Here is a 144,179-nt window from a genome sequence, read left to right on the forward strand (position 1 = left end):
TATGTATAAGTGTGTTGAAGTGGCAACCCTTATTTCGTTATTTAAACTAATCTGTCTCGTTATCTTAGGTAACGAAACCAGTTGCACCTTCTCCGCACTCTGTACCAGACTCTAAAGGTAGACATATATCTATTCTCAGCGCTCTGAATGTATTCGTCTCGTGTTATAACCCAATGAAACAACCGATACAACACGACGTCTCTCCCGTCAAGCCATACACACGGAAGAAAAAGAAACGATATCTGTTCAACATTGTGGCATTGAAAGGCTTCTTTGCTTCTCTGTCCTGTCAAATTAAAATGTATCGTGTTTCTGAAATGTCAGCAATTCTCTAAGTTAGGCGGATATTGCCTCGCACCTCTGACATTTGTTGCAAGATTGCAAAAAAGTTTTCCTCGCTTAACCGCATTTAAAAAACATAAAGAAGATAAAAACGTCACTAAAGGTTTGAATTTGCAGTTTACCAGATTCAGTAGAAAACCGCAAGATAAATAGAATTATCGCCTTTCTATGACTGTAGAGGCAATTGTTGACCAAGACATCCAATAACAATATGTTGGTCATGACTTGGATATGTATAATTTACGGTAACACCACAGACCATGTAGAATTAGAGCGTAATATGGTACCAGGGTGCTATCATATGAACAGTGCTAATACAAGGTAGCGCGTTGCCATGTTCCTCAGAAAGATAAGGTATCTGACCTCCATTGTACTTCAGGATACAACCTCATCCCCGATTATTTCTAACTTAAGACGATCGATGTTGGTTCAGTAGGTTGTCTTCTCTTAATAATCCGTGATATAATTACAAAACCTCTGCAATAGAACAAATCTACCATTACGTATTCAACTTCCATCATGGCGTTCACATGAAAGCAACGTTGACTTGGCCTTTCCAGAATAGATTCAACTTCAAACGATATTTCAATGTGAAATACCGTCTTTTTATATCGTTTCCAGTAATTTACTTGACGTGTTAGGTATAAACGTAACTCAGATACGAAAATCTCTTAATACAATCGCTCACAAATATTAATTTTGAAAAATAACCTTATAATCATCGTGACAGGTTCATGGCATGACCTCTTACGGACGCTAGTCCATTTTCTCGCAGTGCCCCGGAAGCTCATTCATATTCATCGCAAAGCCCGCTGGGAAGGAAATTAGTCCCCGCAAGTGTTCCGTTTGTTCTCGCCACTGTAAACACGGGCTTTAAAAATCAATTCATGGCAAAAGCCGTCCTCTGAAAAAGGAACTGTGGAGGAAAAAAGAGGAATTAAGACGGATACGCCTATCTGCTGGAAAGCTTTTTGACCACTCCACTGTTTACATATATACGGTATTAGTGATTAGCTGTTTCGTGTTGGCAGCATTGGAGTGGAAGCGGTGCAGTATTGACCCAAAAAGTTTAATTTTCTTCCAAACCAATATTTTGCCTCCAAATCCCATCATTTTGCTGGTTTGAAGATGCTGAATGGATTGAGTACTGCGATCAATAAACGAAAAGGCAGTGCCATATGTGATGCTCCTTTCATATACTGTCATCAAGCCCAGAACGTGTGTCTGGCAAATGTGGTCTTTCTGCAGTTAAAAGGTTAAGTGAGTAATGATCGTTTTTGTGTATTGAGGTTTACATATAGTTAAAACAGGTTATATTCGGATACGATGTGTACACTCGTTCGTGGTGTCAATATGTCACGATGTGCACCGTGTTAGGCTCGTACATGATGTCGCTAACACTGAGATATCATGCTGTCTGTCAAGTCACTACAAAGGAACAATGCCACAACGCATTATCGTGTTAACATGCAGACAATACTTCATCGTATCCATTACCATGCTGACCCGGGTTCCTTTGAAATGAAAAGCCCGAGTTAACTATGGCTGGCACTGAAAGGATGGCGGTGCCTTTGGTCTTCTTAATGGAAGCCGAACATACAACACGTTTAAATGACAGGCTTCATATTTTCATACCGTGTATCTGTACACATAAATCCTTCACGTTTCGTATCCTCTTGACGCCATACAATATGACCCAAACAATATTTTCTATTATAGACGCAGGGTAACATAGTATTGCGTCGGGAGGAGATCTCACGTCAATATGTTCCTAGTTTAGCTGTTTAAATAAAGGACCCCGCGCCAGGATTGAATACATTTTCCTATTTGACAGTGATAGATTAACAGTTTAATTTTAGAAATTATTTCATTCACTGATCTAAATACATTCAAACGGGAAGTGTTGTTATCGACCCATATGACAAACTGATGTTTGAACTTCTATTTCAGGTAGATGTTGTTTTCAACTAGTAAAAACGATGGAGTAAATTTATGCGCGCTGTCTAAAAGACAAATGAACTTTCTTCATAGTTTAAGCGGGAATGTAAGAGGTGAGGTTGATGTTTACTGGGAGACGACATTGGCGGGTGGTTGAGATGTGGAATGGATGTCACCAGGGAATGTGAGAGATGAGGTTGATGTTTACTGGGTGAAGACAATGGCAGATAGTAGGGATGTGGAATGGCTGCATTCAGGAGATGTGAGAATTGAGGTTGATGTTTACTGGGTGAAGACAATGGCTGATGGTTGAGATGTGGAATGGCTGCCATCAGGGATGTGAGAGGTGATGTTGATGTTTACTGGGTGAAGACAATGGCTGATAGTTGAGATATTGAAAGGATGCCATCAAGGTGTGTGAGAGATGAGGGTTATGTTTACTGGGTGAAGACAATGGCTGATAGTTGAGATGTTGAATGGCTGCCATCAAGGTGTGTGAGAGATGAGGGTTATGTTTACTGGGTGAAGACAATGGCTGATAGTTGAGATGTTGAATGGCTGCCATCAAGGTTTGTGAGAGATAAGGGTTATGTTTACAGGGTGAAGACAATGGCCGATAGTTGAGATGTGAAATGGCTGTCATCAATGTGTGTGAGAGATGAGGTTGATGTTTACTGGGTGAAGACAATGGCTGGTGGTTAAGATGTGTAATGGCTGCTATCAGGGGGTACTATCGGCATGCCTGTGCAGTGTGTCATTGCAACCGACTGTTGTAGATTCATAGTGACCAGATCTCAAGGACTCAACCACGTAGTATTCTACCGTCAGCAACGCGACTACCTACCATTGAGATAAGGACAAAACTTTATGGATGTACAACTTCTTTAGTTGGATAATGCGACGTTTCGATACAGATTCTTGTATCGTTGTCAAGCAAGTACAAGATTCGAAACGTCGCATCATCCGAATAAAGAAGTTGTACATCCATAAAGTTTTGTCCTTATCTGATTCTCCAACATCTAAACATGCCACTCAAAGAACTTACTTACCATTCAACCCTCAAACACGACCACCCACCAAACGAACATTGAATACTAAATCCTTCAACTTCAACAAGCCACTTTCTAGTTCAGTCCCAGCTGGACCAGATGCCACTGACAACACGATTACTCACTCAATTATTTAATCACCAAACCACTAAGTCAGTCAAATACCAAAATACTCAATCACAGCAAACCTCCAAACCATCCAACCACCGCAAAACTTCCAGCTCAGAACCACTCGATCACTCATCAAAACACGTAATCCCTCAATTATTCAATCACTCATTCATCTATTCAATACGTGGTCTCCTGTTCAGTTCTCCCCAACCCGGAAATCACCAGATCGCTAGTGAACCACTCAACCATTCACATGTTTTAACACTGAACGCTCAACTGCTCACCACACAACTCGTCACACAAACATTCAACAACTCACCCCACAATCATTCAACCATCTACTATTAGAGGGTGCCGGGTTGCAGTGCGCACAAAACGTAATTAACGACTGATTACATAACACAAGTAATTACCATCTTCATTAGTATTTACCACAGAACAACCTATTGCCGTTGAAGATACGGAGCTACAACAATCTGCTCCATGAATGCGTATTGTTTATTGTTAAAGTTAAAAACTATGTCTGTTCCGTCATTATTTCACAAATAGTCATAGTCTTCATTATCTGAACCAAAAACCTTCAAGAGGAAAATGTTCAAAAATAGATAATGAAGCAAATTAGTAAATAAAACTAATCGAAAAACCTAATTTACGTGTAAAGTCATGAGACTCAAGCAATACCAATACAAATATTGATTCCGTTACCAGGGGATTAGAATTAGTGTTTCAAAATCGATTTCTGTGAAGGGATCGAACTCGCAACGTCCAGGTCCTTGTGTAAAGAGTTTCTTTAGCATATATATATATATATATATATATATATATATTAACCCTGAGCACGTCATGTTAACTGAACATGTGACATTACTAGACACACTTAACCACTTTAGTTAATCCCAACCAACAGTGTCCTGATGTAATTCAAGCGACGAACACTTAATCAATTCCCGTTTCAATAAAACATATTACACGTAACTGAAAACGGGTGTCGGTGATAGATTTAGACTATACAGACATCGTGGGGATTATACGAAATATAAAACACCCAAAATAGACGTATACCCTAGCACTAATGATGCAAAACACGAGGTAGTGGTCATTAGAAATGGCGATCGGAGTCTTAAAACGAACATAAAGGGGAAGAGATGATCTATTTTCATCTGACGCGGAAGCTGGGTTACTTGTGACGACGTTAGTTAATTGGTTTGCTTACCTCGTAGCGTTTCATAGTTTATGATAACTCTCGGATGAAAGTTCTCAGACAGAGGGGCGTGTGTATGTGTTTGTGTAAATCTCTTATTTCAGTCTCTCACGCCACCTTGGGGTCACCTGGTGTGTGAGATGGTAGAGTGGAATGGCGCTGACTCAATTATCGGGATTGACCACAACTTGGGAACTGTGTCAGTTGGCTAGTCGGCTTAGAAGCGTAGAGTTACACGTTTGTTTCAGCAGTGTAATGTTTTAACAGTTAATGTCAGTTACATTATGTATACATATACATGTGCCAGATACCTTAACGTATAAATGTCAGTTACATATACGCATGAGTGTCAGTTACATATACGTATGTCTAGCTGTTACACATACGCATATCAGTTAGAAATACGTATGTTAGATGACGTGTGAATGTCAGTTACATATACGTATGTCAGTTACGTACTCGTATGAGTGTCAGTTACATATACGTATGTCTGTCACTCACGTATTCGTATGAGTGTCAGTTACATATACATATGTCAGTTACGTATTCGTATGAATGTCAGTTACATATACGTATGTCAGTTGCGTATTTGTATGAGTGTCAGTTACATATACGTATGTCTGTTACGTATTCGTATGAGTGTCAGTTACATAATACGTATGTCAGTTGCGTATTTGTATGAGTGTCAGTTACATATACGCATGTCTGTCACGTATTCGTATGAGTGTCAGTTACATATACGTATGTCTGTCACGTATTCGTATGAGTGTCAGTTACATATACGTATGTCTGTCACGTATTCATATGAATGTCAGTTACATATACGTATGTCGGCTACGTATTCGTATGAGTGTCAGTTACATATACGTATGTCAGTTGAGTATTTGTATGTCAGTTACGCATACGTATGAGTATCAGTTCCGTATACGCATGAGTGTCAGTTACATATACGCATGTCTGTTACACATGTACGTACAGCGGGTGGCCACAATATTACGTACATTGTCCATATTTTTTAGTAAGTTTAGAAATTAATCTTACTTTGAAACGATCGCGTTTGAAAACTAACTCTCTGAACGTAACCAATCTTAGCGAAATAGTAGAACCGAACACGCCCTATCGTCACGTGACATTCACGCGACTGAAAAAAGTCTGCTCGCTTCCGTCTGCTATTTTCGTCGACATGGGAAAATCTCAAGACTTGCCTTCGGCCGTTAAAACTATTATTGTAGAACGATATCAGGATGGCCAAAATTGTTCAGCTATTGCAAGACATTTCGGCTTGCCCAGAAGTACTGTTTATTCTTGTGTAAACCGTTTTCAACGAAGAGGCTCGAGGTAGGAGACAGTTGTTTAGGATCGTGAAAGACAATCGCATCGCACCTTTACATGAAATTACCAACATTTTTAATAGTGGTAGAAATTCCCCTGTCTCACGGAGGACAATTAGACGGGTTTTACATGAGAATAAATTTCACAGGCGTATCGTTAGAAAGAAAATAAGAATTCGAGAGAACAACATCAGAAAACGTCTCGCATGGGCAAGAGGGCAAAGGTACAAAACTGTGGATAATTACTGGAATAGAGTAATATTCAGTGATGAATGCAAGGTTATTCTTGGAGAAAATAATCGTGTCTATATTTGGAGACAGCCCGGCGAAGAGTACCTACCCGAATGCCTGTGTCCAGGTCGGCAGCCTCGAGTGGGTTTGATGATATGGGCTTGCATTACTTGGCATGGTGTCGGAACTTTGACTGTTGTTAACGGCAATATAAATGCCCAGAAATATATAGACATAATTGATTCTCACCTCTGGCCTGTTGTAGCACGTCATTTTCCTGGAAATAATTATATCTTCCAAGACGACAATGCCCCTGTGCATCGGGCCCGAATTGTACAGAACTATAGACAAAACAATGACATAACTGGCATGGTATGGCCTGCACAATCACCGGATGCAAATATAATTGAAAATTGTTGGTTAATGTTGAAAAACAAGTTGGCCGGTCGCCGACAACATATTCAGTCGGCACCTGATCTCGAGAGAGAAATCAGGGATATCTGTAAAACACGCCGGTTAACTACATACAGAACTTGTACAGATCAATTCCACTGAGAATAGTGAAAATTCTGAGGAACAAGGGTCATATGACCAAGTATTGAGGTAAGTCACCCTTTATTTCATGCTCCATCACCATTTGAATAAACCGCGCTGACAGGAGGCGTCGCACTCGGCCGCCATCAATGTACGTAATATTGTGGCCACGTGTCAGTTACGTATTCGTCTGAGATTACAGTTTATTTTGGTTTGAAGTGTAAAATGCGCTTGCGTGACAATTGTATGAACTAAGTTATACATTCGTGTGAGTGACAGCTCTATATACGTATAGGTGTCGGTTACGGGATTCAGTAATATATACAGTCATATCCACGTATTCATGTCACTTATATTTACGTTTGAGTGTCAACTGCATACACAATTTCAGCTTTGTGTTTGTGTGTGTGTGTGATGCAGAGGAGACGCATTACATATATACAAACACACACAAACACACACATACATATATATACGAGTGAACATGTCGCCATAATGAACGCCACACTCAGCACTAGGTGATGGCGGTTCGTACAATAATCGCGTCTGAGCCAGACAATCCAGTGATTGACAACGCAACCATCGATCCAACTGCAATACGATGACGTGCATCGACAAAGTCAGCGACGCTGACCACCCGATTCTGCTAGTCGCTTCTAACTCGGATCTTAAAGGGTACCTGTTAACTGCTAACACACTGATCTGGTAACAAATTTGGATGAGGGTCATTAATGGTCTGGGAGTGCATAACGGCAAGAGTTCGGACGCAGCTATTGTTATGGTGTCGGCATCTTGACTGGACAACGCTACAGCTATGGGGTACTGGATCGAATTGATTGTTGGTCCATTCATAACAGGGATGAGCTGCCACTGTGCGCCAATCTCGAAGAGCGAACACGCAAGCCCTCGTGGTGGTGTTGCCAGCGCTCACCTCCAGCAGCATGACCTTCAGAGATTTGATTGGCTTTTTCCGCATTGTAGTCCAACTGAACATCTCTGGGATGGGATCGGATCGAACGAAGTGTCAGTGAGACACACCCCGTATCGCTCGAGCTGCACGGTAGTTTTTGACGGGAGTTAAATGAGAGTATGGCACAGAGATATTCCAGACTAAGGTGGCATATAGGCAATACTGATGTTCTGTAGTATGTCCTTCATCTGTCCATTGTGTGTGCGTGTGTGCGTGTGTCTGTGTGTGTGTCACGTGTGTGTGTGTCCAGTGTTGTTTGCACGAGAGAATAGTTTAGCTATATGACGGCGGTCTGTAAATAATCGAGTCTGGACACGATGTAGCGTATGGTGTATACATTATGTGCTGGGTCTCTTGGCACCGGAGATTCCATCGTTACAAGTATCGTTAACATGTTTGAATGGCATTTTAGAAGATGCTATTTGATGAACATAGAGAACAGTTACTGTTCTTTGGGTCTACCTGATGATGGGGCCAGAACAAGCCCTGAAACGTTGTACCAAACAATAAAAAGAAGATGAAACCCAGAAAAGTCTCTATGTTTATCGTTAGCATGTATCTCATACTTCCGTCATTAACTTCAATGTGTGACTTAAACGAAGCGTAAAGCCAGACTCACTTGCTACTTGTCGTCGTGGGAACATGTTTAGGCGTCATACAGACAATCCTGAAAGCATGTCATATACGGGGCGCGCTAATAATGTAACCGAATTTAAAACTATCATAAATGGATTGGAATAGAATGTTAAAGGCAATTATTATAACAAATATCGTCTCCACAAATGGAAATAATTGTTTAAAAAAATAGTCATCTGCCTGTTGAGCTGGGCTCGACACGTCCGTGATCATAGGAACCATGCTGCAACACAATCTATCACTACATCCCCATTAAAACATTCGGGAAGTGTACATCCCAGGAGTTCTCCGTGTAATCGATCACAGTGAGGTCAGCGCGACACGGGTAACACAATGATGCCATCAAAACAGATGATGATTCACAGAACACCAGAAGGCAGTTTGCATGTAAGTTATGAATACAGGACAAGAGGCACAACAGTATCGAGTATAATCACGACCCAGCATACCAGACGTAGCTCCCCATCACCTGGCACTACAAGGTGGCATTGACGAAGAGGATATTCACCAGCTCTCTGTACTGGGCGATACAACACTCTGGGAACTAACACATTCATTATTAGAAATATGAAATGTTTGTTTTGTTTCGGTGTTTGCTGTCCTCCTTATCGAAGGCTGGACTTTTAGCGTTTCGTTTAATTGGGAAATGGGCCCATATTTTCGGAATTCCTTCCCGAAGGTCAGAGTTGCGAAAAAAGGTTAAAAAAAACAGGTAGTATGCGGGGCTTGTGAATTTTAAACAAGTTATGGGTTGCCTTTAATGTCGCTTTATACAAGATATTAGTTCGTCCGCTAATGACCTGTTGGAGTGCATTAAACATACTTCACTATATTGATTGATTAATTGATTGATTGTTGTTGTTTAATGCCGCTCTCGACAATATTCCAGCTATATGTCGGCGGTCTGTAAATAATCGAGTCTAGACCAGACAATCCAGTGATCAACAGCAGGAGCATCGATCTACGCAATTGGGATACGAAGACATGTGCCAACCAAGTCAGCGAGCCTGACCACCCGATCCCGTTAGTCGTCTCTTACTACAAGTATGTGTTACTGAAGACCAATTTTAACCCGTACCTTCACGGGTTACTTCAGTATAACGCCGGTTTGAAAAAAAATATGTCACGACTATCTGCGTGCCGGTTTGTTGAGGGAAGGAGGTGCGACGCAATGCAGGTCTCTTTACCATCAAGATCAAACCCACTAGCAAGTCATGGTGTAGACCAGCAAACACAATCGATTGCCCGATTTGATTTTTACTAGCCACGGAATAGCGGGCCAGTCGCTATTTCGCACACTGACACGAAGACAATGGTCATCCTTTCCATGGAAATAATTTTTGATGGCTTAATTTGACCCGTCAGCCAGTTTACTATTTTTAATATCCTGCCAACTCCTAAACTCACAGGACTGGTCGTCATGTGGTTGATAGTCCAAACCCGACATTGAGCCGACATTTCATTTCTGATTGGTGAGTTAGGACAAGTAACTTAGCCAATCAACGAGACACTACTGTACAGGGTCGTAAATCATGATCTAATAAAACTGCTGGAAATATAAAGAAGTACGTATATATGTTGTTGCACTGTTGCTTATTCTCTTGCTGTTAATAGGTGTAGTTCATATTCAGATTTTCCACTGTAATTTAGAGTAAATAATCATTTCAGTTGTTCCTCAACTTTTGGAAATGAGTATGTTAAGATTTTCGAGCAGAAGGCCATTCTTGTAACATGCATACCCGCTGGGGCTCGTAATCAAATCATATGTAGTCTGAATGTCGAAGTCGCAGTTAACGCATCTTATCGGGGACATTAGCTTCGTGAAACACAAACAAAAAAAGGACATTTCTACCTAGCCCGCGGCCACTACAAATAATTCAGGCTTGACAAATTAGACTCTCCCAACAACTACTTACAGATTAGGATACATAATATGACAGGCCAGATGGTAGTTGTTTTCTAGACTGTAGACATTGATCAATCGCGGTTCATTACGTTTTAATTCAGCATGCAGCCCAGTAATACAGGTTATGAATGCCAGCTCGGACGAATTATTACCAAGAGATTAGATTGAGGGCCTGGCAATTGGAGCTAGTTGTCAGTCATGTACGATGAATGTCCCCGGGATGCATTTGCAAACGGTGAGTCAAGGAGTCGATGGTGCTGTTGCCAGACAAAGGAAGGCAACCAGAGGCAGAAGCTAATTGATAAGCGGTTCCGCGGAAGCGTTCGAGGAGCAAAGAAATAATTCCTGACATATTCATTAAATGTAATGTGCTCGAAAACGTTTCGGTGTTGTTGTTTTTATTCTTTTGTGTCAGTTTTCATTTCTTAGGATTATTTACTCTAATGAAGCAACACTGACCGGTTTTTGTGGCAGTTAAATGATTGTTCATTCAGGAATGAAAAAGGTCCTGGTGGATTTTTATTCAGGCATAAATGAGGTCAGTGTGTGCATGCGTGCGTGTGTGCGTGTGTGTATGAGATACGATGTGATGGTCCTGAGTTTGAATTTCATAGACGGAGCCTTTTTTTTCGTCATAATCTTGTGTGTGTTCCCAGCTAACACACAACGCTCTCACAACGATATGGGAAGATTGTAGATTGGTAACGTCACGACGTTACAGCATATACCTATATACGTTGTCAACACGCTGTGCATCGAGTATTACACAACGTTATGTTTCATTGTTTCTGAGACCGTGATGCGACGTAAAATCTCTTTCACGAAAATCGTAAGAGTGTCATCGAATTATTCGTAATTTCTGCAGAAAACAATACCATAGTGCATTAACTACTTATTACATTACACTTTGTGATTACCATCCCATAAATATACTGAAGTCACAGTAACATAATTTCCATTCTTACTGACAACGTTAATATCACGTCACTGTGCAACGTCACGTCACATCGTTGTGACAACGTAAATGGGAGTCCACAGAATAACTATGTACGGACGAGAGCATAACGTTGTAACAATGTGAAATTGTTGACTGGGTTGTGCTTAAAGCCACTAAGTCCGAAGTGGTGCAGATCGCAGGACTTACCACTTTGATGAAACTCACGAGCACGTTTGTGGAGCTGTCAAACTTTGAGGCCTAATACAAGGAACAAGCATTCGAACGTGAGATCATATGGCATACGAGAATCAATTTTTGCGGAACCTTAGATGGGGTTTGCCTCCTACACAGCTGCCTAGACCATGCGCCAAGCAAGAGGCAAACCTAATCTACTAGCATAATGTTTCCTGTTATTATCATGCAACGTTTTTTGCGGTACGCTTGTTATCCACGAGACAGGTTCTTGTAAACAATACATCAAGCGTTTTATGTTGTTGGTAAAATATGATCAGTCTTCTTTTTGATTGTTACAATGATTTTGATTGTAGGCTGTATTTGATCAAGAGGCTTATGATATAGATGTTGAGGCAAGATATGGGTGTTTTGACAAGTAAATTCATGTAAGAATAAGAACCAAATATTTGTTAAATTCAATGAATTAACTCGAAGATGAAGACAAAAGTTATTTATGTTGCTGACATGTTCTGTACACTGACACAGAACATTTACTTGTATATTTTGATAGAAGTAACCAATTTTAATTTAATTGAAAAGGAGTCAGAGAGGAGCTTCTCAACAAATGGCAGTCTGGAATTGCTTCATCTATGGCTGGCCAGAAGGGAAACTAACGGACTGTGACACAGGCACCCATTTACCGACTCGTAGACGCCAAGCAATTGTTTGTTGGAACTTGTGTTTCTTCTGATGTTAAACAAAAACTAGGAGGATAGTAATTACATTTTGCTGAATGTGTTTCTGTATCCAGGACGATTGTAAATGTTAAAGAAGTGGAACTTTTAAGTGGGACTGGTTGTGAGAAACCATGACACATAACTAGGACGAATCTGTGATTCAATTCAACAACGGCGTAATTTATCAAATAACGATATATTTTTTCAAACGGGATCAGGAACGACACTAGCCAGTTTTATCATGACGTAAGGCTCTAAAAGAGGTGAATAACGGGATCGGATGGTCAGGATCGCTGATCGTTGATGTATGTTGAAGTATGTCAGTGAATAAATGGTCACCATGCATTGCCACGGGATTGTATGGTGCAATCACGATTAATTATTGACTGTACCGCCATACAGCTGTAACAGTGGTGTTTTAAACAACAGATAAACAATTACAACAATATTAAGTTACATTATTGAAATTTTCATTTCATTAAGGAGATCAACCTGTTATCGGGTTACAACTCTTTTCTCCCGGGACAAACCAAAGGGCGGTGATTCCGTCTGTAAATTTCCAGGACACATTCGAATGGGGGAGGGATTCTGCTTCTCTAAGGGTATCCATGTCATGTTTGCTTCCAACGAACACAAATCCTCGTTGCGGTCACTTGTTGGGGATGTCTATGGCGCAATTTCGCAATTTTACAGAATTGTATCCTTTAGTTTCGCCAGAAATGTATGATCGTGTGTTTTAATCCCTGTCTATTCTCCATATGTTTCTCAGTTTGTCAGGAACATATCAGTGCTCCTGGCTTTCACCAAAGTTTTATACGTCTCTCACGTGTTTCATTTTTGGCTTTCCTCTCACGTCAAGCTGACATGCGAAGTTAAGTCATCCCCACTCACTCATTCACCCACTCTAACTTTCATTGCTGTTGTTATCACTGTTGTTGTTGCTGTTGCTGCCGCTGCCGATGACGCACCAAGTTACACACTTCTGAAGTGGGGAATATTTCGTAGAAATCGATGGTTTGACACGGATCCAATATGTTTTTACAAATACAATGTATTAAACAATTATGAAGTTAGGCTAGGCTATTGACGAGTGTTCCGAAAAACAGTATTCACTCTTACATTTTCAATTTCTAACATGTGATATGGCATCAACCAAGGTATACAGCGCTTCATTTTGTGTTCTGTATGTGCATTGAAACCTTGCTAATCCTGACCCCATTAACCCGTACACCCCGAAATACCGAAGAGTGAGTGAGTGAGACAATCCAGTGATCAACAGCATTAGCATCGATCTGCGCAAATGGGAACCGATGACATGTGTCAACCAAGTCAGCAAGCCTGACCACCCGATCCCGTTAGTCGCCTGTTACGAAAAGCATGGGTTACTGAAGATCATTATTCTAACCTGACCTTCACGGGTCGAAATACCGAAGACAGCCGATGGGAAGGTTTTACACCGAAACCACGGTTTATTAATCTGGATATAAGTTAAACCAAACAATTTCGCTGGGAAAACTACAGTCCGGATTAACGGGTTTTCACAATAACCACCCTGCTCACCTACTTGCACATCTCTCATTCTCCGTGCAGTACAGTAACGTCAGACAATACGCTCAGCGTTGCTTAAACAATGACATGCAGATGTGTATGGTTGTCACGTCAGACTAGTAATATTTTAGCGGACATTCTTTGCGAGCAATTACAAATGTTTTGTAGAAAGGGTTAGGTAACATGAAAATGCACGATTCACTTCTTGACGACCTTTGGGATTGTCGCCAGATAAGAAACACTTTGTTTTATTATAATGAATAAATGGCGTGCTGTTGCAACCGAGTTCGTCTGCACTACCATGGACAAAACTTCATATGTACATAGCAATGCCTAACAACATCAGAACCTCGCCTTCATCAGATTATCTAGGGGCGGTGGAGTAGCCTAGTGGTTAAAGCCTTCACTCGTCACGGCAAAGACCTTGGTCCCGTTTCACAAAGATATCGTAGCGCTCCGACTGTCGTAAGTCTATGTTACAGAATAGGAGGTACGACAAGCGTAGCGCTACTACAGCTTTGTGAAACGGGGCCCTGGGTACTATGTGCATTCAACAGATTATCTAACAAAATCGAATATATGTACCTGCTCACTTTGTACTACTTTGACTCAGACAAGACACACACTTCGAAATGTGACGGTAAATAACAAAATATGTGTTAAAAAAAGTACAAAAACAGTCAAACATTTAATGACATTGCAAAATACAGAAAAGACCATACTTTTAACACAGAATAAACCATGCTGACGTTTGACAGGAGGCTCAGCGATAAGGAAATTAACCAATAAATCGTGAAACCTATGAAACCTTCCTGCTTTGAATGCATCCATAGTTTATCATTGTTACGTTTTCATCACACTGACAGTCCTGCAAGAATGATTTTTATTACATTTGAAAAGTGTTAATGTGTGACATAAACGTAAATAGTCAGTGATTTCCTCACTGAAACGAATCAACTGAGACTAGATTTCAGGCCGTGGAGTTGAGTTGAGTTGAAATTGGGTTTTACGTCGTGCTTTAGAATATTTCGCTCATATGACGACGTACATGCGTGTGTATGTGTATGTGCGGCTGCTTGTACTAGCCCAGACTGAAGCTGGTTTTATAGTGCTAGCCCACTGAGATACCATGCTGCAGTGAAGCATGAATACCCCACTCAGACACATTATACTGACTCCGAGCCGACCAGTCCTTCTTGTACCCATTAATGCCGAGCGCCAGACAGGGACCAACAAGTACCATATTTTAACGTCTTTTGGTAAGACGCGGTCGGGGATCGAACCCACGACCTTCCGCTCTCCGGGCGGACGCTCTAACCACTACACCACGGAGGCGGTCCTCTGGCCGTGGAAGCTTACCGTCATTGAGTTTACCGTTATGTAGTCTACAGAAATATTTATACTTCTTGTTTCCACTCTTCCACTAGTCTGACACCTGAATATTGATTAAGCCATATTTTCTGTTCTGTCTTGAAAGACAATCAACTTTTCAGACACCAAAATTGTCATGCTTAATCATGTTATTTCTCAACTGCTATAGTGGCCATAATGTCTCTAAGAAACAAGCATGGTCGTGTTGGTGGTGCTGCTCATGCGCATGTATTTAAATGGTTGCGAGACAACCGCCTCTGATTGGATTTCTATGTAGGTGGTTATCTTTAAAGATCGACATGTCTGATGGGCTATTGCTCGTGTTTGAGTTGCGGAGCGATTCGTTGAAATGTCAATTTTGAAGCAATAAAGGACTTAGAATATATATAATCTGATTATTGTGCTGTTATGATATGATCCCATCTTGACAAAGATGTATCTAAATAGTACGTGGATTAAAATAGAAACGGTGTATGTTCTTGACGTCTTTATTCTGGAGGTTTAAGTTGATATGCAGATCTGAATATGTGCACTTGTTACGATATACACTGCTCCAATGTCTGAAGACACCGTAATGTCAAAACTAGGCGACACAAGGATAATATGTTATTTTATCGCTATTTTTGGACTTGGGCTGGTACAAGTCATTGAGTATTGTTTTACGACGTTTTCGCAATATTCCAGCAATATTGCTCAGGGGGGCAGCAGAACTGGGCTACACACGTTGTACCCACGTAGGGAGTCGAACTCGGGTGTTAACGTTCGAACGCCTATATCCACTAGGCCACCCCACCGGCAAGAAACCTGTGATAGTTGGTTTGAATCATATGGTTAGAAATACACACCCCTTTCGCTAGTCAACAGTGTTAGCATGGTTTAGCCCTCTTCAAAACATAACCCTTTGGGTTTTTGCAATGTCATAAAAGAGTTTGCTGTATACATAATTCGAGACAGAATCTATTGTAATTAACCATTAGATTTTAAAATGTGTCAAACTGAGAAAGGCCTCCAATTCAAATTATGCAGATACTTATAATCGACATTTTAATACTAAATCCATTTTGTTAATGAATAGTTAAGCCAGCAGATTTAAGTGCTAAAGTGATCTAAAATATCAGAAGTTCGCGCTTTATGATATGTCTCTCCAGTTTTGGTAGTACAAACTTCCTGTGTTCATTATTATGTAAATATTATGAATGTAAACAATGTATCAAACAGTCTAACGCTCAATGTGGGCTGTTTCGTCCAACCAAAGATAATCGGTGTCGGCCAAGTCCAACGTAGAGAGGTGTGATGAAACCGGGTCATTGAAAAACAAGAAATAGCTCCTCGGGTCACCAGATCACGTGACTTGGTGGTCGACCAGATGGAGCGAGATATTTTCCGTAATTCCTCAGATCACCACCTAAGTCATGTTTTAACGATCGTGGTTTAATGTAATGAAAAGTGGCCATTCAATTCTGATGGGGAATTTGTGCGGTATACACGTGATTTCCGGTTCGGTTTTAAAGTGGCATAATCATGGCTCGATTGCTCGAAATTATTGACAGGAACGATTGCCAAATGAAGACTATGTTTTGATGAAGTTGTCAGGAGCGCAAGTCACAATTCCCTCAACTCTTACTTTCTCTTTGTCTCAGTTTGATCATTTCAAAACTGTACATAAGATTGTCAACGCCTGTGATGAAACAACCTGAAACTGTTCAAACGCGCCACTTTCTCACTTCTTTCCAGTCCGACGGAGTTTTATCAATTCCAACTTAAGTCTCTGCTGATTACGTTGGTTAAAAATCTATTCCAGGTTTCCCAGACTGCAAACCATCCTCTTTAGTCAGATAGTAAATGAACTACACCTTATCTCAAGGCTAAGGCGCGATTAAATGATTGAAAGTGTACAAATTTACGCCACAATGCAGATTTTATGTGGCTTTTGGGCGGAATGGTTGCATTAACATTTTTATACATTTATTCAGATCCCATGCTTTTTAGTCTGACTTTTAACTTTTCTTTTCAGTATGAACATGAATTAGCAGGCTTTAAAATCATGGTTACATCTCACTTACCATCCTGCTCATCAATGTTGATGATCTAAAATGCAGTGGCCCACGAAACGAAAATCGCAAAGTCCATCTCTATTATAGTCAACTACGACTATGAGTTTTACCATTACAATTTTAACGCTCCAAAGTGGCAAACATTTGACCATGTACATGTGTACATTGTCATCGCCCCTGATGAACTAAATTGAAACTGTTCAATCACAACATTTTATCATTTCTTTCCAGTCCGACCAAGTCCAACTTTAGTCACTACTGAGTACGCTGGTTTAAAAACTATTCCAGGTTTCACAGGCTGGGAACCATCCTCTTCAGCCAGATAGAAAATTTACTACGCCTAATCTCAAGATGTATATCGTACTTAAGCGATTGAAAATGTACAAATTACACTACCATGCAGATTAATGTGGATTTGGTTCCGAATGACTACAACAACATCAAATGAATGAATTCATACCAAAGCCCAAGTACTTTAACATTTCATTATGTAAGGTATTAGCAAGCTTTAACATTATGCTTACAATTCTGCTCTCACTAACCGATGACGCTCATCACTGTTGAAGATGTGTATGCATTTGTTCACGAAATGAAAAATCGCCAAGTACATCTCCGTTATTGTGAACTATGGAGTTTTACCTTTTACAATTTTACCTCCAAAATGACAAATACCTTATTTTACAGAAACTGTAGCTACTATTAGAGCAGTTGATCGCGTGTAGTTATTTCATTCAATTCAATCCTTGACCGAGTTTATGTAATCAAATAAGTTACTTCCATATCAATCTCACCTAGACAAATCATTCTATCGGAAATACAACAACATCGCATCTTCAACTTGACCAGTATTGGTCCCTCGGTTGCCCCAGATGAAATGTATTTCTCACTCCCCAGTCGTTAAGGTGAAGTCGGACCACAGATCCAATCGAACCGCCTGCAGAACTCTCGAACAGTTCTGAGGAAGGATCGCAGTGAGAGCTGGGACAGATCTCTGGTGATGAAGTCACGACTATACTTCTGATATACGCCTGTGTTGGTCTCTGATCAGAAGACGTTTCAGACGTTGTCTTATGAAAGACATCAAACGTATGCATTTGAGCCGTCGGATGCTTTGAAAATCAAAATGGTGAGAGTTGAGAATTCGCGTCGGAGGGTCAATTGCGCGGGCGACAAATCCGTGCGAATCGTTCATTCAGCGTAACTCAAAGATATGTTTCGGGAAAGGGGAGAATTAAACACGTACATATGTTCGATTTTTTCGAGGAGAGCGTGAGAATGGTTAAATTGCATTTGGAAATAGAATGGCAACGTCCCTACGGTCGCCGTGTATGAAATACCACGTACTCACGGTGCGGTTCGTTATTTTTTAATACCAGTTAATGAAAAAAACCGGTAATTCCAGTTACGTTCAATTAGGAAAAAACGGGTCTTTAACACCGATGTGACTCGTGTTTTGCTTCTATTATTTAGATGTGCAACACATACACGACCTCTATTTCCATCTGATATGGCACTTTGAACAGAAGTAGGTGTGCGTTTGTGCCAATTTCGCGCAAACGTATCTCATGATGCCAGCATTTTTGGGGTGAAACTGGAACCATACTAAACCATGGTCAGAATGCCTCTCAAATTGGAAATCAGCTTATAGAGCTAGAGGTGCCTGCCTACTATCTGTCTACCTGACTGTCTCCCTGCTCAGCCGTCAATCCAGGAAAACAAACATGTCCATCTTTCAGATAACAAATATCGTTTGAAGTAATTGCTGATGTCACCGGGCCGTAAAACAAGGCCCTTAACTGCCCAGTGACCGTATGACCTTCTGCGTCCCAACGGTCGGAGCAGCTCGGCTCACTAGCCGGTGTAGCGATACTCACTTGAGTTTCATAATGGATTTTGTTTCTGTACATTTTACTCCCTGACTGTTCAATCGCTTACAGTCATCGTGTATTGTTTTGATAATGTTATGCCGTATTGGTAGGCAAGCTTATTCGTGTTTTCTAGATGTTATTGTAACATTGATTTTCACGCAGTAGCTGGTTTGTCTCGCACTATATAGGTATTGCATATGCATGTATAGTTATTTTGCCACCTTGCGAATAGTAGATATTTAGTTGTAAATGTTTAATACCTCTGTGTAATTGATGTTCAGCCCTTATTTTCGTACCTACATCTCCCCTATTGGCTTCGTAATTTGATTCCATCTCATGTTATTTATCATATTTAGGAAAACACAATTCTAGGGTTGTTTCCTTCAACGTCCGTGCGAACGTAACCACCGCCAGGTATCGTTGGACCGTTACCGGTCGTACTGCTGCTGTATGATGGGTTTGGTTAGTAAATATTCAAGGGGCAATTTTGGCCTAATACTGGCGTAATTCTGGCATTACTGGTCGTACTGCTGCTGTATGATGGGTTTGGTTAGTAAGTATTCAAGGGGCAAGTTTGGCCTAGCACTGGCGTAATTCTGGCATTACTGAACTTAACCTATTGGCTATTGTGTTATATTCTATAACCTTGTTTTCTAATCGTCCGTCAGTACACCATGTTCCTGTGATTGCCTCGTTTAGGTCAACTGCCTTGTAAATGTCCTGTGTCACATCCAATACCCGTATATTTTAGACTTCTGGAAGTTCTTTGATCGGCCCAAGAAACTTTATTGTATTTACGCCTAACCACTACTGTCTTCGAGATATAGTTTAAAGGTAGGTCCCTTGTGCTCATTCCTCCTTCATGTCGCAAGTAGCTCCCAGGTGACATAAATATAGTTTTCATATGCCACCAAACATATATGTATACTTTCTTTCACCTGATAGATCAAATATTTCCAAAGTTACATAATTTAATCACCTGCGGGTCAGCGATACGCCATAAGTGAGTATACAAGCAGTATACAGATGTTTTGTAACATGGTAGATATTTTCCTATACTATTATGCTGCATTAACATTCAATACGTCAGAGTACACTCACTATTTTGTGAAAAACATGAAAACTTCACTCATAATATATGCACGAAGACGACAAACATCAAATTGATATCATTTTTAAATTGATCACGAATACCTTTTTTAGTAATTTTGCTTTTAGTAATTTAGTTTCTGTCATGCACCCAACAACCTTTACTCTAATCAACACGTCATATGATCCCTGATTACTTTGAATGCCATTGTGAAATCATGCAAAAATCTCTCAGAAGTTCCACAAGACTCCTCGTAATCTTTGAACCACGGGTCCGTGTTTAATGTAGTTTTTGATTAATTATTCTCGTTGATTGAAGCTTATTTGGGGATTGACAAATACGGAGTGAACAGTGGAGAATGTGCTTGACGCTGTTATCATGTAATTCCTTATTGTATTACTTGTTCAATCACTCCCGTCAACAGCATGTCATGTGGTTTAACGCTGGTCCTGCTATTGGCTGATTCATGTTCCTACGTCTTCATCCTGTATGTTATACAACGTGTGGTGACACAGGCATGACAAGATCTTATGCAAATACATTTAGATGTTATCAGCATCGATGTGATTTAAAGCAAAGACGCTCCTTAAGATCTGATATTTGACATTTGGGTTGTTGAATCTGAAGTAAAGAGTTGCAGGTGAGAGGTTGGTTTGTTGATTTTTTGTTTAACGCCGCACTGAGCAATATTCCAGCTATATGGCGACGGTCTGTAAATAATCGAGTCTGGACCAGACAATCCACAGATCAACACAATAAACATCACTCTACGCAACTGGGATACGAGAGCATATGTAAACTAAATCAGAGAACCTGATCACCAGATCCTGTCAGACAAGCGTGGGTTATTGAAGACCAATTCTAACCTGGATCTTCACGGGTGGTAGGTGAGAGGAAAGGCAAGCTGTAGCAGAAGTTCAATGGCGCTAAGATGATAAGACTTTTAAACCTCTTAATAGTTGTGATGTATTGTGCACTTGTACTTGAAAATGTACATGACAGAGGGCGCTTATAAACAAAATGTATCAAGAAGTCTGCAGCGCAAGAATCGCTTAAAATGGGGGCACGATCGCTTAAAATTTGGGCACAATGTTACCCGAGTAAATAGTAGCCATATCTTTCACATTTATGATTCCTGGTATATTACAGAAGAGAGTCACAATAGTTATTGTTAAACCATAGCGGTTATTCGCAGAGTGTGGTTTCGTATCTTACGCATCAAATTATCAAATATACGATAAGTACAAAGCATACTTAACACAATTTGTATGCAATTCGTTTCGGATGTATTTGGGAGACCACCTCCATTGTGAGAACCTTACAAGCAGAAAACCTTGAATAAGCGATGCCTTTCATTAAGTGGTTAAAAGAGGAAAATGTTATAGTTGGGCAACACTTCCTTTTAAAGAAGAAATTGTGTTGGGATTACCAGGAGTGGTACACATCACACAAAATATTCCTAAAAATATATAATGCAATGTAATGTTATGGCGCTTAGAAAACCACCCTCTTGTGTTCACTTGGTTGAGAAGTTCAGATGACATGGGTACGTCTAGTTGTATTTACATTATCAAGTTAGAGGCATGTTCTGTGGACATAGTATTGCTATAGTGGCGAGTGATAGAGTGGGTAACAAGTGATGCACGTCTCAGACTAAGTATCCTTCACAAGAAAGCTTTTTAAGCTACAAGAAGTCATTTGTCGTTTCTCATATCAGTGGATATCGCGTGAGTGAGTTTAGTTTTTCGCCGCACTGAGCAATATTCCAGCTACATGGCGGGTGGATATCATGGATCATATCAGCCAAGCCAAATCTTTTACACACCGCGGATATGTAGGTAGATAATTTCTGGTCTTTGTCATATGATTGGTGTTATTTTGTATTATTTGTCAGCATATTTAGTATCTATATACACTCTGCACAAAGGACGTGTAGTTATGTTTCTGTAATAAACAAACAGTGTTTCCCATTCCGCCAGTGAATATTTGAATCAGCAGAGTGTAATGGCAAAGTGAGCACTTAAAAGACCTAAAGTTATACCATAAAAGGTATAATGAAGAGGTTTTTTTAGTTGGCCCCAGATAATCTCGTGGGTTATATCATGTAAAAGGCTTCAGTTTCTATGGATTGTTCCTTCAAAACAGATAAAATCTGTGGTCAAACCCCAAAATTCAGAGTTGTGATGAAACAGGGCAATTTGAAACAAGAAACAGCTTCTCTAATCACCAGGTCACGTGACATGGTGGTTATAAACTGGTGGTGAAATCGACCAGATGGAGCGAGATATTTCCCTAATTCCTAAGAGCGCCCCCTAAGTCATGTTTGAACGATCGTGGTTTAATGTAATGAAAAGTGGCCCTTCTCTATTGATGAGGACTTTGTGCATTCTACTGCTGATTTTTCCGGTTTGGTTTTTAAGTGCCATGATCCTAGCTCGATTGCTCGGAATTATTGACAGAACAAAACTGTCAAATCCAGAGAGTGCTTTCATGAACTGTTGTGGAGAACGCAAGTCACAATTCCCTCAAGTCTATACTCTCCCTTTGTTATATTTTTACAAAGGCTTGTTTCAATAAGTTGTCCTCACCTGAGGCCATTTCAAAACTGTACATAAGATTGTCATCGCCTCTGATGAAACAACCTCAAACTGTTCAATCGCACCATTTTCTCATTTCTTTCCAGTCCGACAGAGTTTAATCAATTCCAACTTTAGTCTCCACTGATTACTCCGCTTTAAAATCCATACCAGGTTTCCGTGGGCTGCAAACCGGTCTCTTTAGTCAAATAGAAAATGAACTACATCTAATCGCAAGACTGAGGCGTGATTAAACGATTGAAAGCGTACAAATTACAACACAAAGCGGATTTTATGTGGCTTTGGTCCGGAATGACTGCAATAACATCAAATGGATGGATTCATTCAAAAGCCCATGTTTTTTCTAACTTTTAACTTTTCATTATGAAAGTGAATTAGCACGCTCGAATCTCGTAGTTACAGTTCCGATCTCACTTTCCGATCCTGCTCATCAGCTGAAGTGTTGAAGATGCAAAAAGGCAGTTGCTCACGACATGAAAAGTTTTTTAACACTTATAATTTTGGCACCAAAATGATAATATTTTTTTCTCAGAATCTGCAGCTATTTTCGTAACATTCCATCGCAAGTTGTTATATCCGTCAATTCAATCTCTCCACATCGGGCTGCCCTGAGATGAATTCTGTCTCTCCTTCCACAAACATAAAGGGGACGGTGAAGACAGAGTTCCGAGCGAAGTGCCGCCAGAACTCTCGAAGAGTTCAGAGTAAGGTTCTTAGTGAGAGCTGGAACAGATCTCTGGTGATGAAGTCACGACTATGCTTCAGATATACGCCCGTGTTGGTCTCTGATAAGAAGAGGTTGCAGACGTTGTCTTACGAAAGACATCAAACAGATGTGTTTGAGCCGTCAGTTGCTTTGAATCAACGATGGTGAGAGTTGAGAATTCGCGTCGGAGGGTCAATTGTGCGGGCGACAGATCCGTGCGTTTCGTTCACTCACGATACGTCAAAGACATGTACTTGCTTCTTAAAAAGTGAGAATTAAACACGTAGAACACGGCCCATGTGTATAAAATATTGGTTACTGATAAAATATCAGCTGATGGAATAACCCAGGGAATACCAGCTCGGTTTATGTCTCCATCAATCCATCCATCCATGGGTTATTAACTCTATCGAAGTTAACTTAAAGGTCACATGCAACGTAAAACACAACTTTGCAGATTCTGATACCTTCCGGTATGGACTTACCGAAACAAATCGTCAAAAATGCAAATTCAACTTATAAAGTTGAAAAATAACGCGATGAAAAAAACCGCGCGAAATCGGAGTTCAAACGTTTCACTAATTTTCCCCAGACTTTTCTGGGGAAAACGGGTTTCAACAGCTGGGCTGCGCTCATAGCACGTGCGCAGTGAAATAGGTTCGCGCAGCTAGGAAGCGGGTTGTCCGGTGAATACTCGGTGAAGGCTTTGGTGTGAGCTATTTTTCTAATGTTTTGTTGATATCTCACAGGCGCGAGCTTTTTATATGTTATGACAGTAAATTAACTGTTTATATAATTTCATTTGTCTATTTCACCACACGTTCTTCTTACCGAGTCACTTTCTCAGTTCGATACTTAAAAGCAATGTCATTATTTAGCGTTGACAGAATTTCTAACTGTGATATAGATATGTCGTTGTCACAGACAAAACTCAATGTCTTGTTTTATTGACACCTGCGTGTCTGCCTGCCTGTCTGCTAATGACAATATTCAATACACAACTGCGATCACTGACCACATACAATTTGAACTTAACACCAATCAGGCTATACACCATAAACAAAACGCATTGATTTATGGCCCGAGTTCGGTCTCTGTCACATTATGTAATTACACAGACAGGCAGGTGTGATACATGAACACATGACATGTTATGATGTCTGTTGATTGCAATATGTTATACACAAAAAAATGAGCATGTATTTACAAAACCCAACATCTCTATATATACACACACAATAAGCCGTGAGGGCATCTGCAATGAACCAGCCGTTACACTTGAGTGCACACCGACCCGCTCTGACTGGGTTCGGTATCCCGGCTGCTTCGTTTTTGGAGAAGTAAACCCAAGTACACAATATTGCACTTTTGATTTGCGATTGTACGCTTATAATTTTGTTTATATGTTTTTTCATAACCAGCAATGTATATCATATGTCATGAATAAGTGATAATTGTGTTTTAATTATGTTTGATTTTTTGGTTGGATGTGACCTTTAACTGCTACATGTATTTTGCAAAAATGTCATCAAAAAATCAAATTAAAATGCCAACCAGCCTCAATGTTGCGTCGGCAATATCAACAATATGGCGGTCAGTTCCATCGATTATGATCTAGTTTTGCGAGAAATTCAACATTGAAAAACTGACTGACTGACAAAAGAAAGGCCTCGAGAACGTGCATGCCCATTGAACATGGTGGCTTGTTTCTAGGTTATACGAATTACCTCCATACCCGTATGTCGACGTTTCCTTTGTCGGTAAAAAAGTTAATGAAAACCAAAGGCGGGTAATTTGCAATAGCAAGAACGTCGGGAATTGATCCAGATTATCGTGTAATTTTTACCGATAAGTTCATGAGGTTAATTTATTGGCTCATTCATGAAAAATGAATATTATGATGAACAAAATATGCCTGAGGTAAAGTTATTTATACTTTCGATTGTTGATATGGATACTTTAGAATCATTAATGCAACTTTTGGAATGTAAAGAATTCAATCTTTAAACCAACACAAGACATATTTAGATCTACAGATATTTAGGAATGCGTTTACAACCTGGATGGAATTCATATTTGCTGTGTTCTATCGTAACACGTTTATGTTTGAAGGATATCAACCTCCATGACATCCTTGATGACTATCAGTCTGCTTTTCGTCCGCAACATTCAACAGAGACCTTGCTCCTGAGAGTTGTTAATGATCTCAGGTGTCTAGTGGATTCTGGTGACATGGCAACGCTGACTCTTTTAGATCTCAGTGCAGCGTTTGATACGGTTGATCATTCCAAGCTTCTGGATATTTTACAGCATCAAGTTGGTATCAGTGGAACAGTGCTCTCTTGGTTTGCATCTTATCTCCATGTCAGGCGGCAGTCTGTACATGTCTTGGGACAGTTTTCGGATAAGACAGTGCTCTTGTGTGGAGGCCCCACAAGGTTCAGTGTTGGGACCTGTGTTGTTTCTCTTATACGTAAACTGTCTCAAAACCATAACTGACAAGTTTGGGACTCCTCATTTTTCATATGCAGATGATGTTCAACCGATGAATAGATTTAACACTGAATCAATTTCTTACACCCTACAACAAATTGAAAACTGAACTTCTGAAATTAAGTCATGGGTGACCGAAAGAAAACTAAAGTTAAATGACGACAAACAGAGGTATTATTGGTCGGAAGACAACAGCACATCGACAAGGTAGATGTTGAGCGAGTGATGATTGCTTCTGCCTGTATCTCCCCATCACGACAAGTTAAAGATCTTGGAGTACAGCTACAGTCGGACCTTGCCATGTCTGCACAAGTGGATCATCTGTGTAAGACATGCTACTTTTAAATTCGTTCCATTGGTACCATCCGAAAATACATCACTAAAGAGAGTGCACATATCCTGGTCAGATGCCTTGTGTCTTCCCGCCTAGACTACTGCAATAGCCTTCTCACTGGAATATCCAAAGAACACATGAAAAAACTCCAGAAAGTGCAGAATACAGTCGCTAGAATTATATCTTTGAGTTCTAAATATGATCATATAACCCCTGTGATTAAGTCTTTGCACTGGCTTCCTGTTCAATACCGAGTTGACTTCAAAGTTCTGTGTACAGTCTTTAAGTGTCTCAACAACCTTGCCCCTACATATCTCTCATCTCTCCTAACCCAGTATGTGCCTTCCAGAACTCTACGTTCCCAGGATAAACAGCTCCTCAAAGTACCTCAAGCTCGGCTCACCTCTTTTGGAAAGAGGAGTTTTCAGCATGTCGCGCCTCTCTTATGGAACTCTCTACCGCTCCAAGTCAAACTCGCCCCGACCCTGGACTCTTTTAAGAAGGCCCTAAAGACATTCCTTTTTACTAAAGCCTATAATTGACATTTTCCCTTCTTATGTAAATAGTTTTAATGCGCCATGAGCATGCATGAGTGGGTGGACACTGGCGCTTTACAAATATCCACTATTATTAGTATTAGTATTATTATGTTTATAGTCTATAAACCACCTGGATTCAATAACCCTCAATCTCAACATTTAAAAATATCATAAAAAACAACAAGACAAGACGTATTTGCGTTCCCACATCGGACCTTTGAACTGCACCACTTTTTCTAATAGTTTTAACAGGAGCATATTGGATTTGGCAATTGTTTAGCTGTATTTCTCGTGTGTTCAATGCTATACTTGTATAACAACCACATATAACCAAACTCATCCAACATGATTTAATCAAACATGAAACCGTAATTTGATCTGACTGCTCTATTCATGTCTGCATCAAAATAGTCCACAAGTAAAATGTTGCTCTGTTCAGCAGAGAAATAAAAGCACACATATTAAACATGCCCAAGATTAATTAAAAATGGTTTAGTTATGTTCATGTACAACCCATTAAGGCTGAGCCATTTCTAACCAAACCCGATCACAATATACGTTACAAGGAAATCAATAAAATTCTCATCATAGGCATGTAAATCTGGCCACCACATAGTCACCAGAATCAAATTCTACTGAACTAGTATATCATAGATTTAACTTTAACCGATGTGATCAATATTTAAAAAAAACGCACTGAAAATTCTTGTTTGATATAATTCCATTAAAATCTCCAATCTGTTCCGTAGATGAACATATGTTCCTTGAAATAGAACATCGTAAGGTAAATTCAGATATGGCAGTCACGTTTCTGGTAGGATCTTCAGAAGAACAGTGCTGAAAGGTGGGACACCGCTACTTCAATAAATCCTGGTGTTATTTACGTTTTCAGTTTATGATATTATGATGATTCTGGTGATTGAATTCTCTTGTACAGCTGAAGGAATATACACACAGAAGTGTTGCATGATGTTGACGGAGAAACTTCACCCTCCTTCCTCCATCGTCTACTTCGACAATGTAGAGACGGGTGTCTGTATGTACAAGCACCGACTGCCTTTACTTGTAGAATGAGACAGAAATCTGAAAACTCTCGTATGTAAACGCCGTGGAGGTGACTTGAGTTTCCATATCACTACACTGATTGATATATTATTTAATGGCATGTGTCTACAGTTAGCTGATCAGGGTTCGTATTTAGATATCAGTAAAAGACTTGTTCATAGTTTATACATCTATAGGGCCCGTAAGTAGGTCACGGCACTTTGCGAGACCTTAGTACTGCCGGTGACAAATAACGTTTTATACCTTTTCAAATGGTCTCGTGGTTGTCAGTGGTCCGGTCTAGTAAAGTCATATATGGCGGTCGCGCAATTTGGAACCAGAACTGGTTCTTGAATATACGCTACTCACCGGAAATCTGATACCGAAAGTAAGCTGGGCCCCGTCCAGCATATCGCAAGTTGGCGCGCGCAAAGGGAGCCAGGAACCAGCTTAATACCGGAAGTAGCGCCTCGCGAGACTGACAGGCCCTGTACAGCAGACTACTGTTGAAAGCAAACACAGCAAAATATAAACAGTCAAGCGGTCTCTAATGGCCAGATCAAACAAACCGACAGAGATATACCGTTCAAAGCCAACTCCCACACTCACTCACGAATGGCCAGATCAAGCAAAGCGACAGAGATATACCGTTCAAAGCCAACTCCCACACTCACTCACGAATGGCCAGATCAAGCAAAGCGACAGGGATATACCGTTCAAAGCCAACTCCCACACTCACTCACAAATGGCCAGATCAAGCAAACCGACAGAGATATACCGTTCAAAGCCAACTCCCACACTCACTCACGAATGGCCAGATCAATCAAAGCGACAGAGATATACCGTTCAAAGCCAACTCCCACACTCACTCACGAATGGCCAGATCAAGCAAAGCGACAGAGATATACCGTTCAAAGCCAACTCCCACACTCACTCACGAAATGTGTCAAAGAAATCACAGATCACAAATCATCTTCGCTCCTATCTTTGCCAATACACCCGATCAATCACTGGCTTGAGGGTGTATCAGACATTAATCATGCAGTAGCTTGTGTTATCGTTGCGATGTAACATTGCGATGATATCTGGTTTCACCATGCGAAAGACATTGGAATTACTGCCTCAAAACCAATGCCTATGTAACCTGTCAAGAAACACTAAAACATAAATTGTTCTAAATTCCAAAACGATTTCTGATGTTACTGTGGGGATTTGCAGTGCGTAATGATGACCATGCTGGTGTTTAAAAATGTTCTAACTTGAATGAAGTTCTGAACAATACCTTTAACAATATTATGATGGACCTTATTTCAGCTGTAATGTTCTCACTCCTGCGGGTCGTTTCTTCAGATTCAATAATCCAAATGTCAGACCATAACGTACGCCATTGCTTTAAGTCAAATTAACGCTAATAACATATTGATGTTTTTCGATAAGAACTACAAGAACTTAAGTATCTGTTTTTGCTACACCATGTATTAAATGTATTAAGATGAGGAAGATGAAACAGACAATTAGTACGTAGGCGCCAGTGTTAAAAACTCTATGACAGACTGTTGACAGGTGTTGATCTTTGACAGATAAAAAGTGTGATTGAACACGTAATTCAATAAGGAATCACATATGCTTATTCTCCACTGTCCTGTTCGTATCTGTCGATATCTCTATAAGCTTTTATTAACGTGAAGAATTTGTCAAATACTACATTATAGAAAGGAGCTGTGACGGTGATGCTGTAAAGATTACGGGAAGTTTTAAGGAGCTTCTGAGGGGATTAACATGATTTCACAATGACATTCACAGTAATCTGAAATTATATGACTTGTTGATAAGATTAAAGGTTACTAGGTGCATGGCACTGAAACTAAAAACTGATGATCTTCATTTGTGATCGATATCAAAATGTTATCAATATGTGTTGTTTTTCTGCATAGATTAATGGTTGTTACATTCATTCGTTTTAGCAGGTAATTTGTCAATGTGCCTTAACGTGCGTACTGTAACGCAGTGACGTTTGCAAAGTACTTCAAAGAGAAAATTCAAGTTATAAGGACATGTTTGGAAAATCTCCAATCTGATACCTTGCCTGCATACAGCGAAGATATAGACTGTTGTGATTTTTCCCCACTGGCCTTTTTCGGTGATACAACTGAAAAAGAAGTGGGTGAGATAATTAAGATGAGTCCGGGTAAATCATGTTCCCTAGACCCCGTGCCAACATGGTTCCTAAGGGAGTGCCTTGAGCACATGGAATCAAACTGCTTGTTTGAAGTTATGCAATCTGCATATCGGCAAGGGCACAGCACCGAGACGGCGCTAGTTCGTGTGCAGAATGACTTATTGTGTGCTGTTGATTCTACAGGAGGAGCCATCCTAGTCTTACTGGACCTATCCGCTGCGTTTGACACGGTAGACCACGGCATCTTAATCTCCATCCTTGAACGTAGAATCAGGGTCACTGGTCTAGCGTTAAAGTGGATCAGATCGTACTTATCAAACCGACTTCAGTCAGTGTGTATTAATGGAACAATTTCGGAGAAGGAAGAACTTCAATTTGGAGTGCCTCAAGGGTCAGTCCTCGGTCCGATTCTGTTTGTCATTTATACATCACCACTTGGAGACATAGCCCGATCACACAACCTTGCTTTTCACTTGTACGCAGACGATACCCAACTCTACCTAGGTTTCAAGCCTCTGCAGTCGTCATCCTGCGATGCAGCATGTTCGGCAATTCAAAATTGTATTGCTGATATCCAAAAATGGATGACCAGACATTTCCTGAAGCTGAATCAAGACAAAACAGAAATGCTCATTCTCTGTTCAAGTTCAGCACGACAAAGGTTGTCTTCAATAAGATTCGAAATTAATGAGTGTATCATTGAACCCACTGATCATGCTCGCAATCTTGGGGTGATATTTGACAGCACTATTAGCCTTGAAAAGCACGTCAATAAAATGTGCAAGAATGCCTACTATTTCATCCGCAACATAGGCTTAATCAGGAAGTACATCAACCAGCAAACTGCTGCAACATTGATGCAAGCATATGTAGTATCTCGGTTGGACTATTGCAATGCTCTGCTGCAGGGGATTCCAGAATATCTTCTGAGCAAGTTACAGAGAGTCCAGAACTCAGCTGCCCGAGTTGTGACACGCACAAAGAAGACAGAGCATATAACACCTGTTCTGATCACATTGCACTGGTTACCCATCCGACAACGTATCCATCACAAAATATTGATACTGATGTTCAAAGCCTTGCACAACATGGCACCAGTTTATCTCTCAGACCTTGTGCAAGAATATCAACCAACACGCCATCTGAGGTCATCACAACAACACATGTGCCAGACTGTAGTCAGCCGGACCAAGACATTTGGTGAAAGGTCTTTTCAGGTTGCCGGCCCAGCTTTGTGGAACAAATTACCCCTCTCTCTTCGATCAGTACAGACATTCAATATTTTCAAATCCAGATTAAAAACTCATTTGTTCAGCATTGCATACGGAGTTCAGCAGCGCTCTTGAGCAGTCTTCTGAAGACTGGATATTAGCGCTATATAAATGTATATAAATGTAAATGTAAATGTAGCTGTCACTCTGTATCCCTAAAATTTACACAATTGCAAATAGCATATGTCGAAATAACCCACATCGGCTTTACTGGGCGTTCAGTGGGATGCGTAATAGGATATCCAGAAAAGCATGTTTACTCGTAAAATCGGGCAAAACTTAGGAAAAATACGAACGGCTGCTGAAAACAATAGAACGGACTATAGATGGCAATTAGGTCGCTCAGCCAGGTATGACGACGGACCGTCGGCTCACCTGGCATTAAATGCATGTGCTGCCTACAGGCACAAGGGGTCATCTCAAAGATATGTTATGCTTTTTATGTGTGTTGAACATGTTTCATCTATTGATTAACATCTTGCGTGTGTCCTTCTTTCATAAAGTTTATGTTGTGATAAGATACCCATAGAAAAGTTTATATCAGCCATCGTATGAAATGTCTCAAAATATATAGGTGGCATGACAACCCGATGATCGGCAGGATTTGATATTATTTGTAAATTGTTATGACATGCCGTTTTCTCCCAGTTTAATTCGCCGAAAGGATTATTTTATCTTAGCTGATATCTCTATTCCCCAGTACGACCTCAACCACCGTCTGCGACACCCGCCTTGGTTTTGCTTTTGAGACGATCCCTCCTACCTGTTTCAGTATTGAAGTTATTATTTTTTATGTCAGCTATCTTTTATAATGAAGCTAAGTTTAATTACCAAATGGGCATTTAAAAAGTGTCCTTTGTGATACAATATCATCGCACAATAATTTGCATAAAGCCATGGTCTGTTCCAAATAAGTCGACATGGATTTAGAGAAAAACACATTGCTCATTTCTGCACTAATCTCTCGTCAGTAAATTCCCTTTTCTATGTTTCCTATCTCCCTACCATTGAGACTGTAGTTAGGCCGAACTTAGTGTCACAGATATTTGACACTTTTATATACATGTATTAACTATATAAATTGTAGATATAAATGCGAAAAAAAGAAGTTTATTTTCTATTTCCGACAGTACTTCTATCTCCAAAATATCGTGAACGTGGATGAGTGACTTGTGAAAGCGACTGTTCCTGAGCCCGTAGGTGTCTGCGGTAATGATTATAATGATTCTCAAAGAGAATTCTCCTTAAACATTAAACCTTTCTAAAAAACACAGACTGGAACAAATGAGAAGTTGTATTTATTCGTTCAAAACGCCATGTTCTCTAATAGCCCAAAGAGAGAAGTCACAGTCTTACTTCTCAGACACAGGGCCACTTCGCCTGTACAGTGCGTGATTTAATGACTCAGAGTATTCTCGCTATTATTTTATTCACCGAGCGATAGAAAGAATACGCCTATGTTTAAAGGCGTATGAATATGAAATAAACCGGAATGGTTAGTTTACGCTGATGTTTATGATACGTTTATGATAATTATTGTGTTTTGCATCTTAAATTTAGCATCTGTAAACAGCATAGTTAACGTTTCGACAACGTCCTTATTTTTCATAAATCGGGTTTAGACGTCAAAACATTTCCCTAGCAATTTACCTGCATTCGTATAAACACAAGTCGGTTTACAGATTCAAGACCTAGGACACACACATACGGCTGCGTTGCGTTGAGATCGAATGAACACAGAACTAAGTCACTTACATTCAGGTATTAATAGCGAGTTGCCTTCAATACACAAGCTACGACTATGTAAATATATTCACCTTTCGCATACATCCAGTCAAATCTGTAATCAAAGTCGGGTTATTTCAGATTGCCATATAGAGGATTGGTCAACTGAATATGACGTAAATCAATTTAACATGAGTTAACACTGGTCAGTCAAGATTAAACTGAGTTAACATAAGTCAACGCGGATTCACTTTGGTCCTTCAGAGTTCCGAAGCGGAATGGAAGCAGTATAAGCCCAGTATGAGCCTACATATCGGCTCAGCCTGTTTCCTGGGTATGTAACCCGTGAAGATCCGGGTTAGAATTGGTCTTCAGTAACCTATGCCTGTCGTAAGAGGCGACTAACGCGATCGGGTGGTCAGGCTCGCTGACTTGGTTGAAGCATGTCATCGTATCCCAATATGCGTAGATCAACGCTTATAATGCTGTTGATGACTGGTTTGTGTGGTCGAGACTCGATTATTTACACACTGCCGACAGATACTAGTAGCTGGAATATTGCTGAGTGTGGCGTTAAACAACCAACCATCCAAAAACCCTGGGTATGCTACACTAAGTGAAGCGCCAGCGCCGCATACCGAGGGAACCAGGCTGATATCGGCTTTAATTAGTATTCTTTTGTTTTCAAAGTTGTCCTTACAGTAAAGTTTATATAGTCGAGTCCAGGCTGGACAAACAACAATGTAAGGTTACGGTGGCGCTCAGATGAGAGCAGCCATGATGGTATATTTTGTCTGTGGGATCGGACCTTATAGTTCTCGATATAACGCTGAACTAAAATGCGAAGACGTCGATTACAGGTCACGTCAAAACGACCTGTTTTCCGGCCATTCAGAGCGTCGCCCACCGGATCGGAAAAGTGACTGTTGGAATGAGTTTACCAGTCATGCAGCCTCAAAAAGTTTAACGAGGTATTCCGAATGACAGTTACGGGAAGTAAGACTGATTCCTCTAAAATCACTGTCTGTCTCTCGCTTCAATTGGATAAACATTTAAAACGGGAGAGATTTTCAATAACTCGTGGGAAGTACTGCTAATCAATCACGACAATCTATTAGATTCCTGAAAATTGTTTCGTTCAATTCCAGAATTTGAATATTTTCAAAGCATAGTCGCCAGTTTGATTTAGGTTTCTTTGTTTTGAATTTAATGCAGCACTCAGCAATTTTCCAGCTATATGACGGCGGTCTGTAAATAATCGAGTCTGGAGACAAACCAGACTGACATCATGAGCATGGATTTACGCAATTTGGATTCGATGACATGTGTCAACCAAGTCACTGAGCCTGACCACCCGATTCCGTTAGTTGGCTCTTACGACGACAAGCATGGTTTGCAGAGGACCGGATCTTCAGGGATTTCGCCAGTTTGAAACTAGTGCCGTAGGTAGAGTCATTGTATCTTAGTTTTCTTGCGGTTGTTATTCGGTCACGGTTCGCGAAAAGTTGTCCTGACAAGACTTGTGTTGGGATCTCCTCAATCTTTGTTTTGAGGTAGCGAGAACTGAGACGCTACTTTAATGATATTGTACTTGATCTTATAACCCGATCAATTTAAGGAAACTCCTGCATGTGTGGTAATCTTCAGCTCAGGTGTGTAATCACTGGGTGGCAGGTACATCTGAACGGGAGTTAGGAAGACACCACAACACGCTCAACCCTGACTTCCAAATACCATCTATCTCCGGTATCTGACGGGAGGAGGGGCATACAGGAACTGAGTTTGTCCCTCCTCACGTTCGTTCGTCCGTTCAAATGCTCCTCAAAAGGAACAAATGTTGTCAAAAGGTACAGGAGGAGTTTGAGTGAGAGAAATTAAAGTCGGGGATACGCTTCCGCATGTTTATAAGAGACATTGGTCAAGGTCGAGCTTAACAGCTGGTGCTTTAAAACAATCATTCGAAAATTACGGTCGTACTTAAAAATGTAATTATTTTTGCCGGAGTAACTATGCCTTTCTTAATAACAAGTTTTCGTAGCCCATGCTTTATGAAAGTCAGTTTTGATGTGAAGACCATACAATATAACGAGTCTCGAGGCTGGACACAATGCCAACCCCGAGATCCCGGATACTGCTTAACACAAATCTTAAAACATTTAGGAAAGGGCTGCGATTTTGAAGTTAACATACAGAAATAATAATACATATAAAACATAAACATTATGGTTTTAAATCTTGAATCTGCGTATCAAATTCAGTTTCATTGGCATCCCACATGCCACATTGCGGGGTACATCATACAAGTGTACAAAATTGACACAAGAATCAGGCGCCCCAACACCAGGTTGTCAGTCTCTGAGAGTGAGTGATTGAGTATGGTTTTACGCCGCTTTTACCAATATTCCAGCAACATCAAGGCGGGGGACAGCAGAAATGGGCTTCCCCCATTGTACCTATGTGGGGAATCGAACCCAGGTCTTCGGCGTGACGAGCCAACGCTTTAACCACTAGGCTACGACACCGCCCCCAGCCTCTGAGAGATCAGCAACATGCTACCCTATCTCTTATAGTGAGTTAGGTTCGGTTCTGGCACTATTCTAACCATCCCGCGGCGTCGGACACCATAAATGGACTTCACACATTGTGTGTGTGGAATGGAACCTGGGTCATCGCCTTTACCACTAGGCTAATCCACCGACCCACTTCGATAAATAACCAAGGAAGAATTAATCAAAACCTATTGATCCATGACTACTAAGTTTAATTAGAGAATAACGAACCAGGCGGCTGTGAATTAGGGGCTTATATCTCCAGAGTGAATGGATGGTGTGAGGCACTTCCATTTAGAGGGGTAAATAACCCATTTGACCATGACACAGAAGAATTCTTGATGCGGATAGGTTGAAAAGTGATATTCATATCCCTACTTAAACTTCTTTTAAGTAGAATACTACTTTTCATTAAAAAAATGAGCGTATGAATACATAAGTATCGATAAAATAGTTTCGCTAACCAATCGTTCGCTTTGGTATGCTTACTGATCATTTTGGTGAAGTTTTTTCCGGCTTAACCGGGGCTAGTGTATTGATTAGAAAACAATGAGTGACATGCAACACCTTAACGGGAAATATCAGATGCATACAAGTGGTAACATTTTGGGCACATATTACGCCTAATTCTCTCATTGAAACCTAAACCAAAATGTTAGAAGAGAGTGGGAAAAATTTCATACAGCACATTATATTGTTACCAGTTTACAGGAAATAAAACATCAAAGCCTATAAAGTATTTTTCGCACATTAGCGTCCAACCCAGACGAGGGTAAAATGGCTGGATGGACCAAGAAAAAGACATCTGTTGGTGCGACTCACCACTCGCATTGCTTTTCAACCAAACTGATCGGTTCCAAATGTAAATAAATGGTTTCTACACTACAGTGAGTCTACATCAAATCTCAAACACAGTTGTATTTCTTAATTACACCAATACTGGAAGATGTTAGCACTAAATACATGTTCTAAAACAAAAGTTAAGAATCGTATGGAAATATCAAAAGTGAGTTTAGTTTTACGCCACACTCAGCAATATTCCAGCTATATGGCGGCGGTCTGGAAATAATCGAGTCTGGACCAGACAATCCAGTGATCAACAGCATGAACATCGATCTGCGTAATTGGGTACCAATGACATGTGTCAACCACGTCTGTGAGCCTGACCACCCGATCCCGTTAGTCGCCTCTTACGACAAGCACGGGTTACTGAAGATCAATATTCTAACCTTCACGGTAGAAATATCAAAAGGAGTCAAGTCAGTGACTAAAGACACATCTATTGGTATCAAACTATGACATACAGAATCTATACACTAGTGTCATAATGTGTTGTTTGGACATATTACTTCAACTATTCACAAATCACTCCATGACAGCCCGAATATAAATTGTTTGATTGGTATTCTAGAAGTTGGCGGGTTAAAAATGAAACATACAACTTTATTGCTTGGAGCAATAAACAAGAACTTGTCATCCATAAAGTTGTATGTTTCATTTTTAGCCCGAATATTGAATAACAAACATATTCTATCATAAGCACGTGTGGACAATACTGATGTCCTCAGGGAACAATGTAATGCAGGTTCTGTTTTACAAAATCAGCATTATTCAAGTGATATTAGAGTGGGAAACAGAAAGAATGGACAGGACACATTGCGTCCATGCCTAAAATGAACCCAGGACTTATGGTCAAGAGGTAAGGTTTCAGATTGGAAGCTCCCCCACCTGCACTGACATAAATAACATTTGTCTACTTCAGAGTTACCTATTATGACAAACCCAAGAACATTATTGTACTGATGTGTCTGTCTTCAGAAAGAAATGAAATCAACTTACAATTACCACATATTTTATTTTCAAAAAATGTTGTGATGACAGGGTGAAATATGTAAAATGCTGGCAAAGATTTGAGATCCTGCCAGATCCAATGGCAACATGGACTGATGATAATGAACGAATCCTGGACAAAATGTAGCACAGTGTACTCAGATAGTTTCGACTAATGTACCCTTAACATGAACACACAAATAGTTGAGAACAATGTATGACATGTAAGTTAATCCTTGATTATCAAATGTATTCTGCCTCCATTCTATCATGAATAGCAGTCAAGACACAATCGCCATCAAAGTTTTGTTTTGGGTGAGAAGCCACAAGCTAAATCTCTCGTTTCATGAACTTCGCACAGCATTTGTCCCACTCATGGACTTGAAACCAAAATCTAATAAAAATTCTGCACAGATCTACATTCAAAATCGTTAATTACATGCCAGTTTTGTTTCTGCTGGAAAAAATTTTCAGAGCAAAACACCAGGGGGTTGTGCTTAAAGACATTCAGGTTGTGCTTACAAGGACATACTTAAGTCAAATCAATTATTAATAATGTGGCTGCTTTTTTTAAACCATTGAAGAAAAGAGTAATTTGATTGGATGTATATTTTTAGCATCATATCTTTAATCCAGCCTCAAAATGAATGCAAGATGGCTAATGGGTCGAGGATATATATCATAATAGAATGGAGACATGGTCCAACAGAATACTGAGGATGAGATGAAGATGAAAATGAGATGGCTCCATCCCATTAGATCATCTGTTTGTTCTTCACATGAAGGATACCCATACCTGTCACTGTGATCCATAAAACACACAGAACCATGCATTGTACATACTATGTATTCAGTAATTGTTAATTGTTAAACTGACACAAGGTTTACAGCAACATGAATGAAGAAATTAGTTATGACACCCCCACCCCATCTTCTGACAGTCCTGCTATGTACACCAGAAACAGATCTTGAAATGACTTCTCAGCTCACCAGACCTGCAAAACAAAGAACAATAAAGACAATAGCCCAAAAATACTGAGAACTTTGGATGAAGATATCTGTAGCAAGGGAGGTAACAATTTGACTTTGCAAAAATTAGAGTTGATGTTCAAGGGCTACAGTTCCCTCCTCATTAATAGTATATTACTGCAGAAAAAAAATATCCTTTTTATTGAAAGATAATGTTGCCCAGATGACCTCCACCCTAAATTCATTAAAACAAATTTAAAAATCCATATTTGACATCCATATTTATGGGTTTGCAGTTTAGCTTCTGAGATCAACAAAGAGGAGATCATTTCTTGTTTATCATATATCAGACAACTAAAACTCACCTAAGTAATCATCCATCAGAGTTCCAATTGCAAACTGAAAAGACAAATATTATAAGCCATAAATATTTACTATTCACCTTTATTACCTACGAGGTCAACGTATGGGTAGTTGCATACTAATCTCGTATGTCATACGAGTGTCGTATCGCGTTGACCTGTGTTGTAACGACTTGACCTGAGATTCTAACGATTTGATTGGATAACCGATGACCTCTCAGTTAGGTCACATTCTGACGTAACTATTTTTTCATTCATAACAAACACGTGAATTCATTCATTCTACAACTTATATGCATTGCGTTGCCGTGTCGCTGTTTATTTGTGAGTCAAACTGAGACATTATAAAAAAATCATAAACGCAATGTTTCCACCAGTGATGTTAGCCGAATGAAGCAACTGGAAACCAAGAAACGAGGTGCTACACAGTAGTTTACTGTAGGAGGCTGTACGAGGCGATGACAACTGACATGCATCGTGATGTCGTTACCAAGGCAGTGACGTCATTACAGTGTGACGTCTTGCAAATATTGTACTACAGTACAAAACTCTTCCGCAACCTCTTTATGAAACCGGTTTCGGTTTGAAACCAAAAACATAACAAAAATACGCTATTTTGTCAATTTAATGCATGTAAGACGTCGGTAATACATAAAATACCACACTCGGTCTCATTACATACGTATTATATTCAACCATGGCCAATGCTGAACAGATCCTTTGATATGTGTATAAGATGTAGATAATACTTGGGAAAAGACCTCTGTAACACACATACACATCCATGCATGCACTCACTCACAGTCAGTATAGTTAAACAGGTACTGTTGTCTTGTAATCATATTAATCTTTTGTTTGAAAGCCATCCATGATTTGTTATTCACAAGCAGCAAAATTCAAGCTCCCCTAACTGGCCATATTGACAGAGTATATATAACATATATAGACATATATATTATAACTGAGTATAGGCCAGACAAATCAGTGGTCATCTGACAACATCAGGTAACATGATGACATGGCATCAACCAAGTTACCAAACCAGTGACTGAGTGAGTGAGTCAGTTTGGTTTTACACCGCTGTTAGCACCATTCCAGCAATATCACGACGGGGGACACCAGAAACGGGCTTCACACATTGTACCCATGTGGAGAATCGAACTCAGCATGACCAGTGAACGCTTCAACCACTGGACTACCCCACCACCCCAGTTAACAAAGCAGACCATTTGCTCGTCATCATACTCATGGATAGGTGACAAAAGTAATATCACTTCTTACTTATCTGTCCAGCCTACATTGAATTAAGACGTAAATATCTTTTGCTGCAATTCTATGTTTTCCCCAATATACTAAAATTTAATTTGTTGTTATCATCCAAAAATGTAGACATTTCCTTGAATACTGCTAAATATTTGTTTTATGCATTCAAAAAAGGAAATCAATTTTGTCATATTAAGATTGTATATGCTGTACACACTTTCATTGTTATCATTATATTTCATGACTGCACCGACGAGGTGTTTCTGTACTCGTAGGCCTGTGGCCTCACAGTACTAGAAATAAAGATTTGATTTGACAAAAGTTTAACATTGCAACAGCATGTTTCAGCTACACTTCTTTTGAGTGCATAGGATCTATCTAACCTATTAAAAATTATGGAAGTCTAGGTAATACAGCATCATGTTTTATTGTACTCACAATGTCCTTTGCATCAACTCTTGTGCCCACAATCTTGATTCTGATTTCATCATCTTGCTGGATCACAATATCCTAAAAAGAACACAACATGTAAGTGACTGGGTCGTTCACCACAGAGGCTGCATCACGTATCATAATGGCATCCTGTCTTTCAAACAAAACAAAACCTGGCATCAAGGGTCTTTGGGGTAACCTGGGATGGATGAACCAAAGCAGCAGGTGAATCAATGTCTACAGATACTTGTGAATAATGGTATAAGTGGAATAAGGATTCTAAGTAAGAAAATAAATCTTTGGAAGACTAAACTGGTGACTAAATGGATCAGGCAGTCAGCCATCATGGCTTTTATAGATTGCATGTCATAATTGCCAGAATTGATGCTCTTGATATCAACCACTGGGTTGTTTGGTTCAGACTTGATTATTTACTGACTGCCATCCTATTGCTAAAGTACTCCACTGTTCAGTTGTAGATAATTGTGTTAAAAGGGAGATAACTACTAACCCTCTTCCCATGTATATTTGTTACATGTCAAGGATCAGCCACATTGACCAAGTTATTTCATACCTCATCTTTTGTCTTGTAGCATGGAGGATTTGAATTGGGGTCAAACTCCATGTCTGCGGGAATAGACTGAAATGAGACAAAGTTTCATGAAACTAGCATCCATCACAAGATCGTCATCAAATGTTACATTCATACAGGGAATATAGACGACATGGAACTGATACTGCTTGTAACTCACATGTCTGGAGATGAAGCAGGAGAGGGGGCCAATTTCTGTGAAGAGCCCAACCTGAAAAACAGGGATTCCATGTTGTTAAGAAGTGGTGACCATGGCGACTTAGCAGATCATTATACATAAACATATACATCATGCTCAGAAACAGCTACAATCCTCTTATCACCATATGTCAGTTGTACATATCTGAGAGTGAAGAATGACTAGATGCTCTTGGGTGAAACAATATATTTAATTACTCTGCAGATACAAGCAACACTCACATGTTATGTATTGATACAAAATGTATACAAGTTTGACCTTTCATCAATCAAATGCCATAAACATACATTAATAATTACAACTTTCTGCTTTTATACGAAATGTCTCAACATGCTCAACCAACTGCCTGATTATCTGACTCAGCTAAACTATATAAAATACATGTAAGTATTATTATTGAAATAGAGTGTACCAGAACCATAGTTACAACTGAAACACTGGAAAGTAGTTTCACAATTGACATACATTCCCATGAGTGTTCAGGTACCCAGAATCCTTTTGCCTAAGTGTGTTTCAGAGAGTGAGTGAGTATGGTTTTACACCACTTTTAGAAATATTTCCGCAATATCATTGCAAAGGCCCCTAGAAATGAGCTTCACACAATGCACCCATGAGTCGAATTGAACTTGAGTCTTCAGAGTGATAACTGAATGCGTTAACCATCAGATTTTCCCACCACCTCCTCACAGGAAGTGAGTTACATCACAAAAGTAGTCTATTGCACTCAAATAAATCCTCAGGATGAGTCCTATCTCAACATGTACCCTGTTTACTTCAGTTTGACTCACCTTGTTGACCTGTGTTACAACAGCATCCAACACTTCCCCCTTGAAGGGACGGAACACAATAGCTTTGTACTTAATGGGGTACAGGACAAATCCTGCACTGGGCTGGATCATCCCAGCTCCTATATTGTCGATTGTGGTCACTGCGATGACGAAGCCATATCTGAAATATAGAGAGTTCATGAGCATAGTAGAAAGGTCGACATTTTACACTGTATTTCAACAAAAAAAAGAATTCCTTACCTTTGTCCTGTTTTTGACAAAACTGAAACAGTTTCTGATTTTCCAGAATGTCCCTCAGTCTTTTCATTCAATGATACACAAGATATACATATACTGTTTACAAACAATGATTGGTCTTGTCCTAACACTGTTTCATAATGGCACATCTAAGGACTAAAACAGCTTTTATAAAATATGGTAGAGGTACATACTTTCCTGTACATGTTCCTTCTACTTCTGTGAAGAGTTTCTGTTTTACAATGTTGAGAAGATTTGGACCAAAATATCTTGGATGTAACAAGATTTCATGTTCTAGAGAAACCTGAAATGGAAAACAAATCATTTCAAAGTAAATAAATGTCATAAAAATATCTCCATTAACCCAAAGGGGCGGACAGGTAACGTAGGTATCGTTTTACGTGTTTGAGGAGTTGCTGTCAAATACGAAATGAATTCTGAGTGAATCCTGAAATGTCAGAAGTTGCCTTCGCTGTACCCTGCTAAAATATGGTAGCATATCGATTCAACTTTCATAAGTATTTGATATGATCAGGGCGGACAGCAATTGCACCTCATTAGTGAGAACAAGTGTCTAGTCATTCATTGTGATTCTTTGAAACGATCAAGATCTACACTAGCCGAGAGCTGCGATGAGGTACGATGAGGTACAAGACATGTATAGGACCGCATCATGGCTCTCTGCTAGATCTACACGTGTTGGAATGCCCATGTTGCAATAAAGAAATGTGAACAATAAGTATTGATTATTGTTACAGTTATATCGATTGGTGAGTGATCCATGTTAAAAAACAACATGTTGTATTTTGTTTCTGGCAATAAACCATTAATCTGTCGATATGTCTTAAATTTTAATCAGAGACAACACTCTTCTTTTGTGTGAATTGATTGAAATGTCAGGGAAAAGCATATTAAGTCGCTTTAGTGATCTACCAAGATTGATTGATAGGATTTTTTTGAAGACAATATAACCGAATTCTTCCGTGAATACATATAAACAGCTTCAACGCCAGTCGGGTTTAAGCACATAGGAAACATAATATATTTGATGAAGATGTTATTGAAAACCTGTAACGTAGGTATCTGAGAGAATGTTTCACCCAGATGGGTCCTTTTATTCATAACATCACAGCATCTTCAACATTGAATTGGTGTGGTGAAAACCAAACCAATTCAAGTCAACAGAAAAGTAAATTTTTCACTTTTTTTAGAATGCGTTTGCACCTTATTAGTGAGAACGGGTGTAGAGCCCCAGCTGTAACAATACACACTGTCATGATATGATATACACCTCAACAGAACAAGCAAGTCTGTACATTGCTTTTGGCAATATTCCAATCGTATCAGTATGATCACCAAGGGACACAACAAATGCTCTTCACACATTGCAATTGTGGGGGAATCTAACCCAAGTGTTTGGTGTGACAAGCAAATATTTTAACCACTACTGCACTAGGCTACTTCGCCGCCAGTCTAAATAGTAGGGCATCAATACGATACATATTACACTCCATTTACATGATGAAAACTTTTAACAAGTGAAAAAAAACCCTAAGCCTCTAACCTAACCCTGGTGGCGAACAGATTCCGTTCCTTCCGTTCCCCCAACTCTAAACCAAACTCTAAACCTAGCCCTAACTTAAATTTTGGACTTTTAATCATTTAGTGAGTTCTCTAGTAATTGTTGTGTTAAGTTTTGTTAATAATTCTAGAATATTTATACATATTATTTGGGATGGTGGAACGGGAGGAACTCTTACCGAAGCATTTGCAATATACCGGTAACCATACCATGGGGCAATGGTTGTCCATTGTACGATAGAAGACTGCATTTCTGTATTTTTATGTTTAGGCTGCTATCGTGAAACTACAGCGGTGACCTTCTATCGTCGGCACACACAGGTTCTTACTTATACCAACAATAATCGAAGTAATACGAAAATAAATACGTACGTGATAAAACATTATGTTCTTTCAAGAGTCAGCAAAATCATAAACACCAGCATGAGCGGACCCGGAAAGTTCGATCTCCCATGAAGAGTTCCAGTAGTAAAGTCCGGACAACTGGAATGTCATTTTTGATATATTACCAATTTTCCCTTTTAATATAAGCTGAATACCATCATGTCGTTACATTCTATTATATGTATACATTTAGTGATCACTTAGTTAGAATTTCAATTATATCAAATACAGCATTTATAGGCATATGTTCTAATTTGGACTGTGTCGGTTAATGAACAGTCCGTAAAACAAAGTTCGATAACTCAAATTTACTCTAAATTATCGCAAACATGCCGTCAAGTATTTTTGGGGTAAGCCTTCCTTGATACCGCTGTCATGTTATTTTTTAAAGTACTAAGTGCAGAGCTTAAACCACTTTTACTATGCTCCATATCAAATTAATAAGTGGATCTGTGTAAAGTAGAGTTATTAGCGACAGCAACTTGTAACCTGACTGTCCTTCAGCCGGTCCCTGGCTCTCGGCCACCAGTCCCTCTAGTTTAGCCAGCTAAACGTCATATTGTTCCTACCAAGGTCGGTGTATACCTTGGTAGGTACACAAGACGTTTAGCTGGCTGAACTACAGTCCCTGGTAAATTTAAGTAAATTCTGCATCCCATTTTCAAAATTCTGCAAAAGATTCTGCACTTAAATATACTTGAAAAAAAACAAAAAAAATGATGCAGAATATCAAACTTTAATTCTGAAACACAACCTGTAAATCTTTTAGTGCTTCATGACATTCGAGGTACAGCAGGCAGGTCGTTTTTTCATGCAGGAAGTTTTTATTTTATTCAGAAAGATGATCTTACGAGTGTGATAATAATAATAATAATAAGGTTGCTTGTATAGCGCTTAATTCCATACACATGTATGCCCGGAGTGCTTGTCAGAGTATCACAGGTGGAACACAAAGTGCTAGTTTAATAAGAACCTCTTGAGCTGACGTTTGAATTGGATCACTGATGGTGAAGTTTTTAATTCCATTGGAAGAGTTGTGCCGATACGTTGGAGAATGACCGACATCCAAGGTTGATCAGGAATGACATTAGAAACTGTACAAAATATTGTTTCGTTTGATAGGCAATCTTGATTCAACTTTCAAAGTAAGTAAATTCCGCAGTAGAAAAATGGCAATTTTTGCATGTATTCTGCATGAAAATGCATTTTCCATGGACCAGACGTTTTTCTGCATGAAAAGGTATTTTCCACGATTTATTCTGCAACCGCGGAATCACAGAATCCAGGAGGGACTGGGTCACGTCAGTGTTTCTATTTTGTATTTTTCAGTCTGAGATCAGATAAAACTTGAGGTCAGTCATTCATAATTCAACATATGCATATAAAGCTTACAAGTATGTTCTGTATTTCAGGGTGTGCTGCGAACTTTGGTGGCCAAAGCTAAGTTTTGTCACACCCAGAATGTTTGCCAGCATTGCAGAAAGACTCTTGGCAGGTAGGTGGAACCAGAGTTTTTATGCAGAAAATGGAATAACACAATCCATTATGAGTTTACACATAAAAGAACACATATTTAAGACATTAAAGATTATAGTAAATACTGGATACTTGCCTTAGGGACTGTTCATAATTTATGGCGGGGGGTGTGTGGGTGTGGTTTGTTGATGATGATGATTTTAGTGGGGGAGGGGGGTTTTCACCCATATTGCTCTGGGGAGGTAGGGGGTCATCAATTTTGTACATAAAAATATTAGAAGATAATACTTAAAATTTATGGGGGGCTCATATATTCAAACTAGTCTAATAAATGAGATCTGCATAAATGGCAGTCATGATACTATAGTTGGTTGTGCATCAATCAAGCTGTTTAAGAATGCCATAATTACTGTAGACTCTTGACAATTCCTCACTTTCTTACATGGGGCTTATACTAAAGCTTAGTCTCTGAACATAGATAGTTTTGATAAACATAACTCTATTCACATTGGAAAGTAGTCTCAGTTTGCTGAGAGATTCAGAACCTGTGGAAAATTTAGACTTTATTTACCACTTTTGCATTTTGCAAAGGGTTGGGCGGAAGGAACAATTATGTGGTTGAGGGACTGTGAGACAGACTAATAATCCCTGTTTGAAAGGTTGACTGTGTACTGACACTTATATTGTCATGGATAGAGAAACACATTTATCAACTTATAACTTTCATGCTTCATATTTTTTTGTTGCATTGCAGTAGAAACCTGAGTTCCACTCCACAGTTACTTGGCATGTTTGAACCAGATAACTTGGTAAGGACCCTGATAAGAACTTCATTAGTAACAGTTTTGATTATGTGATACATCAATAAAAAAGTCTTTGTTTTAGTTAGCAAGTTAATTTGTTTCATAGAGGTTTAGCCAACATTTGCTTACTATAATTTGCTTGTCATATCTTGCCTTACCTTAAGTTGACATTAAAAAGTTGGTGCATAAGACTGTTAACCAAACACAGCACTCTAGGTGTTAAAATTCAAGAAGAAAAATGATTGCACTTTATGTCATAAGCAACAATGTAGCAGATTGATTAGGATTAATGCATTGTGAACTAGAATCATACTCCATAGATATGACTGACTGACTGAGTTTAGTTTTACGCCGCTTTTTGCAATATTCCAGCAATATCACAGCAGGGGACACCAGAAATGGGCTTAACACATTGTGCCCATGTGGGGAATCCATCCTGTCTTCGTTTAACCACTAGACTATATAATGGGATAATTACACAGACAGACAATAGAGCTGTGACGATATATTGTAGTATTGATAATCGTGATACTTTATCTGACGATAAATATATCAATTCTTTGTTTCGTATCATGATATGTATCCTTGACCTTATAATTATTAATTTTCACCAGAAATTGACGGTTATGTCAAAATTTACACTTTTATTGCTATAAAAATATACTTTTTGAAAGAAAATAACCAAAGATAGTATATCGTGATATGCATCGAATCGTATCGGTCGAAGATATCGCGATATGTATCGTATCGTGAAATTTCTGTATCATCACACCTCTAATAGCCAAGTATTACTTACTTTATAGTCCTTTGATAGATATTTAATAACTCACTCACTCACCTTTGAGCAGGAGGAAAAACAGGTCCTTTTGGAAATAAGGCCACATACCAAATAGAGATTTCATGAATGTTGAATGGGAGCATGTGTGTCCCAGTTGTTTAAGGCACCACCAGTCATGTGGGTGTTAGAAAGCTGAAGATGTGGGTTCAAATCCTGGTTGTTTCTGGGTTAGCCAGCACCAGCCCATGCTCATGGGTTTCACTGAAGTTGTAAATGTCTAAGATTTCGGGCTTTCTTCCAATGTCATGCTGACAAGCTGTGACATCACAAAAAACATGATTAATCTTACTTAGTCACATAGAAGGTTATAATATTCAAAACAATACAGGATTTAATGGACAGAGGGGTAGCCTAATGGTTAAAGTGTTTGTTCGTCCCACCGAAGACCCATGTTCGATTCCCTCCATGGGTTCAATGTGTGAAGCCCATTTCTGGTGTCCCCCGCAGTGATATTGCTGGAATATTGCTAAATGCGGCATAAAACCATACTCACTCACTCTCAAGTTTTAATGTTAAATTTATATTTGATAAAAACTTATGTATGGTTTCACAAGACAGATATTGAGTTGAAAAATGCCTGGCCTGTACTTGAAATGGATTGATGTTTTCATGTTTCCTCCAATGTGATGTATATTTCCACCTTCAGACACCAGGCCCTGCCATCCCGGAGTATGAAGCCCTGAATGTGAGGATGAGGGGCTACGACTTTGTGCTGTTGGAATCCTTTGCTAAATATGTACACAACCAGGCAGCTCGGCTAGGTATCGACACTGACATGTGAGTTGGACTTAGCCACAGTACAAGTGCTGGGGAACAGTTAGTGTTTTTCAAAATAACTTCTGAAACATGTGTCAAGGACAGTAAGAAAATAGGTTCACTCTCTAGTCACTCTACTACCCAGAGTTCCATGCGGCAAGCCAGCATAGTATCTCTGCCACAGGCCAGAAAAATGTGACGATGCGTCACATCTTGCAATGTCCATTCAATATGATGTGCAGATTTCTTTCACTCTTTTATTTTTGACGAGTCTACACATCTAACTAAACATCTTTAATAGAATGGTTTAGTTCCACTGAGAAAATATCCCAAAACATGTAACACTATTTCGATTTGCGTAGCGATCCTTTGTTTACATAGGTTGTACGGCTCCACGTGCTGTCATCGAAGCTGATGGAGAGCAAACGATGCAGCAAGTTTGATATCTAAATATGTACTGTCATAGACCTAACTGTTGCAGTTGTGGAAGAATATATATGTAACAATGTAAAACATTATGAAGAGAGCGCCGAAAAGCTTTCGTGAGTTCAGTCTCTTCTTATTATGAATATGCGCGTTTGATTACAAACAAGAGAAAAGTCCGGTCACGTGATATGCAAATTAGCCTGTGGCAGTGATGTTATGTTAAGTCATCGCTGTGCCGGAGTGTGCTAGTCTAATATGTATCAGACATAGTCATTTATTTGTAATGACAGTTACCATGAATTGTTTCACAAATCACATGCAATTATTCCTGATGTGATACAAGAAGGGAATGTTCAGTGTGACATCCAATCTTTGAAATGACGTTTATGTAGATAATTGAAGAGAGGAAGGTGAAAATGGCATGATGCACTTCACAACTCTGTCAGCCTTAACAATACAGTCAAATCCCGATGAGTCGAATGCCAGTGTCTCGAATATTATGCATAACTCGAACTAGCTGTCGGTCCCGACCATTCCCTGTTATAGTTGTCATCATTTGAATACCGGTTACACGAATTCGTCTCATAAATACACACGATGACTCGAAAAGGAAAGTTGGTCCCATGAGATTCAAACAACAGCAATCTTGTATACATAAGCCGAAGTCAGTCAATGAGAAGTTGATTGGTGTAGCAAACTGATCCAATTAACAAACTAGCGTGGCTCACACCTTTCCGCCATTGACGGGTGAGTTCAAAAGGCAGATTAGTGATTTTACGGAAATCACTGTCTGTGCTAATCAGACTGGAACTGATAAGGTGCCCCTATAAGTGATATGGAAATCATTAGATAAACAAATGCTTAGGCAGAGGAATTAGGACTGGATCATCCTTTTTCTACCCTCATAGACATACCTATGTCTCGAATACATGGATAAGTCGAATTTATTACTTGGTCCCCAGCGATTCGACTCATCGAGATTTGACTGTACTTGATACGCTTCATCCAATTTTTGGGAGCGGTGGGGTAGCCTAGTGGTTAAAGTGTTTGCTCATCATGCTGAAGACCAGGGATTGATTCCACACACGAGTACAATGTGTGAAGCCTCTTTCTGGTGTCCCCGCCATGATATTGCTGGAGTATTGCTAAAAGCGGTGTAAAACCGGACTCTCACTCACCCAATATTGTGTTATCATTTCACAATATGGGGAAGGCTACCGGTAAAGGGACCACATGGTCGGTATTGAGATAAGGACAGATTCATAATCTACAAGCTTTCCCCCAATAAATGCAAAATGAATTAACCCGATATCTTTTAAACTGACAATGTAGTGCCCAGTTAAATGATGGTGGGGTTAGAAGTTGGTAGAAATGCTTCAGTGAGAAAATACGGGTTAAAAGAGATGCGTGTATTCTTTCAGCCATAAAACAATTATAAGTATGAAGTTACCGTGTGCTCATTTGAATGTGTGTTGTTAACAGATAAGGTGTGATAAAGCAAAAACGAATTTTATTTTCATCTGTTCAAATAGCGCGCGCATGCGTAATGGTCGAAGTGGTCCCTTTTTAGCTTAAGTTTTTATGATTATGCATGAATATTTTATTTACCCAATACACCTGGTAGATAACAAGTCATAAACGTGTGGTTATTTTAGACGAACAACTGGATACCTAGACATACAAAACAAAGTTATATTAATTTGATTTCTTTGATTGCATGCATTCTGAGGTTACAAAGACTTTGGGAGAGACAGTGGTCGTGATTTTGATCAAACGGTTTTGGTCCGAATCCTACTGGGATCTAGATATCTTCTCATGTAGTGACACTATTGTGCAATGCATGATATGAAGACTAAAGTTGCAACAGCAGGTTCCACTGTTCACAACTGTGTAGTTGCAAGCCTTCCCACTGAATTTACCCATGACGATCCGGGTTAGAATATTGAGCTTCAGTAATACATGCTTGTCGTGAAGCAGTTTACTTAACAGGATCGGGTGGTCAGGCTTGCTGACTTGGTTGACGAGGTCATCGGGTTCCCCACGCAGATCGATGCTCATTCGGTTGATCACTGTATTGTCTGGTCCAGACTCGACTATTTACAGACCGACGCCATATAGCTGGAACATTGCTTGATGAGGCGTAAAACTAAACTCACTCACTCACCCATTGAATTAATACTAGTTTGCAATGAGATACCGTTAAAACGCCGTGAAACCAACTCTCTACATTGGTTAATAACAACTGAAATGGTGCTTGAATTTCAGATACTTTTATGTATAGAACCTTAATGACAAACGGAGACCCTGGAATGCCACCCATGCCTCCTTGAACAGTTCAACATAATGTTACGATCAATCAGTATCCATATGGTCTGCAGTGGCTGGTTTCATAATGTCTTCCCGTCTTTTAGGACAGACCAACCTACCCCCCTGATTGTTTGATTTCTGTGACCTGCCTGGAGACAGTAAGAACAAGTTGGGGTTTTACGCCTTTTTTCTGGTGTTCAAACACAAATGGTTCAATTTGCACTGTGTCTGTTTGTTTATTATCTTTGTTGGTTGGTCCATCATCATTCTGGCGATCCTGAACCATTGATGTCCCGGTTCCGCGAGTGGGCTCAGGTGGTACATATGCAGTGACTGCACACGGAAGAGGACAAAGTGTATCTTTTGAGTCATCAGGAACATACTGTCTGATAGAATTGTACAGGTACAGCTTCCTGGCATAACTCAATCCTACTGGATGGATGATGTTTGGGAGCGATTTGTCCAGTGTAGCAACTTCACCAACTGTGAAACGGACACTATCGCTGTTCAAACTTGTTTTGCAGCTGACAATCCCTGGTGACTGGTTTGTGAAGAAGAAATGGTGAAACTTCTTTATCTCAGGTATTTTGTGGAATCCATGTGCCTTGAACTTAGACTGCCAGTCATATATCGGCACGAAGTGTGGCCAGCTTCATCCCCGACAGCAACAGGGAAGACGCTCCTGGGCAACACTCTCTTGCTATTCTCTGTACATCTGCCACTGATGAAGCCTCGTTCACGCCGCCATCGCTTCTTAAACAATCCAAACAACAGATCTGGCCAAAACTTGGTGTGTCCAACAGGCATAAAGCTGATCTGAAATGACTGGTTCTGACCTGTAGCTGTACGCCAAAGACAGTATTGCATCATGAAATTGTTCTTGTTCTGACCACAGCAGTTGTCAGCATGACACAGCGAAGTCGGTTTCTCCTACACTAAAGTTTGTGTAGAAGTGGTGAAGAAGTGAGATAACCACATTTGATCCTTTCCCACAATGAGCTGCCTCAGGTATAATGTAAAGGACAAATTTCCTGAGTGGTTCTAATGCAATTCCAAAGAGTCCAACCTTGTAGCCACATAGAAAGTATAAAGGTCCAACCTGTTGAGAATCCTGTGGCAAAACACTTGCTGAGCAAAATCAAACTCTGATGCATTTTACCTTTGTATGTCAGTAGCTGATGGGGCTTAAAGGGTCAGTTCGGGTGTCAACAGTTCAACGCCTTGACGACATTCGCCAATTATCGAAATGTAGAATCCACGCTCAGACGCCACTTGGTCAATATGTTCTACAACTCTTTTGGCAAGTTCGCTTTTTATTGTCGCAGAAAGTCTTGAGTTTCGACATGGTCATACTGTTCTGCTGACAAACAGCACACAGATCTGTTCTTGGTCTTTGGATAACAATGTGGGGAACAAAACAACATCCATGTTGCATACCATGTGTAAACTGACACGGGTTCCTCGGCCAGTGTCATGACACGATCTTCGTGATTTTCCGTGATACAAGCTTTTTGGTCATGTGAGAGGCAAAAGTTTTAAGTCAGTGTTTTCCTTCCTAAATGCCATTGCAGGCATCACTAAGGCATTCTGCTCACCATAGTTTTCAATGAACTGTACAGCCTTTTTTCGCTGTTCTAATGTGAGACATGTTGATTGATTGGTTTTATCTGCCCTGCCATGTTTCTGGCATTTATTCCAGAAACTAACATATGCTCTTTGGACGCTTTTAAGACGCTTTAATACCCACCCAAAACAAACATGAAAAAATTCTCGACAAACTGTGACACCTCTGAACATGTACGTTGTTCTGGTCTCCTTTTTCTGGCTGAGGGCATGACCTTTCTTCACGGTATGAGGCTGGTTCTGTACAAGGGTATTCAATGCTCCGAAAGCATTAAGATATGATGATGATTAACGGATTATCACAATAAAAATCAAATTCAAGACAATCCAGTCTTGACTCCTGAATCATATCAAGTGGAAACTTTTTGTGCAATTCCATGCACAACACCCACTTTCAATAAAGGATTGCACCTCCAGTTCACAATCAGAATGGGATAAGGGTATAGACAGAGTTGGAAGAGTCACTTCAACAACATCGCTGTCAACATCTAATTCAGACACATTAACAGTATCCTCTCCGTGATTCTGGTGGTGTACAGAGGCTAGAATCTAAGCATGTTTCAGCAAAGTCTTCCAATACATCATTATTGCTTGCATTATTATCATCAGTACAAAAATATTCAGAAATAACATCCAGTGCTCCTGGTACATCGGCAATGCCTTTGCCAAAATCTAACAACTGTTCCTCAGCCATATTTGCTCAGTTACTTATACCAACCACAGTGCTTAACACCAGTAAAACCATCAGAATTGATGTCATGGACGGTTGTACTATCTGACAGATTGTCAACACAGAATAAATGGAACTGTCTGTGGCATGATGCACAGTATAGCCAGAGTGTTCCATCTAAGGCCAGTCAAAACAGTGTTATCACTACAAACTAGTTCTGTTTCAAGTTTTGAGGGGTCAATAGCTGATAGCTGACACTCGTAGCAGACCCATATTTCTGCCTCGACAGAACTGTCACTTGCTGGACTGTTTGGGGAGCAGACATTCTGAAAAAGCAAGATATACCTTCCAGTCAGAACAGTTACAAGTGTTCAGTATTTAACAGTTCATTTTCGAATATTGTATAATCGAAAAGTAAAAAAATCAACTGCAAAAAGACCATTATAAAAATCCACAAAACCCTGATTCTATAACATTCTGGTTAACCGCTTATGGCCCTTCTATTAATACATATAACATACCTCTTATTGATGATTTCAATCTCAGCCTGATCAGTACTACTGCTTGTAGATTCTTCAACAAATCTAGTCTTATTTGAATAGGTTGACAAACTTTCAATTGATGACGGATAGGGATATTGATTGCTCTACCCTCTACACTTTGATAATCGAGGTGTCATTTCCCATAATTCCATATGCTGATAAGGATGATTATCAAATGATTCGCCACATATTTGGCAAATTGTGGGATGATAATTCTTTTCTGGAATAACATGTCGTGGGTATGGTGAATGAACTTAAACTGTGGATCGAATAAAGTTATGATGGGAAAAGACCGAGATATATGCTCAAACGGGAATTGGTGGGTAACCAGGCCCTGTGTAACAACGCTCAAGTCTGGTTCTGACTGCATACTTCAATGTATAAGGGTAGTGAGAGTTGTGCAAAGGCTCAGTGCACAAATCAAAATGATCATGGTCATATTGGCACGCTTCCCATCCATATGTACCTTCATTTCTTGGTACAAAGTTATGTAAGTCTAAGTAATTCATTGAATTCGAGCTGTTTTGTGCTTTCGCCACTAAAATATTGGGTTTAACGGGTTTGTATAGTCTGTCCATAGTGAATGTATCGCATTCACCGCCAGGATTTTGAAACCTGAAAGGAAAAATTAATCTACTAAATTCCACTTACATTTTGTTTTCAATATTTAATTCAGTTCATAATAGTTGTTTACTGAAGAGGATCTTTCTAGGAGATTAAATTCTATTTTCATTGCAATAATGACACCAAAAAATAACCAAAACATCTTTATAAATAAAGGACCAGGTGGTCGAATAAGCACGCTTGATTTTAGCTAAACAATATGTCTACTTAAAAAATATAATTAAGACAATTTTGGACAATAATTGAGTAGTCACACCTTCTTTGTATAATTACCAATGTAAAATACAACTTTGCAACCATGTAGCTATAAATCATATTGTATTATCAATGTTCAAACGCTGGCTCGTGGTAAACTTACCCTCCAATCGAAGCAGGGTCAGGTCAAATGCCAGTCAAATTAGTTATGTATCAAGAACTGGGTTACGCTTCGTGAGGTTGAATGAAAGGTGTCCAAAGAAGCGCACGTAAAATATTGCCTAGTGAAGCCTTTTCTCTGCCTCGCTTGGATAGCCTTCCCAATATAATCCAGCAATCTGTCCATCCAAAGTTTACATTGACTTTAAAGTAATGTATCAAGGTACAAATGATATGCATCTTGAATAACATACTGTGATACAGTGACAGAAAGTATGGTGCCTGTGATAGTACTCATGATAAGAAGGTATGTTTTATTTTATTTTATTGAATGTCAAACTTCTGAACTGCTCCCTTTGTGTAAACATGTTACATTACGTTCTGCAGGTGGGCATCACCATCAAAGGCAACCCACATCGAAACCTATGTACCAAATTCTAAAGTAATCCAGCACACGTACGACTTGAGGACATACGAGAGGACTGTACAGGTGGGAATTACAAGCTATCATAGGTTCAATAGCCAGATTTAAAGAACCATATATGCTTACTATCACATCATGATCAATAAGATGTTTCAAGCAAAACTGAATTTCAATTAAAGTTGATTTTTTTTTATTATTTATGAAGCTGATTTCAAATTTTCTGATTAGTCATATCTAGTTTACGATCTGCAAGTGTTCATAGTAAAATGCTGGCTCTCTGTTGCAGTTACAAGATGTCCCTTCAACCATGCTTCCAATATTTCTTGACATAGTCCGTTGCCATTTGCCAATGGGAGTAAATATCACTGTGAAAGAGGTATGTAACTCTGTAATGTACTTGACATGGGCAATAATTATATAATTACAACATACTGTGTATTTAATAAAGGTTGTTAAGATTGTGAAATGAATGGAAGTATTTACTGCAATCTTTTTCCTCTTTTTTTTTAAAGTGATTGAGTGAAGCCTGGAAATCTTCAAAGCTTTCAACTGTGTTTACTAGTAGTCATCATTGCATGTCACTGAGCCTCAAATGAATGTGATGGTTTGCCTGGTTCAGGCTTAACGATTTACATGCTAATGTAATATGGCTGGAATATTGCTTTCTCTAGAGATCACTCATTCGCTGGTAGGATGAAAAATTCCCAGTCCCAAACTTCTGGATTTCAAACCTTTAGGATCGGTCCCAATACAAGCGGTTTACATGAACATGAATGGGATGAAAGTGCAATGAAAAGGTTTTAACTAGAGTTTTTCAGGTTGTTTGGCCATATATTTCACTGTAGTCAATTGTCGATCTCTCAAAAACCTTACTTATCTTTTAGCCCGATGTAGAAGAGGAAAATGACCGATATGTTCCTGATAAACGTCTGAAGGATTTGTATGCAGAAGTAGATGCCATTCAGAAGGCCAGAGATGAGAGAAGGAAGAAATAAGGTGGCATGTGTTTAGGATTGTCGCTTCAAAAGGACTGATCTTTGATCTGGATCTAGTGTTTTATCAAAGGATCAGCAGATTGCCTTTGGAACATGTGAATCAATAGAGGCATCAGTATTTGGATGTTAGCTTTCTAAAACTCGATTAGCTGCAATTTGGAAATTGTACTCCCTTTGGTATGCAGATGTCTTGGCAGTCAGAAACAGTGTGCAGATGTCCACAATATGATGGCAGGGACTCTGCTTACTATATATACATTTTGGAACTATCCACGTAAGTTTGTTTTGAGATACACATTGTACTGAGAATTTAGACATGTAGACACTGATAAAATGATTATGCAAATTATGGAGGTGTCTTGAAATCTTTAAACATGGGTATTATGTTGGGTGTTAACAATCTGATTATAGTGATGATGTTTTCAATTTACTGCATCTGAATTGTGATCAGTTACAACAGAAGAAGCTAGAAGAAGGCTTCAAGTACAAATCTACAGGACATCTGTTAGGACCATCTGCTGAAGCTTCTGAAAAACCATTTAGATGCATAGCCTGAAACGTGTCATCGTGATCATTAGGAATATATTACTTTCAGTTTTGTATGGATGGGATGTGTGCGAAAATAAATATAAACAAATATCCAATTGTTTGTGCAATTCTTGCTGTAAGGTACCATATATTTCATACTTATGTCTTTGTGAAATGACTCAAGTGCTAGTTCTCACAAGTCAAGTGCATAAAAGACACAGTTATCTCATACTGCCAAAAAAAACTTCACAAGATCACTTTCAGGGAGTTCTATTCTCTCAGGAAGCAGCTATTAGTAGAGTTATGGTGGCTGATACTGGATCAGCAAGCATGACTTCCACACAATGTTCTGTGGAGTAAAATCATACAAACTCCTCTTGTTTTCAATTTTGGGTTGAAATGTAAAGTGCAAAGTAATGTGTGCAGTACAAAATCATGATGTTGATGCATAAAAACACTGGAAATTATTATCAAAACATTTTATTATTGAGAATATACATACAACCTTGTTGGCAGGTATTTACACAGGGCAGAATGTGACTACTTGTTCGATGCAAAGATACATGGCATATTTTCCTGTTGAAAATGTTGCTTTATTGACCAGTCTCATTAGAATCAGATCTTTCACACTGACGAGATACCAGGAAGATCTGAAGACGCCTCCACTGGCGGACACATCAAGTAACCCCTGACCAATATATTCTGAAGGATATGTGGATTCTTGGGCTTATCATATGGCATCTTTCCATAACGATTGTGGTACACTTCATTTCATATAATAGCACAGCCTTAATGCAGATTTCTCTTACTATAATCAAGGCACGGAAATCAGAACTTGTCTTTCTGGTGAGGTATTGTATCCAAGTAAAAGATCTGATTTTGATGAGACTCACATTGAATGTCTACACTGAATAATGAAGAAATATGGCATAAATATCCCCATCGTGTAGAGAGAACTGACCCATCTCTTGTAAATGTCATTGTATGTCAATTGTATATTTAGGATTTTTCACAGATTTTTGACCATCAGTAGACATTATTTCAACATGTCACAAGCAAATATTGGGACAGTAAAGAAGGTTAACAATTTCTGTACCCATAAAACACCTATAAAGTTTTAAAGTGTGTGAATATCTCTTAATGTTACAAAAATATAACTTTATAATGGACGGTTCAATGTACAAAAGTTAATGTATATCATGTGTATGTTACAAATAAGGACTCAAATTCCTGAGTACAAGAGGAGCATCATTTTGATTTAAGTGAATTATTGCTAACAGAATTTCAAATCCTCTTCTGTTTGTTGATGAAATACATGTCACTTCTGCAGAAGCTGTTATATATGTCATCATTATAACATAAGTTAGTAATTTTTTCACTCAATTTAGGAAATTTCACTGAAAATTGTGTAAGAACTAGAGGACAAATATTAGCCAGCAGATGAATCCTTGTACTCTCTTGCCCTTGTGTCCCAAAGTCTGTTCCACTTTTACACAACTCCAAAATGTATGACCTTGACATTCCCCTCCTCTTCCTCTTCCTAAAACAGAATTATCAGTTTAGTTTGTGACAATATTTGCGATACTGCGAGGAAGGATTTTATTCACGTTCAATAATACATAAAGGAGATAACAGTTTTTTCGTCCAGGAATCATTTTCAGGTTCAAATCTCACAGATGGAGCTGATTATATTCCCTGGTTTGTACATCCACATTCTTGTCTGTTTCATTGAAGTGATAAATGTGTACAACCTGAAATACTGTTCAAATTGGCATTAAATCCCAAATTAACTTACTATAAGCATAGGATGTACAAAAGTTTATTCAGATCACTACTTACTTCATGATCATTCCTTGCTCTGTGTCCTGAAAAGATAACAGTGTAATATTGGCAATTACTTTACCTATTTCAGAATCCATATAAGCTACAGAGCTGGTTGTGCAAAGTGATAGATTACTATCCTACCACATAAAGGAACTATATCACACCACACTTCTCTAAAAATATATAATGCATTTCACTCAATAATAGTAACTATCAGCCCTGAGGAAATCTACCATATAATATATTAAAACATTTTTTTACATCTTTAGATTACAATATTAAATTAATAAGTTTGAATTAATTAATTCAACGTTGACGTTGCATTAAATTGAAGCTCGCACCCTCTACCGGCCGAACAATATATTTTAAGCGAACCCCATAGAGTTATGTCCCTTGGAGTGCCCTTTACAAATATCCTACAAACACCTAGTGATTGAAACCACTTCAGCAAACACCAACAACACTGTGTGCGACCGTTTTCGATGTACGGAGCAATTGTTTACATTCCATATATGGCAAGTGTTCTGTGTTTGGAAGCTGTCACCTTGAACTTGAAGTTTCAATTATCGATTTCATGCAAGTTGTAAGGGATAATAAGTCTTTTATTGCATTAATAGGAAGCCAAAGTGAGTGCATATGCCCAATATATATAATATAGGCCAAAATATTGTCGAAAATGTGTGACATTGTGCCTGTTATCATGATTATGAACTTGCACTTTCATTGGGTGAGTATATGGTTTTATGCCAATTTTAGCAATATACCTGCAGAGGTCCCCAGAAATGGGCTTCACTCATTATACCCATGTGGGTAATCTAACCTGGGTCTTCGGCGTAACGAACAAAGGCTTCAACCACTAAGCTACACCTGACTTATAGGGGCAGGCTAGTTGAAATGAACAACCTTTCACAACAGGCAAACTAGCTAACCTTGGTCTTGTCTCCTTGGAGGCTGGTCCATCAGAGCAGCTGTGTAGTCATGGATGAGATCGCCATCAATCTCATATTCTTCATCAGGGGGCTGGTACCTGCACACACAGATCTACTGTAGTAAGACGTTTTAAGTACCAACATATACTACCCATCAAAAATTTAGACTCACTTAAAACACTCACCATATGTTATGTATATACATAAGGTTACATCGAATATGAATTTCTCCCCTAACTTGGGGGAACCAACTGCAAACCTTATGCAGATGAATTGCATGAGGATCATGCATCAGATTGCTGAAAAGCATGTGCAAATATCATGCATGTGAACAGCTGCATTTTGGTGTAAAGTTTTGTTAAGAATTCACCAATTTTCACAGAGTCTCATCATTGATTGAACTCATGACAATAATATTTTCAATGTTACAAATTTGTTTTACAATGCATCAGTTCATGTGTAAACAGTATGGAATATTTTGCAAAATCTAGTTTAGAACAGTTGACTGAAGTAAGTGGCTACATTTACACTAGTGAGTCTAAACCTTTGATGGGTAGTATTTTTAACCTCTCAGTGGCATCCGACATCAGTGCAGTTATTTGCATTCTCACACAGCTTCATAATATTTGCCACACTGATTTGATAGTTTAAATGTTCTACTGATTGCGAAGGAGCCCACAGCAGCATATTAACATTTCAACATATTCTTTGTTCAACCTATCTATCACTGAAGAATGTTCATGGCGTTGGGGATAGTTTCTTGTGACATTGGTAAAAGACAGTGTCATTGAGCTGTCTTCATTATGGTCAGTTGCTTTTGTACATGGTTGAAAAGATGGGTATTATAAAGACCTCTCACCATGCCCTGGATCATATTAAGTCACTTGCATAAATAATCTATGAATTATAATTCTTGTATCTCAACATAGAGATTGTAAATATGATTACCAGAAACAAACATGAAAACAAATCATGACAGATTGGCTGAAAGATATGAAGACTACATCCTCACCCTCTGACAGACCCGTTCCTGTGTCGCTGTGTGTCGATGAAGCGGTGGGAGCGGGAGGAGGAGGATGCTTGTTGTCGGTAGTATTCACTCTGCCACGGGTGCTGCCGTGACCGTGGTAGCTGAGAAGCAAACGCAATGCATTTACTGTAAATCTCACCATGATAATGTCAGTGCTGACTGCTTAACTAAAATGTGTCATGAAATATAAGTGTGAAGCCCAGATTGAAATTTAAAATGCTCATCAGCAAACAACATCACCAAGACTGCTGAAATCAAATGCTATGATCTTGTATGGAGTGAAAGCTGTTTGAATGGCATCCAAGTGAAAGATTTCCATAATGTGTCTATCTACATTCCTGAGAAGTTTTCAAACCTATCAGGGCTCCATTACGTAATCTGGTACATGCCATGGAATGAAAAAGAACTTTTTTAACATTTGACAAATGGAAGAGGATTATTAATATAAGTTAAACTGAATTCACACCTGGTCAAGGAGATTCTCGTGGTCCTGTTGAGGATTGTGGTCACCATTGTGATAACCATCATCTAAAGACAGCTCCTCATCCAAACCATCAAAGGAATCTGAAAGTACAATCACTCTGTAGCCTTCTTTTCTCCACAGTCCTACACACCTCCTTCACTTCAAGTAGGCAAAGTTCAACATCTTTAAGTAGAGTACTGACACAGTAATAGCAAGCTTGATGTTTAGGACTGACATCATCTCCAAGAAAAGTGTTTTATCTGTTGCTGTTGTTACACATTTCAAAAATTTACTTTACTTGGTGAGCGTGTTTGGCTTAATGCTGCCTTAAACACCACTTCCTTCACATCAGAGTGTGATGTCTTAAAGTGTAAATATCATCCACAGTGATGACGGTAGTAGACCATTTTGACAAAATACCCAACAGACCAAGGATGTGAAGCAGCCCCATTCTGTGATTCAAACCATTCGCCATCATATCCTGTCAGCACATGATTCTACACTGCATGTTCAGTACCATAGAAAACCACATGGTTTCTGGTTCCCTTTCTCCAGTTGTATCATCTGATCCCCTTTCTCTGGTCACACCACCTGATCCCCTTTCTCAGATCACACCACCTGATCCCCTTTCTCTGGTCACACCACCTGATCCCCTTTCTCTGGTCACACCACCTGATCCCCATTCTCTGGTCACACCACGTGATCCCCTTTCTCAGATCACACCACCTGATCCCCTTTCTCAGATCACACCACCTGATCCCCATTCTCAGGTCACACCACCTGATCCCCTTTCTCTGGTCACACCACCTGATCCCCTTTCTCAGGTCACACCACCTGATCCCCTTTCTCTGGTCACACCACCTGATCCCCTTTCTCAGGTCACACCACCTGATCCCCTTTCTCAGGTCACACCACCTGATCCCCTTTCTCTGGTCATTTCTCACACACCACCTGATCCCCTTTCTCAGGTCACACCACCTGATCCCCTTTCTCAGGTCACACCACCTGATCCCCTTTCTCAGGTCCCCACCCCTTTCTTCCCATCTCAGGTCACACCATCTGATCCCCTTTCTCAGGTCAGTTGATCCCCTTTCTCATCACACCACCTGATCCCCTTTCTCCAGTTGTATCATCTGATCCCATTTCTCAGGTCACACCACCTGATCCCCTTTCTCAGGTCATACCACCTGATCCCCTTTCTCCAGTTGTATCATCTGATCCCCTTTCTCAGGTCACACCACCTGATCCCCATCTGATCTCCTTTCTCCAGTTGATCCCCTTTCTCAAGTCACACCACCTGATCCCCTTTCTCAGTTGTCATCTGATCCCCTCTCAGGTCACACCACCTGATCCCCTTTCTCAAGTCATACCATCTGATCCACCTGTCTTTATCCACCTGGTTTTACAAGCCTTGTGACATCCCTTCTTACCAAGTGACTCAGAGTCCACCTGTTCTGCCTTCCTCTTGGCCACCTCTGCAAGAGCTGTCTCCCCCTTGTCTAGGGCCATATGGTGGATGTCCTGTAACATACATCACCATGGAGAGAAAACAGTCTTCAAATGGCCAGGTCTCAAATCCTAATTCAGAATAGATTTAACAATTCCAATCCATATAAAGGTTTCAAACTCACCATAAACAGATCCCTGGCACCGATATCAACAGCTAAAAGGAACGCCTTGTCAAATCGAGCATACCTGCAATGATGTGAAATACTTCAGAGTTCTTTACATTTATCCTAGTTGCTTCATCATGTTCATAAGAAAAATATTTCAAGAAAAATGCAATGGACTTGTGATAATATGTTACGAGAAGACTGGTTCACAATTACTATCAAATGACTTATAATCGATGTGATTTATAGCTTTCGAAAAGAGACAATTCCCATATCTATGGCAAAGCGCAGTGATTGTATGCTTGGGGCACAAAATACCTCGAAGGTAATAAAAGCTATGATGCAGCTCTAGAAAATGAGGAAACTGGTTTCAGGTGTTTGCAGATTAGGGTCATGTTGGGGAAACTAAAACATGTATATATCTTTATAGGTTGAAGACAATAGTTTCATCATTTTCAGACCATTAGCATCAAATTTTGAGAAGCTAATACCTAATAAAAAAATGAAAGGCCTAAATTTGATACCAAATGTGCCGCATTAGACTTTTGCCACTTTCTGTAATGGCAAATTACAGTATAAGTCTCCTATTACACTAACTGATGTACACGTTACCTCAGTAAGTAATGAAAGAATCGTCTTGCTAGTCTGCTGATGGGGTCTCTGTACTCCAGTATTGTTACTTCAGATATAGCAGGTTTAGGAGCATAGAATGTACCAAGAGTGGCTTCAAGCTGAGCTGCAAGATCAACATGACGATTAAATCTCAAGTTTGCCATGTAGCCATTCAGGGTGATTCATTCTTACACTTATACATGTATACACAGTGAAAGCCTGATAACCCACATGGTAAAATTCCAAAAGCAATTTGTAGAACTTTTCAGACTAACAAATCCCAGAAGCTTGGATTCCCACACTTCCCATATGTTTACCATTCTTCCCTTATGTTTACCATTCTTTCCATATGTTTATCATTCTTGTACTCCCACCACTCTTGCACAGTATTTACCTCTCTTCCCTTATTTTACCACTGAATTCTCAGGCAATTCTAGAATGCCCGATCAGGTTGAATCTGGTCACCCACTATACTATTCTTGCAGGTCTAAACAACACAAACCTCCACCGCGAATTGCTGCAACATTGATGCCTGGAGTAGAAGGCATGCCAAACTTTCCCCCAAGAAAATCCCATTTATTTGTTGCATTAGGTATGTTTTCAACTCTCTGATTTAACATCTCTACCTTCTCTGTCAGCATTGAGGGGCATCCGCAGTAGGTTGTTGACTATTGTAGACAGACAGGAGTAGCACGTGTGACCGTCTGTGTCCCAGTTGAGGCTGGACAACACACCCACTGCCTGCACACATCACGAACATACTCCATCATAACACTGACATTCAACTGGGCAGAGCAAGCACATAAGGCAGCGTTCAATCTAGTCTAATCAATTCAATCACCACAGAACATCACTGATAATCACTATTACTCATGTACCATTTGACTGGAACTACTATAACTACCGACAGACTAGAGTAATAAATTTTTAATATAATCATGATAACAGATTGATAATTCTTTGTTCAATTAACTATCTTGGTTCACAAAAATCTTATAATCATTAGTTTGGCTGTAGAAAAGGGACAGGGATCATAAGTGTTCAGTGGATCAACTTCTTGTTTCAAACATGGCCATGGTGGCAACTTTATCACCGAGTCTGAAGCCTAAGCCTAGTCAACTCCTAGAAGGGTCTCAAACACTGATCGTTACGCTCTAACTCAAACACTGTGACACTGTGAAGTGATGCTTTTTCCATTCTTGAAGAAACATTCGGCCAACGTGCTTTATCTTGAACTGAGCAAACAATATCCATGTTTAGCACTGTACCAGTACCTCATCAATCTGTTTATGCTTGAGGTACTCTCTAACCAGCTCAAGGGGAGATAATCTCTCCCGACTCACAACGCCAAGGTGGAAGAGCAAAACAGCTGGCGGACCCCTGGAACACATATAAAGACAGATACCTATCAAAGAGGTCATATGAATTACAAATAATTCCATTCTCAAATGTTGTTTTATGATTTACCAGCATTATTACAGTTACATCAAAGTGTCCTGTAAATATACAAATATGGACAAGGCAAACATCATGAGAAACTATATGCCAGGTCACAGTTACACATTAACAACCACACAACACGAATATAATCCCCACTTCAACTGGCCCTGCATCAGGCATGGAACACTGGGGACCTACTTTCCCTCAGAATTCCTACAAAGCTACTCATTCACACACACACTAACTACAATAAACTAATGTTGGATGAGCAAAACAGTGCAATTTAGAAGAAGACATCAAAACCCTTAAAATTGGTTAAAAAGTATGAATTTGTTTAGATATGGACCTGTTTAAAAAATAGATCTTACTTGTCAAATGTGAGGAACAAGGCATCCATATAATCTGTGACACAGTCTGTTGTCTGGGGGCTGAAGGGGCACCAGTCCATGTGGGTTAAGGTCACTGGGCCCCTGGTCAAGAGATAAACAGAAGTTAGGGCAGCATGTTCAGAAAACATCTTTATATATTTTACTTAAGGTCAGAAGGGTTAAATTGTTTGTTCTGAAAAATGAACTAATATAAATCACAAAGTGTTTAAAGGTAAAGTAAAACATTTGTTTTCTTATCTGAAATGGAATCGAATTAAAGATTTCAATATAGTGATAATTGGATCGATTACAGACATCATTACGTTTTTACCATCCAAACTAACCCACCCCTGCACACTTTCAACAAAAGGGAAGATCTGGGGTAGAATAGGTCTTCAGCAACCCAAGCTTGCCACAAAATGCTTTCGTCGTAGAGGCGCTAACAGATAGGGGGATCGGGACTGGTCAGGCTCATAGCTGACTTGGATTGACACATGTCATCGGTTCCCAATTGCGCAGATCGATGCTCATGCTGTTGATCACTGGATTGTCTGGTAAAACTAAACTCACTCACTCACTCATTCACCAAAAGGAAAAGTGAGTTTGAAAACCCCACCTGAAGAACCTGTTAATTCTTAGATATTTTTCTGATCCTGGTTCTTCTGATACAAGGCTTATTCTTAAAGGGTTGAGTGCCATGTCATAGAGCTGAAAAAGGCAAATCAGAATGCTCCATTTTCTTAATAGGCTTTACACAAGGTAATTATATAGTTATACATTTTTGTTATTATTATATTGAGACATGTGTCCAACCAAAACATTGTACGCTCTGAGTGCCTGGACAACACTCACCAGTACATCTCCTCTTGCACTCCCCACAAACACAACTGTACACCCAGGGTGCCAGGACATCACTCACCTGTACATCTCCTCTTGCACTTCCCACAAACACAACTGTACCCCCAGGGTGCCATGAAAACACTCACCTGTACATCTCCTCTTGCACTCCCTTGCACTCTACACAAACACAACTGTACACCCAGGGTGCCAGGACATCACTCACCTGTACATCTCCTCTTGCACTCCCCACAAACACAACTGTACACCCAGGGTGCCAGGACATCACTCACCTGTACATCTCCTCTTGCACTCTGCACTCCCCAGGGTGCAACACACAACATCTCCTCTTGCACTCCCCATAAACACAACTGTACCCCCAGGGTGCCAGGACAACACTGTACATCCCAGGGTGCCAGGACATCACTCACCTGTACATCTCCTCTGCATCACACTCTCACTCCACAAAACACTCACATGTACATCTGTACAAACCCCCAGGGTGCCAGGACAACACTCACCTGTACATCTCCTCTTGCACCTGTACATCTCCTCTTGCACTCCCCACAAACACAACTGTACACCCAGGGTGCCAGGACATCACTCACCTGTACATCTCCTCTTGCACTCCCCACAAACACAACTGTACATGTACATCTCCTCTTGCACAACACTCACCATCTCCCTCTTGAACTCCCCAAACACACAACTGTACTCCCCAGGGTGCCAGGACAACACTCACCTGTACATCTCCTCTCTTGCACTCCCCACAAACACAACTGTACCCCCAGGGTGCCAGGACAACACTCACCTGTACAGGACATCACTCACCTGTACATCTCCTCTTGCACTCCCCACAAACACAACTGTACCCATCTCCTCTTGCACTCCCAACAAACACACAACTGTACCCCCAGGGTGCCAGGACATCACTCACCTGTACATCTCCTCTTGCACTCCCCACAAACACAACTGTACCCCCAGGAGGACATCACTCACCTGTACATCTCACTCCCCACAAACACAACTGTACTCCCCAGGGTACCAGGACAACACTCACATGTACATCTCCCCCCCACAAACACAACTGTACCCCCAGGGTGCCAGGACATCACTCACCAGTACATCTCCTCTTGCTCTCCCCCAAACCACAACTGTACCCCCAGGGAGCCAGGACATCACTCACCTGTACATCTCCTCTTGCACTCCCCACAAACACAACTGTACCCCCAGGGTGCCAGGACATCACTCACCTGTACATCTCCTCTCCCCACAAACACAACTGTACCCCCCAGGGTGCCAGGACAACACTCACACATGTACATCTCCTCTTGCACTCCCCATAAACACACTATACCCCCAGGTGCCAGGACATCACTCACCTGTACATCTCCTCTTGCACTCCCCACAAACACAACTGTACCCCCAGGGTGCCAGGACATCACTCACCTGTACATCTCCTCTTGCACTCCCAACAAACACAACTGTACCCCCAGGGTGCCAGGACAACACTCACATGTACATCTCCTCTTGCACTCCCCACAAACACAACTCTACCCCCAGGGTGCCAGGGCAACACTCATGTACATCTCCTCTTGCACTCCCCACAAACACAACTGTACCCCCAGGGTGCCAGGACATCACTAACCTGTACTTAACCTTTTGCCCTCCACACAAACACAACTGTACCCCCAGGGTGCCAGGACAACACTCACATGTACATCTCCTCTTGCACTCCCCACAAACACAACTGTACCCCCAGGGTGCCAGGACAACACTCACATGTACATCTCCTCTTGCACTCCCCACAAACACACAACTGTACCCCCAGGGTGCCAGGACAACACTCACATGTACATCTCCCTCTTTGCACTCCCCACAAACACCACTGTACTGTACAACACTCACCTGTACATCTCCTCTTGCACTCCCCACAAACACAACTGTACCCCAGGGTGCCAGGACAACACTCACCTGTACATCTCCTCTTGCACTCCCCACAAACACAACTGTACCCCCAGGGTGCAAGGGGCAACACTCACATGTACATCTCCTCTTGAACTCACCACAACTGTACATCTCCTCTTGCACTCCCTTGCACAAACACAAACACACTAACTGTACCCCAGGGTGGACATCACTAACCTGTACTTTTTAACCTTTTGCCCCTCCCACACAAACACAACTGTACCCCCCAGGGTGCCAGGACAACACTCACATGTACATCTCCTCTTGCACTTCCCCAAAACACAACTGTACTCCCCTCAGGGTGCCAGGACAAACACTCACATGTACATCTCCTCTTGCACTCCCCACAAACACAACTGTACCCCCAGGGTGCCAGGACAACACTCACATGTACATCTCCTTGAACTCCCCATAAACACAACTGTACTTCCCCAGGGTGCCAGGGACAACACTCACTCTGTACATCTCTTGCACTCCCCACAACACAACTGTCCCCCTTAGGGTGCCAGGACAACACTCACATGTACATCTCTCTCTTGCACTCCTTAACAAATACAACTGTGGGCCTCAGGGGTCCAGGACATCACTCACCTGTACATCTCCTCTTGCACTCCCCACAAACACAACTGTACTTCTCTAGGGTGCCAGGACAACACTCACCTGTACATCTCTCCTCTTCTGCACTCCCCATAAACACAACTGTACCCCAAGGGTGCCAGGACATCACTCACCTGTACATCTCTCTGCCTGCACTCCCAACAAACACAACTGTACCCCCTAGGGTGCCAGGACAACACTCACATGTACATCTCCCTCTTGCACTCCCCACAAACACAACTGTACCCCCAGGGTGCCGGGACAACACTCACATGTACATCTCCTCTTGCACTTCCCCACAAACACAACTGTACCCCCCAGGGTGCCAGGACAACACTCCCCACTTAACCTCTTGCACAACTGTACCCCCAGGGTGCACAAATCACTCCCCAGGTGCCAACACTACATGTACATCTCCTCTTGCACTCCCCACAAACACAACTGTACCTCTTTCAGGGTGCCTGGACACACTCACATGTACTTACCTTCTTGCCCTCCACACAAACACAACTGTACCCCCAGGGTGCCAGGTTATCACTCACATGTACATCTCTCTTGCACTCCCCACAAACACAACTTGTACCCCCAGGGTGCCAGGACAACACTGTACATCTCTCTTGCACTCCCCACAAACACAACTGTACACCCCAGGGTGCCAGGACACTCACATGTACATCTCCTCTTGCACTCCCCACAAACACAACTGTACCCCTCAGGTGCCAGGGACAACACTCACATGTACATCTCCTCTTGCACTCCCCCACAAACACAACTGTACCCCCAGGGTGCCAGGACAACACTCACCTGTGGACATCTCCTCTTGCACTCCCCACACAAACACAACTGTACCCCTGGGGTGCAACTGTACACACCCCAGGGTGCAGGGACAACACTCACATGCATCTCCTCTGCACTCCCCACAAAACACAACTGACATCACTCACCTGTACATCTCTCTTGCACTCCCCACACAACACTCACCTGTACATCTCCCTCTTGCACTCCCCACAAACACAACTGTACTCCCCCTCTAGGGTGCAGGGTGCATCTCCTCTGCACTCCCCCACAAACACAACTGGAGGACAACACTCACATGTACACCCTCTTAACTCCCTGACATTGAACTCCTCTGCCAGGCACTCCTTCACAAACATCTCTCCTGTCCCATTGGAACACAACTTACCCCCCAGGGTGCCAGGACAACACTCACCTGTACATCTCCTCTTGCACTCCTTATTAAACACAACTGTACCCCCAGGGTGCCAGGGGCAACACTCACATGTACATCTCCTCTTTGAACTCCCCACAAACACAACTGTACCCCCCCAGGTGCCAGGACATCACTCACCTGTACATCTCCTCTCCTCTTTGCACCCCCAAACTCAACTGTACCTTCCAGCACTCCAGGACAACACTCACATGTACATCTCACTCTTGCACTCCCCACAAACACAACTGTACACCCAGGGTGCCAGGACATCACTCACCTGTACATCTCCTCTTGCACTCCCCACAAACACAACTGTACACCCAGGGTGCCAGGACATCACTCACCTGTACATCTCCTCTTGCACTCCCCACAAACACAACTGTACACCCAGGGTGCCAGGACATCACTCACCTGTACATCTCCTCTTGCACTCCCCACAAACACAACTGTACCCCCAGGGTGCCAGGACATCACTCACATGTACATCTCCTCTTGCACTCCCCACAAACACAACTGTACCCCCAGGGTGCCAGGACAACACTCACCTGTACATCTCCTCTTGCACTCCCCCAAAACACAACTGTACCCCTGGGTGCCAGGACATCACTCACCTGTACATCTCCTCTTGCACTCCCCACAAACACAACTGTACCCCCAGGGTGCCAGGACATCACTCACCTGTACATCTCCTCTTGCACTCCCCCAAACCACAACTGTACCCCCAGGGTGCCAGGACATCACTCACCAGTACATCTCCTCTTGCACTCCCCACAAACACAACTGTACCCCCAGGGTGCCAGGACAACACTCACCTGTACATCTCCTCTTGCACTCCCCCACAAACACAACTGTACCCCCAGGGTGCCAGGACATCACTCACCTGTACATCTCCTCTTGCACTCCCCACAAACACAACTGTACCCCCAGGGTGCCAGGACATCACTCACCTGTACATCTCCTCTTGCACTCCCCAACAAACACAACTGTACCCCCAGGGTGCCAGGACATCACTCACCTGTACATCTCCTCTTGCACTCCCCACAAACACAACTGTACCCCCAGGGTGCCAGGACAACACTCACATGTACATCTCCTCTTGCACTCCCCACAAACACAACTGTACCCCCAGGGTGCCAGGACATCACTCACCTGTACATCTCCTCTTGCACTCCCCACAAACACAACTGTACCCCCAGGGTGCCAGGACATCACTCACCTGTACATCTCCTCTTGCACTCCCCACAAACACAACTGTACCCCCAGGGTGCCAGGACATCACTCACCTGTACATCTCCTCTTGCACTCCCCACAAACACAACTGTACCCCCAGGGTGCCAGGACATCACTCACCTGTACATCTCCTCTTGCTTGCTCCCAACAAACACAACTGTACCCCCAGGGTGCCAGGACATCACTCACCTGTACATCTCCTCTTGCACTCCCCACAAACACAACTGTACCCCCAGGGTGCCAGGACAACACTCACCTGTACATCTCCTCTTGCACTCCCCACAAACACAACTGTACCCCCAGGGTGCCAGGACAACACTCACCTGTACATCTCCTCTTGCACTCCCCACAAACACAACTGTACCCCCAGGGTGCCAGGGTGCCACATCACTCACCTGTACATCTCCTCTTGCACTCCCCACAAACACAACTGTACCCCCAGGGTGCCAGGACATCACTCACCTGTACATCTCCTCTTGCACTCCCAACAAACACAACTGTACCCCCAGGGTGCCAGGACATCACTCACCTGTACATCTCCTCTTGCACTCCCCACAAACACAACTGTACCCCCAGGGTGCCAGGACATCACTCACCTGTACATCTCCTCTTGCACTCCCCACAAACACAACTGTACCCCCAGGGTGCCAGGACAACACTCACCTGTACATCTCCTCTTGCACTCCCCACAAACACAACTGTACCCCCAGGGTGCCAGGACAACACTCACCTGTACATCTCCTCTTGCACTCCCCACACAAACACAACTGTACCCCCAGGGTGCCAGGACATCACTCACCTGTACATCTCCTCTTGCACTCCCACACAAACACAACTGTACCCCCAGGGTGCCAGGACATCACTCACCTGTACATCTCCTCTTGCACTCCCCACAAACACAACTGTACCCCCAGGGTGCCAGGACATCACTCACCTGTACATCTCCTCTTGCACTCCCCACAAACACAACAGTACCCCCAAGGATGCCAGGACATCACTCACCTGTACATCACCTTTGCACTCCCAACAAACACAACTGTACCCCCAGGGTGCCAGGACATCACTCACCTGTACATCTCCTCTTGCACTCCCCACAAACACAACTGTACCCCCAGGGTGCCAGGACATCACCGACGGCAACTGACAATTAAAAAAGCATTTGAAAATATAGACTCATACCAGCACTGAAACTGATATTCATATTAACTGTCTCACCGTGTAAGAAAAGAGAACAAATTAACCCAGTGAAAGACTAACAAAGTAATTCTTCATTTTATTCTATTGGTAGTATGTGTTTTATCATGTATTATGAAATATCTCACCACTGCTGCCCGTGTAAACTGGGTGAGTTTCCTGTGCTCATCATACATCACCTGCAATAAACCAAGAAATGCACAGGTAAATATTTGTTTGTTTGTTTGTATACCACTGCTCTGCTTTATTCAAGTTTCACGAGTGAAGCTTGTAAATAACTGAGTCTGGACCAGACATGGTAAAATAAAGTCACAATGTTTTACAAGCCTGCTCCATGCTGTCATCCAGTACAGCAAGAGTTTCAGGGAACCAATTGTAACCCGGAATTCCCATAGGTCACATTTTAATGAAGAATATTCAAATTGGCAGATATCGTATAACACTCACATCTTCTGAGTGTTCACAACAAACTTATACCTTTGATTTAACTTTAAACAGATCATGAAATTAAAGCATAAAAACTCAAATTGAAACTGAAACCTTACCAAAGAGGCGTCACTACATCCCAAAAGAAGTTTATCCTCCGATGGATTCCGGCACTGACAGAGGACACTAGCTGAAATACAACTTGGTTCGTCACTTCACTTCATCCAAGAGCACAAACACAACATGTCACCTATGTTACATGTACAATGATGAAAAAGTTCCATTTCAAAACCATTTCCAGTTACATTAAAGAATTTAGACTGATATCACTATCCAGTACCATATTGTAAAAGTGCAATTGTTTTTATGGAATGAATTAGTTTGATACAATACCTTTAAGAGGAATGTTGGTGACTGACACTCTCTGTATCTGAAAAAAAGAAGAAGAAAGATTGGAACGGAGTGGAGTGGAGTGGAGAGGAGTGAGTGGTGTGAGTGAGTGAGTGAGTGGGCATTGTTTAACGTCTCTTTTAGCAATATTCCATCAATTTCAGGGAAGGTGACACCAGAAATGGGCTTCACACATTGTACCCATGTGGGGAATCGAACCTGGGCCTTCAGCATGATGAGCAAACACTTTAACCACTAAGCTACCCCACCAACCCTTAGTCAGAAAGAGTGTTTGAGTTAGGTTAACACCACATTGAACAGTATTTGAGTGGTGTCACTGTTGACGTGGGACGAAAGCCTAAAGTGAAGCAGATATGATGCAAACACACCTAGAAACATGTTCCTGGCATGTTCAAGGGACTTAACTCTTAACTGAACCACCACTGTGGTTGTTGCTGGAGACCAAAGTAATGCTTTGAGCCACATGCTTGGGGTGTTTTGTCAACAGCCAATCAGTTGCAAGTGGACAATGAAGTACCGGCTACAATCACTGGCTGCCATCGCTTCATTCTCAAAAATGGTGACTGACAGAAGTTTGAGTGATGCAGCAGAACGATCCTAGACTGGATCTACTGGGATCTGGACAAAGGCACTTAACATCCGAGCATCCTCAGTCTGCATAACTTCTTCAAAATACTGTACTGGTAATCTTCAACAGTCAATAACTTAATTGGCTCATTATCTAGCCTCTTCTATTACATTCTTCATCTGGGCGAGGCAACCAAGTGGTTGTTGCACAACGATTTTGGAACATGGTGTAACCACTTCGAGGTGTTGCGGGCCCCGGATGAGAGAATTACTTGCTTATAGTAAGGGATTTGTGGCTTGCCATGTAGTTTGCCAGGATTTCAATGTACATTTCTGTTGACACATGCATACGTGTTTAGAGTAAAGACTACAGAACCTACCTTCCCTCGAACTACTTCATAAATGCATGCCTGTGCCACTGTGTCACCCTTGGAAGACAGAGCTTGTTCCACAGTGTAGATCTTGTGAGGCTGGATAGCACTGATACAGAAGCAGAACTTCATCTCACATCTCAACATATACTTGTCTCACATGCATAATCTCATAAATAACCACTGCCAACCTACAGTACTTCAAGGTAACAGTATTCACATAACTACAACAATGTCCATGTATTTATAATACACAGTGAATGTACAGATTGTGCCGCAAAATGGTTCAAAGTTCTCAGTTTTGACCTAGCTATGAATATGTTTGAATTTCCATAATCTGGTGACCATATAAGGTCCAGATGAAGGTGATCTGATTCATTCCCTCTGTGCAATATTTACACAAAAGAGATATCTGAATTGAATTTAAATACTTTGCAAGAAATTTGGCTGGGTTGCAATCTGATACCCTTCTGGGATCAAAACTACATTATAGTGTGATAGCTGAACCTACTATAACCTTTGTTTAAATTATTAGTTGTTACTTTCCACAGCAGCACAGTATAAGTTTGCCTTATGACACTGTCTATACATCATCAACTCAGTCTACATCCTGACTCACCTAAATGCAGCATGTACAGGGTCACATTCTGTCTTGGTGTATGTCAACACATCTGGATTGGGGCTGCAACACGATGAACAAAACAATGATCGTATGAACTGTGTTTGCTTGCTTTCACAAAGATTATGCTTTAGATTACTCAACACATCTTATTGTTTCACATAGCATGAAAATGCACAGAGAATCCATCTTTTCATTAACTTGTTGAGAAAAGGACATAGTTTCTAAGGAAGTCTTCAATGTACTGTGCTTGACGTAACCACACTTCATGATGCTACTCAAACATGACTTCTAGTGCAAAGAATCTGGATATTTGTAAAGTGTGCTTACCCATTGACGGACATTACCATAAGGTTTGCCCGCTCTCTATCCCCAGACATAGGAGTCCAAGGCCATGCCTCATCACTCGACTTGTACCACCACACCAACAGCTGAAATACAAGACATCTTGGAATAGAAGCCCCATGTCAGCATTAAAACTACCTGACAGCAAAAGGATGACAATATAAGAATTAGAGGCAAGCTGTTATTTTGAGACAACCGTTAGTTTCATACGTTGAACTCACTCACTCTCACTCTATGACTCACACATGCACTCACTCACTGACTCACTCACTGATTCACTCACTCACTCTATGGCTCACTCGCTGACACATGCACGCACTCACTCACTGTCTCACTCATTGCTTCACTCACTCACTCTATGGCTCACTCCCACTGACTCACTGGCTCTATGGCTCACTGCACTGACTCACTCACTGACTCACTCACTCCACTGACTCACTCTATGGCTCACTGACTCACTGCCTCACTCATTCCTTCACTCACTGACTCTATGGCTCACTCGCTGACTCATGCATGCACTCACTCACTCACTGTCTCACTCATTGCTTCACTCACTCACTGACTCACTCTATGGCTCACTCGCTGACTCACGCACACACTCACTCACTGCCTCACTCATTGCTTCACTCAATCACTGACTCACTCACTCTATGGCTCACTCACTCACTCTACGGCTCACTCACTCACTCCATGGCTCAGTCACTGACTCACTGACTCACTCTATGGCTCGCTCACTCACTCACTCACTCACTGACACACTCTATGACTCGCTCACTGACTCACGCATGCACGCATTCACTGACTCAGATGATCACTCACTTGTGAAATAATGTTAAAAGATTTAGGTCGTACAGAACTAATTCATGTGTGTAATTTCATGTAACTTTATATATGATGAAAACACAATTAAAGGAAAAGGTTAATAAATTCAGTCTCTACCAAATCATTGTGGATATTGCTAGAGAAGCGTCTCTCCAGTCTTCTTCCCTTGGGGCCAGGCAGGTCCAGCTGGATGGACTGAAATGTCAAATTGTTAAACAATCAAATTTGTACTACCTTATCAAAGTTTCTTTTTAATAGCAGGGAAAATATACAAAAAAAGTGGAGAAAGTTTGAGAAAAGAATTCATGATTTTTCAGTCTAAACTGGATTTGTAGACAATCTGTATCAATCATATGTTGAATTATTTCAGGCATGGAACATGATGATGTATACAGATAAAATCAAACGTATTAAGACAAATATGTAGGATTGGTGATTATAAAGGATTTATTTCAAAATTGCAGTAGTACTTCAACATACCATTATTGTATTACTATTTGGCAATACATTATTGAAGAGTTTCACCATACTAACTGTTCCATCCCTAAGATGTGACCCTGAGAACAATATACTTGACCCCATGTTACAGAAACTGTAGCACACCTTAGGTTCCCAGGTAGACAACTTGTCAATTCGTTTGGCAGCCTCAGTGAGGGGGAGGCCTCTTGGTGAAGTGGGCATAGTCCAGCTTACAGCAGTCATAGTGACACGCAACCAGGAACTGGTCAGTTAGATACACTGGAGATAAGTGAGAATACACTGTAGCACATGAACGACAAGTGGATACAAAAGGTTCAAGACATACAATTACACACAATATTTAACACTCTTCAATGTCAAGAAGTATAATATGTGAGTGAGTGAGTGAGTGAGTGAGTGAGTGATGTAACCTATTATCATTTGAGCGTGACATGATCAAGGGACACAACTCTGGACGGAAAGTTTGTAACTTGTTTTACCATTCTCATCAGTAATGTTTACTTTCCAGCCTCCAGTTGTAATTCAGTGGAAAGGGAAATCACAACTGTCACATGTTACTATCATATGCAAGTCTTTTTTCCCCAAATGTTCAGAAAAGGAAGTAATTAGATAGACATAAATGTTTCCATAATAAGACAAATATGAGTTAGAAGTCAGAAGAACAAATTCGGTATTATTCTCAACACAAGTTAGAATCACCAACAAACATCACCCACCATCAGATATAGTATCTGAGTTAAACTTGGCAACCATGGATTTATCGATGATGATTTTCTCCACATCCCCCGAGTGACCGGTCAGGACAAATGTCAGGACACAGCAGTTGCTCAACACCAACTGTGGACAAACAAACAATACTAACATGGCGGTGTTGCTGGGTTAAACAAACACTGAGTAATCTTGGACTCTATTACAGTGTTGCATTGGATAGTCCAAGAATGGGTGAGGTGAGGTGAGGTGAAATTGGGTTTAACGTCGTGCTTGAGAATATTTCGCTCATATGACGACGTGCATGCGTGTGTATGTGTATGTGAGGCTGCTTGTACTAGCCCAGACTGAAGCTGGTTTTATAGTGCTAGCCCACTGAGATACCATGCCGCAGCGAAGCATGAATACCCCACTCAGACACATTATACTGACTCTGAGCCGACCAGTCCTTGTTGTACCCATTAATGTCGAGCACCAGGCAGGGGCCAACAAGTACCATATTTTAACGTCTTTTGGTATGACGGTGGGGATTGAACCAGCGACCTTCCGCTCTCTGGGCGGAGGCTCTAACCACTACACCACGGAGGCAGTCTTCCAAGAATGGGAGGGGGTGGAGTTGAAAATGTTTTAAAGTGTTTGATTGAAATGCTTGTGTTTATTGACAGTATGGTTGCTGGGAACACATCACTACTACTTTTAAAGAATTGTGGATTCAATTATGATGCTACTTTGTTTACCGGTAAATGCTTACCTAACTGACACTCCTAATGATCACGTTATTACCATGACTGAACAGTGTTTTAAAAAATATTTCAAGTTTATGGTCAGCAAGTGTGTAAGTACTACAGCCAAATCCCATGGAGATAGGAAAACCAGCAATGTATCTCCTACTTCTTTCCACCAATATCGGTTCCACATCCTTGATGAGCAGAGATGTAGGGAGTGTATATTTACTTCCTCATTACCTGTGTCAAGGTGTCTATGGCACAAATGTATAATTGAACAAACTCACAGGTACATCTTAGATCATATTGCTTGGCTGCCATCCAGGCTATAATGAGTTAATTGATAATGGTATTGAGAAGAATTACATAACTATGGTACCTAACTGTAAGATCAGTATTTGTGTCAAATCACATGGCACCAAAGTATCACCCACAAGGTTTGATTCTATTTTGTTCCAAGCGTGATCATGATGATTCATATATCATCCACAACCATTCTACAAGCACAGTGAAGCTTTCAGATGTACTCACACTGAAGAAATCTGTATATGCATTTATCATAGGATGTAGCTGCATATCAATTCATAAATTTTACTACTTTATCATTGATGTGCTCATTTACATAGACTAAATATCATGAATGTAGATACAGGTGTGACCATGCATAATTTAATTAAGGATCATAATTTTAGGGGCAATTCTTGATGATCACCAAGTCCCATGCAAATAATGCCTGACATCAATGTAACCTGAGTGCACTAACCCAGATACAAAAAGCATTTTCTCAAGAGAATACCTAAGCAATTTGAGACCACAATATGATAACCATAATATATTAACATAAAACATACACAGATAATGTCTTACCTGTAACACCCTTCTGTTCTTCCATCTGACTTGAACACATTTAAACTGACTCAGAATGTCCTACAAAACAATAAGCAAGTGCAAGGTAAAACTTGAAGAGAAACAAAGCTTTGTTGTTTTTGTGAAAAAAGTAATTGTTGGCTCAGATGCAATCATCTTCAGAAAATGTAATTCCTATAAACTTCTGATGTTGCCTAACAGTGCAATTGTTCATCAATGTTCAAAAAGCACAAGAAACATGTAACCAATTACCTCGACCTCCTTTAAATTGTCCCTGATTTTTTCTGGCCGCTTGTTTCGAGGAGACCAAACCATGTCCCTTGCTGAAATGGCAACAAAGAATCACAGTCATTCACTAGTCTAAAGAGACCCACAGGCAAAGGAATGTGACAGTTGCAGTCTAAGTAAACTCAGACTCAGTATTATTCGTTACACTGTTATACTGAGCCTAACAAAACCTTGTGGAAGGTCACGTCAGGTAACCTTTGAGCGACCTATGACTGTCCAATCAAACGCCAGACGGCAGAACGGATTTAACCAATCAGACAACGGCTACTATTTAGGGTTTGGCGGGACTTACAAAATGGATTTTCTCTTCCCCCGGTCGCCAACACTGATCTGATAACAAATGAAACCCGCATAAAACACAGACCTGCAGAATATACACTTTTGGGTTTCTGTTGACATGGCTATCATTAGCTACTATTTCCGCAAGCTGACATCCTTGAATACTTACAAAATGCTATTCTCAGCGACTGTTTACTCACTCTTGTGGCGTGCTCCATGTGCATCACTCGGAAGCGATCGTACGGAAAATAGCATTCGGAATCGTTCGGGTACAAATCTTTTTCGAGGTAAAAGTTCAAAAGGTATGTGCGAATGTCAACTTTCGCGATTTGGTAAGCTGTGTTCTGATTGGTCCATTGAAAACGTCAGCTGACACGACCTTCCACAAGCTTTTGTTAGACTCAGTATAGCAGTGTAACGAATAATACTGAGCCTTTACTTAGACTTGTGACAGTTGTCTCAGCATGATAACCCACTCATATGCATCCCCTCCAATGCCAGCTTTAATCAACATCCCATGATATTTGGACTATAAATTAGATCAAAGTAAATACGAAAATATTATGAGCTAGCAGCATGAGGTTCTTACTCCCACATGATAAGTAACACAATCATTAACTTGTTATCACTCATCATTTAGTGTCTCATCACGGTTGCATCAGTAATTACCTTCAGTAAATTGTAGTTTCTCTTCGTAGTATGGCTGCTCCAGCAAGTTGACTGAATCACAAGAAACATAATATTTTTTTTTATATTTCTCGTGATCTAGTGTAATAAAATTTACAAGTCGCCACTTGTACATTATGATATAGCTCAGTTCTCGAACACAATCAAAGCTGAAAAGTTTTGTTTCATTTCTATACAGTAAACTATGGTTCAAACGAGGTCAAAGGGACCACTAATTGTTGTCTGTTTTACTACTATTTATAACTCACATTTCAACTTAATTACAAAGTATACGGCTGGGGCAAAAAAACCACCAGTTCTTTTTTATCTGTCAGTTCATTGTAAGCATGTTTGCTATACATTTAGTTTAGTGTTGTTGTCAAAATCTTGTCTGTATTTGAATGATATGATCAGAAACTTGGCACTTCATACTAGAAGGTCATTTATGTGATAAAAAAGGTCAAACAAACCTATTTTGTTACATAATTTGGGCCAGGAGCTCCTGTATCTGATCACTGGATTGTCTGGTTAATTGTTTACAGACCACTGCCATATAGGTGGAATATTGCTGAGTGTGGCGTTAAATAACAAACAAACATTTATAACTTGACTAACCTTTCAGAGACAGAGAAACTATACATGCTTACACATGTCATGCTTGTCATGGTTTGTTAACATATTCAAACTAGCCGAAACTACAAGAAGACATTGTGATGATGAATACTGCTATAGACGGAAGACAGTTACCTTGTTCTCCTTTATCATGATAGACATGGCATCCAATAGCTCCATCTGCAAACAAAGGAAATGTCAATCAATCCCTTGTCACATTCAATGAAATTTCATACTATCATGTCTACGTTTTTGGGTTGAAGATATATTATATTGATAAAACAAACATATCTTATACACTGTTATGTTTGCTAATTCATTAGGCGTTATCTAATCAATTTAATTAGATAAAAATAACATCAGACAATTACAGATTTGTTTTAAAGATGGAGTGAAACATAATTAATCAGAACACTCCCAGTGAGTAAAACAATTTCTCCTCTACCATTGATCAGTAAATCAGGAGTACATAGGGGATGGGGTTATTTAGTATTTATCGGTATAATCCTTTTCTAGACTTGTTCAGAAACTACTATTCACCTTCAAATGTGCAGCAAATGTAATGCAAATTGCCAAGCCAAGTCAGTATACCTAGGAATTTATGATGCTTTTTAACTAATGGTATGTACAGATGTGACTTGTGTGACACTGGCATCAAGAACAATTGCAGAAGTAGAGGTTTTTGTCCTTTGCTTTACCTTACTGCTTTGAATACAAAATATTCGCTGATAGTCAGAAAACTTTTAAAATATTTTCCCCAAGGGTTCTGTTAGAGTAAACTGCAGTTATATTGCTTTGTAGATATTGTATATGTACGCATCAGTAACTTTCTCATTTATTGTTTTTAGCGGTATGTAAAAGACAGAAACAATTATCTCCCTTTTATCTTTAACAGAAGTACCTGTACATGTGTTTCCCATGCTCAGTTTGAATGTAACTGTCGACCTGTGTGGAAGGTTTATTAAATTTTTAACCCCAACTTGGATGCCTCTGTTGTTCATGAATGAGAAGCAAGATGTCAACAGGTTACGGGCCCAGACAACATTTGATGTTCGACGGAGATGAAGCGAAATACGAATTATGGGAGGTGAAATTCCTCGGACACATGTGGTTACAAAAATTGTACGACGTCATGTTACCGGCCGAAGAGTCGTCAGAAAGCCCCTCTGCCAGCAAGAATGCTGTTGCTTTTGCGGAATTAGTACAGTGATTAGATGACAGAAGCCTAGGCCTTGTAATGAGGGACGCGAAGGACGATGGGAGAAAAGCTTTGAAGATTCTACGGGAACACTATTTGGGAAGCGAAAAAAACACGTGTGATTTCACTGTACACAGAACTTACCTCATTGAAGATGGGAACTGAGTGCACAACTTACTATGTAATCAAGGCGGAGACTGCAGCGAATTCTTCAAAAATGGCAGGGGAGACAATTAGCGATAGCCTCTTGATAGCAATGGTACTTAAAGGCTTACCTTCTTCCTATAAAACCTTTGCTACAGTGGTAACACAAAAATGACTTTTTCTGAGTTTAAAACGGCTCTGGGGAGTTATGAAGAGACTGACAAAGTACAATATACACGTAAGGGTGAAGACAGTATTATGACCTTCAAGTGTTATAGATGTGGAAAGCCAGGACATAGAGCATCAGAGTGCAGAAATAAGAATCAGCAACAGACACAAGGAGCAAGGAAGTATTATTCAAGTGGAAACAAGAAATAAGACAGATGGTGTGACATATGCAAAAGTTCAACACATGATACCGGAAGAGGGGTAATGCAAAAAGTGTGAGTAACGAGAAAGAGCATTCTGAGCCAGAACATTCATATTTCGAGCTGAAACTGGTGATTTTGTTAACAATCTTCTTGTGGACCGTGGATCTACAACACATATGATAACTGACAAAGACAAGTTTGTTAATTTTGATGAGACTTTCCGCACATCTGAACATTACATCGAGTTTGCTGATGGAAGTAGAACTAACGGGATTGTTCAAGCTAAAGGTGAAGCATGTGTTTATTTGTGTGATGTCGACGGTAAGCAACACAAAGTGATACTGGAGGATGTGTTATATGTTCTATCGTTCAACCAAGACATTTTGTCTGTGCAGACAGCTACAAACAAGGGAGCAACCGTCAACTTTAATCCCGACAGTGCATGTTTGAAGGCTCCAGATGGTACTCCCTTCAACATACTAAAACATGGTAAACTTTATTACTTCAACAACACTGTTTCATCTAAACCCGTTACCCATTCAGCCCAAGACTGGCATAAGATTCTATTCTTGGACATTGTAGCATGAAAGATGTCAACAGGTTCCATGTAGTTGATAAATGCCCAATACTTATAGACATCAACAGTAAATATCTGAAAGGAAGGCTTTCCAAAGTAGTAGGGCCTGACTGACAAGGTTTCATTGCAATTCTACTTGGAAACTGAAACAATACTGACCATGATGGCATTTACATGACGAGCAGAACAAATCCTGATCATGCTGATAAATATGAAAAACATAGTGAATGATGGATTCCATTGCCATTATTATTATTACTTAAAAAACAACTTACCTGGTATCGAGTAATGGTTTTTCAAAGACCAGAGAAACAGTTCACTCAAACAAGTCACCATTGAAACTCTGAAATAATATGTGTGTGTCACAAACAGATCACAAAAAGGTATAAGAAGTGTATAATTAGTGAATAAGAAGGGCAATCAGATCCTTCTGCTGTCATTGGCACAATATCATGATTACATAATGGACAACAGCCAGGCAATGTTGCTTAAAGGGCCACTGATCCAGAGCGATTATTGTTTCCAGTCAGCAGTCTAATTACGAAACCTCCCATGCCCCGCCCATACAGAAGTGCATATGCTAAGTTCAGATGCGGCACTGCACCAATTAATATTGAGCTGGGTAGATATAACAATATTCCACTTAACGACAGAAAATGTTTTTATTGTAAACACTGTGTTGAAGACGAAGTTCATGTTTTAATTAATTGTCCGGTTTATAGTTATGAACGTTTTAGTCTTTTAAATACTTGTGATAGCCTATGTCAGAATTTTAGTAATCTTACTGATATACAAAAAACTGCTTTTATCCTGTCCAATAGCAATATCTGTTTTATAGCTGCCAAAACCTGCCATGTTATTTTAAAAAGGAGAAAATCCGTATTATATAACTTTTAATTATTGTTATTCATAATACATGTACATGCAATTTTCAAAGAATTTTAGTCTCTCATAATTCCGTATGGAATGGCCCTATGTAAATATATGTTTAATTAGTTTGTATATATGTATAACAGGGGTGAGACTTTAATAAATAATCTGTCTGTCTGCAAACTGGTCAGCCTCTGCTCCCTCGACCGTGACAGACACGGGGACTGGGCTACTGTCCACCCTGGCAGAATTTCTTCAACCTAATCAGTGGGACATTAGGAAGGGTGGATGCCAATCAGATGCCAATATTTGAAAATATCCCCGGTAGTTCTTGTCTGATTGTAATAAAGTATCCCAGCAGTGTAGGCTTTTTCAGATTTTCATATGTTTGGATGGTATAGTGACTGATCCAATTTCTGTGCTTTTGCCTCAATATTTAATCAGGTAAAAATATGATGTCAATTACGTATGCTATGATATCAAAAACACACATTTGATATATTTGAATCACAAATATGATAATAAACTAATTAAGATTATATTTATTTGTTATGGCAGTCAACAGAATCTTTTTTTTTTTGCCGTGAAGTGTAATGAGACAGACTCAGGTCATGTGTGTGAAATATGATACACGTTGGCAATCTATAAAATGTCTAGATATTACAATCATGTTATAAATTCACTAAGTATAAGCAGATCGTGTGCATTTTATTAAGTTTCAAAATGCATACAAATATGATAATAAACTAATTAAGATTATAAGACAAAATATAAAGACGTACATTGACTTCGTTATTTCAGTTCTAACATTTTTTACCACTGGCAGATGGTTAAACTTAAAATGTTTTCATTTGTTATCAAAATAATGCCATTTAATACAACATTCAGATTGACTAGTAGTGAACCCAAGCTCACTACTCTCCCCAAGACTCCCCATGTACTTAGTTAGCCTTACTTTCAAAACAATGCTATTGTATCAGGCTTCTTACCAAATTCATGGTCAAACTATTTCTTAATTCAAATTCTACATCCATTTACGTTAACATTTTTACAAAGTCAACATTACTATGTGTGACAGGATGAAATGTTTGTATATATTTAGTGTTTTTATTCTTTAGTTTTAACTGAATTAAATATTCAGTTTAGTGTATTTTAAACATTATATACTTCACTCTTCAGCTTCTCTTAACCGCTATCTCAGCTTACTGCATGAGTTTTCTGCCTCAGTCACAGTCACCTAGAGCACTGCCACACAACAGCCTGCCCAAGCGCACCACTTACTGTCCCTTTGTCATAAACCTTGTTAGCTTACTGTCCCCTGTTTTAAGGTTTGAAGTTTATTATCTGTTCAGAACGTTTCAACTGTCAACTGGTCACAAGGCATTTGTGGATTTTGAATCTCACACGTTTTGAATTATTTGGACATTTATAGGAGCTCTTGAGATCATTTCTGAAGGTTAGTCTATTTCCATACTTTTTGTAGTTTGTACATACTCATTGGATGCATATTGTGTTTATGCTTTGATAATTTGGCTGCTTTGTCATATTGTAAATATTGAGTAGTTTGTGATAACTAGTTGTGTTGCAGAATGTAATGCATTATAAGTCTAATTATTTACAAACGGTAAATAATTCAATAATTCAGTAAGCTATTTATCAGTGTTAAACTTAATCTTTAAGTACTATACAGCTGTCGTATGAATGTGTAAATGTATGAATGTGTAAATGTATGTATGTATAATGTGTAAATGTATGAATGCATAATGTGTAAATGTATGAATGCATAATGTGTGAATGTAAGAATGAAGCAGGGTTTTACCATTATAGATATTTTAAATGATTCTCATTAATCAACAATAACTGACTGACTGACTGACTGAGTTTAGTTTTACGCCGTTTTTTAGCAATATTCCAGCAATATCACGGCGGGGGACACCAGAAATGGGCTTAACACATTGTGCCCATGTGGGGAATGGAACCCGGGTCTTCGGCGTGACGAGCCAACGCTTTAACCACTAGGCTACCCCACCGCCCCCTCAACAATAACTAAACGTATTTGTTGTATTGTTATTGCTGTCATTTGATTAGTCTGCACAGTGTGTATATATGTTTCATTTATTCGTGTGCAGATGTAGGTGTATTGCTCGTGAAGGAGTCGGTGTGTACTGATTGTACCCAGGTCCACACACTTGGTGGGTTTATTATATTTTATATATGCATTGTGTAATGTCATAATGATAAGAAATGCTTGTTTCCCTATATGATATGATATGTATATGCCTATCTATGTATGAATTAAAGTATAAATGGAATGTGTCATCAATGAAATATGGAGGCAATGTATATGGAATAGATTAGCAATAATGATATTTTTTAAATGGTTATATTTAAAGATATTAATGATTGATATTATCTATCAACATATATTTATGTTTTGTCTAAAGAATGTTTTAATTGTTTCAGGGTTTTTTACATGAACTATCAGAAATAAAGGGCCATAATGCGAACACCACCGTGTCTGTTCTAATGATGAAAATTGTACATCAAAATCAGCATTTTTATCAAAGTGAATATTTTTTTATAAGAAACCAAATTATTCATCAAAGTCTACATACTTTTACAACAAAATCAACATAAGATTATCGAGTAAAAAGATTTCATCTTTGTTGATCAGTCTATATTTATACTATCAATTACTCATGAGGGTGGCGCAGCAGAGGTAACAAACCAGTCATGAATTCTGGGATATCATCCAGGTACTCACTGGAGAAAAACAATAACAAAAGCAACAACCAGTCCACGGAAATTGCTCTGGATCAGTGGCCCTGTAACAGGTATAATACCATTTGACCACTGATTTTGAGGGGACAGTATGGCATCAAAGTAAATGTTATACTAAGGGATAAAATTGATAGTCATCAAGATGTTCAAAACATTAAATAAGTATATCATATTTTAAATTCTACAACTTGTGATGCCTTTTACATTACATATAATATTTCAGTTTACTATTGGTTTGCACTAAACACTAATATTTAACTGTCTCTGGAGAACCCATGTATTTAACTTCAGTTGATCCTATTACTTGGACCTACAGAGAAATAGATCAGATTAAGAAGACCATCTGCTTGTTGTGGATGAGTGCTCTTTCACATGTTCGAAACTTTCCTTCAGAACTGACAGAAGTTTCAGAACAGTTTATCGACAGGTTTACTTGGGAAAATCAAATGCGCATAGGCCACGGGTAGCACCCCCTTCCCCTGATTGTAAGACAGGTGAAACGTACAGGGGAATCGGAAAATCTAAGAAAGTGATTCCTCCTTTACCGAAAACTAATCACGAAAACTTCTGACAGAATCTTGTCTGCTCCAAATCGGAAGTAAACAAACAGATAACGCATGCGCAATCAGGAAGCATTGTGTTAAAATCTGGAACGATGTATATCCGAGAGAGTATTAATCAATAACTACGATATAAAACATGGTTGTTGTTTTCATATGTAATGTAGAATGGAAGACTGCGATAATTTGTACAAAGGATATCATTTACCGATATTGGTTTGAAACAGAGGACTTGAAACAAACAAAAAAGTAAGAGTTTAAACAAATATCAAACTTTAAGTTTTGCAAACGAAAGAATAAGTTAGCACAAAAATAGTGTCTGTTTACCAATGATTAGGAATCAATTATAATGAGAGATAAGTCACTGAATATTCAGCAGGGGTTCGTTTTTTATTACTTGAACCGGGCTAGCCGCAAGGAACTCTGGGTAGCAGGATGAGCTTACAACAAAGCACCATTAAAAGCTAATTTTCATTGGTCCATTTTCAGGATACGAACCAATGAAGATGCGATTTACAAGTTACGGCAGGTGCCCGTCCTTGACCTTACCACATCGCTGAGCCGGCGGTTGTGAATCAACATTTGTGAAGGCGTGGACTCGTGAATAAAGAAAAGTTACAAGATGGTAGGCAGCTATTATTATTCTGACAGTTTTTCATCGTACACATACCCTTTCCCAAGTGTTCTATTTAGTCTGTTTCTCGTTGAATATCATGGATTCGCTATTGTCGCGTTGCATAGTGACCTTGACAGTCCTCCAAGTCGGCACAGTCCATTCACAGCTGATCGCCACTGATTGACCTCATGACAAGGCATCAGAATGGGTGATATACTTATGCTTCATTATTAATGTTTGTTCTCGCCTGGGAATGTGTTTCTATAGTGTGATTTCAAGTTTAGAAGTTTCCTCGTTGCCTGTGGCCCAATGTGAGCACCTGTCGTCTACGATGCTGGGGTGCACCCAGTTGACTGTTGAGAGTCAAGACATGATCATGCATCGCGGCTAAGGTTCATTTAAGACCTATTCAGAAGTGGATCTTTTGTCTGCAACAGATCTCAATAACATCTCCTAATTAGGAAAACTTTTCCAAAGTCACCTTAATGTTATTTATAATTAACTGACTTTATGGTTTTGCAGATATAAACCATAACTGTTAGTTTTATCATCCAAAACTGTGTTCCACTGGAGATATTGCTTGTGTAAGATCAAACGATATCTCCTAGGAGAGATCTTTTTGACAGTAGATTTTGTACAATGCCCTGACAATGCCATGACGTCATAAACTTGATGACGTCACAATGATATGATATCGCTGCACTGCAAGTCTAATGACAGTACCGTGTTCAGAGATGTGCATTTTTCATTGAAAACTAATGATGAGTGATTTTTTATAATAAATACAATCTCACCCTCATGTCTTCTGACATGAAATATATCAACACTTGTTGATAAAAGTAAAGATATGTAACTTCATCCTATAAGGAGAGGTTTTAATTCTTTCGTCATTATTATTGCATTGAATGCAATCTGAACATACATATGGAGTAAATAAGTAAAATAAACCAACAAATTTCGACCAAGCAACAATTTATATCCAGTTTGCTGGGCAGATGCAATAAGTTTAAAATCAGGGATAAATCCATGTGGTACCACAAATTGCTGTGTTGACTTCTGTCCCCAAGGTAATCCAGTAACCTACGATCCATGTTCAGATCCAATGTTTGCACTTACCCAAGGCTTTCCTCCCATTCAAAGCTGACATGCTGTTATATGATTGAAGTAGTATTGAAAGCAGCTTAAAACCAAACTCACTCCCCCTCTGCCCTTTGACAACCTTACCACCAGGCTTACTGTCTCTGATCATTTCCTATGAATAAAGGTTGTTATAAGCATGACAAGGATGTGGTTAGAAATGAAAATGATGTAAATGTGTCAGTGCTTATTAGTGGTGGTCCGAATAATTGAAATAGTGGAAGATTGGTCGCAGTGACCAAACGACTAAGCAATTGATCATTTCTCATAATCGAACACAAACAATTTGGGAAGTCTTATTTGCATTAACAATATTTTTCACAAGGTTGGTTTTGCCTGAGTTGTTAGTTTACATTTCATAAGCATCACAAGCTTGTTCCAAGTCATGATTGAATTTATCTTAAAAGCTCCAGTAAAATATATGTTCCTAACATGGTAGTCATCGTTTAAAGATGTGAAATGTGCAAATGCATTTTGGGCAATTTGTGAAAACCCCAAAGAACTACATGTTTTTTCTATATATTTTTTGTGCATTAACAAACATAACTAACCAATTATTTTTTATATTTGATCGGTTCTTACAGACCAATCATAAGTTTTGAGATTTTAACGAAATCTCAACACTTGTGCTTATCATGTTTTGTGAGGAGAGGTGTCAAGCTAATAGCACTGCATTTGTAAATCTTGGAAAGTAAACATGATATCAACTAGATCATAAAACAGAGCAAGTGAATATTCTTTTAACCTTATATTGAGAAAAATTCCACCTTTTTGAATAAACTAGAACCTGTTGTAGTATAGAAGGCCTATATCAGATAGTATAGGCACTGCCAAAAGAGTCTTGTTTTCTAAATGTTATTGTCATAAAATGATGCATATTTAGGCATTTGAGTCTCATCTGTGTCAGTTGTAATTCTTGCATCATTACTGAAATGCTGCTCTCAAGGGCCATTATGGCCTAATTCGTCGACTTTTGAACAGTCAGCCAGACTATTCAGTTGACTCATGCTTGACTGGTTCTATGCTAGTAGGTCGATTCTCGGTGTGCAACAGACTGTGTTAACACACTGGGAGAAACCAAGTTCATTAAGGAAGGGGTGGGCTTTTATTGGATTAGGCCACGTCTCATGGATCGAGCCAGAGAAGAAAATACATCCATCTACAAGGACGAACTATGGAACATCAGAAGAAGTGCCGATTCCTTGCCTGACGATATCCTGCAACACATCCCCACCTTCCCCAGCATCAGGACACCACTCTACCGAGAGAGAAGAAAGAGACGACCCATGTCCAGATAGGAGGTGAGTGGACAACAACAGATTCGGGTGAAGACTTCCTGATAGCCAAAATAGAAAACCTGAGGAAGAGAACTCACATCTTCACTACCGCGATCAACCTTTAGCTTCTGACTGATGCAGATGTCATCTACGTTGACGGCACGTTCTACACCACTCCCCAATATCTTCCACCATCTGTACACTCTACTGTCTACATGCAGAAGTTCAAGGACACATGTTTCTCTCAGTGTCCTGCATTCTTCGCTACGACCAGCAAAGAAGGGCACTAGCTCTTGTCCCTGTAGCTAATGTTGAAGATGCTTGGCTGGACATTTGTCATTATGGCTGTGAGTTCTGGTGGTGAGCAGGTAACCAGGAATATGGACTATATCATGACACAGTGGATACAAGGCCCATGGCGAATCCAGACGTGGAACCACTACACCAATATACAAACTGTAAATAACGAGAGTCCCAACACCCCTTGTGTCTTTTTAGGTATGTTCCAATGTCTAATAAACTAATTGATAGCTAAGATCACAATGCTGCGTTTTACTATTCTGAAATTAAAATTTTTACGAATTGATATGTGGCCTCAAGAACGAACACTGGAGTTCATGCATGAACAGGTTGTCCTAATAAAAGCCTAGTTTGCTTATCTGTTAATCTAGACTTGCCTATAACATGGATAGAACTATTACAAATCCATACTTATTATTGAGTACAGCCTTGGAGCAAGGGTAATTATCAACTATATTAAGCAAGTTTTGTTGAGGTTAGACAGCACCATTCCCATTGTTTTGAGTTTTTCTAAAGTGATGAATATCTGAGACCTGTATCGCCACAATCCTTTCTCCCAGTCAAGATTACATGATGTGATAAGAGAGAACATACTGCTTTTAGTATATTAAAAAGTATATTTAGATGTATCTTCGTTATCATGGATTTACAAACATGAATGTGTGAAAATGTTTCCCTGCCTTCCAACCATGGCAGGTCCATAATATTTTCTGGTTTATCTCTCGTCATGAAACTATTGTCACCATTAAATGTATTTTGGTATTCTGGTAACTAGGGCTGGTTGTCAATATAGATCAAAGAGATCAATAATCGTTAACTGAACATTGATTGATTGTCGTTAAATATCGTAAGAGTAACTTTGTGCAAAAATGCCAAACCAATCTGAAAGAAATCATAGTTCATATCACTGAGTGGAAACAAATTTAACCTTATATAATGGAAGATACATCAGCCTAACATAATTTAGAATGAACTTTGTGTATTATCTGTGTAAATTAAACCTCTATTTCTTCAGGGCGGTGGGATAGCCTTGTGGTTAAGGCGTTTGCTCGTCCCGCCGAAAACCCGGGTTTCGATTCCTAACGTGGATACATTTGAAACCCATTTCTGGTGTCCCCCACCGTGATATTGCTTGAATATTGCCAAACGCGGCTTAAAACCATACTCACTGACTCACTCACTCTATTTCTTCACGTTAGTTAATGTATGATATTATTGATGACACAAACAATTTTCATACTGAAACTCATAAATACATTTTCCCGTCAACAATCATTCGGATTACCTATGATTTTAGCCAGACCTACTGGTAGCAGTTATAATGCAGTGTTGGGTCAGGATTACCATGTCGGGGCGGTGGGTTAGCCTTGTGGTTGAAGCGTTCACTCGTCACGCCGAAGACCCGGGTTCGAATCCCCACATTGGTGCAATGTGTGAAGCCTAGTTGTGGTGTCCCCCGCCGTGATATTGCTAAAAGCCTGTAAAACCATATTCAGGCACTCACTCAGGATAACCATAACAGTTACAATACATTGTTAGTTGAATGTAACCATTTCAACAGTTACAACTCACAGGGATATTTTAGTTGTTTACCTGTCCTTTGGCGATAGATTTTATAATATAACTTTTTCTATATTTAAGTATGACCTGTTTAGTCGCCATATGGCTGAAATATTGCTAGTGTGACTAACGCTGACTATACATTTTAACTCACTCACTTTTAACTCTTTATGTCAATATAACCAAATGACCTTAAATGTTGTTTCAGTCGGAACCTCTGAAAGTCTTGGTGACCGGCGCTGCTGGACAGATCGCCTACTCCCTCGTTATCGCCATTGCCAGAGGGGAGGTGTTTGGTCCAAATCAGGTGCGATTTTAGGGCTCACTGTTGCATATCTGCTTTCATGTGTAATTAAAGGCAAAATTTTACCAGAGAAAGTGTTTACGAATGTGGTTGGATTACATCATTGTACATCACTGCCTTGTCTGCCAGGGTGTCCTGATTATCTAATTATCACGGTTGCAACTGGCATCAAGCAATCCAATGGGATCAGGTAGTCAGACTCGCTGGATGCATAGAATCATATCTCAAATGCATAGGATTATGCTCATTTTGTCTGTCGCTGAAGTGTCCGGTATGTACTCAATTGCTTGCAGAGCATCATCATATAGCAGTTTAATAATGAATGAAAAGAAAACTTGCATATGAAAAAGAAACAAGGAATAGACTGATGCCAGATTAGAGGGCGTGTAAATTATCATAAATTAACTAGCTTCTGCCGGGACCGAATTCTAGTGCCGATATTGAGGGCACGCCGGATTGGAGGGCTGCCGGTTTAGAGGGCATCCAGTGTACTTCACTGCTTTGTCTGCCATGGTGTCCTAATTATCTGATTATCACGGTTGCAATTAGCATCAAGCAATCAATATTTGTCATAAGTCGACCAATTGGATCGGGTAGTCAGGCTCGCTGGATGCATAGAATTATGCTCATTTTGTCAGTTGCTGAAGTGTCTGGTATACACTCAGAGCATCATGTAAATGGAAGGTTTGCAATGAATTTACACAAACATTTAGTCATGTTTGGTTTTTCTGTCATGCACAGTTATTCACCATTCCATCTTTTACCAAGTCATGGATTGAATTGCAGTTTAGTACAAGCTTTTCATAGGTCTCACAGTTGTAGTCTGTACAAGCTTGAGTATCTGAGCTCCCCCATCTTGCCAAGAAATAAATGCTTTGTGTGAGATAGTATTGAAAAAAGTTTTAAAATTTGGAAAGAATATAAAAAATTGTACCTATCCTATTTCACACGCTACATTCCCATCCAACCATCCCCACATCAGTGACACCAGTCTGTCTGCTCAAAGGAAAAGAATGATGCGTTTGTCGTGTGGATCAGACTCAGTCTCGTGTGACCCAAGGTGATTTGTTTTGTAGCTGGAAACTTAGCTATGAGTCTTTCCTTCGTGGGCAATGGGGTAGCCTAGTGGTTAAAGCATTAACTCGTCACACTGAAGACCAGGGTTCAAGTCCCCATATGGGTACAATGTGTGAAGCCCATTTCTGGTGTCCCCTGCTGTGATATTGCTGGAATATTGCTAAAAACGGTATAAAACCTAACTCACTCCCTCTTTCCCTCACCAAGGTAGAAGAAGAAAGAAGAAATTCATAGCATGAGACAAGCAAATATATATAATTAATTATTAAATATCCAACTTGTTACCCCAGAAGCAAACATTAATGAACTACAATGGGGTCGTTCAACACAGTTGTGAGATGAATTTCGGGTCTGAACATAGTTGAATCATTAAGCACAACTGCTCTTCCCATGCCCTACTACTTCGATTACGACTAGCTAACAAATATGTGGTGTATGTTGCAGACTCTTGACCTGGTTCTACTGGACATCAAACCTATGGAGGGAGTGCTCAACGGAGTGGTCATGGAATTACAGGACTGTGCTCTGCCTCTCCTCAACAGTGAGCATAGCATTAGGCTTTGTTCTTTCCTGTCTTTTTAGAAAAGAGGTGTCAACTTGCACTGTAGTCTTGACTTTTCAGCTGAGTGTTTGTTGTCCACACTAGAGTTGGGAATTGGTTGAAATCTCACAATTGATGATTGCTTCATTACCAACGAACAATCATCGAAAAAAATTGGTTAGCGTCATTTTTCAGATTTTCCTATCCAGGTTGTTATTCCAGATACATATAACATGATGCAACTTACTACTTTAAAGTGATGACTAATATATCATGAACATAAACTTCCTTGAGTCTTAGAGAAGTATTCAGTCATGGCTTTTCAGTTAGTGAAGTGAGTTTTCTAAGAATTAAACACAATTTCAGGCCCTGACAACTTCTAAGATATGTTCCATTGTCATGTTTTTCAAAGACTAAAACAGTAGTTCCAAAATCGTTTATGTTCAATTATGAGAAAATGTGATCGATTGCTTGGTCGTTTGGTCACTGCGACCAATCTTTGATTATTTCAATTAATCGGAACACCGCTAGTCCACACACTGCAATATTACACTTAATTGGTTTTACTGAAGTACCAGTGAATTGTACTTGTGTGCAGTACATCTTTACTATGACTGAAATCGGAATTGAAAAATACTGACAGTTTGCAGAAAAACGATACTTTCAGTAATTGCTGTCATAAATAAAACAAGTTATGCATTCAAAAACTCAGATTTTGCAGTTTAATTTTAAACCTTTCATGTCTTGAATCACACTTTCTTATGATAGTTATGTACCTTTGTTTGAGGAGTGGAAGGATGAAAATTGTCAGATTTTACTGCATTAGTTAGCATTTTAGAATTGTTTTGTTTCAGTTAAATTGATGATATAATTTTTTTGCTTTTGAAGTTGGTTTATACCATCTCAAATGTTGCTTTTGTTTGTAACAAACAAGGATTGCTTCAGACTCTTCCAGCCTTGACCTTCAAGGGGTCAGCATAATGTGCATTTTCTCATTCTAAATTCCTTGGACTTGATCATCATTGGTACATTCGGTTGTTAAATATCCTTGGTATATTTGTAGGTGTCATCCCCACCTGTGATGAGACTGTCGCCTTCAAGGACATCGATGTTGCATGTCTAGTGGGCTCCATGCCCCCGGAGAGAAGGAATGGAACGTAAGGATCTTCTTGCTGCCAATGTCAAGATTTTCAAGACTCAAGGCAACTCCCTGGACAAGTATGCCAAGAAAAGTGTAAAGGTACTGACTGATACAGCGTTCTGCGTAAGACAAAGACAATATCTAGCTAGTATGACAAACCAGTTCTAGACTACAGTGCTGACAACACAGCAGGCACAATGATGATGCATTTACCTACGTTACTACTCTCGGGACTCTATAGTTTTTAATGGCCTGCCCTTTATTTATTATTGACCTTCACAGTGGCATGCAGGCGGTGGAGTAGCCTTGTGGTTAAAGCGTTTGGTCGTCACGCCGAAGACCCGGGATTCGATTATCCACATAGGTTCAATGTTTGATGCAAATTTCTAGTGTCCCCTGCCGTGATGTTGCTTAAATATTGCTTAAAGCACTCTCTCTCTCTCTCTCTCTCACTCACTCACTCGCTCACTAAATCACTCACTCACTCACTCACTCACCGCCTCCGTGGTGTAGTGGTTAGAGCGTCCGCCCGGAGAGCGGAAGGTCGTGGGTTCAATCCCCGACCGCGTCATACCAAAAGACGTTAAAATATGGTACTTGTTGGTCCCTGTCTGGTGCTCGGCATTAATAGGTACAACAAGGACTGGTCAGCTCAGAGTCAGTATAATGTGTCTGATAGGGGTATTTCTGCTTCACTGCAGCATGGTATTTCAGTGGGCTAGCACTATAAAACCAGCTTCAGTCTGGGCTAGTACAAGCAGCCGCACATACACATACACACGCATACACGTCGTCATATGAGCAAAATATTCTCAAGCACGACGTTAAACCCAATTCACCTCACCTCACCTCACCTCACCTCATTACTCACTCACTCACTCGCTCTAGACCCTGTGTACACATACATTAAATACAGTGGGTCTGTCTTCTAAATCAATGAAGATGATTTTCAAATTTCCTCAGATGTGTTCAGAGGCCCAGATAATCAGCGTATCCGGGTTAAATACGCATATATAAAATTTCCAATTACGCATTGAAAAATAATTGTTGTGTACCAATTACGCATTTAAAATGTTAGATACGCAAAAAGTTTAAAACAAATGCGTACGGAATATATTTATAAAATGGCTTGCGTGATGAAAAAGACATCGATTGCTATCAAGTTGTACTGTTAGTATAGGACAAGTGTTGTACTGTCAGTATAGGATGAGTGATTTTTTATGAAATCATTTCCATTATATTTAAGTTGGTTTTGATTAGGTATGACATGAGGCAGAACATAACTGCTTAGTAAACTTACTCAATGACGTAATACTTAGGTGAGTGAAATGACTGAAATACGCACATATTTGAAAGCAGTGGGTAACGGAAAATGAAATACCCACTCAACATTCATAATACCCACACCAAAAAAATACAGTGGGTACAGTACCCACATGAGCTAAATCTTATCTGGAGCTCTGGTGTTTTATAGAACATATTTAAGATAACATTGGATACTGAAAATATAGAAAATACAGCATGTACATGGAAGTGACTTTGTCAGTTTATATTTGCAGGTGGTGGTTGTAGGTAACCCAGCCAACACAAATGCATTAATCTGTTCTAAATATGCTCCCTCCATCCCGAAAGAGAATTTCTCCTGCCTGACAAGACTGGACCAGAACAGAGCACAGTCACAGGTATGTTGATAATCCAAGTCCTTGGACTCTGTTGTTTCTAAGTGTCTTGATATTTCCAGATACCTAGTTAATTAGATAAAAGTGTTCATAAATTATCAGGCGGTGACGTAGCCTTGTAGTTAAAGCGTTTGCTCATCATGCCAAAGACATGGGTTTGTTTGCCCACATTGGTACAATGTGTGAAGCCCATTTTTGGTGTCCCCTGCCATCATATTGCTGGAATATTGCTGTAAGTAGAAGCGGCGTAAAACTAAACTCACTCACTCAACTTCCATAAGAATTGAGACTGTGATTACATGTTTTTACAATGTCTGGGTGATGCAACTTTTAGCAAAAATTATGCTGCCATCCTCAAAACATATGAAAAGACATAATCAGATGATATAAATTTGTGTTAGTCAATTTCAAGTCCTTGAAAGGCATTTAGAAGTTGGAAGAGCCTGAATACATGACACTTTCCATGGATAACAACTTCTTTTTATTCTTTATCATGATATTTCAGATCTAAATCTTGCTCCTTCATCCTGTATTCATCAGATGAAGGATTAAGAATTAGCTTTGAAACATCATGGTAAAGAATAATAAGTTGTTATCACTAAAAAGTGTTCTGTATTTACATGGAATATACATCTATGGTTAAAATGAAACAAATAAGTTAGCTAAAATATTTTTTTAAAATGTCATGGGGTTCTTCTCAAAATTACACACTAGAACACATGAAACTTTAGCGTAAAAGAGAGTACTTCTGTGTATTATGCCTCAGAGAAGTATCGATATAGTAATTAAGGACATGGTGACCATAATCCTAGTATATTTGATCTGTGTTATTGCCAAGTTCAGATTTCTCCCTGCTTCCCCTGACTATCCCCTGTTGTTCATGTCTTGCCAGATCGCCGCCCGAGTGGGTGTAAAAGTGGCCGATGTCCGTAACGTCACCATCTGGGGAAACCACTCTTCCACGCAGTTCCCCGACATCAGCCGGGCCCAGGTGCAAGTACAGAACGAATTGAAGGATGTACGAAGTGCTGTCAAAGATGACAACTGGCTTAACAATGACTTTATCACGGTAACATATTCTGAATGTCTTTTTCACAATATTTCCAGGTGTCACAACCATATATTAGTAATCAGAATAAGATTCACGTAAGTTTATAGAACACTCCAACAGAACACTCCAACTTGTTGTAAAGTGGCCAAATTCACTCAGGGTGCCGTTCCTCAAAGCGATCGTAGCGCTAAGGTGATCGTAACTCCCATACTTTAACATAGACTTACGACTGTCGTAGCGCTACGATCGCTTTGAGGAACGGGGCCCTGGTCAACTGATATCCTAGAGTACTCATAAAAGGTAACATGTGCTTCATAAGAAATTTAGCAACCTTAAAAAATTCCCCTGACAATTAACATCGCAGTATATTCAGAATGCTTTGAACAAAGAACATAGAACAGTGAAAAGTCAAATTACTGACCGGCATCCCATTCCACAAATGAACCGGTGAAAATCCGGGTTACAATTGGTCTCCAGTAGCCCATGCTTGTCGTAACAGGCGACTAACAGGATCAGGTGGTCAGGCTCGCTGACTTAGTTGACACATGGCATGGTATCCCAATTGCGTAGATCGATGCGCATGCTGTTGATAACTGGATTGTCTGGTCCAGACTTGATTATTTACAGACTGCTGCCATATAGCTGGAATATTGCTTAGTGGGGCATAAAACTTAACTCCTTCACTCACTTCCACAAATGATGTTATCACTACAACAGTCGAAAACCTATATTTAAGTATGGAAGTTATGATCAGTTCAGTGCAAATATAACTTTGTGATGAAGGTATTTCCATGTATAAATCAGTTAACTGAGAACTGAGAAATGTCTTGACTTATGTGTTATGTTTTGTCTGTAAGTGAGCTATTGTGTTTCTTCTACAACAGACGGTACAGAAGCGAGGCGCTGCAGTCATAGCAGCAAGGAAACTCTCCAGTGCTATGTCAGCCGCCAAGGCAATTTGTGACCATCTCAGAGATTGGTGGTTTGGCACCAAGCCGGTAAGACCTACTTCTAGCTAGGGTAGAGAGTTCACCACTGCTTGGAATATTCTGGGGGCGTTGGTAGCCTAGCTGTTGAAAACATTTGCACGTCATGCTGAAGACCCGGGTTTGATTTCCAACATGGGTACAATGTGTGAAGCACACTCTTGGTGTGCCCCTGCCATGGTATTGCCTGGAATATGGCTAAAGTGTCATTCCAGTTAGTGAGTGTCTCACTCACTCACTGGAATATTCTGATAACGGCTCTTAGATGGAATTGTTCGAAGCTACTAATTGAATTGGGTGGTCAGGCTCGCTAACATGTCATGTTATCCCAATTGCATAGATTGATGCTCGTGGTGTTGATCACTGGATTGTCTGGTCCAGACTCGATTATTTAAAGACATAAAGCTGGAATATTGCTGAGTGTGGCGTCAAACAACAAACAAACTTCACCCATCACCTTTTTTGTCTGTGTTGTACAGAATGACCATTTAGGGTCTTCCACCTACTGTAAACGTATTATATTTCGCGCAGGTTTTATTTTCGCGCTTTTCGCGCAAAACATTTTAGCGCGAAAATTTATACACCGCGAATAAACCTGTCATTCATTCAGTCTAGCCACGCTCGCCCCTGAGTTTTTACCATAACACATCACGTTTGAAGACAGAAATCAACGGGAATCTTAAAATGACGACTGATCATACTTAACTGTCGCTGTAATGGATTTCCCAAAACATAATTAAATAATGAGCCAAATCCCATTGCCGAATTAGCGAAAACAGCAATGTGTGTTGTGGCCGCCATGGAAATTGGTCACATGACATGGTTTGATACAAAACAGATTACCGTGAAACGACTCGGAAAGAAATAATACAGCAGTATTTTATTTATTCATTAAGATTTTATTCACCAGTACATCATGAAGGGAATAGTCACTAACACTCAATCATCTCATTCACAACAACCCGGCTTGTTTGAAATCACAAAGAGCTTCATATACAGTATAAGTTAATTCATCAAATCTTCAGAATTCGGAACATAAGACTGATGTGTTTTTCATCTCTTCCGGGAGTAAACGGATTACTGTGTACTAGTATATCGCACAGATAGGGATTTCCTGTGAGTAAGCAATAAACGCCGCCTGACAGGTTAAGCCACTCTGTTTGTTTTTACTGCTATTAGTGGCGGCCAAAGAGACAGCTGGCAGTTCTGGTAATTACTGATTGCGCGAATAATTGACCGCGCGATGTAGTCTAAACTGTCAATTCCGCGAAAATTGCACCACGCGAAAATAAGTACGTTTACAGTAACTTAAGCTAAAACTCAGAAATACTGCATTGTTTGTTTAGATTGAGCTACTGTAATCATCATGTCTGTCCATCCGTCTGTACTCCACCACATTTTCTTTCTTCACTGACATGAAGGTATCTCATAGCAATGAACCAAAGTAACCAAACTCCCATTTCCAGGGAGAAATTTCATCCCCTGATGACACTTGTCTGTTAAGCTGAAGTCCCACATCTCCATTTTGACAAACATTGCCTGTATCCATTGTTGCAGGACACTTTCACATCAATGGGCGTGATCTCTGATGGATCCTATGGGATCGAAGCTGGTCTTGTCTACAGTTTCCCCGTTCAAATTGCTGCAGATAGAACTTACAAGATTGTCCAGGGTATTAATATCGATAACTTTGCGAGGGAGAAAATGGATGCCACAAAGAAGGAACTCATCGAGGAACGTGACCTGGCCATCAGCGTCTGTCAAGATTGACTGTTAGGACCCAAACTTTAAAATCTCTGTACTAACACTTCATGTATTTAAGCCTTGGTGGTTGACAATCTGCACCATTGAATGGTTTGTCTATAGGGATTTATCTAGACCTGCTCGTCAAGTCTTCAGTCAGTGTCTTGACATATTCTCAAAATCTAACTTAACACTAATTGCAAATTCAAAAAGGAAATTTGCCCGCAAAGGTCTTTTAGTCAAGAAATCTAGATAAATCCCTGGTCTTTCTTAACGAGTGATTGCTAATGAAAATATTAGAAATTTTAAAAGGCACCATATTTTTTGTAAATGTGTGTATGTATGTTTAACCAGTTGACACCATTGTGTTGTTTACAGCATTACTTAACACCTGTGAATGCCGAGATAGTGCCAGTCATTGTGCTAGTCATTATACGAGTAAGTTTGTTACAGTAACCAAGTGTATTATACATGTCTTTAAGATCCGATGTAATCAAAATACCTGTGAGTTGTGTGGATGTTTGGTTTATGATTCCACATCAGTACTTGAATCGTTGAAAGTGGTGACTCAGTAATATGACTGTGGAATGAAATATCAGGGCCTAAATACTTGAACAACCCCTATATGAGACTTGTATGCAATAAGAGGTATAGTTTTATTGTGGTCACTTTATATTCCTTCTACTACGTAAACAGGTTTTGAGGCGGGTATATAGAGTGCTCAGAACGCCTTTCTGTTGATTTACCCAGGCTCATTTAGATCATTGTCAGTGCTACGAAATAAACAAGAAAACATTTTGTTTGTCTCCCTTTTTATGTGTGTGTGTGGGGAAGGTCTGTAAGTACCTACACCTGTTGCTTGAAGTTACATTGGGGCACAAGTGGCCATTCATCGGATAGAGGGGTGGTGGGGTAGCTTAGTGGTTAAAGCCTTTGCTGGTCACAAGGAAAACATGGGTTCAATTCCCCACATGGGTACAATGTGTAAAGCCCATTTCTGGTGTCCATTGTCGTGATATTGCTGGAATATTGCAAAAAGCGGCATAAAAATACACTCATCAGATAGAAACCAAGATTTGCCCCGATTATGATTACGTTTATGTTTATTAGCAACTAACCCATGCTCATTGGTTTTATTGATATTTTCGACATCTTTGAGGCTGTAGTTTAATGTTAGGAAAAAGCCACAAAGGGATTAAACTAACACCACGCGATAAAACTGAACTACTGTTCAAAGTTCCTAAATCTCTTATTGATCCACCTACACAAGGAACAATATCCTTTTTCACAGAAGGAAGTATGGCTGGCCAGCAATCGAAAGCACAACTGCTCCAAACAGAATCAGTGCCTCTGGGCTGCCAGGATCCTTTGGTCATTTCTTGGACATCCCCGGTTTACGATCCTTTGGCTATCATCTACCTGTCTTGCTCATGGTTTTTGTGCAAGTGCATAATTAGTTTTCATTTCATTGTTATTGTGACTGCCTCCATAGTGTTGTGGTTAGAGCGTCCGCCTGGAGAATTGAAGGTCACGGGTTCGCTACATGGCCGCGTCATACCAAAAGACGTTAAAATATGGTACTTGTTGGTCCCAGCCTGGCGCTCAGCATTAGTGGGTAAAACAAGGATTCTGGTCGGCATGGTATCTCAGAGTCAGTATAATGTGTCTGAGTGCGGTATTCATGCTTATTGTGGCACTGGGGCATGGTATCTCAGAACAAGCTTTTCAAATAGGAGTTTGCCTGGGAATCGTGGAATGACTGCATTTACAATCAAGTGTTGAGGTCTTTGAAAGTACCAATTTCGGAGGCAGCAATCTTAATAGCATCTGGTTATTGTATCCTCTATCGGGAGAGTGATCGTAACGTAGATCGATGCTCTTCATGATGTCATTCCCGTGAAGATCGAGGTTACGATAGGTCTTGCGCAACCACTCTTGTCCTAAGACTTGCCTAGCTTTTTAGTAACATGTCATTGTCATATAGATCGATGATGATGTCATTCACCGAAAGACTTAGCTTTTGTAACTGCGGTCATATAGCATGAGCATAGCCGAGTGCGACTTGAACAAAACAAACACCATACAAGTAACTAATTTGCGTACAATTGATTACAGGCCGGCCTGATATTGCTGAAATACCACTAAGGAACATTCACCCATTCATCCTGAAAATGCTTCAACAGGAAATCCCTCACAAGATTGGAAGCAAATACCACTTGGGTCTTCTATGTGAAAAAAATATGTTATGCACTTGAACTTGGGTGTGTGAATGCAATGTGACTATGACATCAGATAAACGTTGTGAAAAAAATATGTTATGCACTTGAACTTGGGTGTGTGAATGCAATGTGACTATGACATCAGATAAACGTTGTTAGACCAGGGCCGCGATCCACAAAGCATTCGTAACGTTACGACCTGTCGTAACTCTATAGTTTATCATAGACTTACGGATGTCGTAGCGCTACGAACGCTTTGTGGATCGGGACCCAGGGCCCCGTTTCACAACCCTCTCGTAAGCCTAAGTTCTCGTAACTTTTCTCGTAGCATTCGTGCCTCCTATACTGTAACATATGAGGTACTAATGCTACGAGAAAAGTTATGAGTTCTTAGGCTTACGAGAGCGTTGTCAAACGGGGCCCTGGACCGTTACAAACCAGTTTTAAGATAATCAAGGTGACACATTCTCAGCATCCGACGATCATTCAGGTGCCTTTTGGGGGCAGCAAGGTGTACTGGTTCCCGACAGGTAAAGATGCAACAAACAAATCACTAGATTTGAAGAGCATGACCATTGCCAGTGTGGTATCAAACAAAAACCCAACATCATGCAATATGATATTACTGAAGTACCAGTAAGGAACATTCACCCATTCATCCTGAAAAATACTTGTTTTCGACTCCAAATCACTCATCAGATGAGAGATCACGGGATTGTCTGCTCCAGACTCGATTATTTACAGACCGCCGCCATACAGCTGAAATATTGCTGCGTGAGTGCGGCGTAAAACTAAACTAACTCACACATAAGTTGAGAACTGGTTTTCAGCAACCCATACTTGTTGCACGAGGCGACTAACGGGATCGGGTGGTGAGACGCGCTGACTTGGTTCACATGTTATCGTGATCAATTGCGTAGATCGATGTCCATGCTGTTGATCACTGGATTGTCTGGCCCAGACTCGATTATTTATAGACAGCCGCCATATAGCTGGAATAGTGCTGGGTGTGGCGTTAAACAACAAACAAATATACATATCCCTGAATTGGAAGCAAACAGCACCCGATGATCAGTCTGGTGGCTTTCGGGAGCAAAAAGGTATACCGGTGAAAAATCGGGATTGAATTAGTCTCTAGCAACCCATACTTTTAAGAAAACGGTACCGTGTGTTACATGTTTGGTTTGTGCATGTCATCCCATACCAACAGCAAAGATCGATGCTCATAATGTCATCCATTGGATTGCCAGATCCAGACTCGATTATTTACCCACCGCCGCCATATAGCTGCACAATTGCTGAGCACGGCGTAAAATAGCGAAAAGAGTGTGAGCCCATGTTCGTCCAAGAATGTCCTGACACACCGTGATAAACCAGAACGCTGTTAAAAGCGGCGCTACATTCACACACTCTCTCTCTCTAAGAATGCCCACAGACACGTTTAATACAGATAGTATACCGTTATAGTGGAATGTTTCAACAGGAGCATTAGGACAATCTATCCAATCTTTGTTCTCGTAATTTTTTTATTGATAATTCCTTTTGGCAGAACATGTATTGTACTTGATTTTTTAAAAGCACTATTCACAGCATAGCATATGCATTAATCCGTTCGCCTGCTGATAGTTCATTAAGTAAAAAATTATACAGGAATCAAGGACATCGTTTTCTGCTCATTTATAACGTTTTCCAGGACATTTCTGACCTCGCGAAAAGAGAGGTCACAAAAAGTGCATTTCAAGTACGTATTTGAACCCAATAGTCATTTATCGGCATCTTGCATCGCTATTAGCAATATTCCAGCAATATCACGACACCAGAAATGGGCTTCACGCGTTGTACCCATATGGGGATTCGAACCCGGGTATTCGGCGTGACGAGCGAACGCTTTGACGACCAGGCCACCCTACCGCCCCCAAACACACAACGTGAATCGGTGGCGCATTTCACTGACAACTGTACGAGATTAAAATATCAAACCATGTACATCAAATATGCGCGACATAACCTTTAAACATATTGTAAACATTTGAAAGAAGCTAGTCTGCTGTCAGTCAGTCTAAGTCTTTGTTCGTTTGAGGTAATAATTGTATGACTGGGCGCTTGCACAGTGGGTAGCTTGTGGTTGGCCCAGAGTTTCTTTTGACTGATTGTCATCATGCCTCGATGGGGTCGATTGGTGTACTCTACGTCTTTACTTCGCTCAAGTCCTCACGAGTCGAGTAATAACCGCGTGGTTAATGGTCAGGTTACCACGGTTGTTGCGACCCCTGGGTGGTACGGGGGTTGGGGGACCTCAATTTGTAGCTTTGTTGCAACCACCGATTCACATGCTGGTTCGTGCAACTCAAGCACAGGACATGGTGCAGGAGCTTTCTAGCCTCAGTCCGTTATGCACCTTGTCATGGGTATTTATGAGTCATATATGAATCTGCGACAGTACAAATCATCCGGCATATTCATTTCACGACCATGTTTGAATACACCAATAAGGTTATTGATTATAAGATGTTTACTTTGTGGCATTTGTTCGTTTTTAACGCTACTGTCAGCAATATGCCAGCTATACTATACCTTTCGTCACCTCCTAGGACAAGCCTGGGTTGCTGAAGACCAGGGCCTATAGATTTTCGAAGCTCTCTTTGTGCTAAGATATTCGTAAGTTAATGTTAATGTATGGCACTTACGACTATCTTAGCGTTAAGAGAGCTTCGAAAATCTAGGCCCTGTACTTTCCCGAATCCTGACGAGTCTCGAAGAGACACTGACTTTGAGAAACAACGCCTGCCACACTAACTACCTATTCGAACTCACTTATAGACCCCCATTCAGTGTCTAACATCCCTGGCAACGTATTTTGGGACAGAACCAACGACATTCTAAATGTTTTGTTCTGTCAATACCTTGGAGTTAAAAAAATTGAAATATACCATATTTTTTCATTCACATATGATGTTGACAAGCTCAGTCAGTTTAGTTCATGCACTGGCACATGTTATAGTCAGTTTATGGTCGAGAACATTTATCCAGCCATAATGCACCTACATTTGCCATGGCTATGTGTTTTATCAGTTAGAAAAGTACCTAATGTATTAAATACGTTGACATTGTACCTGCACACATTACAAGGTTCGGTTGTTACATGGTATGTACTTGCTGCAGCCAATTTCACATTGATAGGAAAAGGTTAAAAGATATTGATCTGGATTTGCAATTTGTCTCCATTATACCAATAGAGTTGTGTTCATTGCATTATATGATTATCAGTTCTACATGACTCTCCAGGTCTATGTACCATTCGGGGCGGTGGGGTAGCCTAGTGGTTAAAGCGTTCGCTCGTCACGCCGAAGACCTGGGTTCGATTCCCAACGGGGACACAATGTGTGAAGCCCATTTCTGGTGTCCCCCGCCGTGATATTGCTGGAATATTGCTAAAGGCGGCGTAAAACTAAACTCACTTGTAGTGTTATATTCAGGCATATAAAAACAAAGATTAAACCAAAAATGATTTAGAATTATCTAATGGTTAGTTGTCTACAATTCTCACGTACAGGAATGGCATAAGCATTTCATTTGTTTTCCAGTTGAAATCAACTTAACTTGCCCCAATTTCGACATATGAGCGATGCATACCTAACTTAACACAGTAAATGTGCATGGTATTACCTTTCACCACTTATTGGCTGTATTCATGATAGCAGTCCCAGGGAAATGTAGTCGCATATATACTTGTAGAAAAGGGGTTTTGTTGAAATATAGGCCAAACGTGTGCCACCTAACAACAGTTGTTTACGAGGCGGGATATCTCTCCCCACCTTGCTCAAGTACTACTTCCCCTTTGTCCAGTTAGATATTCGTCGCGGGAGGGCTTTACATGTTATGTTCCCAATAAGGTTACACATAAAAGCACTTTGTGCTGATACATAAATACTCCGTTATACAACATCAACCGTTCAGTTGGCATGTTCACAGTATCACGGCTGCCATGAAGCTGTTACAGGTACGTCTATGCATGTCTGTGAAGCCTATATCATTTTATATATCATTTCTGTCAAGAATTCAATGTTGAGAAGAAAGAAAGCAGAACATTATCATGCCGAACAAGTGTCGTTTGCCTGTACAATAATTTTCTGTACATATTTTCATTCTAGAATTATACCTGTGTCACACCCATCAAATATCAGTAACATTTTTAGCTAATCGGTTTGAAGGAGATTATATCTTGTTAATTTCTGTGTAAATACCTATCAGGTTTTCTACCAGGGCCCTTATTCTCGAAACGTTCGTAGCGCTAAGAATTCTTAACTTTGATCGCAGCCAATGTGTTAAGAATGGGCTTAAGAAGTTCGTAGGACTGCGGACGTTTCGAGAATAGCTAGCCAGGGCCTAGATTTACGAAGCTCTCTTAGCGCTAAGATAGTCGTACGTGCCATTCATAAACATTAACTTACGACTATCTTAGCGCTAAGAGAGCTTCGAAAATCTATAGGCCCTGGACACTAAACTACTTTCCAACTAATAGTTATATATCATCAAACAAGTGCGTCTTTAGTGCCTGGTTTTCAGTGATTTATTTGAAGCTTTTGATATAAAAACAATATAAAACTCAGTAATAATCAATAATTCAGTAGTTTCATAGTTATTAGTAACAAACATATGTTTGCTGGAATATATGTTAGTGCGATATGCTTTAAGAGATGGCCTCGTCTTAATTTCCAAGTACCCATGAATGAATGGATGAATGAATGAATGTCTTTATTTCCTCCAGATAGGTCTGAAGATCCTCAAAACATCATGGTTATATAATTATATAATTAACAGAATAACCAACAAACACACACACACATATATATATATACATGTACATACATAGAATACAGGTTATTTACAGTCAGGTATTGGCTACATTATTACCACAGGTAATTGAGGATATCTTTTAGTTTATACAAATACTTTGAGAATTCTATAATAGTGAAATGCCTTGTTATTTCATCAATATCATTGTTATTGGCCCCAAGAAAGAATGCCAGCATGTCATGCTCTTCCATCATCTCTATTTTGATATACATGTCAATATCAAGATTATCGATTAGAGTTGAGAAAAATACATCTCTCTCTGAAAGTAGAGATCCACAGTTTAGGATAACATGGTGATAGAAATCGTTAGCGAAGGTATTACATTTTTTACATTCTTTTGATAGTTTGCTTCCGGATCCAATCCTTATTACATATTGCAATTCTTCTCTCAGTTCTGGATTTAACAATGCCATGCTGTATAACACATGAGGTGAAAGTGCTGTATGGCTTTTAGAATATCTAGACAAGTCAGCTCTGCATGATAGTTTATATTTCCAAACTTCTTTCTCGTGGTTACTTATTTCATTTACTACAATCTTTCTCCACTTATGTTTCGCCGGGAATTCTCCTGTGCAGATGTAGTCAAATACATAATGAAGTAAGTTATATTTCTTAGCTGTTGAAAGCAGTACTCCACATAAACTGTCTAAGTTCTTGGTATGAGAATAATAGAGTGAGGTAGATGCACAAAAGATTGTTTTACAGATTGGGACACATGATAAGTTACAGAGACGCCCAAGCAGCTGTAGTCTGCATTTATCTATATAGCCGACCATGCTCCAGAGTCCTAGATCAGCAATGGTGGCGTCAGTAGGAGAGCGTTTATCAAAACCTTGTACAATCCTGGCAAAGTAGCGCTGAGTGCTTTCAGTTAGTTCAAGGTCTTTACCATGGAGAATGGGTAGTAATTCACAGCCATAAAAACTCGTTGTTAATATAATTCTTTTCCATATCTTAATACTTGAATACTGATGCAAATCCCTACTGTTTAGACCAACAGAGAGGAGGGAATTAACAGTGCGCCTTGCTTTAGTACAGCTCTCCTCAATATATAGTTTAAAAGAAAGATTACTTTGGAGAAGAACACCCGCGTACTTTACACTATCAGACAGGGGTATGTCATGATCTCCAAGATGATAAGCATGCATACGCATTAGTTGCTTCTTTTTTTCAAACACCACAATGTTACTTTTTGATGCATTATTGGTAATCGCCATTTGGATGCGTAATTAACAACTGTGTCTAAAGCTAGTTGTAGACTTTTAGGGCTGTAACTAATAAGTGTAGTACCATCAGGAAGTAGTACACATGGCAATCTAACGTTATATATACATGTTCCAGTGTCTACCTGCCGGAGCTCAGTTATGAGGTCATTTATGTACACGAGAAATAACCAAGCTGAGATAACTCTACCCTGACCGATGCCTTGTTTCACAGCAAAGGTATCAGACTGTTCACCCTTATACTGGACGCAAGCATACATGGAAGTGTAGCAGTGACGTAGCAGAGACCACATTTTACCTCTTATACCCAGATGATAAAGTTTAACGAAGAGACCCGATTGCAATAATTTGTGACTACCACGGAAGTGGCAAATGAAGTGACCTATGTTTACTTGTACCATATGTTGAATTTGTTTCTTTCTCTGTGTACCATATATCTCCAGTCTTTTCTCCATTTTGTGGTTTTGTGGTATTGTAGATTTTGCTCGCGTTTTTGCAACCACCTGTTACCATGGCTTTTTCACAGCAATTGTAAGCAGAATTGTTTGGGAGCGAATTGTATTAGCTGAGGTCACATATGGTGTTTGTAGACATTTTATGACACCTGCTTAACGTACCGTGACGTGGAAATCATATATATTGTACCACTGATACACTGCAAAATGCATCCCGCGAAATGATGACATATTTTATGTTTGCACTGTATAAATTCAATACACCTAATTCTAAGGAGTTACATAGTGAATATTAAAGAATGCCGCATCAACAGTCATGTAGATGTTTTCGGCTGTTGTTCCCCTAGAAATAATTGTTCCAAATTTCAGTGAGTAAAATGAGGATGGGTATCACGTTAATTAGCAAATTGTTTTCTTTATTGGTGAGATGTCAAACACCTAAATCCTAATCACTTCATCACTGTAAGCTGATCAACTTCTACATATGTATATATGACATTGAATAACTGTGTAATTCTATGCAACGTGGAAGGGATATCCCAATGCTTTACTATAGCACGTGTGTGAGTATAGGTGCATCTGTACATCCATGTACATTATATGTGCGATGCGCTTGTGTAATCTCTTATATGGCATTACTTCCCCCAAATATCCACTCAAACCGAAACATGAGTCTCATTAACCAATTCAGACAATGACCTACTTTTCAGCCGATCCGAATTTTCTCGTGTGAAAGTGAAAATAGACATCACAAACAACTATGGTTACACTGAATTCCAATTCCTTGTTTAATAAGAAAATGGTATTTACAAATGAATTTTAATTTTAAACTTTAATACCATAGTATTTCTATATTTTTTGGCGAGGTCTGGGCAGCATGACCTTAACTAAGACGTCACAGACTGCCCCTGTTTGATGAGGTCGTAAAATAATTCACAATGCATCTGGCTCACTGGTTACACCTGTTATGTGTTTTTTGTGCTTATTCAGTGTAGTTCTATAATGCACAATGTGATTGATATAATATCAAGTCCGTACCAGACCGCCAAACCATTCTAGCGGGAAAGCCTCGTTTTGAGATTTCCACGATTTCCAGATTTCTGTTTGTCAGAGTTCGCTGTAAGACAGAGCACGCTGCACTACATGTTTGCAAGGATTAGAAGGAGCGTAGTGTTGCAATATACAAGTACTTAGATGTATCAAATAATACTGATTAATAATTATGTATCCAGTTAAATGAACTGGTCCCAAAATTCTGGACTGGTTATTGTACTAAGTTGCGCAATAGGACGGGACCCAGTCAACAGGAGAAGAGACTGTTGTGTAATCAATGTTTTGACTTGAGTGGTGGAAACAGAGAAAAGAGAGAAGGCATCTGTACAAGGTGGTTATACATCTCCAGACCTCCAAATAAGCTGTGCGTTTGCTTACAATATGAAAACTACGTTAGAAAAGATCCCTACCTCTTTGTTACTTTGAGTTGCTTGCGCTCAGATACGCATGAAGAAATTACATAACCAAAAAGTATAACAACGTTTCGCATAAACACCTATTAGTAATGCCACTTTGAGGAGGCTGCGAATACAGATATACTCAAATGCAAAAGTTAGTGTGATTGACTTTAAGTTAGATATTTGAATTAACAACTGATATTTTTATGATGGGACTTTTTTAATATAGTGGAATCAATCAACAACTTTTCTGGCGGGCTCATGCTAATGAGGTCGCAGTGAGAGAATGGTCAAAAATAAATTCACACAGTCAATAACGTGTATGTCCACCATGAGCATTGATGCGCCCTATAGAGCCAATCAAACGTCGCAAGCAATCTTGTGGATGACATTCGATATCTGTTAAAGCAACTGGCGGAGTTCCTGAAGAGTGACTGGGGATTTGGCCAACGTCTCAATCTCCTCTCCATTTTGTCCCAGACTTGTTCGATAAGTGACAGATCAGGGCATTTAGCGGGCCAGGAAAGGACGTTAATATTGTGCAGCGCCGAGAACTGCCGAACCTAACTGTTCTGACGTTGTCCTGCTGGAAGATCATTCCTGGACCATTCTGCTGGAGAAACGGCATGGCGACTGGATTAACAATTTCGTGTCTGTACCTGAAACCCGTTACATTTCTATTGATGACAAGCAAATGTGCACGTCCAGCACTCATCATCCCACCCCAACCATCACTCCACCGCCGCCAAAACGGTCGGCCCCAAGGACACAGTTCCTAACATAACGTTCACCATGTCGCCGGTAAACTCGGGTTCGGCCATCAGAGCGGTGCAAGAGGAATCTGAATCTGGACTCGTCAGTGAAGAGAACATGTCTACACACAGATGCTCTCCACCGTAGATGTTGTCCGCACCATTGCAGTGGTAGACGTTGGTGACATAATGTCAAAAAAAGACGTCTAGCACGTATCCCGTGTTCAGCCAGACGCCGGCGAATGGTCTTTGGCGATATCCAGTTGACACCAGGAAATGTTCGGGCTGTTAGTGTGGCTGGTTGGAATCTTTACCTCAGATGGGTGGTTCGAATCCAACGATAGTTACGTGGCGTAGTTACCGGTTGACGGCCACTTTGGGGACGGTCTGCAATGACGGCGTTTTATTGATTTGGTGTTCCTGTGCACATTAAACTACTGTGTAACTTTGGGCTGGGTAGTTCCGGTTTCAAACATTCCAATGGCTCACCATCGTTCATTTTCAGTTAGCTGTGGCATAGAGAAATGCAAACAGATTCTTTCAAATTTGTGTTTTTCGGACCCGTCGAAGTCTAAACAATGATTTGGGTGACAATGATTCGACGTTTAGAGACACATGTTTTAAAAGGCACGTTTTATGCCTCTTTTCCATGGACTTCTTGAAAGCATGAACAACGCATGCTAAACAAAAACTGCCTACGGGGCCCTGTTTGGGTAATGAATTAAGTGTATTATAAAGAATATTAAAATGCGTTTTTAAAAGATTCTCATTTAAATTAACAAATGTGTTGATCACACATACTTTTGCCTTTGAGTATATTTTACAGATTTTGGTTATTAGCTGGATGCAGGAATCATGTTAATGAAGGACTCATTGAATAATGTCTCGCTTGCTGTAATGTTGTCTAGGGTTACAAACGTATAAAGTGTCATAGTACATTGCATAACCTAAAAAATATATATCACACCCCAATGTGAATGAAATGTAAGCAAATGCTTAACGGCTCAAAATCTGCCTCCATCCAACCTTTGTTTAAAGAACTCACAAGAGACTTGGTTAAGATGGTGACCAAGTTCGCATGCATAACAATGTTTTGCTTATCCAAACCCTGATTTGTAGCGGATAAATGAGGTCAAACGCTACAGCATTTGTGAAAATATAACAATGTGAACCCAGTATTTGGAATAGAGGGAAATTCTGTGATCATCGTGTTTTAGTACCGTCAATATGAACACACATAAAAACTGTTCAAATACATACCCAAGATATCGGGAATGATACATATGTTCCTAGCCCTTGTTTCCCTACCTAAGTAAGTAAAGAAAGTATTCAAAATCCAAGTAAACATATAAAACAATTCAACACCGAATACAATTAAAAGGAATTTGTAAATTTTGAGAACATTTTGATGCATGTTGCAGTGCATGAAAGCTGAGTAAATTCTGTGATTAGTTATGACATACAGATACAGCACGTAGCTGTTAGCACATAGCTGTTCATGCCGTCTACAAAATTAACACTGTAGTATCCACTGAAACATAAAAAAATACCTTTATTACAGATTTTTCAAAATATTTGAAAAGGTTTCTTGCACAAAACCACACAAATTGCATTTAGAAATGTTTAGTGCCTGACACCATGCCTCAAACAAACAATTGTCCTGAATTAGTAAACCTTTTTTGTATGCATATTTATAACATTTGAAAAATGGGGCGACCATCTTGAAAGTGGCTGTCAAAAGGACATTTATCTGGACATATGAGATATCCATGACATGATTTCGTTTTTGAAATTTGTCCCTCAGAGATCTGACTCATGGAATAAAACATAAAACAAAAACAAAATAGATGTAATATGGCTGCATTTCAACGTAACATCAACAGATATCACAATCATGTAGCGTTAATACACTGATGATGATGCCATTTTCATGTATCAGTGAAACATGGGTAATATCGTGTTTTAATTCCAAAATGTTCCAATATGCGTGGCATTACATTAGACAATTGTAATACAAGACGTGAACTATTACAGGACACTTTTGCACTGGAATGAACACATTGTCAGAAACGTATTAATACATGATCATTTCTTCATATAATTTTAACATTAGCAACACAATTATAACCTACTGATAGAACGTATGAAATGTAGTGCTGAAGAGATATCAGGTAATACCATTTTGTTTTTGAAGTGGTAATTTGTCAGTTCTGAAATCTGTAGAAAAAGGGAAAACAGGGCGGTCATCGTGGATATGGCCGCCAAAATCATATTTAGTTGGGCATCTGAAATGCATGAATTCATTCTGTTCAACAGCATCGTATGAAGTCTCTTTGTGAGTTCGGTAAAACAATGCATTAAAACGTAGAAATAACAGTTCCAGTTACAACAGAATACCTGGTGTAAGTACGGCTGAAGCTTTAACCCGGGTACTCAAAGACAAGTGTAGTATGATAATCACTCGTGTCGTAAGTAAACACTCGAGTATTCAAAGAGCTGAATCCCTTGCTCGGTTCAATCTCCCGTTCCAGCCATGGCTACTACTTGCAAACTAATTGCCAAGGGATAAAGCAAAAGTTAAATCAGCGATGTTTCAATTTATATATTTTATTGCTCGATTTATTATTTTAGTACGGGCGGCTCTACATGTGTATTTCTGAAATTAGATACCGCCTTAGACTGAAGCATTCGAAACAAATGAACTCAGATTCAACTGTACCTTGCTAGTCAAGCATTGCCCCCATGGGCGGAACAAAATCCAATTACACTCTGCTTAGCTTTGCTCTAAGTTTAGATTAATATAAATGTATTTATTTGGTTTGAAAAGTTGCCCTCTGGGATCAACTGCAAAACTACAAGGTATTAAACACAATAGTTGATTGATTGAAACATATTTTATTCAATTAAGAAACGGATTGAGCACAAGTTATCCAACTTAAATAAGCCCTCTCCACATAGTTACAAGTGTATATTACAAAAAAGTTCAACAAGAGGCAGACAAAGGGTATAGATATGTACAGACAGAGTTATTTAAATAACAATAGTTTGATAGTTGAAAACAGATAGACAAACATTTTTATCGTTCTTGATAATTGTTAAACGTTCCATGTCATCCACAACGCGCATTTTCTGTTAATTGGCTTTTCTAATAATATAAAGCTATGCATGTTTTAAAAGACTTTTAACCAACTGCAAGAAGGTTTTATTCAACCTCAAACACCAATATTTGTGACAAACCAATTTTGTGCAAATAAGTTTCACAGCAGGCCTAAGAATGTTTTTCAAGAAAACAAGCAATGGGATTGTCTATCTGATCAACAACCTACTTAAAGTTTAGTCTATTATAAAGTGGCTTCTGTGTGTGATACAAAATAGTGTTGCCTGCCAATTACTTTTTAGACCCGTGAAAATTCGGGTTAGAATTGCTCTTTAGCAACCTATGCTTGTCGTAAAAGGCGACTAACGGGATCGGGTGGTCAGGATCATGTCATCGTATCCCAATAGCGTAGATCGATGTTCATGCTGTTGATCACTGGTAGGGCGAAACGTTGAAGGGATAGTTTTGCTCGGGCAGTAACAATCAATATCGTTGAAACACCCCTGCGTTACATTTTAGAATGGTGAAATGTAGGAAAATAGGCATGATGCCTCCCAAATGACCCAGTTTTACTCATTAAAACTGCTGTCCCTCAAGTCGTGTGCATGGATAACTAGCGGCTTAGTCGAGTACTGATTCCGCTTTGATGTTTTCACCAAATTGACCATACCTGAATAGATATGTCATCAGGAACAGAAACACTGTAAATAACGCTTGCCTGGTCAAGAGTCATAAACTCCATCAAACCTTGCATAAGTTTAGAACTAGATGTTCGATTAAAGACATGCTCGTGTTGTTCCATTAGGATAGATCAACAGCCTTCCAGATACAGATACTTAGCCTTCCAATATATAGGTTAGCATTGTGAATTGACTTAGATTATAAGTGCAAAATATGCATCCAGATCATTCCGATCTGTCCGGAATTCACTACTCCATCAGTAAGCATGATGTCTTCTATTAGAATATATTTTTTCTTTCCACAAATCTGTCTGTTCGTATGTTTTAGCGCAAACATTGAGATTTCCCAATCACTTAACAAGGATATATGAAACTGTGTATCATGTCCGCTGACTACCAAGTTCAGTCAACATCAGCCACCTTATTGAACTGTTTTAGTAACATTTATTATGCTCAGCGTGGGAATATAATTTCATCATCATGTCATCCTTTGCATTTTAGGTATATTTCAACACCTTCGCAGTCCTGCAGTTCATTTTACATGAATCTGGTAAGTAGTGTCTATTTGAATATCTTTGTGTACATACAGAAACGGAAAATAGTATTGACAGCTAAAGGTGTAACGTACGGAAGCGTAGTAGGGCCACGGTGAAAACTTTTTTTGGTCTTACTATCTCCTACGTAGTACTTAATATCTCCTACGTAGGAACTTAATATCTCCTACGTAGGACCTAGTATCTCCTACGTAGGACATAGTTATCTCCTACGTAGGACATAGTATCTCCTACGTAGGACTCTAGGTATCCCCGTAGGAGTTAGTATCTCCCACGTAGGAGTTAGTATCTCCTACGTAGGGAGTTAGTATCCCCTACGTAGGCATCTCCTAGTTGGTATCTCCTACGTAGGGACATAGTATCTCCTACGTAGAACATAAATCACCAAAAATGGGTATCTCCTAGTAGGACATATCCCTACGTAGGGACTTAGTATCTCCTACGTAGGACATAGATATCTCCTACGTAGGATCATAGTATCTCCTACGTAGGGAATCTAGTATCCCCTACGTAGGAGTTAGTATCTCCTACGTAGGAGTTAGTATCTCCTACGTAGGAGCGTTAGTATCCCCTACGTAGGAGTTAGTATCTCCTGTAATGTGGGTATCTCCTACGTAGGACATAGTATCTCCTACGTAGGACATAACATCTCCTACGTAGGACTTAGTATCTCCTACGTAGGATTAGACCACCCTAGTATCTCCTACGTAGGACTTAGTATCCCCTACGTAGGAGTTAGTATCTCCTCCTCGAAACACAATATCGGGTTTCATGAGAGAAAAGCACAGTTCGCCATTGTCGATAACGCCAATTTCGATGTTGAGTTGCCCATTGCAGTCGGTTTGGGCGGTGATGAGCGGTGAGGACAGGACTACGATATGGTCTGTGACAGCAAAGGTTTATTCCGCGCAAACGTCAACGCACTGTATCGACACTAATTGGTATGTTGAGTTCCAGTGGTCTGGCATGTTGTTTCCGTCAATCTGCCTTTATCAGTGCGTTTGGTCGATGTACTTTTTCATCAGGAAACATATTGATGTTGGTAATAACTGTCAATTTGGATTGAAAAACGTGTTATCAAAACGGTACAATCATAATAAAAACACCACCTGGTAAGAACAAAAGTTTGCATTTGGTTTAGAAAGGCGACGTTTCTTTCAGTATATAGGGTAAAGCGAAACTACTGCACTTAATGTGAAATTATATTGTTTATTAACAAAAACTTATTAATACATATGATTAAATCAACTCATACATAATACATTTCATAGTAAGGAAGAAATGAGGCCAGTCGTTTGAAGTGGTTCTCCTTTTTTCTCTTCACTTCTTTTCTTGTACACCCTATATCATACAAGAATTTCAGTAATGAAAGCTCCGTGAGCTTAATAAAGGGCCTCCTGGTACACCAAGTCTTTGTGTTGAAATAACCGCTGTCCATCTTTTTGTGCGCTGTATATTTTGTGACGTATGACCTTAAAACGTGATGAAACTCATTTAAACGAATAATAAAATGAGCTTCTCATTTCACCATAACGTTTGACAAGGACCACGGTTTTATCTGTTTTCGATAATAAGATCTCTGTGCGGTGGTTAGTGTGAATCAGTGTCTATATACATTGTTACGAAAGCTCCTAAACAAAAAACATATATTGGATTGCTGCTAATCATATGAAAAAGGGTACAAACGTTACAAATATCTGGGTGATATCCGCCATAAAGGTCTTCTAGGTCATTGTCAACGTAAACTTGTTACAACCTACGTGTACTTGAATCGCTGTATACTGCAATACAATTTGTTTGCCAATACACAGCCTTAATAGAAAGGTTAGTTTTCCGAAGCTGACATGGACATTTTCTGCTTTCAGGGACATTTGCACCAACAGGTAAGGGCGGTAATTATAGCTATAGATTAATCTTTTGTATTTCTGGTTCACTATCAGACATCTTTAGCTCTATATGATGTAAATGTCAGGATTTCTCAATCCTTATGCTATGTTGGCTTACCCTATAACTCTTTTAACAAACAAATGGCTGTTATTTTCCGGAGATTAATGATTATATAAAAGCTGTGTGGTACATTATTTTCAGATCAGAAGGATCTGGAGTTTATGTGTGTTGGTGACATTGCAGGTAAACGTTTGAAGGTATCACTTACATTATCAGCAGGCATCCTTGGGAACAAGGAAAGATCTCGTGGAGCCGAGCAATAAACTTTTGCATTTGATAGGTGTTTAATTTTGAGCAAACATCATAATTTCATTGGTTAATTCAACATTTCAAAGCGAGATATCTGAAATTTGTACCTGATGCTATCACGTAAAAACAGAGTGGATTCATTAATAATACATTGTCCAAACTGTATATATATTGTAAGTAAATATCAAGCTTAATTTTCATAACCATGTGCTTTTCCTCATATTGTGTTAGACACATATGTGTAAGGAGAGGTTTTCCAAAGCTGATATCTATACTATTCACTTTCAGGCAAAATGAAAGAAGTCGCTGGTAAGGATAATAAATTACACTTTTGTATTTCAAATTCTGCATCAAATATCTATAATTATATATTAGTGTCCTTATTAGGTAGTTATCAGCGTTGAGGTATTGTTTTACCTTATTAACCGAGGGACTGCTTGAAAACGTTTTTATCTGTCAAAAGTAAAGGTTAATGAAATGCAAAATTTTAAGTGTGTTATTTATGTCTTGGGAAAGAGAAGCTCTGTGCTATTTCCCTCTTTATGTTACCCCATAAACATACTAAGCGAGTTATATGTGAATACAAGTCTTTCACGCATGGGGTTATACACAAACAACTAGTATTATAAAACCCCTCCAACCATACTCCCTAGTTCACGTTCATCATTTCTACGTTAAGTAAACCCCATTTGAACTATGGATTTTGGCAACAGCTCAATTGCAACGGTGATAAAATGTATATGTTACAGTCAGATTATGAAATAAGTCATTTCGTGAAATGACTAAAATTTCAGTTATTCAGTGAAATAAAATAAGATGTCGCCAGTCTTTAGTCTTGTTATCACTCATCCACACTACCAGCATGTCTTTTATGTCGCCATTTGCCCTGTCAACTGATCCTTGCCTTTGGGGATGGCGTGGTTTACCATGTACCCGTGCTAGTTCTGGTCAGACGTGTTGAATTTCTTTAATAACATGAGACGTCAACTCTGATCCATTATCAGATTGGCGGATCACTGGGGCACCTATCGTCAAGAAAACTAAATGTAATGCTACTTCAGCAGCTCTTTTAATTGTCAGTGGTGTCAATAGGCAAAACTTAGTTAAGTGATCCTGATATACCATTATCCAGCGAAATGGCTGACCCTCTTAGTCATTTCACGAAATGACTGATTTCACAATCTGACTGTAACATATATATATACTGTAACATATATATATATACTTATGCATCTTGAACTACTTTGTACGTAACATATGCACCACAATGCAACCACGTTTAGACCATAGGATACCTATTGTCTGTTGTCAAGGCATAAGATGTGAAGAAAGGCTGGTTTTCTAGAGCTAACGTGGGCGTTTGCTGTTTTCAGATTCAATTGCGAGGACAGACGGTAAGAGCAGTGTTGTTTTACTGTGGAATATTTTGTTGTATCTGTAAGTATGCTTATATTTTATGTAAGCATATATTCGTTAGTTTGATTGAACGACTTGGTAACATCACAACGGCTCCGGTAATATAGTTATGTCTCTTGAATTTATTTACTATAAAGTCACCAAAGCCATCAAAATGCAGGCACAATCTTCCATTTCGTAGCTTGTTCATCATGAAATACAGTCGAACCTCATCATGTCGATATTTTTATTAGTTTCGAATTTTGTATTTCTGTACTCACCCTCCCTTTCCTTCGATATTTATCGTAATTATACTGTGGTGTGTCGACCACGATGAGTCGAATTTACGATTGGCTCGGACTCGATTGTGAGTCTCAGGTATTCAATAAAGCATAACGTTTACCCGCGCACTCGAACAATTTAACATACAAATAAGGCAAATACATGCAGTTTGATGGATTTGGTGGCATCAAGTTTCAAATTTACAAGATGCTGGAACCAAATAGCATATATTATTCTGACACATTATTATAAACTCTTTTATACAATGCTAACAACATATACATGTTATCACCCTTCTTAGATGTTGCATGGAGTGAATGGTCATCCGATGGTTTACGTCCATGTACTTGTGTATCCGGAAAAACAATTTCACACTACAGGAGGCTTTTCTGCAATAGTGGCAAATCTGAGACTGACGAAAAAGGTGGTATTCACATGTATGAAACGAGAACAGAACCTTGTGAATCTGTCACCCCCAGTGAGTATATTAGTAACGTAAAATATCATTTTAATACTATACGATCTCGTTTCTCATCATCCATAATTCTTTCAAATCATTTCTTGGATTTGCATGCAAACGGGTTCATTCCAAACTTAGTTATGTAGGCAAACACCCAAATCACTTTCTCCTTCCTAAGATTTTAGGAATAGCTGTCATTGATTTTACAGGTTAGATGCAACCAACAGAATAAACATATTTAAAACACAATTATCATTTATTCATGACATATAAAATATATTGTTGATTATGAAAAAACAAATAAACCAAATTATAAGCGTACAGTCGCAAATCAAAAGTGCAATATTTTGTCCTTGGGTCTACTACTCTCGAAACAAAGCTCCCGGGATACCGAGCCCAGTCAGAGCAGGTGGGCATGCACTTAAGTGTAACGAAGTCTTTCATTGGCTGGTTCATTTGCCGATACCCTGAGGGCTCTTTGTGTATATAGGCATCCCGGTTCAAGCCGCGAGAACCTACTCACTGCGCATGCGCTATGTGCGCAGCGGAGCACTGCCGTTGAAACCACTTTTCACTGGGTTATTTTAGTTAATCCTTTGAACTCCGATTTCGCGGGATGTTTTTCATCGCGTTACTTTTCAACTTTATAAGTTGAATTTGCATTTTTGATAATTTGTTACTGTAAGTCCATACCGAAAGCTACCAGAATCTGCAAAGTTGTGTTTTGCGTTGCATGTAAGCTTTAAAGTATTATAACTACCATTCGCATGGAAAATTTTATTTTTACAGATGAGAAGGCTACGGAGTGCATGGATACAATTACAGGTAAAAAGATTAAGATACCGCGTATTGTTAGATGGTGACCAGTTACGGGGTATTATTACATACCAGTTACGAGGTATTATTAAATACCAAATACGAGGTATTATTACATACCGATTACGAGGTATTATCACATACCAATTACGAGGCAGTATTGCACCATATTACCAAGGGACGACGAAATTATGTTCGCAAGGGTTCGCTAAGATGTGTAAATTACTCATTCTGCGGAATATGGACTACTGCATTTGATATTTTTTGAATTTCAAGACAACTCAAATGATTTTATTGGTTAGTTCAGCATTTCTCAGCAGGTGTAGGGAATGTCTATCTTATCCGTCGGCGGGTTGGAATTAGTCCCCAGTTTATGTCATCAGACATGTGCTTATCACATGAACAATTCTGAGTGTGGCGTAAAACTAAACTCACATGAACAATTGTGCATTCATTGGAATTATGTTGCCTTTACGGTATAAAGAGATTATGGGTTAATGTCAGGCTCTATTTTTTCAAGGAAAAGGAACTGTTTAGAATATTTGATAGTATGATAACTCCTATATTATGCTATGGTGCGGAAATATGGGGATCTAACTTTTGTAAAGTCATTGAACAGGTTACACTCAAATTCTGTAGAAAATATCTGAGGCTGAACAAGAACACTAATAACAACATGGTCCTGGGTGAGTGTGGCAGACCCCACTGCAGTATTACTACATGTGTAGAGTAGTCAGCTACTGGTGCAGGCTTATTCATATGGAGAGTACCAGACAACCACAGCAAGCATATCTCATGCTCAAGTCCTTGGATGATTGTGGGAAGATGACATGGGCTACTCACATCAGGGCTCTACTCTTTCAATATGGATTTGGCTTTGTGTGGATAAGCCAGGACATTGGGGATACAAAATCTTTTATATATAGTTTTAAACAAAGATTACAAGACTGTCTGACTCAGAACTGGCACTTATCTCTTTCAGAATCTTCCAAATGAAATTATTACTCACAGTACAAGTCACTACTGAATGCTGAAAAATATCTGCTTTCACCTGAAATACGAATATATACTATAAAATAGCCATTGCAAGATTTAGATGCAATAACTTCAGACTAGCCATAGAAACTGGGCGACACTCCAATACCCCACGTGAAGAAAGACTGTGCACCTATTGCTATACTAATAATATATCTCTTATTGAGGATGAATATCATGTAATGATGGTCTGTGACAAGTACAGCCAAGAACGACAACTCTGCTTCCCTCATAACAGCTATCCACCGACACTCAACCACTTCATAAACCTGATGTCTACCGAAAACATAAAGACTATTAAACAAATCGGAAAATATCTCAGTAATGTCTTAAAGCTACACAATTAACACCGCATTATTAATATTTTTCAATGTAACTGTTATTGTGCATGCATAAATCTTTACCCAAACTCTTATGTATGTTGTATGGGCCTTGAGCTTGTGACATGGTCGTTTGACCCCTGTCCCGCTTGTGGACTAGTGACAGTCATTGTGATTGACTTTTCAATTGAAATTCTCCCGACTTGTTATGGTCTCATGATCCCTCCATTAAAGTTTATATGTACCTTTGACATTGTTATCGTACTTATCAACTGGGATAATATTTTGACAATGCACAGTTTCTTTATGTGGCTAGTATACAAAACGTTAATGCAAAGAATACAATTCTTGACTATCATCAGAAACAAATTCCGTATGATGTGAAGGGAAATATTACTGTGAAAATTATATGATGACTGAAATCAGCAATAACACCAGGTGTTCGCAACAATTTCTACTTTCAGAACTGATATCAGATGCCGTTGGTAAGTATGATACTCTAAATTGTATATATCTTACTGTTCTACTACAAATTCTATATCAAATATCTACATTTCTATGTAGGTAAGAATACTCTCTGGTGTGTCTCTGTTCTTGTGCTGATGAAACTATTGCCTTTGATAGGCGTTCAGTTTCAAGATACCATAAATAGTTCATTGGAACGTTCATCATTTCTCAGAAGGGTACATGAAATGTGTTTCTTTTCTGTCGGGTAAAATCAATTCAGAAAAACCATCAGTCGAGTATTCAGTTTTTGTTGCCTTGATGATTTTATGCCATCGAATATACTATTTCTATCGTCATGTGTCGAACATAATGTGTCGAATACCCAGCTGACTAGAACTCATTTGTGAGTCACAAACATAAACCTTTACCAATGACTCGATCGCTTCAGTATCAAAATAAATTACATTTAGCTGGGCTTGTTGGCATCAGGTTTCAAATGTACAGGACAGAGGAAGCAAATAGAATAGAATATTCTGAAAGATTATGATAAGCTAGAGTATATATTGCCAACCGCATACACATGTTATGACTCCCTCCTAAGCAAAAAAATGGTGTTCTACAGGTTCATGTTCGCCTTCAACTGAAAAGTCAATTACAGCTGAAAGGACGCTTTTCTGCAGTGGTGACAAATATGGCTGTACAGGAAAGGTGTATGTGCACATGTATGAAATGTGTGATGCTATCGAGGTTCCAAGTAAGTATATCAGTAATTTCAACCTCATTGGATACTTAAGGTTCATCACCTTTCTCACATTCCACACACATATATAGCTATATATTTACATGGCATATGTACTACGGGATCAACCCAAACTTCTTTCTATCGATAAATTTCTGTATCATCCACTCACTCATTGAGGGACAGTGTTATATCCATTTCTGGATCTCAGACGTATGCCAATCAAAGGTCGACCCTGTGAAAGGACAAGTGAGATGGTTCTGAGAATAATGCACTGAAACCGCTGAAATAACATAATTGTTCATTGATTCACTTGAGGTCAGATAATATACGGTATAACCATCAATAAATTGGTGAGGAGAAAATATAGAATCTATATATATCCCGTGCCTGATCTGGAGAAAGAATAAAGTAGGGGTACAAAGGACACATCAAACTACAACATGATTACGGATGTCTCGGATGATTCACGTATCACCTGCATTTGGGTATCCAACTTCGTTCAATCAACTCACACCGCCCTCACAAGTCTGAGACCTCCAGCCCCATACTACAGCTGACCTCAAACAATATCGCCTGTATTTTACCTTAGACCTTCTTAACATTGGTCTTCAGCAACCCATGTTTGTCGGTTCGGATGGTCAACCTCGACACATGTAATCGTATCTAATTGCGTAGATCGATTCTCATGCTGTTGATCACTGGAGTGTCTGGTCCAGACTTGATTATTTACAGACCGCCGCGATATACCCGGAATATTGTTGAGTGCGGTGTTAAACAAAAAAGAAGCTTAGACCATCCGCCCGTATTTCAGAAATGTTATCTGTTATATATTATACTAGCCTTTTTTCAGGTTTATGTCAACCTGTGATGTCTTATGTAGATTTAGAAAGATGGTATCTATTAGATCTTGTTTTTCAAATCCACTCATTGCATATGATGTTCAGGTACCCATCCAACAGTTAAGGTGTCTACATAATGGCAGTTTAGTTGTTTGAACATTTTTATCATTTACAGGCTTTTGAATGTTTCGATGAAATGTAAATATTTTTCGCTTCGGTACTTCCTTCATGTGAATCAGGGACGTCTCTGTGTCTCAATATGACACGCAAGCACAGATTTGAATCACATGTACAAATGGTAAAGGAAAAATCTTATAGAATTATAGAAGTAGTTCCCATAATTTTCACGAAAGAAAATCAACTTGAACTTGAAATCTCGTGATTATGCAAGGACGACGATGGATGGGGGTGACTGTATCCTGTATTTAAGGCTCACCTCTTTGGTCACAGAAGAAACAGAGGTGATCTGAATGTAGGAACTCACATAATATGCATCGTTTGACTACGCATTTCACTTGATATGAAAAAGGTCGCACTGGCAGCTGTGTCTCAATGTAACACATGCACGCATATTTGAGCTTCAAGTTTCCTCAATATGTGCAAATGCAAAAGGAAATCTTGATATTTTCAGTTGATGGTTTTGTCTCAGCTTGGAGTGTCTGGAGCGATTCTCCATGTCCTGTGACGTGTGGCGTATCAGCAACAAAGACCAGAAGTAGGACGAGAACCTGCACACCTCCCCAAAATGGTGGGAAGGAGTGTCCTTCGCCCTTAACCGAAAGTCAGAGTCAATTCTGTGGCTTGGATGGATGTCCAGGTATCAAGTCAATAGCGTTTTTCATCTGCTAAATTGAACTCAATTTCTAAAACAACCCAAACAAATTGGAGTTGTTCTACAAATGGTACAAATCAAATGTATACATTTTTTATAAGCCTTAACAATCAATTATTTACATTAAGGTTACATTGTACATTCAATTTATTTAAAGTTAAATTACCTGATGTGTTGATTGACAATCTAGGTACCGAACCGTCTCAATCACGAAACACGTGAAATATATGTGAGAGCCCTTATTATATAAACTATCAGATTGAGTGTATGTTTATAGGCAGATGTTGGAGTAAAAGACAACTAACGTTATTGGCTGTGTTATACGTCATTCAGTTAGCTTTCATTTAAAATTTCCTTCTTTGTGACAACAGAAATGTCCCGAAATGCAGATCTGATGGATGGCAATCTTAACATTGGCGTGAAAAGGGATTATGATATATGGCATGGTTATAATTTAGCTAAAAGTAGGCATGCTTTCACTATTGTGAATGTTGCTTATATAGATTTTATCGAAAACAAAATCTTGGCTGATCAAATGCAAAACAAAAGAGTCATTGATGAACAGAATGTTTGCTCAGCCAATCAACGTGATTCCGTACTGAACTAATGGCTACATCCTCAGCAGGACACTAGCCAATGGGCATACATATGATTGCACTACTGTCTAATGTGTTTCTGGTTTCAGTTAATGGAGGCTATTCCCTATGGAGTGAGTGGTCCTTGGTCCCTTGCACAGCAACATGTGGAGATAATGCCACATCAGTCAGGACAAGGTTCAGATCCTGCACGAACCCAGTACCGAATCATGGGGGAAGATCCTGTTCAGGGCCATCTTTTGAGACAAACTCCTTCCTATGTGGTCTCAGCGCATGTCCATGTCCAGGTCAGATTGTAATCCATCGGTTTTCCATTTCCATTTTTGCAATCAAGTTTCTGCGTATAGGGATACGTTTTCAATCATAATTATAGGGGCTATCTCTTACTGAGAGTTAGTTATTCTCTTCTTCTGTTCATATTTGCCTTTAATCATTGCCAAGATAAGCATGTAATTATAGGATGATAAAACATCATAAAACAATCTGTTTCCACAACATCAATATATTACACTATTCGGTAGGTATTCCGCCGATACTATATAGACTAAAAGGATGACGTTCTTAATTCGTAATGGATAACCAATCTGTCCTTGCATTAGTTCTATAATCACCATTCATTTTACTTCTTTTCTAGATTTGATATCCGTCACGTACGTTAAAAACAAACTCATTCCCGTAAGATTTCATACATATAGACATATTATACCATCTCTTTCGCTGCTGATGGTGTTATGTCACTATTGACTGCTTGGAACAATCCGCCATGCCTGGTGACGTGTGGGGCATCTGCAACAAAGATGAGGATCAGGAGAATAATATGTTCCAATGCAAAAGGAAATCTTTATATTTTCAGTTGATGGTTTTGTTTCAACTTGGAGTGTCTGGAGCGATTCAACGTGCCCAGTGACGTGTGGCGTATCAGCAACAAAGACCAGAAGTAGGACGAGAACCTGCACACCTCCCCAAAATGGTGGGAAGGAGTGTCCTTCGCCCTTAACCGAAAGTCAGAGTCAATTCTGTGGCTTGGATGGATGTCCAGGTATCAAGTCAATAGCGTTTTTCATCTGCTAAATTGAACTCAATTTCTAAAACAACCCAAACAAATTGGAGTTGTTCTACAAATGGTACAAATCAAATGTATACATTTTTTATAAGCCTTAACAATCAATTATTTACATTAAGGTTACATTGTACATTCAATTTATTTAAAGTTAAATTACCTGATGTGTTGATTGACAATCTAGGTACCGAACCATCTCAATCACAAAACACGTGAAATATATGTGAGAGCCCTTATTATATAAACTATCAGATTGAGTGTATGTTTATAGGCAGATGTTGGAGTAAAAGACAACTAACGTTATTGGCCATGTTACACATCATTCAGTTAGCTTTCATATAACATTTCCTTCTTTGTGACAACAGAAATATACCAAAATGCAGATCTGATGGATGGCAATCTTAACATTGGCGTGAAAAGGGATTATGATATATGGCATGGTTATAATTTAGCTAAAAGAAGACATGCTTTCACTATTGTGAATGTTGCTTATATAGATTTTATCGAAAACAAAATCTTGTACTTGGCTGATCAAATGCAAAACAAAAGAGTCATTGATGAACAGAATGTTTGCTCAGTCAATCAACGTGATTCCGTACTGAACTAATGGCTACATCCTCAGCAGGACACTAGCCAATGGGCATACATATGATTGCACTACTGTTTAATGTGTTCCTGGTTTCAGTTAATGGAGGCTATTCCCTATGGAGTGAGTGGTCATTGGTCCCTTGCACAGCAACATGTGGAGATAATGCCACATCAGTCAGGACAAGGTTCAGATCCTGCACGAACCCAGTACCGAATCATGGGGGAAGATCCTGTTCAGGGCCATCTTTTGAGACAAGCTCCTTCCTATGTGGTCTCAGCGTATGTCCATGTCCAGGTCAGATTGCAATCCATCGCTTTTCTGTTTCCACAACATCAATATATTACAATATTCTGTAGGCATTCCGCCGATACTCTAATGTATGTAATGTATAACCAGTCAGTCTTTGCATTATTTTTATAATCATTCATTTTACTTATACAGTAGTGGTATATGTAAAATAAATTAAATATCCGCCACGTAATTTAAAAACAAACTTATTACCGCAAGATATATACATAGTATATATGTATTAAATTATATTTACAATGCATTATCTGCCATATGTTTTGTGCGGTCCCAAAGGACAATATTTATGTTTGTGTTTGATCGCTTGATACCTAAGGAGTGTTCGGAGAGAAAGATGTGTGTGGTTGATCTGGGATACGTGTGAACATGTATGTGCATATTCTGCTTTGAAATGCTTTAATTGATTTCCTCACTAACCTGTGCTTAAATTGCAAACCGTATACATATTGTTTGATTGAAACAACATACCCTGGCATCGTACTCTCTTCCAGCTGGTAAGTACGTTCCAATCTTTATACTTTAAGTGCTAACATTAAATGCAAAATAGTATGTATTTCACATTTAAGCACAGTTCGTCCTGAATGGTTTCCTGATGCGCTCCAAAGGTGGTTTGGGTTAAACATATCCTCAGTGCCTTTAAACAGTTGCTGCTTGTCCAAACCTTTCCTTTCAGCGTTTCTGATGCTGGATGCTGCTTGTGCGGCGGATACACAAACGGACGGAGACACAACGACAATATCACTTGGAAATACATGTCTATTTCAACTCAGTTCAACCATTCCTGACATTCCTACAAATCGTGTAAAGTTCTCACTTGAATAAGGCTATATGAAATGTCTGAGATGTATGTTGAATAATGTATGGATCCAGCATCTCATGTTTGTTACCCTGATGAAGCAAGCGTACATATCCGCGTCACATGTAAACGATAAACATTTACGATGTGTATTCGAGAACTGCTTGATCGATTTTATTAAACTTCTGTGTGTGTTTGGTAAATGCCTAACGTCTGTTGTGTTTACTAACGTTAAACGTGTCAACCATTGTCTCAGTAACCAAAACGAACGCTGAGACTTACAGTGTGTTTGATAATGACCCAACGTGGTGTCCGTTTGTTCATGGATTGGTTCATGAGATAGCTTTATCAGACATTCTTAATATGGTTTTATTATACCAGGTGTGTAATATGAATTTCTGAATATTTAGAGTAACATGTTCAACAATATTCTATTCCATCACGACAACCTGTATGAAGGAAGGGGCAGATAGACGCATGCAGCCGAGGTTAATGGTTTGTTGAAACACATAAGTATGTTAAAGGATTCGAACTCTCGACCGACCTAACTGATGGCTTCTTGTTCAGTCTTCAGGAATGTCCCAGGACCGTTCTTACAGAAAGTGGGGCCACAGGCTATCCCCATACGTATTGTATTGAATGATGCTCTTATGGTCGGGACTCCTGTTTGTGAAGTGCTGATATACACGATCATCATGCTCGAGGACACATTTGTTGTAAATGACCATTCCACCGACGGCAGTATGTGTAACTTAAAGCCATATGTGTTCGATTAGACATTTACAGGACAAAATAGTTAGGGATATATGTAATTTTTTTAAATTATGACTAATGATCTATTTATTCATTGACACATTGATAAGATATCAATCATAAAAATACCAATATCCTTAACTTATTTTGTCCATTATATACTGTTTCACATTAGTGTAAATATTAGCATCGAAACTCCATCAAACGTTCATAAAATATTCGCGAAACCACAACCGTTCCCATACGTGATCACTACAACCGATAAATGAGCTGATGACATGTGAGTGAATGTTTAATAGTGTACATGTGGACTGCTCACCCCTACTGAAGCCGCGGTGGCTGAGCGGGTAAGGCGGCTGACTTTGTGTGCTGTCGATTAGGTGCCTGACTCTGAGGATGCGGGTTCTAATCTCGAATGGGACCAAACCGAAACATTAACCAATCCAGACAATGACCTACTTTTCAGCCGATCCGAATTTTCTCGCGTGAAAGTGAAAATAGACACTACAAACATCTATGGTTACACTGAATTCGAATTCCTTGCTTCATAAGAAAATGGTATTTACATATGAATCTTAATTTTAAAGTTTAATAAAATCGTATTTCTATATTTTATGTCGAGGTTTAGGCAGCATGTCGTTAAACAAGACGTCACAGACTGCCCCTGTTTGATGAGGTCGTACAATGATTCACAATTCATCTGGCTCACTGGTAACACCTGCCGAGCCTCGTTTTGAGATGTCCACGATTTCCAGATTTCCGTTTGTCAGAGCAAGATGTATGACAGCGCACGCTGCACGACGTGCTTGCAAGGATTAGAAGAAGTGTAGTGTTGCAATACACAAGTGATTAGATGTATCAAATAATACTCATTAATATCTATATATCCAACTGAATGAGTTGTTCTCAAAATTCTGGACTGGTTATTTTACTGGTTGCGCAATAGGACGGAACCCAGTCAGCAGGAAAAGAGACTGCTGAGTAATCAATGTTTTGACTTGAAACCCAACAAAAGTACTAGAATCTGAACTTTACTGAGAAAGTGTAATCCCAAATATATCATGTGTTACATTTGACCACTTTCTAAATGGCATTGTGTATTCATATTCATCCGGAATACCACGTAACACGATTCATCGTCCGATGTTGCATTTTGGGATTTGAACCCGTTTCTCCCACCTATTCAAGCGATTTGACATTTGAGTATAGAGTTATCTCCCATTAGCTCACTGGCGATCCGGCCATTTTACTTCACTTCAGCCAGTGACAAAAGAAGCGATGGATTCATTTGGTTTTCAAAATGAGTGGAAATGAAGCATTCTATGTCCTGTGTTTTATAGGATGCAGTTAAACGCCTGTCTTCATTCTCCGTCGGCCTGATCAAAATGACGTGAGATGCAGTGACGTAAAATGATGTCGATATTCTCAAGTGTAATGTTACTCGATCAGGCCTCTACTGGCCACAGGCCCACGTGTCTTTGCGAGGATTAAAGAGTAAACAAATATTGTTTTTGAGATGACCCCCGACTCGAAATGCTTCACAGTACAATACATCATGATAAGGCCGGACACTTCGGTGCACCCCACCCGATTACTTTGCCGATCGCTGCGGTACCATCGCATGCAATCGATTAAAATCATGGATGATTGGCCTATCGAGCACCACCCATGACACCTACCAATTCTTTTTTGTTATTTCTGCAAGTCGAACCCAATTTTGACTCTCAACTAAACGATCTTGACACAAATGGATGACGATATATCCGCACAAAACGGGGGTGTGGCCAAGGTTTATGTTTACGTTAAGTTTTAATCGATTGCATGCGATGGTGCCGTAGAGATCGGCAAAGCAGTCGGGTGGGGTGCACCGAAGTATCCTGCCTTGTCATAATGTATGGTACCGGGAAGCATTTCGAGTCGGGGGTCATCTCAAATTTCTATATATTTGTTTAAAATCTTTAATCCTCGCAAAGACACGAGGGCCTGTGCTTCTGGCTACAGTCAGTGGGTACTCATGAAGATCCACCAATCCGATTCGGTTGAACCATGCATGAAGATCTGTCAAATCCGAACACACATAAAACTGGTTTCCTCATATTTAAACTGTTTATACCCTCGGATCACCGAAGATATAATTCTACTCCCAATGACGACTTGTCTGCCGTTATCCCCGTGGGTGTTTAGTTTTTACGCAGCTTTTACCAACATTCCAGCAGTATCACTAGAAATGGGCTTCACACGTGGCAAATCGAACCCACGTCTTCGGCGTGACGAGCAAACGCTTTAACCACAAGGCTATCCCACCGCCCCTTCCCCCTTTGTTGATGCTTTTTTTCGAAGAGAAATTAAACTTTGATTGCGTCTATAATACACTTACATTTTCCATGACTATGTGTTTTATCAAATCCGTTGACACTGTACCTGAACACAATACAAGGTTCGGTTGTTACATGGTATTTACCTGCTGCAGCCAAGAGAGTCAATATGGTATTTTTAACCTTTTACTATCAGTGTCACATGTACTGATCATGGTTTGCAATTTGTCTCCATTATACAACAGTGTTGTGTCCAATGCTTGTGTATTATCATATGATTGTCAGTCATACACGTAGCCACGTGGCAGCCGACTCTCCAGATCTATGCACCAATCGGGGCGGTGGGGTAGCCTAGTGGTTAAAGCATTCGCTCGCCACGCTGAAGACCCAGGTTCGATTTCCCACATGGGTTCAGTGTTGGAAGCCTATTTGTGGTGTCCCCCGCCGTGATATTGCTGGAATATTGCTAAACGCGGCGTAAAACCCAACTAACTCACTCACTATTTACTATAAGTGTAATATAATATTTGTACTGTTATATTCAAGCATATGAAACAAAGATTGGAACAAAAAATGATTTAGATATATCTAATCGTTAGTTGTCTACGACTGTCTCTCCACTTTTGGTATATGAATCTCTTCACGGTTAAAGGCATGTCATAACTATACACAAAGAATTTAGTTAAGCAGGCCCTGGCATATCTCGCGATTGAATGAGCCCCGATCCTTACCCTTTAGAGCATATCTGGGACATGATTTGTGCAAAAAAAGGATCCTCCTGTACAGAACCTGGCCCAATTGGAAGCTGCTTCACACGAGGATGGCGTAGACTACCCCTTCAAAGGATCAGAAGGCTGACAGGGAGGAGGGTGCTGGCTGTCATACAGTCACATGGAGGTTACACTCGGCATTGACCTTGAATCGTGTAGGACACGCGAAATAACATTATGAATGTTCACATTCACCAATAAATTCAACATTAATCATTCCACGGCGATACTTGTACAGACATAGTTTTACATGACAGCAAACTCAGCACGGATTCCAATAATTTTGTCGTTTTTTAAGAGTCAAGGATCATACGGGTAAAAAAACATCATGTTTTTCCATCGTGGTCACCGCGAGAAGTCTTATGTACGTGTTGAAAACCTATCATTGCAAAAATACAGGGTGTGCTTATGTAAGTTCTTTGTGTATATTTCATTTGTTTTCGTATTAAGATCAAATAACATGCAACATCTTTGACATATGAACGATACACACCTAAATTAAAACAGTAAAAGTACATGGTATTACTTCCCACCACTTGTTTGCCCTATTCATGAAAGCAGTGCCGGGAAAATGTATTTGTAGGTATACTTGTAAAATGGTCTTGGTGAAATACAGGACAAATGTGTGCAACCTAACAGCAGTTGTTTACGAGTCGGGATATATCTCCCAACCTTGCTCACGTAAAATGACACGGAACACTTCCTCTTTGTCTAGATATCCAAATCGGGAGAGCTTTACCACAATGTTATGTTCCCAATGACGAAATATATCAAAGCACGTTGTGTTGTTACATAAATACCCCGTTATTTAATATCAACCGTTCAGTTGACATGTTCACAGTGTCACAGCTACCATGAGGCTGTTGCAGGTAAGTCTATGCATGTCTGTGAAGTCTACATCATCTTATATATCATTTCTCAATGTTTCTGTCAAGACTTCTATGTAAATTATAAGAAGCAAACATTATCATGCCGAACAAGTGCCGTTTCTCTGTACAATAATTGTCTGTACATAATTTCATTCTAGAATTATACCTGTCGCAAACAGCAAATATCAGTAACATTTTTAGCGAATCGTTTTCAAGGAGAATATTTCTTGTTACTTTCTGTATAAATACTGTTTTGTACCAGAACACTAAACTACTTTCCAACTAATAGTTATATCATCAAGCAAGTAAGTCTTTCTTGCGTGGTTTTGTTTGATGTATTTGAAGACTTTGGCATATTTTTACACCGATTATAACAATATAAAATCAATGATAATAATTGATTTGGTGGTTTCATAGTTATAAGTGAGTGAGTGAGTTTAGTTTTACGCCGCACTCAGCAATATTCCAGCTATATGGCGGCGGTCTGTAAATAATCGAGTCTGGACCAGACAATCCAGTGATCAACAGCATCGATCTGCGCTGTTAGGATACCGATGACGTGAGTCAACCAAGTCAGCGAGCCTGACCACCCGATCCCGTTAGTCGCCTCTTACGACAAGCATGCCCTGCTGAAGTTCAATATTCTAACCCGTATCTTCACGGGTCAGTTATTAGTAACAAACGTATATTAACTGGAATATTAATAGTGCGATATGATTTAAGAGATAGCCTCGTCTTAACTTCCTCGCACGGTCATACCCATGAAGGTTCAGGCTAAAATAAACCTTCAGCAACCCATGCTTGTAGTAAAAGGCAATTAACGGGATCGGGTGGTCAGGCTCGCTGACTTGGTTGACACATGTCATCGTATCAAAATTGCATAGATCGATACATATGATGTTGATCATTGGACTGTTTGGTCCAAACACGATTATTTACGTGTAGAGAGAATATTGTTGACTGCGGGTGAGCGTTAAACAACAAACACACAAACATGATATTGTGGTAAATGGTACTGAACAGTCAGGAATAGGAAGCAATTTACCTACCTTACACCATGATTGACAGAAATAAAGTTAACCTTCGTTTGTAAAAAATATAATGGAATTGTAAGATAGAGGATGCATATTTTCCCAAGAGCGTGTCTGAAATCTGACTCGTATCACTACATGATACCTGGCATCTTTTCTTCTGCTTCAGTTTTTGTATTTTTAAAAATGAGAATTCTAATATTTCCAGGAGATTAGGGTTTTAACATGAGCTACCTTCCTTGTACGAGCTACAGTCCCTTTGCATCACAGGGCCCATAGACGCCAGTCTGTATCATAGTCCTCATGAACTTCATTCTTTCCCTTCAGCCCAGTCTTTTCTGCAATGCAGTTTTAAGTCCTAAATGTAGCAACTCTAGATTTCCTCTGGTTCGGATTCCCAAAAATCACTGGGGCTCCTTTTCAATACTTATGGAGTTACAGATTTTCGAAGACTAAGCTTTAATGTAACGTGCCAGGATCCTGAAATTGTGGGTCAAAACATTGCCCGGTTAAACCTTTGTCACAATCTACCGCGTTTCCACGGAGTTGGCACGGCACGAAATTTCTCAGATTGCCGTTCTGAAAAACATTGCACTTTTATTTTAAATTTTCAAAATGGGGAGATGTCACGGCGAATGAGGCGATCGAGGCGTTTCCCCGAAGCGCCCGAGGCGTGCTACCGCGTTCCCAAGGAGGTTTTTTTTTAGGTTTTTCTTTTTCTCACAGAGTGTTCACGGCTTGCTACAAGTTGTCACTGTGCGTCCACGGTACGTACATTGTGCTAACGGCATGCCCAAAACGTTCATCTTGCGTGCACGAAGTGTATACAAAACACCATCCTCAGTTGCTATTTCGCTCGTCGCTCGTCCACGGCTCGTCTGGAGCGACCTACTGGACATGCATATAGGCAACAAGTAGCCCGGTTTGCTGGCGCACAACAGTCATGGTGAAATGAGGGGGACAAACATGAGAATGCATTTATACCATTTGTATGGGGTTGGCTCACAACGCACTGGCAACGCCCTGCAAACACCATGCCAATGCTGGTGGTCGCGGTAGAAGCGCCCTGAGAACGCAATGATCGGTGTGGCAGCTCCGTGTAGCGCAATAAAATAACTAACACTCCGTGTTAGCGCTGTAGACGCGCCATAAGGACGCGGTAGAGACACGGTGACAAGGCCCTGTCACACTTCTGGGCATCCTTATTCCTTATTCCTGCGCACTGACATTTCTTTCATACGCAGTCGTACGCACAATACGCATCTCATATGCATGTCAATCGTTTTGTGTAAGTTGTATGTACGCCGGCATGCGCACAGTACAGCCCGGTACGCCTGATAGTTTTGGACATGCACAAAACTACGATGCGTACGCTGTTATGTTATAAATACGCAGAGCATCATTCCTGCATAGGATGAGCGCAGTACCGCATATGCTATGTGTTCGTGGGGGATAAGCGGTTCATATGCGGTAATACGCTGATCTCCCAAAACGAGCTATGAGCCACGTATTTTGGACGTATATATAGCGCACTTGCAGCGCAGATACAACGCACGCTGGACGAACTCATAGCGAATGCCAACGCATTGCATGAATCAGTCTTGTTTGTCCCTCAGTGCATTGTAATTAGTTGTAACTTATGACAAACACACAGATAGTGTACATATAGCGTACTTGCCGAACATCCGGCGTACACTCGAGATTTGGTATGATGGCTCCTCTAGACTCCCGGGTGAACAGACGTCCTGATGATGGCAGATCCAGGCCGGAACCAGCGAGACCACATGATTGCTGTCATCAAACATCAGCATGACATCATGCACCTGCCTCTCCATCTCCTTCGTCAAAGAAGAGAGAGAAGAATAAGAAGAAGAGCACACCGAAGAATCGCCTGGGTCCGGCCATGGCTAGGGAGAAGTTTGGGGTCTGTGATCTGATGGTGGAGCTCCGAAATGAGGACACAAGAGCATTCACCAACTTTCTGCGCATGCCCACTGCCATGTATGTTGAGCTGCTGGAGAGAGTGGGAGGAAGACTCACCAAGAAATACACCTTCATGAGGCACTCCATACAACCAGGCTGGCATTGACCCTCCGCCACCTCGCCTCTGGGAACACCTGCACGTCCATGAAGTTTGCTTGGCGAGTACCACACATCACCATCTCCTTGGTCGTCCGAGAGGTCTGCGAAACCATCATAGCAGAGTACCTGGATGAGCTGATGGTCTGCCCAAGTACACCCAGTCAATGGTGCCAGGTAGCTGACAGGTACTTCCAGAAGTGGAATTTTCCCCACACCTGTGGCGCCATAGATGAAAAGCACGTGGCCTGCCACTATCCTCCCAGAAGTGGTTCCATATACTACAACTACAAGGGCTTCTTGCTCTTTGCCATGGTCGACGCTGACTACAAGTTTTTCTGGGCAGATATTGGCAGCTTAGGGTCTGCATCCGACGCCCAGGTCTTCAATGACAGTGAAATCAAGGAGAGCATAGAGGTTGGTACCATCGGCTTCCCAGATCCGGAGCCTCCCCCCAACGACATCTAAGATGTTCCCTACTTCATTGTTGGAGACGATGATGAAGCCTTATAGTCGCAGGTGCATGACCAGAGAAGAATGGATCTTCAACTACCGTCTCTCACATGCCAGGAGGGTTGTGGAAAATGCCTTTAGCATTCTGACCAACAGGTTCCAGGTGATACTGACCACCACCATCGTGACTTTGTTGTTGGAGCTTGGAGAGAGGGTCGCAACCTGCAGGACACCATCGAGGTGACTGGTCCCAACAGAGCATTAGGAGAATCAACAGCGGGTTCAGCATCAGAGGATGCGGGTAGTAGTTGAACCACGTTTCTGGGGGCCTATGATGACAAAAGGTTGATGTTCACGCTATGAAATCTGCACTCGTAATGAAAACAGCGGGAAGCAGCAGCCTTTTTAATAAATTGGGGATACGCTCTGAATACGCTTGGCATTCGTCAGAACTGCGTCAGGCGTGCGGTGGACATAAGTTTGGTACGTCCGGAATACGCTTGGCATGCGCACTGCATATGCAGCTATTTGCAGCAAGAAAAATAGTGTTACGCAAATCATACGCACCTCATACGCAATGGACGCGCTGATTTCGTTATTTATACGCTAGATTTGCGTCACACATAATTAAAAGTAATTGAAAAAAATCACAATTTTGAGCGTATGACTGCGTACTGAATTTTTTTTAATAAGGAACCCATAAGCACTTCATATAAGTGTGGCAGGGTCTTTAAGCGCCGCCAACTACCATAGTGCGTGGTGAGCGCCCACAGAGCTCTTGTGGCGCTGTTGGACACCCTACTGCGCTGCTACTACTGCACGCATGTCAGAACGCAGAGCAACGGCGCATACTTTGTGCATGCTCAACATGGCTCCAGATAACTTTTGGGGGTGCGGGTGTACTTACACCTCATATTGCAAGTGGAGGTGTACTGAGAATTTTGAAGGAGTACGGACATGTTTTTGTGTGAGCGAGTTGGTGATGTGGTTTGTTATTTATAACATTAAACAACTTTTCAGTATATGACGCAGAAATAAAGAGAATTAATTTTGGTTTATTGTTTATTTCACAAAGTGTTCACTCAGAGTTATACTGTATATACAAGTCACTGAGTGTGAAGTTAGAATAAAGACAGTTATACTATCAGAATACTCTCACATGAGCAATAAAGTTCATGCAAATATCAGGCATGCTGATACAGAGCAGTCAACACATGACCAAGTCTCTTAAGACACTTTAGACTTCTTGACTCTGGCTTTATATCCTGTAGTGAGCATGAAGAACCTCCTTCTCTTGCGCCGCTTCCACAGTTTCACAGCTTTGATGACAACAGCTTCACAACAATCCAACTCTGGACCCAGCAGGTTAATCTTCATCAGTGTACACAGCGTGGAGGTTTTGAGGGATGACCTGTGTTTGTCTTTAATTCTGTTCTGAACATTAAACGAAGTCTCACATTTAACACTGGTTAGACAGAGACATGAGGCAATCTGACACAGTTTACTAATGTTGGGGATCAAGTCAGTGTGTAGAGTGATAACCCTCCTTCACAGCTCACGACATGTCAGTTTCTTGTAAGTACCAAGCACCATTCCTTTAAGCACAGGCCACTCTTCAACTAGTTCACGTCTGTCAATGAGGGATTCCACATCATTAACATCAGGCTCATCACTATCTTCATGGATGATTTTGGTCTGTTTTGCCTCTCCATAGAAGTTACCAAGCTCCTTGACTGCTTCCTTGGCAACATCTGCATCAAAACACTCTGGTTGCAGGACTTCACCAAACGTATATAGCATACCGGATGTATCCGACATTCTAGCCTCGATGTTCTCACAAAGGTTCTTAACATACTTCTCCATACAACCTTTCAGAGCAATCTGACTCCTTTTTAGTGTTCATTTTCTCCAGTTCAACACCTTTTAATGCAGAGCTCTCCCCTTGATCTAATTTCATTTTCTGAAAGTATTGTCCACCTTCCTCTATTTCTTTGACAGCACAAACACAACCATCCAGAGGTTTGACCTCACTGAAGACGATGTCTTCCTTCTGGAGCTGACAGCTGAGAATTGCCAACTGTTCATGTACATCGTACATGTATGCTGTTAGAAAGGTAGTCTGTTCATCACTGAAGTAGGTGTAGAGGGATTTGGCCACTGCATTTGTCTCTCCCAACTGTGACAAGGCAACAAGCACTGAGGCATAATAACACCGGTAGACAGCTTTCACTGCTGAGCCACCTAACACTGTGAGGTTCTTCGAGTTTAACAACTGGGTCATCTAGAATAGTTTGCACCCTGTCGAGAGTTGCAGTTCTTACACCTAATGTACTAAAAAAACAATAAAGCGTATTGAACCTTGACTTGAATGTCTCTAGTAATGTTAGTTTCTTAATGGAATCCACACAGGCCAAACTGAACCTGAGGGCCTGACAGTGACTATGTACCATAAATGGGTCAAATTTGTGTTTAATGTGAACTCCGACACCGCTTTTCCTGCCAATCATAGTAGCCGCCCCATCAGTGTCAAGACTGAGTAACTTTGTCATGTCCAAGTTTAGATTAGAGAGAGCATGCTCCACACACCCTGTAATCGTATGTTCCTTGCCGTCATCAACTTGCACGTTAGTAAAGTACTCTGTGATAGGTACCCCTTTTATCACAAACGGATGCACACAATAACCTGTTTATGAACTGCTATGTCATGCGATTCATCAATCATTATTGCAAAGAAGTCCTTCACTGTATTTACCAGTTCCTCCGTTAGAATTGAAGAGAGAGAGAGAGGCCCAGGAGAGATTCTGATAATCTGTCCACTCCATTTGATGTCTGCAACTTGCGTAGTTTGTTGATTTTACTGGTCGGCATTTCTTCTTTAGCTGCAAAGTACTCTGTTCTGAACACCACTTTATCACTGTCCGTAACAACAATATCGCTGTTATCACCTACATCTATTTTGCCTGCTTCGTCGTCAGACAATGATAGGCGTTTTTAACTCAATTGGGGGCGGTGGGGTAGCCTAATGGTTAAAGCGTTGGCTCGTCACGCCGAAGACCCGGGTTCGAATCCCCACATGGGTACAATGTGTGAAGCCCATTTCTGGTGTCCCCCGCCGTGATTTTGCTGGAATAATGCTAAAAGCGGCGTAAAACCAAAACTCAGTCAGTCAAACTCAGTCTTTCTGCAGCCTGATGATCTGAGAGATTGCTGTGATTAATCACAGCTGATATTTGCACATTGTTTGACACCAATGTGCCTGTAACATTTTGCTTCTTCTGTACTTTACACAATGCACAAAACAATTTCCTCTGTCCGGACGATGCGTCGATCACTATTTCCAACCATGGGTACGACTTCTGCCAGCTCTTTTCAGTCGCGGTCTGTAACTTGTACCCGTCCTTGTGTCTTCGTGGTCGTGTAACCAAACGATAATTCATTGATTAATTCCTCCACCAATTTCGTTGTCGAAAATGCGTCTGATTCCGATTTAGACCAACTATTTCCATAGAAACTCGTTATTTGTTTTTGACATGCCATGTTGGAAATGTCTGGTCCGCCTGGATATAAATAGGAACTGTAGTTTTTAGTCAATCGAATAGTTACGCATATCGTTGCATGGCAACGCAAGGAATTCCCACTGCCGGGGTTTCCTCATGAGTCAAATCGCGTTTTGCGAAGAAACTCTTGACAACAAGACTTGATCCGAAATAGAATTGCATTTGCACGATACGCAGGGAAATAAAATGTTAGACGTACAAAGGTATTTATGTGCGTACATGATACGCTTGAAATCTTATATTATGTCGTACTTCATTGATTTTAGGCGTACATTACGCTTGTACGCCCTTTATCTATGGGATGTCCGCGACATGATTTCTTAAACGAAATTTGTCTCTCGATTTCATAGTCAAATATACACAGTAAATAAAGTTAAGCACCCCTTGTTTTTCTTCATAGGAGTGAATTACAATGAGGCGTTGTGGGAAACTAAAATACGGCATAGATTCACAAATTAACAAATTTCCCTAGAAAGACCAATCAATAGGGTATTTGATATGATATGATATATATTTATTCAGTATTTCGGCCTCATAGCTTAGAATACAATTGTATTTGATAGAACACATGTCACGTGGTGAACAATACAGCAATGTTTTTATTTCCATTTACATCTCAATAGAAATACATTTTTAAGAAAAATGGCGAGTGCTCGTAAATTATCCTCATTGTTTGTATTTAATATATTACACAAGAGTTTCACTGAATAGTGATTAACATTAGATAGGCTTGATAGATATTTTAATCTTAGGTCATGATACTTTTTACAAATGAACAGGACGTGGAACTCGTCCTCCATAACGTTAAGATCAAATTGCAAACAGTGATTTATATACATGTTCATTTTTGTTTCTACGTAGGTGATTAATATTAAAATCATGAAGAGATATTCTAAAGTTACATAAGGCTCTTATCAAAGACCTATCCGAGAGACACATTAAATATTTTTCAGTCTGCAACAAAGTCTTAATGATGCTATAATTTCTTAAATAGTGCAAAGATGATATAAAACTATGCCAATTTGGAAATCAGTACCTTTCAACCGTTGTTTGAATATAGTTGTAAACAATATATAATCACCCACACTATTTGATAACCAAACGTGGGTAAAACCTGTGTAAAATAGCAAATTACTGAGATTTGACACCCAGTTTTGCTTTCCAGCATCATCTATTTTTTTTAACATTATATAGCATTGGTATGGATATCAAGAACAATTCATATGAAGTATTTTTATCCAGTATTTTATAACCCTTATCTGTGTTGAAACAAACATCGTGTAGCGCCCTGTTTCACCAAGTATAGCCTTATTGGATGCGATTTTGCAAACCCGCAAAAAACATTTTAAATAATGTGTGTGAACATTTTCTATAACCTCAAAGTATCTTTCAGACCCATACAGTAAAATTGGTGAAACTTTGCTATCATATATTTTACAAGCCGCTAGAAAGGATATGCAACTATTTTTTCGAAATAATGTGAACAGAGGCATCATTGCACGTGAAGCTTCAGCTGCTAGCGTTTGACATGTTTTTGCCCAATTTAACGTTGATGAAAATAGAATACCTAGATTCTTATAAGATGGTATAATTTTTAGATTTATGTTGTTTAGAACCCAGCTTTCACGTTTAGCAACAATGCCTCCATTTCTGAATACAATAAAATTGGTTTTACCTAAATTGACTTGAAATCCCCATTGTTCACAGAAAGATTGGAGCACATGTAATTGCTTTTGCAACCCTGAAACAGTATAAGAGAATATTGTAACATCATCGGCAAACAAAAGAATCATTATATCATAAATATTTTGCATAACAAATATACCGTGTTCACATTTATCATACATTTCAGTCACAAACTCATTTATGAAAAAGGTGAAAAATATAGGACTAAGAACACATCCTTGTCGAACACCTGCTGATGTGATAAAGTTACTCGTTCTATTTGAGTTTGATCTCACATATGATTTAACTGATGAATACATATTCTTAAGTATATTAAACATTTTACCAGAACAACTTTTAGTGCTAATGTAAATGATAACTTGTTTCTGTCTACATAGTCAAAGGCCTTCTTAAAGTCAATAAATACACAGTAAAACCTAACACGTGGTTTGCACAAATATTTAGAGATCAATGCTTGTAAAGTGAATATATTGTCGGTGGTAGAGTAACTAGACCTAAAGCCAGCTTGGGCTTCGGATATTAAGTCGTTCAGTTCTATCCAAGCCCTCAAATGTTTTTCTAAGACTGTTGTAAATATTTTTCCCATAACGTTCAATATAGAAATCCCCCTGTCATCATTAGAAAAATAATTAAATAAAACATGAAGATAGTACATGAGCACGTCACTGGAACACCTCAGGAACTCCGGTGGTATTCCATCTTCTCCTGGAGCTTTTCCGTAAGGTAATTTAGGTATTTATCATCTATTTCTACAATCGTAATTTTCCCTGAAAGAAGCTTTTCAGTTACAGGAAAATCTGAACAGGTATCACATGTATGAGAATTAATAAAGTCTTTCACTGTCTTATCAAAGTCTGACTCAATAGCTGTGACTGGGTTAAGAAGATTTTGAAAGTAAGAGAACCAAGTTTGCGGCGTAACTGGAGAATCACCAAGATTAGAATTAGCAGAAAGGGCACGTTTAACAGTTTGCCAGAAGCTGCTTGAGATGAAATATCCTCTGCTGTTTTCTGGTCATATACCTTCTCTTTAGAATTACAACAGTGCTTGAATTCAGCCTTAGCTTTTAAGTACTCACGTAAATTATTATCGCACTGATATCTTCTGTATCTGTTTAATAGCCTATACTTCTCTGACTTTAACCAACGACAGTCTTTGTCAAACCAAGAGGGTTGTTTGGAGCATTGTTGGTGATGTACCTGTTTGGGTTTACAGCCATAAACATCAGATCCACAGAAAATCAAAATGTCCGATAATTTCTGTACAGCTCGATTGGTATCATATTCAATTAATGACATAAAAATAATGAACATAGATGAAACTGTGTCATTATGTAAAAAGTCACTGAAGCTTGTTGTCTGTTCTTCAAGTAATTTATATTTTGGCACATCACATTGGAACATTGGTCTGTAATTTCGTTCTCTTGGGTAATACGTTGCTAAGTCGACACACAATGGGAAGATGATCTGACTAGGTTCGGGACATCACTTCCATCGAAACTACACATGGGAACAAAGAATTCCACCAATATCGTTTTCCTTTCGACCATTTACAACATGAACACACATCTTTTTACACAGTTCTAAAAGTTGTCTTCCATAATTATTTACCACAGGATCAGATGATTTACGTGTATGTGAAAACGTGTCCACAACATACTGGTCATATATAGGCAGGTAGTCTGTGTCATCATCGATAATATAATCCCTCTCAGCTGCCGTGCGAGCATTAACGTCGCCGCATAACATCAATTTACAGCTGTCACTAAAGTCATGGTATATATGAAGCAACTGATTTTCAAGGGAGCTAATTTCACTGTGATCAGAATGATTGTATACAGGGACCTCTCTAGGTGGATGTAAACAAATCCTAGGATTACCTTGGACAGCATTGCATTTTTTGAATTTATCTGGAAAAGGATACAGTTATTCCATTTAGCATACACCCTCCTGAAATATGAAGATATAGACTTCTTGATTCCTACCACTATCCCCCCTAAGAATCTCCCTAGTAGTTCATGTCTTCGTGCATCACTGGCAAAGATACCACAACCATCAAAATTAGCCTTCAAATCATATAGCTTTAAAGGATCAAGACACATTGTTTCAATCATTGAAAATATGTCAAATGTTTTCAGAAAAGACACAAAGTTGCTACAAAGTACTTTAGATTTTAAGCCATGTATGTTCAATGAACATACTGTTAAACTTTCTTGACAACATGGTACGGTCAGAATGTCTTAAGAAAACTGTTGGGATAAATTAGGACCAGTGCCGAGATCCTATTCCGTCGACGTAGCACACTGTTGTTCCATCTGTGATGTCGTTGAAGTGGTGGTTTGCCTTGGTACACAATGACGACGTTTGCCAATCCTACGCACGTCACCAGTATCACTTTCAGAAACAAAAACGTCACCTCTGATAATCAGTTTATCATAACTCAGGAAAGCAGTCTTCCCTTCATCTCTAGCCGTCTGCATGAATGGGAATAATTGGGATCTCTTTCTACGTACACGTTCAGTAAAATCATCCGATACCCGAAATATTTTATGGCTCATCAATATTTTCCTAGCTGTATCAAGAACAAAACTCTTGACTTTGAAGAAGGTGAATTTCACAATGACAGGTATAATTCCCGACTTCGATGGGAGACGATGCGCTCTTTCAAATGATACATCAGCTGGATCAATCTTCAGAATATCCTTCAAAAAGTCCCTAACATTATCACACTCCTACCATGTTTCACTCTGTTTACCTTTAATGCCACGAAACAGTAGGTTATTTCG

At 39.9% G+C, this 144,179-nt stretch overlaps 5 protein-coding genes across 6 annotated transcripts; 3 read left to right on the plus strand and 2 right to left on the minus strand.

Annotated features, from left to right (window-relative positions):
- Positions 1–37,300: 37,300 nt before the first annotated feature.
- On the minus strand, positions 37,301–44,202 carry LOC124275750 (DNA-directed RNA polymerase II subunit RPB7). Its single transcript, XM_046711406.1, has 8 exons — positions 44,091–44,202; positions 42,332–42,441; positions 41,901–42,060; positions 41,074–41,124; positions 40,896–40,961; positions 40,328–40,399; positions 38,630–38,663; positions 37,301–38,290 (listed from the first exon to the last, which is right to left on the minus strand). Exons 1-8 carry the CDS (start codon positions 44,100–44,102, stop codon positions 38,277–38,279), a joined length of 519 nt encoding a protein of 172 aa, XP_046567362.1. The 5' UTR covers positions 44,103–44,202; the 3' UTR covers positions 37,301–38,276.
- Positions 44,203–44,385: 183 nt separating this feature from the next.
- Positions 44,386–56,579, plus strand: LOC124275751. 2 transcript variants are annotated; one of them, XM_046711407.1, is made up of 7 exons: positions 44,386–44,452; positions 45,515–45,597; positions 46,333–46,387; positions 47,866–47,996; positions 54,909–55,011; positions 55,232–55,321; positions 55,830–56,579. In XM_046711407.1, the coding sequence occupies exons 1-7, from the start codon at positions 44,432–44,434 to the stop codon at positions 55,938–55,940; spliced, it is 594 nt and encodes a 197-aa protein (XP_046567363.1). In that variant the 5' UTR covers positions 44,386–44,431; the 3' UTR covers positions 55,941–56,579. The 2 variants fall into 2 exon arrangements, with proteins under 2 accessions (XP_046567363.1, XP_046567364.1); XM_046711408.1 differs by having other exon boundaries at positions 46,336–46,387.
- A 353-nt stretch (positions 56,580–56,932) lies between these two features.
- Positions 56,933–86,511, minus strand: LOC124275752 (WD repeat-containing and planar cell polarity effector protein fritz homolog). The gene is given in 30 exon segments (XM_046711409.1): positions 56,933–58,008; positions 58,308–58,333; positions 59,222–59,319; positions 60,234–60,352; positions 60,718–60,815; positions 62,145–62,235; positions 62,346–62,409; positions 62,940–63,063; positions 63,566–63,680; positions 64,214–64,319; positions 64,748–64,849; positions 65,364–65,457; positions 66,706–66,718; positions 71,673–71,729; positions 71,912–71,962; positions 72,329–72,399; positions 72,603–72,639; positions 73,568–73,667; positions 74,178–74,240; positions 74,508–74,608; positions 75,462–75,539; positions 75,948–76,001; positions 76,003–76,082; positions 76,541–76,661; positions 78,125–78,184; positions 78,377–78,447; positions 79,361–79,411; positions 80,105–80,149; positions 82,535–82,602; positions 86,456–86,511. Coding segments are annotated over 29 exon segments (2,202 nt in total). The 5' UTR covers positions 82,596–82,602; positions 86,456–86,511; the 3' UTR covers positions 56,933–57,957.
- A 430-nt stretch (positions 86,512–86,941) lies between these two features.
- LOC124275753 (malate dehydrogenase, cytoplasmic-like) lies at positions 86,942–100,680 on the plus strand. The gene is given in 9 exon segments (XM_046711410.1): positions 86,942–87,095; positions 91,569–91,667; positions 93,186–93,282; positions 94,346–94,416; positions 94,418–94,522; positions 95,983–96,105; positions 96,995–97,171; positions 98,038–98,151; positions 99,697–100,680. Coding segments are annotated over 9 exon segments (1,002 nt in total). The 5' UTR covers positions 86,942–87,092; the 3' UTR covers positions 99,910–100,680.
- A 35,066-nt stretch (positions 100,681–135,746) lies between these two features.
- LOC124275775 lies at positions 135,747–136,166 on the plus strand. Its single transcript, XM_046711444.1, has one exon. It carries the CDS (start codon positions 135,747–135,749, stop codon positions 136,164–136,166), a length of 420 nt encoding a protein of 139 aa, XP_046567400.1.
- The last annotated feature ends 8,013 nt before the right edge of the window (positions 136,167–144,179 follow it).

The sequence above is a fragment of the Haliotis rubra genome, unplaced genomic scaffold (assembly GCF_003918875.1).
Source record: "Haliotis rubra isolate DU_JTF1 unplaced genomic scaffold, ASM391887v1 Scf202, whole genome shotgun sequence".
Taxonomy (NCBI): domain Eukaryota; kingdom Metazoa; phylum Mollusca; class Gastropoda; order Lepetellida; family Haliotidae; genus Haliotis; species Haliotis rubra.

What these genes read in the sequence shown, in the direction of transcription:
- LOC124275751 (XM_046711407.1), top strand. Translation starts at nt 44,432, where the DNA reads ATGCCGTCAAGTATTTTTGGG. An exon ending in CATACGAGAGGACTGTACAG is followed by an intron (nt 55,012 to 55,231) that starts GTGGGAATTACA and finishes TCTCTGTTGCAG; the next exon opens with TTACAAGATGTCCCTTCAAC. An exon ending in TAAATATCACTGTGAAAGAG is followed by an intron (nt 55,322 to 55,829) that starts GTATGTAACTCT and finishes CTTATCTTTTAG; the next exon opens with CCCGATGTAGAAGAGGAAAA.
- LOC124275750 (XM_046711406.1), bottom strand. An exon ending in GAAGGAACATGTACAGGAAA is followed by an intron (nt 42,061 to 42,331) that starts GTATGTACCTCT and finishes TCTATATTTCAG; the next exon opens with ATATGGCTTCGTCATCGCAG. An exon ending in TTGTAACACAGGTCAACAAG is followed by an intron (nt 41,125 to 41,900) that starts GTGAGTCAAACT and finishes CCTGTTTTTCAG; the next exon opens with GTTGGGCTCTTCACAGAAAT.
- LOC124275775 (XM_046711444.1), top strand. Translation starts at nt 135,747, where the DNA reads ATGAAGTTTGCTTGGCGAGTACCACACATCACCATCTCCTTGGTCGTC.